General features: G+C 49.8%; 2 protein-coding genes across 4 annotated transcripts in view; both read right to left on the bottom strand.

Moving 5' to 3' along the window:
- LOC138517040 (zinc finger protein 432-like) overlaps nucleotides 1-24,312 on the bottom strand; it is a 24,938-nt gene extending 626 nt beyond the window's left edge. Inside the window, exons 1-3 of one of the 2 annotated variants that reach the window (XM_069632556.1) lie at nucleotides 24,012-24,286; nucleotides 16,384-16,476; nucleotides 1-1,739 (exon numbers count right to left, since the gene is read on the bottom strand). The exon at nucleotides 1-1,739 is cut by the window's left edge and continues 626 nt beyond it. In XM_069632556.1, the coding sequence (XP_069488657.1) occupies nucleotides 1-1,133 (1,133 nt within the window). In that variant the 5' untranslated portion in view covers nucleotides 1,134-1,739; nucleotides 16,384-16,476; nucleotides 24,012-24,286. Of the gene's footprint in view, nucleotides 1,740-16,383; nucleotides 16,477-24,011 lie in introns of both variants that reach the window. The other variant, XM_069632557.1, reaches the window with a different exon arrangement.
- A 38,539-nt stretch (nucleotides 24,313-62,851) lies between these two features.
- On the bottom strand, nucleotides 62,852-120,073 carry LOC138517039 (zinc finger protein 615-like). Of its 2 annotated transcripts, XM_069632554.1 has the most exons (4): nucleotides 119,962-120,071; nucleotides 112,321-112,413; nucleotides 67,831-67,943; nucleotides 62,852-67,419 (listed from the first exon to the last, which is right to left on the bottom strand). In XM_069632554.1, exon 4 carries the CDS (start codon nucleotides 66,833-66,835, stop codon nucleotides 65,099-65,101), a length of 1,737 nt encoding a protein of 578 aa, XP_069488655.1. In that variant the 5' UTR covers nucleotides 66,836-67,419; nucleotides 67,831-67,943; nucleotides 112,321-112,413; nucleotides 119,962-120,071; the 3' UTR covers nucleotides 62,852-65,098. The 2 variants fall into 2 exon arrangements, with proteins under 2 accessions (XP_069488655.1, XP_069488656.1); XM_069632555.1 differs by lacking the exon at nucleotides 112,321-112,413 and having other exon boundaries at nucleotides 119,962-120,073.
- Nucleotides 120,074-144,179: the final 24,106 nt, after the last annotated feature.

Raw genomic sequence — 144,179 nt, 5'->3', positions numbered from 1 at the left:
TGATGGTAAATAAGACCTTCCTTACGAATAAACCCTTTCCCACATTCAGTGCACGTGTGTGGTTTCTCACCTGTATGTGTTATCTTGTGATCAATGAGCTGTACCTTCCAAACAAATCCTTGCCCACATTCAACACACTTATGAGGCTTCTCACCTGTATGTGTTCTCTGATGGAGAATAAGATATCCCTTCTGAGCAAACCCTTTCCCACATTCAGTGCACACATGAGGTTTCTCGCCTGTATGCAAGGACTGATGGTAAATAAGACCTCCCTTCCTAGCAAACCCTTTCCCACATTCAGTGCACACATGAGGTTTCTCACCCGTATGTGTTCTCTGGTGGGTAGCAAGATTTCCCTTCCTAGCAAACCCTTTGTCACATTCAGTGCACACATGAGGTTTCTCACCTGTATGTGTTGTCAGGTGGCGAGTAAGCTCTCCCTTCTGAGCAAACCCGTTCCCACATTCAGTGCACACATGAGGTTTCTCACCTGTATGTGTTCTCTGGTGGTTAGCAAGATCCCACTTATGAGCAAACCCCTTCCCACATTCAGTGCACTCATGAGGCATCTCACCTGTATGTGTTCTCTGGTGTAGAATAAGATTTCCCTTCTGAGCAAACCCTTTCCCACATTCAGTGCAGTCATGAGGTTGCTCACCTGTATGTGTGCTCTGGTGGCGAATAAGATTGTCCTTCCGAGCAAACCCTTTCCAACATTCAGTGCACACATGAGGTTTCTCACCTGTATGTGTTCTCAGGTGGAGTGTAAGCTCTACCTTCCGAGCAAACCTTTTCCAACATTCAGTGCACACATGAGATTTCTCACCTGTATGTCTTCTCTGGTGTACAACAAGATGTCCCTGCTGAACAAACCTTTTTGCACATTTAGTGCACTGATAAGGTTTTTCACCTGTATGTGTTCTCTGGTGGGTAGCAAGATTTCCCTTTCTAGCAAACCCTTTCCCACATTCAGTGCAGACATGGGATTTCTCACCTGTATGTGTTCTCTTGTGGCAGATAAGTGTATCATGCAAATGGAGACTATTCTGAAATTCAGTGCACTGAAAAGAATATTCACCCAAGCCCTCATGTGTGCAATAACTCTGTTTTTTAGACGGTAACCTTTCCATCATTGTGTGTACATGTATGATTTCTCGCCAGTTTATTCTGCCAGGTGCTTAAAAAGAGGACCCTCAATACTGAATATTTTCCCAAATTTGGAGCACAGATAGTCGTTCTCTCATGTAGGTCATTCCTGGTAACACACAATATGTTTCCTCTGGTTGAATCTTTTAAAATACTCAGTGCATGGATACTGTTTTTTCATTCACATTTACAGGTGTTTTCTTTAAACAAACTAGCCTTAGATTCATAATGTATATAAACTAGATCAGGAATAACAGGCAAAACATAAAGGCTCGTTTTACAGACCATCAAGCACTGTTGCTATCATTGTCAAGCACTGTTGCTATCATCGTCAAGCACTGCTGCTATCATTAGTCTGTAATGCTATATATTTAGTGTAGCTCTTCATAAAAGGATGGCATGCACGGATGCAATCATGTATTCAACGGGCTTATCAATCTTAGTTCCATAAGTCCTCTGAAAAGATAACTGGATCCCGGACCTGCATACTTCCAAGATGTTTGGGAATGGCATATTCTAAGAATGAAGCGTTGCAGTGCGTTAGTCCAGAGAACGTATCAATCGCTGCTGTTGTATTTCTGGGCATCAATCACCTATTGAAATAAAAGGAGATGCACATTATTAGTTTAAACGCATTCACTATCGCAGGCATCACAAGTAACAGGCAGACTGGTTCTCAGTGGCAGTGATGTGCACTAGTTACCAACACAATAACTAAGTATATGTGGCATAATCGGGTGCCATCGATTGGGGGCAGGTACCCTGACAACTGGCAGAGTAGTAGTGCTCGAATGATGTGATCTTGTAAGGCCATTTATGTCGGCAAATGGACTTACAGGATGAAAACTGAACAATAAATATATTCACATCATACTTAATTGAGTCAACTAGAATTTTTCAACACATTTTGAATACCATCATAAATCCTCAGCAATGTTCAGTGGTGTATCCACACAGGTCCTTCCAGTAGGCTGGTACAGTCAATCCAGCCAACAGTATATCAATAGCCAAGAACTCACCATGTATGCATCATGCACATGAGTCCTGTGACTCTACTGTGGAGATTCCGTCCCCGCCCCCCCTCTAGGGGAATCTGCTCAACACAATCCCTACGATCCTTGACCTGCATAAGCAATACCTCCTATGCCAGCATCCGTTGCAAATTTAAGAATTGTGTTCGTGTCCCATATGGCATCGATCTTGGCATAATTACAGTATTCAAAGTTAGTCACCCCAGGATGCGCGAGCCACACACATCCACATTTCTGCCTGTCAGACAGTCAGTCCTAGGTTAGTGAATGTATTCTGTGTCTATTGGAGGCAGCCTTCACATTAGTATATGCAAGGACCTTTGAGCATTCCAATATGGTGGCCAAACACCGGTTTGAGGTGACCCTATGCAATCAGTTCACCTTTTTGCCCCGCAAACCTTCTCGCACCTTCAATAGATAAAACAGGTGTGGGGACAGGGAGAGGTCTTACCAAGAGTTTTGTCTGCCAGTGCATCCACCATCATTCAGGGCATACCTGCATTTACAGTCGGCTAAAACCTCTATCAAGGGTATAGATGACATTGCTATACAAGATGGCCAAACCGGCCCTTTTTTGTCAGCACTGCCATGTTCCGAGTGGATAATCCCTATAAGACAACCTCCCACTCTCTGTTCTCAGGTAGGTCCTCTGGACAGCCCCGATCTTATCCAAATTACCCTCCAGAAGCAACACCTCTGTTTCAGGGAGTCAACTCTCACAACATTTTATAATCTGGGTCTATCCTTATGTTTATGTGGTGCAGATCTCTCGAGTCTGCTTTGAATGGCCATCTCCACGCTCCCTCAATGGTGATCCATTTATCTGGCCACAATGTACCATAAAAAGAAGAAGAATGCCCTGCTGAACCTCAATGCCCTCCATCCTATTCTCTCCATGCTCGCGGAGTAAAAAACCCTTTAAAAGGTTCTCCCGATCTTTGCAGTGTTCCACATGTTGGTGGACTGCTTTCAGCCGGGCTGTCAGGAACCTGCGCTGCGGCTGAATACTCTCCCACAAGTTGCCAATGGAATTCTAGAAAGAGTAAAGTCTTCACATGGCCCAGGCCATTTGCCTGCTAGCACCACTAGTATCGTGTCAGTATGCCATCATACTGTGAATGGCTTTGCCTGCCAGTGCTTTGTCTAGTCAACCACCCCTACCTGCTGCCTTCAGCCATGCCCCTCTCTCTGTACTCTAGAACCTGCCTGTCATGGTCAATGCTTCCCTTTCCCTGGTGGGCTGCCCACCGGACCATCCCGCCATGGTAGCCTAGGCAATTGCTGACTCTTCAACTCTTTGACTCAGACTTTCCTTACTTTCGTTCAGGTTGGGAAATCCCACCTTAGCATAGGGCAGTTGGGCCTTCTACCATCCTGACATTTGATACAATAAACCATTTTCTTTTGAACTTTGAATCTGTTGACTGTGTCCTTGCTTCATGATGCCTTCGCACCTAGCAGCTCAAATGGAATTAGAGTTCCGGTAAAAAAATAAATCACAATAGACAGAACCCAGTTTGGGGCTTCAAAAATCCAGAAAAAAATAGAATTTGGGTGCACCCATCCCATCTGGCTGCTTTCTTTTTCCTTCCAGCCATCCGAGTCGGCCTCAGTCTTCTTGTCAGCTCTGTCGCCACGAATAGCAATGTGCAAGGTCTGAGTTCACCCTGTTATATACCCTCTGGACTATTTTATATGTATTTTACATGCCTTTACGCCTACTATGTCTGGCCTTCAGCAACAACTGGGTATTCTTGGCAAGAATAAACGTTCAGCTGATTGCACTGCCCACGTGCGTGACATGGCGGTAAGCATGGCTTCTGTGCTTCAGCAGCATTTAGGGATTTTGCCAATAATAAACTTCTGTCTGCACTGTACTGGTGTACAGACTGGCCAAGGACAATTCTCTGTCCTTCAATGGCATTTAGGGATTTTGCCAACAATAGTATTTTTAACTGACTGGACTCTCCACGTGCGCAGCATGGCACAGGAGATGGTCCTGTCCTTCAATGGCAATTAGGAAATGTTCCAGGAACTTGCCAGCAAACTACAGATTCCAATTTAAATTGACATAATAGAACTACAGAAGGTCTGCCTTTTGCAGTGTTCGCTGCTATCTATGTTTTGTGAGTATATTGAATTCCTTCCCGGACAGGGCCTACACAGCCTACGTAACAGGCATTGTTTACTCAATCAGAGAGGGCTGTACCAGGTGCAAGGTCATTGGCTCCCAGCTCAGACTTTTAGAAAAAACTTGAATGTACTTCATTGCAACATGGAAAAGCAAATCTTGAGACTTGCATTTCACTAAATATAAAAGTGTTTATATGGCACTGTGTACTATAACAAGAAGGCCTGCATTACACTAAATATACATGTATTTACTGATGTGAGAAACCTGAGGGTATTCCCACTCCTACTCCCCTTGGATTCTCTGCGCAGGTGGCCAGGGAAAGGTCGTTGCTCTAGGATCCCGACCCTCGGGATGTAGCAGCGAGGGAGGATCACCTGGGTGGAGGATCTTTGGGGATTGGGATGCATACAGGTGAGACGAGGTATCCCCCTTTTCCTGTTGAGGACCAACCTAACCCTCCCCCGACTGTTATGGGTTACTATAAAACTGTTCTCCTCATTTCCCCACATGTGGCACTAAACAGTACTGGGACCAGGAAGCGGTGACTAAGAGTAGAGAACGCTATACCATTTCAACACTCTAGTACTGGGATGAGGCAGAGGCCTGCAGAATGTTGAGAGAGTCAGGCATATATCAAAGTCAGGCAGAACCAACTGAGAAAGCACACCTGCAACCTGTTAATTGGTTGAAGGTGTATACAATGAGACAGAAAACATCAAACGCAGGAACAGGGAGGCCTGTTGGGGTGGGGGTGGGGACCATCAGGGGACCCTTGTTAAGAGGAGAAAGCCATAGTGGGGCAGGAGCAGGCCGCCGGCATATAACCCGGAGGATTAGCGGGACCCAAAGCATGTGGGCCGTGTAATTGTTGCAGGTTGGGGAGACTCCGTAATAGAGAGCAGACTGCAGGAGCTGAGAGAAAGTCAGGAGAAGAAAAGGAGTAAGTGTAGAGGCATTCAGGTTACCAGCGTGGTGAGGAGAACACCCACAGACAAGCTGGGCTCATAGTGGTTGACTTCCCGAATCCAGAGGTGTGGAGGAAGCAGTGGGAGCTCCCGAAAGGAGACGCCTGAAGCCGATGGGTGTCGTAGGGGGGGCACACGAGCACCGGGGCACTCCCATCAGACTGAATTCAAGTAACGGACCGTGAAACTAATCAAAACAAATATTTATTGAATACTGATCTGAAGGGAAACTTACATTGAGGAAAATGAGTATATATTGAATACTGAACATATTGAACAGCGAATTGAGTAAAATCCTGAAACTAAAACATATCAAACATTAAATGGAATAAACCCTGATGGGCAAGAGAGCAAGAGAGAACCGCCCAAGTGCCTACGTGAAAGCGAATGACAGAAAAGGGTGCAAGTGTGAGTGAGCATCATAACAGTGCTGCAAGGCCAAAGACTGACAAGAGGTGTATGACACGTGACGGCAGAGCCAACGAGGCTGACAAAGGGAAGCCAGAAGAGAGTAAAGCAGCACATAAAGCCAGGAGGCTGAAATAAAAAACCCCAAGTGAAGGTGATTTGGTGCACAGGAGCCAGTGCCAAAGAACCTCTTTGGGCTGAAGAGCCCAGGGATCCTGGTTGCGCATCCTGTGATGGGTGGACTGTGTGGTCTATAAACTGTGCTTAGGCCAGTGAGCCCTGAACGATGGAAACCAAAGACATTGTGAAACAATCCAATGAGAGCACTGTAAGTGAACGGGCTAAGCAAACCAGTAGGAGGGGCAAGTGGACCCCGAGTTGTGTGAAACCTTTAGAAAAGTCTGAAGCAAGCATCAGTGGGGAAGATAAAGTCTTGGAGCAGGGCACCCTGAGACTCGGGGAAACGCATGTGTTGTCTTGAGAACAGAACCTCGAGATCTTTGGTTTTGAATTGTGTGCTTGGAACTTAGGGAAGGGAACCCAGAGTATTGTTTAGAAAGGTATTGCATTGACCAAGAGAGGTAATCTTGAGACATTTGTGGAACTGTCTTACACTTTGGGACGGGGAGCTGAAAGAGAGCTGGGAGCTGAAAGAGAGCTGGGAGCTGGAAGAAGCTTGGAACTTCAAGTTTAACAGTGCTTCTTTTGTTATTGGCATCCCTACACACGGTTTAGCTTTAGTTGTGAGGGCAAGTATAGATTTTGGACACAGACAGACTTTTAAGTTGAACTCTTTGACTTTCCTTAGTTTCACCGTAGCATAGGGCAAGTTAGGCCTTCTACCATCCTGACATTTAAGTTAATAAATATCTTTTGTTTTGAATCTTGAATCTGTTGTGTGTGTCCTACTTCATGATTCCTTCACATTTAGCACAAGCAGAAGGTCTGGTCTGAGGCTCTGACCACAAGCCCATTGAAACATGGCAAAAATGGGCAGACATAGAAAATACATGTCAACCTTATCACATTCCCACGTGTCCCAATGAAAACGGTACCTTATATGTGTGCAATGAACTCGGCGCAAAGGGAGAAGGTTATACCACTGTACATCAAACGCCCTGGGAAGAACAAATCCTTACTGTATTTGGCCTTGTGGACAACCCAGAGATTTGGGCCTGGGGTGTCAAAGCCATGCAGAAAAACAGAGAACCCCCTGCATTTCTGAAATTAATACACACGTGTGAATCCAAAGATGCCTCACTTGCATGGGTCAGGGAAGAAGTGCTTACCCAGAATGCCCAGCAAAGTCCAGAATGAAGGGGAAACAACACACTTGAGATATTTGCAACCAGGAAACCACCAAAACACGTGGGGGGCAAGAACACCAGTCCTACCTTTCCACGTTCCTACAGGTGTTCCAATGAACTTCGCTTGTGTGGGTGTGTGCACTGACCTGGGTGCAAAAGGAAAAGGCTAAACCACTGGTACAACAAATGCCTTGGGTAGACCGGAGAGAAAAGCTTTAAAGCGTCCCAGCCACAGCTCCAGGATGGCCGGGGGTGCTGTGTCCCGGCCTTGGGCACCTGTCGCCCATGTGGGTTGACTGTGCCCAAGCCCAGCAGCAGACCCGGGGAGCTCTGGCGGGGTCTCTGTCCCTCCTCAGAGAGAAAAGCTCTAACATGGCCCGGCCAGAGCTCTAGAACTGCTGGGGATGCCTTCAGCATCTGCCTCACACCTGGGTCTACTGGCCAGCAGCCCAACAGTGGTCATGGAGAGCCCCGTCAGGGTATCTGCCCTCCCCAGAGAGAAAAGTTCTAAGGCAGGCCGTTCAGAGCTCTAGGACAGCTGGAGTGCTGCCACTGACCTTCGACATCCGTCGAGGACCCACCAGTCCAGCAGTGGTCATGGGGAGCCCCGGCAGGGTCTCCGCCACCCCCAGAGGGAAAAGCTCTAATGTGGCCTGGTCAGAGCTCCAGCCTTGAGCACCTGCCTCCATGTGGGTCGACCATCCCCAAGCCCAAGATCAAGGGGGTGTGACTATGAAGGATGGGTGGTGATCTATCTGTGACAAAATGGGAACTGCGAGTAGTTTTGTGATAATGTACAGAGATATTTAGGTGGCTGGTGATGACGAGCCAATCACTATGTTAGGATGATATTATTTTAACACATTTATTAAGATATGCTAATGTCCTGATTATGGCTATAAAATGTTGAGCCCACGATGGGAGGGTTGAAGTTGGCTTGTCTCATCTTCCTGGCGATGATGTACACATAAATGTGTTTTTCCTGCATGTGGTGCATTCCTTTTTGAGTTTTTGTAGATTGTTTTTCCCTCACTTTTGGGACCCGAGTTGGGAGCGCCCCTAGCTCCGCACGTGTAAGTAATGGGTTTGAGTGAAATTAGTTTGCCTGAGAGATCCTTAGGAGAGAGGAGACTGACGTCTGTCTAGAAGGGGCAGGGGTATGGATAGCAGGACTCTGTCTGGTTTTGATGCATCAATGTGACTTCTGGTTTTATCCGTTTTGTTAATGAAGAAGGTTTTATTCTGTTGCATTTCTCTTGTGAATCTGGAACTGCAGGGCCCGGTGTGCACCGCAGGGACCGATGTGCACATCAGGGACTGGTGTGCACTGCAGGGACCGGTGTGCACTTAGAGCAATGCTTAGCTTCTTCCTATAAGGCTTTGCTCCTGATAGAGCTGCCTCAGTGGTGGAGGTGTAGCAAGCCGACTTAGCCTGGGAGATCATGGGCCTCATTACAAGGTAGGTGGTCTGGTAATAACAATACCGGTAAGTGAATACTGGCATCGTATACCGGAATGGCGCATTACGACACACGATGTTGGTGCTACCGGCAACCACAGGGACCCACAGTGACCGGGTAGCGATAGCCGTGCCAGTAACACCAGTATGTGGTAAGGAATCGCGGGACAGTTATTAATACCAATCTGCTGTGTTCCAAACTGCCATAGGTGCACACAATCAGCACAGGTGGAGGCAATGGAGTCAGGCACAGCACAAAAGGAGCACACCCACATACCACCCCCCTTCCAAGTCCAAAATGATACCACTAGCAGTTGCCATACAGGGGCTGGAGGACATGCCTGCACTCCTACTACTGCAGCAGGCACTAAACCGGGGTATGCAGAAGAGGTGCAGGAGGAGAAGGAGGGTGAGACTGGGCCAGCACATACCACCAGTGCAGGCAGTTGTAACCCCTGCACAGATCCACACCTTGTACCGCCAGGACAGGGACTGTTAGGCAGAATTATATGCAGTACCCTTTGGGAATACCACACACAATTAAGACTACAAGTGACAGTACACATTCACCTTTGGTGCAAGCCTGTACTACACAGTTAAAGTGGTAGCGAAGGCTGAGCAGCCAGACTTCTCAAGATTAAGTGAGCAGTGTGTGATGCAGGCAAGATAATAATGCATTGCAGTGCCAGATTTCCGGGATCCACAATGATGCAATGGTGCTGCGCAACTCAGCGCTTCCCCGCTACATGGAACGACACGCTGCACAACGTGCCTGGCTGCTGGCTAAGTACAACGACAGGGCCATGGGTGGTGTTGTTGGGGGGGGGGGGACCACAAGCATATGTAACCTGTCTTCTGGCTGGGCCATGAGGGTCGTTGTTGGGGGAGGGGCCCACAAGCATATGTAACCTGTCTGCTGGCTGGGCCATGGGTATGTTTTTGGGAGTGGGGGGGAGGGTGAACAAGCATATGTAACCCGTCTGTTGGCCGGGCCATGGGAGTTGTTGGGGGTGGGACACCGTCCTGGGTGCCAAACACAGTGACCCCAATGATAATGACGGGATGCGCGAGACCGACAATGGATGCAGACGTGCCATGGCCGCACAGCTATGTGTAAATGGTAGCTACGAACACAGCATCCACCCCTGCACATGATACATCACCAGACCGGAGCCACAGGTACCACAATGCACAAACCTGCAGTCACAGTGCATAATTCACATGAGCGCAGCAAAGTACAGCGCAGGTCATGCAGACATGACTGAGCCTAATCCAACTGCCTCTCAGGGAATCCCCTGTCACTGCCCCTTCCTGACAGGTACACCACACACCACCATGCCATTTCCTGCACCTGAAGGGACACCCAAAAAACCAATGGGACAGGGATGTAGAAAATAGATTTCAGCAAGTGGTCAACACCACGGACACAAGTGCGACTGCTGCAGGACCAATACACAGAACCTCACTTCCACCATGCCAGTTGACACCCAGCGCTATCACAGAATCGTCTCCCTACACTGGCGACCATACCACCAATTCCATTGTGCCATGGGTGAAGACGTTGACGGACATGTACATGGCGTCATCAAGAATTTGGAAGCATGATTGGCAAAACAACATGCATCATGTTGCACATCAGGCAAATGCATCATACAGTGCCCTACATGCAAACTGAATCCTCCTCTGCAACACAGCAATCACATGTGAGCACATCATGGGCCTACAGACATCTGTGTGAGTGCTGTATCGGGTGTCAAGGCCCCTGAGACCTGAACGTTACCCATGTTCCCCTACCACGGATCAACATCAAGTACACCAACCTGAGTGTTGCTATAATGAAATGGCAATAGCTGGCAGCGATGATTCTCTTGCATTTGACCACGAACAATGTACAGCCAGCGCACACAAGGAATGGCAAAAACCCTCACAATGATAATCTCAATTGCTCCCATACAGGTGATGCTGGGTATCCCCGAAGCCGTGGCTCCTCACCCCTGTCAGGCATCCACTCAACAGGCATGAAGAGGACTACAATCGTGCACATGCACGCACTCGTGTGATGATTGAGCAGACTTTTGGGCTGTTGAAGGCACTGTTTCGCTACCTCAGCAGGTCTGGTGGGGCACTCGTATACGGCCCTGAGAAGGTGGGGAAGATTGTTTTGGTATGTGCCATGCTGCACAACATGTGCATTCGGCGCAAAGTACCCTGCCACCTGACATGGACGTAAATCCACCGGAAGATGATGGGGAAGATGCTGCATATCGGCCACAGCAGAATGTGCCCGAAAGACGTGCTGTATGCCAATCTTTGATTGCACAATATTACTAATGTACTGGGTAACACATGGCACTGGGAATGGTGAAGACTGTTTAGAAATAAATGTACGCACACTGAATAATCAATGTCCAGTAGTCTGTTGAGGGGACTTTTCGGACTCGATTAGTGTCTCTGGAGATCCACCAGGATGCCCACGAAGTTTCAGCGAGATTTGGAATTCAGAAAACTGTGCACCGCACAGTGGCTCGAGGTCCCAGGGTATTGGGGTATTGCAGCAACGGAAGATCGCAGTGACGCGTGGGATGGCTCAAAATGCACGTCTTCTTGAGTCAACTGGGTTACACCAGGCTCTGGGTCAGGATCGTCGTTTCCGGAGTCCCACGGTCAATTGGAAGGAAGGGCTGCAGCATGATCGGGTTACACAGCAGACTCTCCGGTTGCTGTAAATCGGTTCTGCCGCCTTTCCTTCGCTATCCTCTTCGGTTTAAGTTCCAGTGGTCGACTACTCTTCAGCGTCACAGTATTTATCAGGAATTACAACACAACCTCTGCATTCTCTCCCTGTATTTTACCAGAAGGGGCGGTCTGGTTGTCCAATCGGGACAGCCAGCACCCCCAATGGGATTTGTCCCCATTCAGGTAAGGCGTAAAACAAAGGGCTGTGGAGTTTTGGACTCCTCCCTCACTTCCTGCCCTCACAGACAGACTGGAGCCTGTGAGGGGAGTACAGGGGACTCCCGCCAAAGATAAAAATCACACAAAGAAATGTCCCACCCTGGATGTCAGGGGAAGGAACAAGAAATGACAAACAGTAAAATGGTGAAAAAAGAAGACAGGGGCCATTTTGGTAAAAATGGACACCCTTAGATCCCTTTACTGCAGCTGTGAACACAGCCCGCGGTAAAGGTGCACCAAATTAATACAAGGTATCACTGCCACCAGCCATTGAAGCTAAGCAAGTCACTGTAACAGAATTGTTACAGTTTTAATGTGAAAGGGGATACATTGTATCTCCCCAGCACTCCACATAAGGTGGGGTGTGATGGTTTCACAGAATAAAATGTAAAAGGGATCCAAAGATCCTTTCTACCCTTGGGAACTGTAGTTCGCTCAAGGTTAGCACAAGAAAGTTAAATGGGAACCCCTAGGGCAACCCAGCAACAACAGGCACTTATTGCCAATAAGTTGTTAAAGAGATAACTTTGAAAAAGACACTATGGGCCTCATCACGACTTTGGCGGTAACCCTTAAATCCGGCGGTCGCGCTATTACTGCCGGATTTAAGGGGCCGCCAAATCAGGACTTTGGCGCATTTCGCACCAGCTCTTGGCTGGGGGGAAATCCGCCGAAAATTCGCGCCATTACCACCGGTGGGAAATCCGCCGGCGGTAAGAGCGTGAATTTTCCCCATTGAGCCCAATGGGGAATTACATTACCGCCGAACTCGTGATCCAGCGCTATTAGTGCCGGGGAGTTCGGCGGTAAGGCTAATACCACCGGCGGTAATACTGCCGGTGTTACCGCCAAAGTCATGATCAGGCACTATGGAGAGTCTTAAAAATGACACCCTTAAAAGGAGTTAAAGATTATGTGAGTGTGGAAAAAGGTTCCCACTCACTGAGGTATGAAGGAAAAATATCCCACTAGTAAAGCAAATAGTTCTGGGGTTGAACCAGGAAAGGAAGATTTACCAGCTCTGTGGATAATTTACCTAACACTGGCCAAAGCTATTAGGTGGACTTGCCCGGTTGTTCCACCTACATAGCTCTTTAGTCATCTTCTTCGTCACAGTACCAGAGTGGTGTGTGTATGTAGAAATGTCTATGGGAAAATAAGGATCTAACCTACAATACCCTGCAAAGGTCTAGGGCATGGGTGCACAACATAAGGCCCGCGGGCCAGTTGCGGCCTGCCATGCCCTTTTGACCGGCCCGCGAGGCACAAAGACTTTCCTAATGGAGGGCGGCCGCCCTCCATTAGGAAAGTCTTTGTTGTCTTCCGGCCCGGTGAAAACACTGGCCCTCATTGGCTCAGCACACACACGCATCACGTCGCTCCTACGAGCCACGTAATGCGTGTGTGCTGCAGCAATGGAGGGCCAGCACTACGGCTGGCGTGGTCCATAAGGCTTGATGCCGGAAGGCATTTCAGCCTTGGACCACGCCAGTCGTAGTGCGATTCCAGCGTTCCAGCTTACCTGCCGCTTACCTGCCTGCCTTCCAGCACGTCTCCGGTAAGTGGTCTGTTTGTGTTTGTGTGTCGGGTTTGTTTTGCTTTATGTTTGTGTGTGTATTTTGGGGGGGGGGGGTGTTGGATGTGTATGAATGTTTGTGTTTGAATGTATTTTGTGTGTATGTTGAGATGCGGGGGTTGGGGGGTGTGTCGGATGTGTATGAATGTTTGTGTTTGAATGTATTTTGTGTGTATGTTGAGATGCGGGGGTGGGGGGGTGTCGGATGCGTATGAATGTTTGTGTTTGAATGTATTTTGTGTGTATGTTGAGATGCGGGGGTGGGGGGGTGTGTATAACAATGGAAAATGTGTAGTACAAAATGTAAGTTTGAAATGCAAATAAAAATTGTTACCCCTCAAAAACATTCTTTTTCCATGTGTTTTGTACAAATTGGGGGTTTAAAAAGCCTCCTGCCACGTCCCGCCTACCGCCCCGTCCACATTTACTTTTCGGCCCACTATAGCCCTCATGTAAGGTACTTTCGGCCCTCTGTCAAAATCAGTTGTGCACCCCTGGTCTAGGGGATTGATCGAACATCTTGAAAGGGAAATAGGGGATACAGGGCCTGATCACAACTTTGGTGGTAACGCTGGCGTTCTTAGTCCTACCGCCGAACTCCCCGGCGCTAATAGTGCCGGATCAGGAGTTTGGTGGTAATGTAATTCCCCATTGAGCCCATTCGGGAATGCCCCACCCCCCATTGGGCTCAATGGAAAAAATGTGCGCTCTTACCGCCGGCGGATTTCCCGCCGGCAGTAATAGCACAAATTTTCAGCGGATTTCCCCCTAGCCAAGAGCTGGGGCGAAATCAGCTGAAGTCCTGATTTGGCGGACCCTTAAATCTGGCGGTAATAGCGCTACCGCCGGATTTAAGGGTTACCGCCAAAGTCGTGATGAGGCCCTGTGTCTCACCCAAGGGGGCCTCATCCCCACTCCCCAAGTCTTCTCCACCTAGGTGATCCTCCCTTGCAAATCCACCCCCAGCGTCAGGATCCAAAAGCGATGGCCTTTCCCTGGCCCCCTGGGAGGAGGATATATCGGAAAAGATGTGAGGCCGACTTCAGATTCCTCACAATGTGCAGTGTTCATGTTTTGTGGCGGATATTGTTTGTTTGACTGAGGTCAATACATTTATGGTGGAACTGACCGTAGTTTATTTCGCTGCTAATCTATTTGACCTCCAGCCAAACAAGCCAAATCCCTTGCCCGCCAGCAGCCCTATATCCATCCCCCCTCCCTTACTTCCCTTATTGCCGTTGCTTCCCTTATACCCCTGCGGTGCCAGTTCCGCTCTGCAACGTGGGTCGGAAGGGACGCCACAGGGTCCCCCTGTCCACTTTACCCACATATTTATTTAATTGTATTTATTGTGTGTTTTAGTTGAAAATTGGACTTTTCACACGTCAATCTTAGTAAGAATGAATACATTATTAATCAGCCAGACACGTTAATTCTATAGCAATACTACAAATCCAACACGTTTCCCAGAATATCTAAAACTCTTGATTCAAATCATTACTAAAACTCTAGCTTATTTCCCAAGAAATCTAAAACTCTAATAAAATCCTAACCCAAAACTCATCACCAGCTAAGGACCAGTCTAACCCAAAGTGTTTCTCTCTCCCTAAGGGGGGCTGGGGGGGGGGTGGGGGGGGGGGGTGGGGGGGGGGGGGCGGCGGAATCAGGACAAGGTACGCACATGGGTTTCAGAGATTGATCCTCCTCAAACAATACCGCCACAGTCGCACGCCTCTTGGACCTTTCCCCCTAATCCTCAACACTTCCCTTGTCTGGAACAGATTTATTTTCAACCTCAGGACTTTAAAATCGAAGTCCCTGGAAGGATGTTTCGTTAAGTATGGCGACAGCGCATTAACATTTTTAACTGACCAACTAAAATGGTCATAAAAACAATGATATACCATTAACTCTGCCCTCAACTCAATCCATACATATCTATACGACTTCATTTTTGATTTATTGGGGGGGTCACCTGACAATTCCTCAGTTGACAAATCTATTTTTGGCAACAGTTCTCTACACAATCGCCCCCACTACTCCAATGCTCTACAGGAACCCTTTCCCAGTATAGAATTATGATGGACAAAGAAAGAAGCAGGCTGGGGCACCAACGTCTTGGCATAGAATTGTAGACAACCACAATCTATAAAGGTCTGGACTGGGAGTTGAGCCAGTTCGTGAAGCACACCGGCCAATGGTACTGCTTTTCGGGATATGGAAAACCTTCTTCCAGAACAATGCTTCCAACTTTGCCTACAAAGTTCCCACATAATGGAATTCTGCAACCACATAGCCGGTCCCCTCTGGCCATGGCCACAGACAACAAAGCACTCATTCTCCTGCACATTTCCATGCCTGCTGGTAGAACCATTTTCTCAGCATCAGTGGTAGGTTGTTTTATTTTGGCCAAGGAGAAGCTTACGTATGTGCCATCACTTCCTGGACATTGCAGGTTTCATTCTCGGCCAATGTGTTACTTCCTTTTGACACTATTCTTTTTGTGCAAAAAGTTGGCACCATCTCAAAACGAGTTCCTCATCTAACAAAAAATGTAAACTCCTGTGTTAAAGCCCCCCACGATTACCTGAATTTCATGTACCGAATGAGGTGCACTAAAAATAAAATCGGGGGCAGGAAAATCATGGTCCTCTAAAAAGGGCCCCACAGATGCTGTAGTGTTTTCTGCATGTCCCAAGGAGCCCTGTTTAAAGAGCTTGGGTGGATTCCAGCATCAAAAGATAGGCAAGGGACATTGTTGACTGACTCTGCTGGCCATAGGCCATTCGGGAATTCAGTATTGCCTATCCAAGGGATATTGCTGACTGACTGTGCTGGCCACAGGCCATTCGGGAATTCAGTATTGCCCCTCCAAGGGACATTGCTGACTGTGCTGGCCACAGCCCACTCAGGAATTCAGTATTGCCTATCCAAGGGATATTGCTGACTGACTGTGCTGGCCACAGGCCATTTGGGAATTCAGTATTGCCTCTCCAAGGGACATTGCTGACTGTGCTGGCCACAGCCCATTCAGGAATTCAGAATTGCCTCTCCAAGGGACATTGCCGACTGACTGTGCTGGCCACAGCCCATTCAGGAATTCAGTATTGCCTCTCCAAGTGCGAGGTTCTAGCTTTGCATCCAGTAAGCTCAGCCGCACTCCAAGCCGCTTTGCCCACCACTTCACAAAAACAATCCCTCTGTACATGGCAACTTTTCTAAAACCTTTCAACTTTCAAATACACAGCCCCTCCATTTTACAGCACACCAGAATAATTCGGAAACCAAAATTCGGCGGGAGTACCCAGCTGTAGCAACCCATATGAACACATGCTTGCTAGTTACTTACAAACATCCCACACAATGCACCAGCTTTGGATCCCTCTCCGACAAATTTCTTACCTAACTTCACTGTGGTGAGACATGCAGAGGATGTTGCGTGCTTCAACCTCAGAAATTGGTAGCCACTGCCTTGTCTTATATTGACCACTGACCCTGGAAAGTAACAACAGTAAGTCAGAATATTAATCTTAGAAAAGAAAACTCTCAACAATGGTTCTTGAGAGCCCTCGGCATTCCCAGTGCCTCTGCTTTGCCAGTCACTGAGAAGAAAATACCCACAAGAACAAGCCTTCAGTTGCGAACTCCTGTCAGCAGCACCCACCCCACAGCTGCAGCACACACCCCACAGCTACCATGCTTGCCCCACACCAAGGATGACCACACAAGTCACTCTGGTGCGCTTACTTGGTGGTGCACTTCCACAAGGTCCAACTCTGGAGGACTGCTCTTCTACAATTTTGAGGACAGCGGGTCAAATATTTGAAAAAATAACTCAGATGTGGCTTCTACGAGCATTCTGTAACACCTAGCTTCCTCCAGCCCCCCACCCAAAAACCAAAAGACCAATTCTCACAATTATAACCATCAGTGGCTACTGCATCACAAGTCGTGCTTTAATCAAGTACTACTATTTGTCTGAGTTCATGCAACTCTTTTTTGACAATGTGTATTACTTCTAAAGAAGAGTGCCTATACTCAAGCAAGTTCTAATGATCAAGCTGGCAATATTTCTTCACAGTGTAGAGAGACTAAGGACAAAGCACTCCATTCACACCCCACAAAGTGGTCATACATACAAACATGCTCCCGTGCAATTCTGGGGATGCTTTGAATAGAAAAAGGGAGGTCTGGATGAACCTCCTCTGAATAACATGGATGACCTTGGCCTGTCTGAATCCATGTGCCCCCTCCTAGCGTTCTCCATAACATGATGACCTTGACCTGTCTGAATCCATGTGCCCCCTCCTAGCGTTGTCCATAACATGATGACCTTGGCCTGTCTGAATCCATGTGCCCCCTCCTTGTGTTCTCCATAACATGGATGACCATGACCTGTCTGAATTCATGTGCTGCCCCCTAGCGTTCTCCATAACATGAATGACCTTGGCCTGTCTGAATCCATGTGCCCCCTCCTAGCGTTCTCCATAACATGATGACCTTGGCCTGTCTGAATCCATGTGCCCCCTCCTTGTGTTCTCCATAACATGGATGACCATGGCCTGTCTGAATCCATGTGCCCCCTCCTTGTGTTCTCCATAACATGGATGACCATGACCTGTCTGAATTCATGTGCCCCCTCCTTGTGTTCTCCATAACATGGATGACCATGACCTGTCTGAATTCATGTGCTGCCCCCTAGCGTTCTCCATAACATGAATGACCTTGGCCTGTCTGAATCCATGTGCCCCCTCCTAGCGTTGTCCATAACATGATGACCTTGGCCTGTCTGAATCCATGTGCCCCCTCCTTGTGTTCTCCATAACATGGATGACCATGACCTGTCTGAATTCATGTTCATGTGCCCCCTCCTTGTGTTCTCCATAACATGGATGACCATGACCTGTCTGAATTCATGTGCTGCCCCCTAGCGTTCTCCATAACATGAATAACCTTGGCCTGTCTGAATCCATGTGCTGCCTCCTAGCGTTCTCCATAACATGGATGACCTTGGCCTGTCTGAATCCATGTGCTGCCTCCTAGCGTTCTCCATAACATGGATGACCTTGGCCTGTCTGAATCCAGGTGCCCCCTCCAAGCGTTCTCCATAACATGGATGGCCTTGGCCTGTCTGAATCCATGTTCCCCCTCTTAGTGTTCTCCGTAACATGGATGACCTTGGCCTGTCTGATTCCATGTGCCATCTCCTATCGTTCTCCATAACATGGATGAGCTTGACTTGTCTGAATCCAGGTGCTCCCTCCTAGTGTTCCCCTGCTTCCCCTTTGGTTTCAGGAGTGCTGGAGAACATTAGGGCAGAATCTTCACCAACACTGCCCCCGTGTGGCCAAGCATACCTCTCAGCTGTTTCAGTCCCCCGGCCAAGGGGAAATGGAGGATTTCATATTGGGCGGGTGAGAGCGCATTGAAGTGACCCGGCTGGGGGAAATGAGGATTTCATTTTGGGCAGGTGAGAGCGCATTGAAGTGACCCAGCCGGGGAGAAATTGAGGATTTCATATTGGGAGGGTGAGAGCGCATTGAAGTCACCCAGCCGGGGGGGAATGGAGGATTTAATTTTGGGCTGGTGAGAGCGCATTGAAGTGAGTAGCGTGTAAGGAGCAGGTGCTAGAGCGATTTTCTTTAGATGGCAGAACGTCCATTGCCAGCGCTCGGCAATGATGCGAGTTTGTCTTCTGTAATCAAGCATGGATCACTGCAGGCACAGTGTCCAGGCAATGGGAGGGGGGTATGGCTATAGTCCTGGGCGCATCCCATAAGAGGTGTGAATGTTAGCTGATTAGAGGGGGGGGCTGCATGAAGCTGCATTGCTGTGGGGGACAAACTAATGGTGCTCTTTTAAATGCATTTTCTTTCCTTGTGTTTTCGCGACAAAATAATGCATCATCCACACCCCTCCCCCCTTCGGACCCCGAATATGAGTCACAAAAGTAACCAATTTTCCAAAAACAACAAATGGAATACAGCAGACCCACAACTATCGCTTCCAGCACAGTTCCCCTAATCACAGTCCATAAGCTTGTGTTTCCCCTTCCACAAAAATTAACTATTGCCACCAACTTCATTCCTATTAATCAGATGGTCCCAGAGTTCCCCCCTCAATACATTGCAATTTCCTGCTGAATTCAAAGCACTCGTTCTCATTGTGACCATGGTTTCGCATTCCGTCAATAGATGTTTCACCGTTTCCAAAACCTGTTCTCTACACAAGCGACAAGTTCTTTGGCTACGCAAGATGCTGGTCCATGAGCCAGTAATTTCGAAGGTATTAACCACATTTGTTTTAAGCCTTAGATAGTCTTAGGCTAGTGGATTCTCCAGGAACTCCTGGATATAGCTTGGAACTCCCATTCTGCTCCTAATATAAGCTGAGAACTCCAGGCAGTTATTCTTAGTTTGGATTTTACTGAAGTAATGCTCCTGGAAGGAGGTTTACAACCTTTGATTTCAGCCCATATTTTTAGCGGGGGGAGCTAAAGGTCAAAGGGTCCTCCAGGAACCCAGAGTGCCAGCTAGAAGAATCTGTGATGATCTTAATCAGATTACTGCGTGGAATAAAGACACCTTCAGATGTGCTGTCTCAAAGATGAGATGATGGAGGCTTCCCGTCGGTGCATTAGCCAGTTTCCAGTGAGAGAACAGTTTAGACAGTTGAACTCCCGCCATACACGGCACCAATCCCACCTCGAGATTTAACATTTCTGCAGGAGTGCGTGACGGAAGGTGGAACAACTTTTTTTTTTTTAAAGAGTCCCCTCAAGGTTGGAGAGAGCATTTGTATTAGCATTAGCCCAGCTGTCCGCTCCATACATTAAAATGGGTAGGAGCATGGCTGTGTACAATTGCGCTAAAATGCCCACTGAGTAACCTCTGCCTTTGGAGGCTAGATTTTTTAGTCGCCCTGTAATCTGGACACCCTTCAGTTTCAGAGATTCCATATGGTTAGAGCCAGCAAATGGTGGTCAAAAAGAAGACAAATATTTGTATTCTTGTACCACCTCCAACTCTTTCCGTCAAGATTCCATCTCATCCGCTTTGTTTTATGGCATCAGGGCCAAAGACCATGACCTTGGGTTTATTAATGTTGATGACCAAGGAATTTGCATCTGAAAAGGACTTCAGGCGGTCCAAGGACGCCTGAAGGCCCGCCGGAGTGAGGTCTATCAGCACAGTATCATCGGCGTAGACTAGCCACAGCATCGAGGCAGTTCCCAGTTCGTTGAGATTGGAGGTCTGATTAGCCAGTGCAGACACCATGTCTGCTAAATGTAGGTTAAACAGGAGACGGGCTAGATTGCATCCTTGCTTTAAACCCTGGTCGGTGGAAATCCAGGTAGACGTCCTCCCTGTTTGGTCTAACTCAACCTTTACCCGAGTGTTCTCGTGTAAAGCGATGATCATAGAGTCCAATCCTGGTGGAATATGCCAGTCCACCAGTTTTGTCCGAAGCCGACTCCTGTTAACAGAATCAAAGGCTGCACTATAAAATCGATGAAGGCCACAAACACTTGGCTTCCACGGATACCCCCATGTCTGCTGTATTACAACTGTTAATTCCAGGAAATTTGTGGTCGTACTTAAACCCGACTGAAAACCTGTTTCATTTAGAGGAATAGGGTTTGCGTCCTCAACCCATTCATGTAGCTCACTCATTAGTAATCGAGAGAAGATCTTAGATGGAGCGTCCTACACTGCCAGCAACCGGTAGTTGCTTGACACCTCACGGCTACCCTTCTTCAAAATAGGCACGATGATGCTATCGTGCCCTGAGCGGGGGAGCACCTGGAATTCTGCAATCCATTTGAAGAGCCAACCGAGAGCAAACGCCCAATGAGCAGCATCCTTTTTAATTAAGGAACTGCAAATTCCATCCGGACCCGGGGCCCTCGATGAGTTGCTACCTGTGATCAACTTCAGCATGTCACAGGGCCCATTGTGGTATTGCCAGTTTGCTCGTTGAATTAGAGGCAAGAGTAGGACTTTCCCACAGTTTCCCAAAGTATTGGCAAGGAATTCAGACTAAACTGTTTCAAAGACGCCAATGATATAACGAGCCAGCACCTGATGGTATCCCTGGATGGCCTTCCAGAATTGACGGCTGTCTTTATTTAGTGCCAGGCCAACTAGAGATCGCCAGAAGCCACAGTCTAGGTGGTATCGTTTTTTCAACGATAATTTGCAATAATCGCTTTTTGCTAACTTGATGTGAATAGCAAGAGCTGATCCATCCAAAAGAGACTTACAGAGGGCAGGCAGAGTGGCCTGCAGGATCCTTCCCTTGATAGCAACGAGTTGGGTCGCACAAATGGCTATGTATGGCTCGTGTTGTTCGATGCGATTTGGAGTTTCTCTTGGAGAAGGGGTCTGTGATCACCGATGCTACCTTTGTACCGTAGTTTTCACCAGTTTTGATAGTAGTGTTGCAAAACACAGCGGGTGGAGGGGAAGAAGGACACAGATATGGGGATTGAATTGATGGGTGCCAGTGGAGCGTGGGGTGTATGGAGTCGGGGTAGAAGGAGGGAGCGAGGCAGGAGGAAAATAGTTCCACTTTATAAAATAATAAAGTGCACCATTGTCCCTGTCACTTCCAGACACCATCAAAACACCCCATCTCTATTTTGCGCAATCGCACAGCGTAAAAATAAAGATGACGGGGGTGCCCTCAGAAGACTCCTTCAGACAGCTGAAGCAGGGCAGGGGGAAATGCGGCTATTACTAAATTGGAAAACACTGATCCAATGGGCATGGGGACTGGAGCTACTGCAACACCGGAAGCCACAAGGTTCCCCAGAGTGCACAGGGATTGCAGCTACTGCACCACCGGAAGCCTCGAGGCTCCCCAGATTGCACAGGGACTGCAGCTGCTGCAACACCGGAAGCCACGAGCTTCCCCAGAGTGCACAGGGATTGCAGCTACTGCAACACCGGAAGCCTCAAGCTTCCCCAGAGTGCACAGGGATTGCCGCTACTGCAATGCTGGAAGCCTCGAGCCTCTCTGTAGTCCTTAACTGAAGGGAGCCTTCTCCAGACACTAGCAAGGATGTGGGGGTCACTGCCAACAGAAGCAAGGTCACGTCCTCCATGTCCTCCACACCCCACCTGCTGCCCTGCATTACCCTCACAACGGAGGTGACCTTTCTCCAGACACAGGCAAGGATGTGAGGGTAACTACCAGCAGAAGTAAGGTTGCTTCCAGCACGTCCTTCACACACCACGCGCTCCCTGCATTACCCTCACAGTCCTTATCTGAGGGGAGCCTTCCCCAGACACAGGCAAGGATGTGAGGGCCACTGCCAGCAGAAGTAAGGTTGCTTCCTGCATGTCCTCCACACTCCACCTGCATTACCCTCACACTCCTTAGCTGAGGGGCGCCTTCTCCAGACACAGGCATCTGGAGCCATCATGTTCTAAAATGGTTTAGGGGGGCCGTACATTTGAACGGCCCCCTAGGTTTGGGATATAAAGGGCCCTTTCACAGGCAGACCCACATGTGCATGCTGACCGAGCTTCCTGGGCTTGTGCTGCACCTTTATTAAATGCATCCCTATAGAAATAGATATTGTGCAGTGTCATGGACAGCTTTGCAGTGATTCCTCTGCGCAGGGTAAAATAGAATAAAAAGAACAGGCATCGGGCTGAGGAGTGTGAGCGACCGAGAGGAAGATGAGGGCCAGAGACAGGCAGAGTGAAAAGGAGGGCCCGGGGAGAGCAGGAGTGTGAGCGGCCGAGAGGAAGATGAGGGCCAGAGACAGGCAGAGTGAAAAGGAGGGCCCGGGGAGAGCAGGAGTGTGAGCGACCGAGAGGAAGATGAGGGCCAGAGACAGGCAGAGTGAAAAGGAGGGCCCGGGGAGAGCAGGAGTGTGAGCGACCGAGAGGAAGATGAGGGCCAGAGACAGGCAGAGTGAAAAGGAGGGCCCGGGGAGAGCAGGAGTGTGAGCGACCGAGAGGAAGATGAGGGCCAGAGACAGGCAGAGTGAAGAGGAGAAGCCCTGGGGGAGAGCAGGAGTGTGAGCGACCGAGATGAAGATGAGGCCCAGAGACAGGCAGAGTGAAAAGGAGAAGCCCTGGGGGAGAGCAGGAGTGTGAGCGACCGAGAGGAAGATGAGGGCCAGAGACAGGCAGAGTGAAAAGGAGGGCCCGGGGAGAGCAGGAGTGTGAGCGACCGAGAGGAAGATGAGGGCCAGAGACAGGCAGAGTGAAAAGGAGGGCCCGGGGAGAGCAGGAGTGTGAGCGACCGAGAGGAAGATGAGGGCCAGAGACAGGCAGAGTGAAAAGGAGGGCCCGGGGAGAGCAGGAGTGTGAGCGACCGAGAGGAAGATGAGGGCCAGAGACAGGCAGAGTGAAGAGGAGAAGCCCTGGGGGAGAGCAGGAGTGTGAGCGACCGAGAGGAAGATGAGGGCCAGAGACAGGCAGAGTGAAAAGGAGAAGCCCTGGGGGAGAGCAGGAGTGTGAGCGACCGAGAGGAAGATGAGGGCCAGAGACAGGCAGAGTGAAAAGGAGGGCCCGGGGAGAGCAGGAGTGTGAGCGACCGAGAGGAAGATGAGGGCCAGAGACAGGCAGAGTGAAAAGGAGGGCCCGGGGAGAGCAGGAGTGTGAGCGACCGAGAGGAAGATGAGGGCCAGAGACAGGCAGAGTGAAAAGGAGGGCCCGGGGAGAGCAGGAGTGTGAGCGACCGAGAGGAAGATGAGGGCCAGAGACAGGCAGAGTGAAGAGGAGAGGCCAGAAAAGGAGGGTCCGGGGAGAGCAGGAGTGTGAGCGATCGAGAGGAAGATGAGGGCCAGAGACAGGCAGAGTGAAAAGGAGGGCCCGGGGAGAGCAGGAGTGTGAGCGACCGAGACGAAGATGAGGCCCAGAGACAGGAAGAGTGAAGAGGAGAGGCCAGAAAAGGAGGGCCCAGGGAGAGCAGGAGTGGAAAAAGACGAGAATGGGGATGACCGGGGGCAGAAACGGTCGGTCCTAGATACTAATGGGGTGACGACGATATTAAGGGGAATATAAACCACTGACCTTCCGACTCTGGAGATAATCCGGGCGTCGCGTCGGTCTCCCGCAGGCGAAGAGAGACCGGGCATGAGCTGAGCAGTGTCTCCCGATTACGCATGCGCAGCACCTTAACACTGCATATGCGCATGCCCAGTAATCTAACACTGCATATGCGCATGCCCAGTATCTGAATACGAATGTGCGCATGCTCAGTTATAGTTTGTAACTCGCACATGTTCGGTAGCGGCAGCCTCAACCCTCACTATGGCGCGGCTCTCTCTAGTGCGCATGCTCGGCAACCTTTTAACCATTCTACGCATGCGTCTAAGCGAAATGTCCCTTTTAGACGCGATCCGTAACGGCAGCCTCGAACCCCGACTGGCGAGGCAATCTCCCCACACTGCGCATGCCCGGCACCATTACACTGCGCACTGCGCATGCTCCTCATATTTAATGACATCACATTCCATTGGCCCACACAGCATCGCAGTCAGTGGATTTAGGATTCAAATATGTAAAACACGATAAACCAAAATCAGAATCACCAAAAAAGAAAATTTTTACCTTCAAACCCGTATTTATCCATTTAAAATGCAAATTAATATATCATCCGCCCTCGAAAAGAATGTAGTGTGAAAAATAATAAACAGCTCTGGAGAAGCGCTCCTATTGGAACACACTATCAAGAAAAGCCTAGCTCTGCTGAGTACAGTGCATTCAAGTTACTGCTAGCAACACGAGTAAGAGTATATGGCCTGTGCTAGCAACACGAGTAAGAGTATATGGCCTGGTTCTCTGCATCAAAGCCTAGCCCTGCAGAGTACAGTGCATTCAAGTTACTGCTAGCAACACGAGTAAGAGTATATGGCCTGGTTCTCTGCATCAAAGCCTAGCCCTGCAGAGTACAGTGCATTCAAGTTACTGCTAGCGACACGAGTAAGAGTATATGGCCTGGTTCTCTGCATCAAAGCCTAGCCCTGCAGAGTACAGTGCATTCAAGTTACTGCTAGCAACACGAGTAAGAGTATATGGCCTGGTTCTCTGCATCAAAGCCTAGCCCTGCAGAGTACAGTGCATTCAAGTTACTGCTAGCGACACGAGTAAGAGTATATGGCCTGGTTCTCTGCATCAAAGCCTAGCCCTGCAGAGTACAGTGCATTCAAGTTACTGCTAGCGACACGAGTAAGAGTATATGGCCTGGTTCTCTGCATCAAAGCCTAGCCCTGCAGAGTACAGTGCATTCAAGTTACTGCTAGCGACATGAGTAAGAGTATATGGCCTGGTTCTCTGCATCAAAGCCTAGCCCTGCAGAGTACAGTGCATTCAAGGTACTGCTAGCGACACGAGTAAGAATATATGGCCTGGTTCTCTGCATCAAAGCCTAGCCCTGCAGAGTACAGTGCATTCAAGGTACTGCCAGCGACACGAGTAAGAGTATATGGCCTGGTTCTCTGCATCAAAGCCTAGCCCTGCAGAGTACAGTGCATTCAAGGTACTGCTAGCAACACCAGTAAGAGTATATGGCCTGGTTCTCTGCATCAAAGCCTAGCTCTGCTGAGTACAATGCATTCAAGGTACTGCTAGTGACATGAGTAAGAGTATAAGGCCTGGTTCTCTGCATCAAAGCCCAGCTCTGCTGAGTACAATGCATTCAAGGTACTGCTAGTGACATGAGTAAGAGTATAAAACCTGGTTCTCTGCATCAAAGCCCAGCTCTGCTGAGTACAATGCATTCAAGGTACTGCTAGCGACACAACTAAGAGTATAAGGCCTGGTTCTCTGCATCAAAGCCCAGCTCTGCTGAGTACAGTGCATTCAAGGTACTGCTAGAGACACGAGTAAGAGTATAAGGCCTGGTTCTCTGCATCAAAGCCTAGCCCTGCAGAGTACAGTGCATTCAAGGTACTGCTAGCGACACAACTAACAGGCCGATTCATGGAATCAACGTGCGCCGAAAAAACAGCGCACACATGTGAAAACGTGCGATTCGCAGAGAAACAGCAAAAATCGCAGTGCAAGTGCGATTATCGCACAGAAAACATCGCACATCAATTCATGGAAGTCCGTGCACGCGCGAAATGTGAGATGTGCGCTGAGAAAGTGCGCGGCGCACGCTGGCTCACAGGTCAACGAACACCGTGCGATAAGGCCACAGTGAATTCGCACATAGCGCGGCGCACATAACAAAAGTAGGCGTAACACGGGGCGTCACACGCAGAATGGGGAACAACTCGTGAAAATGTGGGCGTCACGGGGGAAGTACAGGAGGCAAGTGCGCAGAACGCCCACACGCTCGCCTACAACGCATATTCATGGAATCGAATAGTGAAAAACAGCGCACGGCCAAAGACACGCACAGGCCCATACATGTCCGCCACACGACACCAGGCGGTAGCGTCCCTGCGCAGGAAAAAAAATGTGCGCCAAAGTCCTACACGCGCGAGAAGGCCCACACGCGATCGGGCCTGGGGGAGCGTGTGCGTGTATTTCAGGGGTGCGCGTGAAGTACCACACGCGATTGGCCTGGGCGCGTGTATTCCAAGGGTGCGCGAGAAGCCACTCACACGCGATTGGCCTGGGCGCGTGTATTTCAGAGGCTCGTGGGTGTCCTCACATGCGATCGGGCCTGGGGGAGCGTGTGCGTGAATTTCAGGGGTGCGCGCGAAGTCCCACACACGATTGGCCTGGGCGCGTGTATTTCAGGGGTGCGCGAGAAGCTTCTCACACGCGATTGGCCTGGGCGCGTGTATTTCAGGGGCTCGCAGGTCGGGCCTGGGGGAGCGGGGTGCGTGTATTTCAGGGGCTTGCGGGTGTTTACACGCAATCGGGCCTGGGGGAGCGGGGTGCGTGTATTCCAGGGGCTCGCGGGTGTTTACACACGCGATCGGGCCTGGGGGAGCAGGGTACGTGTATTTCAGGGGCTCGCGGGTGTTTTTACACGCGATCGGGCCTGGGGGAGCGTGTGCGTGTATTCCAGGGGTGCGCGTGAAGTTCCACACGCGATTGGCCTGGGCGTGTGTATTTCAGGGGCTCGCGGGTGTTTATACACGCGATCGGGCCTGGGGGAGCGGGGTGCGTGTATTTCAGGGGCTTGCGGGTGTTTACACACGCGATCGGGCCTGGGGGAGTGGGGTACGTGTATTCCAGGGGTTCGCGGGTGTCTTTACAAGCGATCGGGCCTGGGGGAGCGGGGTAGGTGTATTCCAGGGGCTCGCGGGTGTTTATACACGCGATCGGGCCTGGGGGAGCGGGGTGCGTGTATTTCAGGGGCTTGCGGGTGTTTACACAAGCGATCGGGCCTGGGGGAGCGGGGTACGTGTATTCCAGGGGCTCGCGGGTGTCTTTACACGCGATCCGGCCTGGGGGAGCGGGGTGCGTGTATTTCAGGGGCTCGCGGGTGTTTACACACGCGATCGGGCCTGGGGGAGCGTGTGCGTGTATTCCAGGGGTGCGCGTGAAGTTCCACACGCGATCGGGCCTGGGCGCGTGTATTTCAGAGGCTCGCGGGTGTTTATACACGCGATCGGGCCTGGGGAAGCGGGGTGCGTGTATTTCAGGGGCTTGCAGGTGTTTACACACGCGATCGGGCCTGGGGGAGCGGGGTACGTGTATTTCAGGGGCTTGCAGGTGTTTACACACGCGATCGGGCCTGGGGGAGCGGGGTACGTGTATTTCAGGGGCTCGCGGGTGTTTATACACGCGATCGGGCCTGGGGGAGCGGGGTACATGTATTCCAGGGGCTCGCGGGTGTCTTTACACGCGATCGGGCCTGGGGGAGCGGGGTACGTGTATTTCAGGGGCTCGCGGGTGTTTTTACACGCGATCGGGCCTGGGGGAGCGGGGTGCGTGTATTTCAGGGGCTCGCGGGTGTTTACAGACGCGATCGGGCCTGGGGCAGCGTGTGCGTGTATTCCAGGGGTGCGCGTGAAGTTCCACACGCGATTGGCCTGGGCGCATGTATTTCAGGGGCTCGCGGGTGTTTATACACGCGATCGGGCCTGGGGGAGCGGGGTGCGTGTATTTCAGGGGCTTGCGGGTGTGTACACACGCGATCGGGCCTGGGGGAGCGGGGTACGTGTATTTCAGGGGCATGCGGGTGTTTACACACACGATCAGGCCTGGGGGAGCGGGGTACGTGTATTCCAGGGGCTCGCGGGTGTCTTTACACGCGATCCGGCCTGGGGGAGCGGGGTGCGTGTATTTCAGGGGCTCGCGGGTGTTTACACACGCGATCGGGCCTGGGGGAGCGTGTGCGTGTATTCCAGGGGTGCGCGTGAAGTTCCACACGCGATCGGGCCTGGGCGTGTGTATTTCAGAGGCTCGCGGGTGTTTATACACGCGATCGGGCCTGGGGGAGCGGGGTACGTGTATTTCAGGGGCTTGCAGGTGTTTACACACGCGATCGGGCCTGGGGGAGCGGGGTACGTGTATTTCAGGGGCTCGCGGGTGTTTATACACGCGATCGGGCCTGGGGGAGCGGGGTACATGTATTCCAGGGGCTCGCGGGTGTCTTTACACGCGATCGGGCCTGGGGGAGCGGGGTACGTGTATTTCAGGGGCTCGCGGGTGTTTATACACGCGATCGGGCCTGGGGGAGCGGGGTGCGTGTATTTCAGGGGCTCGCGGGTGTTTACAGACGCGATCGGGCCTGGGGCAGCGTGTGCGTGTATTCCAGGGGTGCGCGTGAAGTTCCACACGCGATTGGCCTGGGCGCATGTATTTCAGGGGCTCGCGGGTGTTTATACACGCGATCGGGCCTGGGGGAGCGGGGTGCGTGTATTTCAGGGGCTTGCGGGTGTTTACACACGCGATCGGGCCTGGGGGAGCGGGGTACGTGTATTTCAGGGGCTTGCGGGTGTTTACACACACGAACAGGCCTGGGGGAGCGGGGTACGTGTATTCCAGGGGTGCGTGAGAAGTTCCACACGCGATTGGCCTGTGTACGCAATTCCATTGGACCAAAGGCCCTGACAGCGCAGGCGCGTCTGTGACGTGACACGCGCGGGCTTGTCCCTGTACCCGGGGGAATGTTACAAGACCAAAAACTGCACGTCCTAGTGTCAGCCTGCGTGATTGGAGGATAGTGTCTCAGTGCGTATACGCGGAAGTGACGTTGGACGTGTAGTGCGGTTTAAAAGGTGCGTGTAGTACGTCATTTCCTTGTACGTGCTTCCCGTGGAGAGCGAGTGGGTGAAATCTGTTCTTCTTGTCGGTTCACACGCGATTTACTTCACAGCGTTTCCAGTTCGTACTCCCTGTTACCTCTGTCAGTATTTTTCTGATTTTCTTTTTGACCTGTTTCCTCAAACAGCGTTGACTTCTCTTTTTGTCCTGTCTCCTCAGACAGTGTACAATTCTTCTTTTGGCGGGGGTGTTGCCAACGCGCACACACGCGTATTTTTCACGCTCTTTTCCCAGGCAGACGGTGAGTCGCGCACGTATTTACCAACTGTGCTAGCCCCGTGTGTAGCGTACCCCTTCAGAGGACATTGTAGGCTGCGTGTGACACGCATACGTTCATTTTTGTGTTCCTGGGTGCCACAGCATAGTGCAGGTTCCTTTTCCCACGCACGTGGTCTACGAGGGGTCGCGTGCACGTCATATTCTGTTTTAGGGGTGCCTGTGCGTTGCGTGACCCGTCATCTTTCCCCAGGGGTTACATACAGCCTTGCTAGAGCACTTGGGTACGAATTCCATCTAGTACCCTACCCCTTTGACCCCCAATTGCCCAGGACAATTGTCCACTGCAACTCCCATACGCACAACTCCATCAGTGCCATGGCTGGGAGGCGAGCAAGTGGTAAGGGTGGCAAAGGTGGCCGAGCCGCAAGAGGTGGGCGTGGTGGGCGCGGTAGGGGACGTGGCCAGGATTTGCAGACTCCCCCAAGCCCCCCACGTGTGGAGGACCAGTCAGGGACACACATCCCCCCCCCATGGTTGAAGGAAACGTGGCTGACACCATCCCTGCTCAGCCCTTGTTGGACCGGCCCGTTGTGGCACCTGACCTAGCACAGGGTGACTCCCAGGCTGACTTCCAGGTCGCCAAGTCTAGGCCACGGGTGGCGGCGCAAGCCAGTGTCACCACGCCACGTGGTACAGGGGCAGCCATGTCATCTGCTGCCCCGAGTAGGCGGGGTAGGGAGGCTGCAGGGGCAGCTGCAGCTCCGTCCACCCCATCTCTGACTCCCCCAGCAAGGACAGTGTTGGTCCCGGTACATCAGACTGAGGTTCCCCCTGCCATCATCACACTTCAGCTAATGCCTGCAGAAAGTCATGTGGTCAGTGTGCCATCGCACACTACTACTACACAGTCCACCGGTGCTCCTGCCTCTAGTGTCCAGAGCAGCATAGGGCACTCTGGATCCCCACCACCCACAAAAAGAAAGAGGAAGAGTGCTCGTCCAGTACAGGCTGATGACCCCGACACGGCTACACGGTCCGGCACGCCAAGGAAGCCTAGCTTCAATGATGCCGAACTGGATGCACTTGTGCAGTATGTGTCCGAACATGACGCCGAAATGTTGGTCACTTCAGGGTGTAGGATTACACCTGCTCGACGTCAGGCACACTGGCAGTCCATCGCGGACAGCATAAGTGCCCTTGGGTTTATGAGGCACACAGCTGTTGAGAGCTACAAGCGCTGGAACGACCTTAAGCGTAGGGCAAAGAAAAAGCTGGCCTCAAGTCATGCCGCAACTCTGGTGACTGGAGGTGGGTCTCCACAAGAGGACATAGAACACTCTACATGAGCATGTTGCTGGGACCTACGTCACATAGGAGCAGATCCAAGGTGTGGGAGAACTGCCAGATTACGAGGCATTGTCCGGTGAGTGCACATGCATGTGTGTGTGATCCATGTGTATGTAGTTTGTGGGAGGGGATCTGGTTGAGTGCCAGGTCAGGGTGTGTGTGCCTGAGTGTTTTGTCCCACCCATGTGCTTCATCCAATGCATTCTGCGCCCCGGATTTGGGTATTACAGTATCCCTTCTGGCCACAGTAGGCGTTCTGCACTACATTGCGCCAGTTGCCCTTGAAGTGGCATCTTGCTACCACATTGTTCCGTATTTAGCTGTGTTCATTCAGGCTGATATTAGGAATTCACCTGGTTCTACTGTGCATCACTCTGCCCCATTGTCACATATATGACATGCCCATGGTACATGCCATCTGTGTGATGGCATTTGTCATGTATGTGTATTGGACATGCCACTCACAGGCCAATGTGTGATATCACTGCTAGACAGTATGCAGCTGATGCGTTGCTCTCCCATCTTGGTGTCACCAGTGTCTGACATTTCCCTCCACTTCCAACTCATGGACAGTGCATGCATGGGAGGGTTATAGTCATGTGGGACATGTGTAAATCAAGTACTGGTACTGTAGCTTGTCTGGCCTAATAGCGTGCCATGGTGCTAATGCCTGTTTCCATTTTTTGTCTTTCTTGTTTTTGCAGGGGATGACGCACCTGATGCTGTTTAGGGAGAGGAGATGGTGCAGGCCCAGGAGGGATCTGAAGCACGACCAGGCACCAGTGGGGGACGTGGTTTGGTGGTGGGGGAGAACCCTCTCTTGCTGCAGGCCATACTGTCCCGGGGTGTCCCTGGCTGCACCTCCCCAGAACTCTTTTCAGGTGTTGATTTGGATGAGGCCTATGTGGATTCGCAGGTATGTGTTCATGGAAGGGATACTGTTCTGTCCGACCCACATGCACCAGGGGTAGAGCCCACTATGGGGATGTCAGTGTTGGTAGGTGCGCCTGTGGTGGTTACGGATGCAGGGCCACACTCTGCAACATCTGATCCTGTTCCTGGGCCAGCAGTTCAGAGGGGAAATGCAGTCCTGCAGCCTCAGGCAGTGCCGACACAGCAAGGCGCAGTTCGCCTTGCCCCAGACAGGTGTGGTGCCCGCCAACGCGGTGGCCCTCCGCCACCAGGCAATACCGCATGGGAGCAATCCATTTACGGTATGGCCAACCAACAGGCAGCATCACCCGAAATGATTGCTCAAGCCATGGAGAGGGTGGCCACTTCCATTGTCCCCCCAGAAAGGCAGATGGAGCTACTACAGCAGGCAACAGACTCCATTTGTCAATCAGTCAGGGGGGACATGTTGGCGTCCAACAGGGACAGACAGGCGGCCCTGGACAATCTGAGGGAATCAATTTCTATAGATGCCCAGGGACAGAGGGAAGCCCTGAGGGGAGAGGTCCGGCACCTCAGGCAGACTCTTGTGGACCTTGAGGCTTCCACTGTCACCAGGACGGAACAGCTGCTGGAGCGTGTCACCCGTACGCTCTCAGCAGAGATGCAGGCAACTCGGGCGGAGGTCCGGGCAACACGTCGGGTGTTGCATGGGGATCTCCGCACCATATCCCTCCAGAACGAGGCCTTCCAGGCCCGCATGCTTGCTGCCATGGAGGACCAAACTAGGGCATTGCGTGGGCTGCCTCCCATGGCACCACCACCTCCTGTGGCAGCAGCAGAGGTTGAGGAGAGCGAATCCAGCAGTGAATCTCCCACTATTTAGTAGCCGTGCAGGCCATGAGCCCATGGAGGTGTTTTGTTTTCGCAACATTCACGCAGGTGGCTGTTGGTGGGCACCCTGTCCTCGGACCTCCTGGGTGGCCTCCCCTAACCCCCCCGGGCCCACATATGGCCATTTTTGATTTTTGAATTTTTGATTTTTCATTGCAGTGTGTTGCCTTGTGTGGCTCCCGTGGGCATCCACTGTATTCCGGCTGGGCACATGCAGGCTTGTCCTTAGTTTGGGTTAGATGCTTGGGTCAGTGAGACACACACCCCCCCTGCTTCCCGTTTCCATGGGCTTGCAAAGGGTGTGCACAAGTGACAGTGAATTACACAGTGACGTTGGACTCCCATGAGCTGTGTGGGCAGTCTGTAGTCAATACTGTGTATACATTCATAGTGCATATTGTTGTTGTATTGTGCACTGCATGGTGTATTGATGTGTGCTTGTGCATCCATGTCTCCCTCCTGATTTGCAGGTTCATTCCTCATGTCTTCACAAGGCCGTCCACTTTGGAGATGGGGCTCATGTTGTGAGCAGTGGACTTCCAGATGTGCGTGGCAACAACACTGTACAGTTGGAGGTGGTGGATGTGCTGGCATTCTCATGTTGTAAGACTACGTATCCTTTGCCTTAGTACTGTCATGTTTATGCTATGTCGATTGTATTGCGGTAAGTATTTGGTCATGTGTGTTGTTGTTTCTACATTCATGTGGGCATATTGTGTGTGGCCAGTTTCCATTAGGGACACTGTACTTTGTGACACGTGTCATGTTTGGGGGATGACTTTGTTTGCTCTCACATGGCATGTCATGCCATGCCATGGTGTGTTGGGTGGCGGTGCTGGGGAGGGGTTGGGTGACATGGCACTGTTGTCATGTTGTGTCTTGCAACGGGGTAATGATTCTAGCAGCATAGGAGTGTGTCTTTTGAACACGGCATTGGTGCTGTTTGTGTAGGTTGGGAAGCACACAATGGAACACTTCCAGATGTACAATCTCAGGCTGGTATGGTTGTGACAGTTGACTGTCCATTGACACATCATAATTGTCAGTAACAATCATCATTGATTGTCAGCTGGAATGTGCCAGGGCTGTGTGCACTCCACAGGGGTGTGATTTTATGTGAAGTAATTAGCCAAGAGCTGCGTACGGGCTGCCTCACCCCGTGCCCTTTCCCCTCCCATGCGCAGTGGGCATGCATGTGGTTGGGGATGTGGGGGTACCACCATGTCCACGGCCAGGCCCCGGCGTGTTGCAACGTTGTGCAGGACACATGCAGCCACTATGATCCTGCACACTACTGGGGGAGCGTATAACAGCTGCCCGCCAGAACAGTCAAGGGAGCGGAAGCGTGACTTGAGCACTCCGAATGTGCGCTCCACGATGCCCCGGGTTGCAATGTGGGCTGTGTTGTATCTTACCTGGGGTGGCGTGGTGGGGTTCCGAATTGGCGTCATGTGGGTGCTGAGAGGGTAGGCACTGTCCCCTGGGGTGGTGGTGATGGGTATCATCAGTGGGGTTGTGACATTACTCAGTATCTGACATGCATGCATGCGCAGTTGCATTTATACTCACAGAGCAGCCATGTATCGCCATGCCGCCCAGCTTCTATGTCCCGGTTTAGGGTAGACATTCTGTAGATGAAACTGTCGTGGGTGGAGCCTGGATAGTTGGCGTATACTGAGGTGATGATTCCCTTGGCATCACATGCTACCTGGGCGTTGATGGAATGCCAGTGCTTGCGGTTTCTATAGATGTGCTCAGTTGCCCTGGGGGGACGTAGAGCCACATGGGTGCAATCAATGGCACCTAGCACTTTTGGGAATTGTGCCACCCTGTAGAAGTCCTGGGCAACAGCCTGCCTTTCTGCAGGTGTTCTGGGCAGGTATATGTGCCTGCGGACTGATGGGCGTGCAGTGATGATGGCCAAGACCTGGTGTAGGCAGCGTGACTGCGTGGCCTGTGACACCCCACCCACTATGACACTTGTCCGCTGAAATGATCCTGTGGCCAAGAAGTGCAGTACATTGAGGACCTTCCCCAGGGGGCTGAGTGCTTGGGAGCACAGGGTGGTTGATGTGAGGTCATCCTCCCACTCACTGACCAGGTCGAGTATTATGTGAGGTGGAAACCTGTACCTCCCATACACATGGTCATCAGGCATCCCAAAAAGGCTGGTTCTGGGTGTAAATATTCTGGCCCGGACTATCCTCCTCCTTCTGCGGTATCCCACGGCCACTGCTGCTAGGAACAGTATGTTCATCCTGGCGTCTGAGCTTGTTTGTTGTTTGCGTGCACTTTTATGCTGTGCGGGTGGACGTACGCCTACTTCCTGCTGGCGTACGTGTTTCCGGATTGGCCACGTTCGTTTCCATGAATACGTGTTGTAGGCGAGCGTGTTAAACTTCCCGCGCAGCCCAGGCCAATCGTGTGTGGAACTTCTCGCGCACCCCTGAAATACACACGCCCAGGCCAATCGCGTGTGGAACTTCTCGCGCACCCCTGTAATACACGCACACGCTCCCCCAGGCCTGATCGCGTGTGGAACCACCCGCGAGCCCCTGAAATACACGCGCCCAGGCCAATCGCGTGTGGAACTTCCCGCGCACCCCTGAAATACACGTGCCCAGGGCAATCGCGTGTGGAACTTCTCGCGCACCTCTGAAATACACGCGCCCAGGCCAATCGCGTGTGGAACTTCTCGCGCACCCCTGTAATACACGCACACGCTCACCCAGGCCCGATCGCGTGTGAAACCACCCGCGAGCCCCTGAAATACACGCGCCCAGGCCAATCGCGTGTGGAACTTCCCGCGCACCCCTGAAATACACGCGCCCAGGCCAATCGCGTGTGGAACTTCCCGCGCACCCCTGAAATACACGCGCCCAGGCCAATCACGTGTGGAACTTCTCGCACTGGTACAGGGTTGGCGCAGCCCTTTGCGATGGTTTTGCGATCTTGATGGCTTTTCCTTGCGCGAGGGCGTTCTCGGGGGTGTAACTGGCGCTGCTGCAGGGTCGCTGCGCCACGTCTGCTTTTGGAGGTGGGAATCCATGAATACACTGTGCGCGGAAATTGGTTTTATCGCACGCGGCTGGCGCAGACATTCGCACGGGCACGCTGTGCGCCAGCCGCGTGCGACACTTTTGGAAGGAATAACATGAATCGGCCTGTAAGAGTATAAGGCCTGGTTCTCTGCATCAAAGCCCAGCTCTGCTGAGTACAATGCATTCAAGGTACTGCTAGCGACACAACATCAATCCGGCGGTATTACAGCTGTATCACGGTTTGGGTACTAACTAAGTCCCCATTCCCCATTGGGTCAGTGCAATTACCACGTGGTAATACCGCTGGCAGTAATTGTGCCAAATATGGGCTTTCTCTGCGTGTTTACTCCCAGCTCTGCGCTTGTGATAGGGCCAGCCCTTGAATGTAGTGGTAATACCATTTCCGCTGCATTTAAGGCTTCTGCCCAACTCGTGATGCTACAGTTATCTTGTAAACTAGAGGCAAAACAACATAAGTAGTGTTCAAGGGTCTGGTTCAATCTCTATGTCTGACCATTAGATTGAGGATGGTACTCCGAACTGAGGGTGTGTTGAAGTCCTAGCATCTTACAATTAAGTGTTCAACATTGGGAAGTGTTTTGAGGTCCTCTGTCTGATCTGATGGTATCTGGAAGTCCATGCAATTCTCACTCTCACATCACAAGCACACCCTATCCACATTATATCCACATCAAAACCTGTGAGCACCTATATTGCATGAAAGGCTAATCCTGGGGACCAGTACACTGAACTTGACACTGGCGCCTGTGAATCTTTTTTAATCAGAGTGGTGTAAATATTTCCCACAAATATGCCAGGGTGACTGAGCGTAGTAAGGGAGTCCAAACCAACCAAAGCTGGTTTCAGGGGATGGGAGATCCCCCACAGAAAGCTTTCTGAATGATGGGTTAAAATGGTGCTTTATGCAGCAAAATTGGATAACACAATGTATGCCAGTATAAAAACAATGTAATGGTGGCTATGCAGATACATTTCCAATCAGGCAGCACCAATATATGCCAGTATTCCTATGTAAGACCTATAAGAACATATTCAAGTTTGTTTTGCGCATTATTCTAGTAATGATACCATAGAAAAACATGTCCACGATGACGCAGCCGATATAACAGTAGCCGCTAGAGTTGGGGGAGCCAGAGAAGTCATGGGTAGGGCCGAGCCAGAGCCGAGGCTGGGGTCAGGCCTGGCTCTAGGAGCACACCACGGGCCAAGCCTGGGAAATGGAAGCACAAAACGGGGGGGAGGGTAGGCTGTGTCATACACAGATTACCGCAGCGAGCGCTCAACTCGCTGAGCAATCTTACCAGCTATGGTATAGATTAAAGTATAAGGAAGATGAAGATCTATTTTCTGAGTGTCACTTATCCAATATTTTCAACTTCAATCTCAAATGAATGGAAGCAGGATCAGTGCCCGGCACTGGCAAGTGCCTGTCCAATGCCACCACGTCTAAGTAGTGTGGTAATGAGTGTTCTTATTGCCTAATTACATGATACCCTTTAACAGTTAGAATGAAAATGATTCGTTCCTTAAATTGTAAATATAAGAATTGGATCAAGTCAAAAAAGAGCCCATCTTTATCAATGTGATGGGAGGCCATGTTGAAAGCAATGAGTAATTAAAATACATCTGAGATCTGGTGATTACTTAACATTACACAACCCTCTAAACCACTACCACTACAGGTCAAAGGTGTTTTAGAAAGTGACTGGGTAAATTATTACACTGAATTATACTCTCGTGCCGAAACTTCCATACAGAGAACTGAGACATTATTGTCAAATGCAAATACAAGAAGATGGTGCCTTGTATTACATTCAGAAATCCAGTAGCTCAAGGGCCCCAGGTCCTGATGGGCTTAACCATCAAATGTTTAAGCAACATTCTCATTTCTGGGCAAGAATACTGTACAACGTCTTCAAGCAGATTCTACACATCAATGTTATTCCTGACACCTGACGTCGATTTTCAAGAGAGGCGATCGGTCTGTTCCGTCCAACTACAGACCGATCGCCCTCTTTGATGCGCCAGGAAAAATCTTTTCTCGTTTCATCCTCAGAGATTTTAATAAATGGGCCATTGCTTATGCCAAACGAGACCCGTGTCAAACCGGGTTTGTTTCTGGCTTGGGAACTTCAATTAATTTACTAACCATAACATCTATGATCACACACTATCGCGCACTTAAACAACCACTTTATTTTTTGTTTTTGTTGATTTATGCGCGCGTTTGCTTCAGATTCCCGTGAACTACTACTTCAAAAATTGGAACGTGAGGGATGTCCATCATACATCATGCAACTCATTAGTGCCTTGCACACCGATGCCAGCATTCAAGTCGGACTGACACTAGAGGGTATTCTTTCGGCCCCCATTAAGACTTATAGAGGGCTGTGGCAGGGTTGCATCCTTGCCTCGGCTCTCTTCAACTTTTTTATAGCCGACATGGGAGGGGCCTTCCATGGTCTTGTAGTTGACGCTCCGAAGCTTGGCGGCCTTACTTTATGCCTCAAGGGCTACGTACTTTGCTAGATGCATTATCAGCATACGTCATGAACAATTTATTGAATATCAACAAAGATTATGACATGTAACCCTATCATGAAGAACCAAGTCAAGTCTTTTAAGTGGGCTGTCCAAGGTAAATATCTTGACCATGTACAACAATCTATTTATTTGGGTGTCATCATTTCAGATTTTAAGAACAAACCAAATGTGACAAGTTTGGGCGTCAAGTTAGACATGACCATCTCGCAAACTATTATTATTTAGGCCAAGTTTGGTACATTTTCAATCGGCCCAGCTCACATATTTTTGGCAAAAAGTCATACCCGTCCTATTGTACGGGTCTGAGACTGGAGAGCTAATCTCTGATACAACGTGGACCGGCGGCTTTGAGAGCACATTTTGGAAACGCATTCTTTTTATGGATCAGATAATTGCCTGTGCGCCATCTCTGGCAGATGATAGCCCTGTTTAAGAAATGCATTATGCCAACTGACACACATAAGGTAATAGGCATTCTTTCCCAATACATTTTCTCGTCCAACGATGCCCCACGCTTGAACAATGCTCACCTCCTTGTCTTTAATAGAATCAAGACTCCCTGCGCTATTAGCAGGGGTAATCTTCATTGGGCCACACATGGGACCAAACTGCCCATGGGTGTACTAGACATGGCACAGGGGCTCCCACGGATGAAAGGCCATCATTGTGGCCTCTTGGTGATAGGAGCGCCAGTGTCCCCTCACCAGAATTTGCAGGAGTAGGGTGGCACAGTTTATGTTGCACCACTGAAACAGTCTAAATGCCTTTTATCGGGGCACTTAAATGCGGTCCTGCAGAACTGCACCCTCAAGGACGGGTCAAGTGTATTCCGGGGCCTGGAACCCAGGATGCAAAGGGCAATGCCCACCGACAACTAAGTGTTTTACCTCGGGTGGCAGATTGCTTCTGAGACCAAAAACCTTAAGCGGCCAGAAGCTTGCGGTGCCCCCATGGTTTTTATTCATTGTGAACTCTTTATTATACTAGTTCCTTGTTTTTACTCTGCATTGTATGGACCCCCCTAAAGCCCATGGCTTCTATGGCATGCTTTTAATGTCCTTATATCCGAGGTGAGATCCCAATCCTGCTGGCGCTGTGTGGACTGCCTGGGTTCTGACATGTTCAACATGTTTGGGTACAGCCTGACAGCTGTACCTGGGGATACTATCTAGGGGTCACCAAAGGAAAATCAAGGTAGCCCAGCCACTGGATCAGTTCCCCCCGTATAGTTAATTAACTTAAGCTAAGATATTTAACTCTCCAGCAGAAGACTAGCCATGACTGAAAATCTTGTCTTGGTATTATATAATCATTTCTAAAGCGCGGACTCTCACCCCCGAAGGAGCACTACGGCATCATACATCGGTTGAGAGATCAGAGTGACTATGGGGCATTCCTGCAGAAAAGATTGCATGGTGCTTAAGTATTTGTGCGTTTCCAAAACAACGAAAGGTTCTTAATCTGCCTTAAGTTCACATAGAGGTTTTTACAGAGGGTAACAGCTCCGAATGAGAAGGCACAGCCTCCTGATTCGGCAAAGCGAAAGGATTTTGGGGAGAGTAATCAAAGATGGCCAGATCTAAGTGAAGAAGTTGGCATAGGAACAGATCCGAAGTAGAAAAGAGCTTTGGATCCCCATGATGCCCAGCCGCATGCATGAGCCAACAAAGGTGCTTCAGTGCCATGGTGAGATGAGCAATAACATCATAGTGGCAGATTTTTAGCTTTTTTCACCTCCCTTCCTACCTTCCAACCTTCTCACCCCCTTGGGATTTTTGTTGTTTTGTTTAATCTTTGTCTTCTTTATCCTTTCCATTTGATCTCTCCTTCCCTGTTTTTTTGTCCGAGCTCCTGTGCCTGGGATCTTCATCTTCTCTCCCCTCTCAGGGTTATTTCTATAGTGTTACCTTTCTGGTGTTCTCTTTTTCTCGCCCCCTCTGGGCTCCTTCACTGGTTTTCTTTTTCGGGGATTCTCTTCCACTTGCCCTACTTTGAGTTCCTCTTTTGACTTCCCTCTCTGGGATTTTTTTTCTCGCACCTCTCCCAGTATCCTTCTGTTCTCGTCTCTCTATGGGTCTTGCTTCCTATTGCCCTTCTTTGGGTTCCTCTCCTGGCCGCCCCTCTCTGAGGTTCTTTCCTTCTTGGCCTTCCTCCCGTTTCCCTTCTTGGGGTTTCCTCATTTTCGTTCATCATCAGGGTGCTTTGTTCATTTCTCCTTTCTGGGATTTTCTACCCCTCACTGTGCTTCAGTCCCTTTCTGCTTTTCCCCCCTCTCCCTTTTCAGGATTTGTTTTTCCTCTTTTCGCTTTCCCGAGGTGGTCTTTTGTTTAGGATTCTTAGTTGTTTCATTTCTGACCTTGCGTCTCCTCGCAAGGAAGCACTTCTTGACTATCCAGCCTTACAGCATGGTTTTTATTCATCCCTTCCCAGTTTCTTGTCTCCTCGGCTCTTTGCTACGTGCATTCATGTATCTCTTTCCATGTCCTGGATTTCCCTGTCTCCTTGTCATTTTGTGACTCAACTTCATCTGTCTCTTCCATCGTCTCATCTTTCCCGGTTAGTACTGTGAGAAAGCAGGTGGTGTCTCACCCGCCAATTCCCACAGATCTCTCTCTCACATGGCCAGGGCACAGCCATCACCTTTGGATGCAGACCCTGGGGGTGGACCAGTGTTGGAGGGTCACCGGGGTAAGGGGTCTTCGGGGAGCGGGTGTGGGACACTGGGTGGTGAGACACGGTATCCCTCTCTTCCCTCTAACATCTTTACCCCCCATCCTACCAGGTAGGCTATATGAAAACAGGACCAGATCAAAGACGGACCTTTCTCTACAAATGCCTATCAGTGAAAGCTACTCACTTTAGCATTCGGACGAATGCTGAGCAGACACGTTTCAACATGAAGCATGAAGGGCCTCTTTTTCTAATGTTGTTTCTCACTTGTTTCCAAGCGCCGTGACTCTGCGCTATATCGTGCCTTCACTAGACCCTCATGAGGCTGGCAGTCAGGTGGCCGGAATACAGGCAGGTCTTTCTTTAAATAAAATTGAAGGAGTGGGCGAGCACCCAGTGGGGCTCGTAGTAGGCATCTGCGTTGGGTAGGCACTGGCCTGGGAATGGGGTCAGGCAGGAGCCCTAGGTGGGGCTGGGGACGGCCTGAGCCCTGCCGCGCTCGCCCAACGCTGGTATCCCAACCTAATAAAATACTTCTATTGGGTTTGCCCTTAAAAATACCATGTCCCAGTGAGAAAACATATCCAAACTGGCTGCACAATGTAGGCCAGTCTAGACACGTGATAACACCTATTGTAGGGGAGGAATGGCCACGAGGCCCTCCTCACCTACAGCTCCCTCCCCAGGTGAGGACCATGGCTCGGTGGGAGCACCCTCATGCCACCCGGGCCCAGGTGGAGGGGGGTTCACCCGCCGACGACATTGCCCACACGCACCCTGTCTTTGCATTTACCGAAACTTAAGTTAGGCCTAGACGCCATCGTGCACAGCAAACATGGTGTGAGTTCAGCACACTGTAACGAGGCCCCCACCTTTGGAGGGCCTTTCATGCATCTCTGCCGCCTCAGCAGCCCTGGCAGGTCCGCTGCGAGCGCGTTCCCATGAGAAAGTCGGAGATGAGCTAAACCCGAGATGCCAACACGGCAACATTATATTAGTAACAATGTGATATTGCACCCCGTATGACCCAGACCGCAAGGCCGGGGCAACGGGGAAAAAAGCTGAAGCATCACTATCTGAAGAAGGTAGAAAATAGTTCAAGTATTGGTGTTAATGAACTACCTCTGTTTAAAATGTGAACGAACCATAAAAATGTAACGTTATATGATATCCCTCCAGGTCTGGACTAATGCTGCTATAACCACGGAGAAAGATGTTGACCAAACGTGTAACCTCTATTTGTAAAAGTGTTTTTCAATAGTATGTAGAAACTTGAACTCATATATGTTTTGAATCACCCAAAGCGGCGAGCATCAATCTCTGTAGGCCATAACCTAGATATCCCTCGTATAACGTCTAATGTACATACAATACGCACACAATGTAGTGAACATAATGTTAGGTAATGAAAAGGTACTGGAACCGACTGTATTAAAGAAATGTGTAACGAAAATGAAATATATATATATATATATGTGTGTCTGAATAACGTTAAAATGAGGCAGAACAGTATAAAACTTCTGCATTCACAGATCAGCAACGCACGAGGAAAATACCTTTGTGAGTATATGCAAGGTCATTCCCTCTCCCACCCCACCAAGCCTGCCAGATAAAAAAGCTAAGACTTGTGCTGCGCTCCCTCACCTCCCCCAACCAAGCTGGCGTTACTTCAGAGAGTCAGAGGCCCCGGCGCCGCAACCAAGGCCACAGCCCGCCACCTGTGTTATTTACAGCACGGTAATAAACCCACGGATGAACCCACTGATCTACCAGCACCCTCTCATAAATCCCCACGAACCCCCCCAAGAATCCTGACCCCGTGTAAGGACGACCCCCATCATTGGGACAAGACACAGAGACCCATCTATATAATAACTTCTAACGCAGCAGACAGACATGTATCACTCGGCCCAGGTCCCAGAGCCCCGTCCCGTGACCTAAAATACCGGTCAATAAGACTCAGGTAAATCTCACCCCAACCAACAACCACCAGACCTCTCACGAGGTGCATTCCTCATGTGTTGCGTTTATTTTATAAGATAAGCTACGGAACAATTTATTAGTGAACGTAAATGTCATTTTCTGAATAACTGCAGTGTGCATGGCCTAGGGCAACTAAGACAGGAAAGGTATTCATCATTGTCACAGGCTGCCCCAGCGCACCAACACCGCACGGATGACCTCAAGCCGGCCTGCCAGGCCCAACCCAACCCACGAGGCTGACCAGTGACGTCGTCTTGCCAAGACCAACCATGCTGCAGCAACACCTATAGTTAGTCGACGATACCCAATCCCAATTAACTTGTGCCCCCTATAGTGTTTAGGTGTTGATGACGTTTTCTGTATTAGAAATACGCCTGTCTTTGCTATTGTCAGACAGAGCGCTCTCGTAGGTTGCAGAGTTCTTTGCATGCCTTATCCTTGGATAAACTCCCACTTACGCTCACCCGCACTCTGTCTTGGTCTTATTCCCACTACGGGAGAGTCCCTTATTGTCTCTCATTGCGGGGAGGATCGTGCTGAATTGGGGGCGCTTCCTTTCAGTGGTGACCCCGATAGCGTGATATCTCCAAACTATTTTTCCTAACTCCTTCTTAAACGACCCCCTTGTGGCACGAGAATCTCCGGTCGAGAAGGGATACGCACGGTGAGCCGTCTCCGGGAGGCCGCCCGCCAACGGCGACCGGCACAATAAGAAGTGCGCACTCAATGAGAAAGGGTACGGGATCCCGATTGGAAAAAAATCCCCTTTGAGTGCCGCTCGCCGGAGCCAGGGGCTGACCGTTGAGTTACCGGTGACGCCGCCTGGACGGACCCAGTTTCGGAGAGTATCGGTTCAAGACGGGCACGTGAGTACCGAGTGCGAGTGATCGTCAAGGGGAAAAGAAAGGGAATTGGGAATAACAGAACGGGGACAGGTAGAGGAGAAGAATATCGGGGGTCTACTACAGACGGGTCTTGAAATTTTCTTTATTCTTTCTTTTGCATATGGCCATTAGGAGTAAGAAATAAGTGACGTGGTAGAAGTGACGGAAACCTAGCTCCGAGAGGGGGTGGAAGGCGGCGCCGCATAGTACTATCTAAATTAGTACTGGGAATATATGAAGAAGTGAGAAATAAGTTATTGGTGTCTGGCAAAAGGAGACACCGGGAATATTTTTTAGTGATTGTGCTCTCTCTCTCTCTATTTCTTTTTTTCCATTTCCACGGGGTAGGGGGTGAAAATGAGAAGGGTATGAAGTAGTTAGAACATCTTAAAAAGTGGGGACTCAGTAGTGGCACGTACAGACGTGAACATAGTAACCTTAGTAGGGAAACAGGGACAGCTGGCTAGGGAGGAAAGGGAGGAAAAAGACAAAAGTGTGAGTGGGAAGTATTGTGAAGGGTGCGCGCACCGTACGAGTGTGAGAGACGAACGGGTGGCCGCGAGGTGGTGTCAGAGAGTGTGGCCATAACCAGTACTTGATCAATTACAAGTGAGATCACATAAGAGTGCCTGGGAATGGGAAGGAGATGAGATATGGTGAGTGAGAAAAGATTTGTGCAGTGAATAACGGTGGGTGATAATTTTAAGAGGTCCGCTCTTGTCTGTGCCATAAAGGAATACATACGCATATTTACAGCTAATAAAAGATAACGATAGCGAACAAGGTAGCGCTAGCGATTTAAAGGATGGGGGCTGAAACTCCCTTGTCACACATCTGCAAGAGCTTGCCGGGATATGCTGAACGCATAAATAAATATCATGATCAATGGTTAACAGAATTGAAAGGGGAGGGGTTGCCCCATATTTGGCCAGAAGGAGGGTCTTTTGACAAAAGCGTTCTTGATATGGTATGTACATGTATTCGCCTTAAGTATAAGGGAAAAAAATGGCAGAACAGGAAGGAGATATTAGATCTTTGGAGATTGTTTGAGGAAGTACCCCCACCCAAAGCTCCAGCTCCAAATATTGATTTACCCTCCACCACAGACAATCCACTAATGATCCCGCGAGAGGAAAAGGAACAGTTAAGTACAGAACAGCCTGCGGAAGTGGTTATGTTGTACCCAATATTACCTAAACCAGCCCCTGCAACAGGATATAGCGACCCGATTTATGTGCCTCCCCCTTCAACCAGCACGCCACAAAGACCAACTGCACCCCCACCATACGAAAACACTAGAGAGCACACCCAGGGAGGCACACAGAGAGTGGACATAGAGAAGTTAACGAGTGACTTAGAGTCGAGGCTTACAGTGGCACGAGATGAGCTCTCAAGAATAAAAGACATATGTGAACGCACAGCGTGCGCCCCCACACAATCTGGACGCACGTCTAGAGCGTCGAGCGAAAGTAGACAAATTGAGGAAGGATGGAAAAAGGGGGAAATACTGTTCAGAATTGAGGAAGAACCGACCAGGATAATAGAAGTAGGGACAGCAGAAGGAAGCATTGGTGATGTCTCGAGAGAGAGAGGGATCAGAGAGGATTTGTTATGTGATGTCAGAGGAGGGGGGGATGAGAGTGATAGATTGAGCATGGCAGTGGGAGGAGAAGGCGAGGAGCTAGATGGGGCATGTTCACTGGGGACTATAGAGGATGAATGGATAGGACGACTAAGAAATAGGGTGGGGAAGATGGCGTCATTAGAGTCAGCAGTGACTAAGGAAAAGGAAGCTGCAACGGCAAAAGGGAAATTACAACTACCATTACTCCACAGGGGAGGTGGGAGGCCGAACTATATACCGTGGGCTCAGATGGACAAGGCTAACTTAATGAAATTACTACCACAGCTGTCAGGAGGGGCAAGCAAGTGGATATATGCATTTGAAAAACATACCGCGGGTATACCGCTGGCAGTAGGCGATGTGAAAAGCCTACTAGTGTCCTCAGTAGGGGATCAGGCAGACAGAGTGTGGGCTAAAGCGGGTTTTCCAGCTGTAACTTTGGAGTGTGATCGCCATGATGGGGCTTCTTTTAACACCGTGCGAGCAAGGGTGTGGGACGCACTGCGGGAAACTTTCCCAGATACCCCTGATCTGCAGTCAGTAATGCAATGTACCATGAATGATGGGGAGGACGCTATGGATTACATTCTCCGGGTGCAGGAGATGTGGAGAGCGGAAACGGGTACGCCCTGGCACCAATCCACGTCTCTATTTTACTTCATCATTAAAAGAGGGCTCCCAAAGGAAGTGCAAAAGGCACTAGATAAAATAGCAGGTGTTGAGGCAAAAGGCTGGCCGGAGATCCAAAGCATAATAGTACACCATTGTAAACGGATCAAAGAAAGAGAGAGGGAAGTAGCACAGAAAAGGTTGGCGGACGAGGCGAAGTTGGTGCAATCAAAATTGGTGAAGGTCGCAGCAGCGGTAGCGGGACTCCCACTCATACGGGAGGGAGAGGAAGGAGAGGAGGGGCAAATAGCAATACAAGGAAGAATAGCAGCGAATTGGGCAGGACAAGGGCAACGACAGTGGACAGAGCAGGAGCAGAACGGAGGTCCAACGTGGCAAGAGTGGGCCCCAAGAGGAGGAAGAGGTGGGTACAGGGGGCGAAGAGGAGGACAAGGGTATGGAGGAATGGGAGGAAATGGGTGGCAGGGTCCCAGAGGTCCACAGGGGAGCTGTTGGAATTGTGGGAGATGGGGGCATTACTCAAGGGAATGTAGGAGCAGACAAAACAACGGTTTCCAAGAGATAGAACAGTACGGACACCCCCATCCAGGAAGCCCCTACGGCCTCCCCATGGGACAATACCAGCAACCAGACAATGTAGTACAAAGGAGTAACGCACAACTACACGGACATCAATACCGAACACAAACCAGCCCACAGAATAATGACAATGTGCACTACACGCCTGGTAATACTTTCGCCACAGGAGCTAATGGGGCACCAGCCCCCGCACCTTACAGTGGAGTGTCAGTAGTTTCGGGGAATATTTTCGATCAAGGGGGGGCAATGAGACACCCCGCATAGGACAGCCCACAGAGAGCACTTGCGTGTCCAGTACTGTCTACGACCCACAATGCATCAGAGGAACCATTGATAGGAGCGCAGATAGGAGACAAGCAATTCATATTCATGGTGGATTCGGGAGCGGAGAAATCATGCATTAGAGAGGGCCGGTTCCCGTTATCTAATAGAACGTTAGAGACGCAGGGGTTCTCTGGGGCTGTAATTGAAGTTCCTTACACAGAGGTATTGGATGTGACAGTGGGGGGTAAAACAGTGAAAGCACCCTTACTGTACTATGAAAACTCTCCCATCAACTTACTGGGGAGAGATCTCTTGAGCAAACTAAACATGACCATATCATTCACAGGGAGCGGCATCGTATGTTCAACGCCAGGCATATGCCCCCTCCGTATATTAGCAGTAATACACGGCCACACAACAATAAAAGAGATCAGAGGGGTACCAAGAAATGAGGAGATGTTTGTTGAAGGCATGAGAACATTGGCTCTCATAGTACCAGAACTAAAAAGGGTGGAGTGGAGAATACCAGCAGAATTCCTTTTTCGTCCCATAGCAAGCCCTGACACTGCTCTTGGGGAAGTACTATCATTGGATTTGCATGCAATACATGTATCAGCAAACAGAATATGCGTGATTGGTATTGACATGGAAGGGTGTGAGTGGCGGACAGTATTGTGTACAAATGCAAATATCCCCCTGAGAGAGCTCTCGGACGAGGAGCTATTTTCTGACACTGAGGGAGATGGTGAAGTAGTGATGGAACTGGCAATGCCCTGCGACATCGTAGTTACAGCCAGACAAACTAAAGTTGAACTAATGGCGGTAGTAGGAGCACCGCATACATTTTTTGATGAAGACATGAGTTCAGTACCCGCTAACTTATGGACTAATGGCCCCCACGATGTAGGGTTGCTACATGAAGTTCAGCCTGTGGTGATAAAAGTAAAACAAGGAGCAATACTACCCCGGGTGAAACAATATCCACTGTCGCGAGAAGCAGAAGAAGGGATCAGAGAGACAATAGAAGCACTGCTAGCACAGGGTATAATAGTGCCCTCAAACTCCCCATGCAACACATGCATTTACCCAATCAAAAAAGCGAAGGGGGGTTCATGGAGGATGATACAAGATTTACGCCCATTGAACGATGTGGTAATGAAGGAGTTCCCTTTAGTCCCGAACCCGGCGACAATACTGTGCAACATTCCAAAAATAGCATCACACTTCACAGTAATTGACTTAAAAAATGCATTCTTTTCGATTCCCTTGGCAGAAGAGAGCAGGTACTTGACAGCATTTACATTGGGAGGAAGGAGGTTCGAACACTGCAGACTACCACAAGGATATTGCGAGAGCCCAAGCATATTTAACAGGGTACTACATGAAGATCTGGGGAATTTGTCTGTAGAAAGCACAGTGATTCAGTACGTTGATGATTTATTGGTTTGTGCACAGGCTGAGGAAGAATGCAGACAGGACTCGATAACACTCTTGACATTATTGGCAAATAAGGGGTACAAGGTGGACAAGGGGAAGTTACAATACTGTCTGACGGAGGTCCTATACTTGGGTCAGTTGATATCAAAGGATGGCAAGCGAATTATACCAGACAGGGCACAGGCGATTAGAACAATTGGGGAGCCCAAAACAGTAAAAGAGATGCAGAAATTTCTGGGTATGTGTAACTATTGCCGAGCATGGATATTGGACTATGCGGCGTACACAAGGCCCTTGCTACAGGCACTGAAAGAAGCACAACAAGAACACAAACACATAGAATGGACAGAGGTGATGAACACAGCATTTAACTCACTAAAAGAGCTGATATCAAGCGCTCCAGTACTAGCAAACCCAGATTATGGGCGCGAATTCTTCTTATTTTCACACTGCAAAGGAACATTGATGACAGCAGTACTGACACAGAAAACATCTTTAGGGCACAAACCACTCGCTTACTATAGCGGCACCCTAGACGCAGTAATGCAAGGTCATTTCGCGTGCGAGCAATCCCTAGCTGCAGCCGCGTTCGCAATTGAAAAAAGTGCCACGATAGTAATGGGCTGCCCGGTGACACTGTTCGTGGAACACTCACTTTTTGCAATATTAGAGCGAACAAAGAGCACATTGACAACACAACGCGCCACAGCATATGAGATAATACTGTCCAGCGCTAACATCCATATAGTAAGATGTAAAACAGTGAACCCAGCCACATTCATCACAGAGGCATGCACCATAGAGGACATGCAAAACCACAACTGCGCCACGTACACAGGTGACGAAAGTAAGGATCAAGTGATTTTTGAAAATGCCCTGACCGAGGGTGAGGTGTATTTTGTGGACGGGTCAGCATCAATAGACATGGAGACAGGAGAAAAGCATGTGGGTATGGCAGTGGTACGATTAGAGGAAGATGAATATGAGATACTAGTACAACACCGCCTCCCATCACACTATTCAGCGCAAGCAGCAGAACTAATAGCGCTAATAGAAGCATTGCATGCCGCCAAGGGGTGCGCAGTGACCATATATACAGACTCAGCATACATGACAACAACAGTTCACGGCGGGTTGGCCCGGTGGGGGCGGAGAGGGTTCCGACGAGCAGACGGAACGCCAGTCCAGCATGCAGAATTATTGAAAGAACTGATTGAGGCCCTGCAAGACCCCACGGCAGTGGCCATCGTAAAATGTCAAGCTCATACCACCAATACAGATTTTGTATCTTTGGGGAACGCGGCAGCAGACGCCGCTGCCAAAGCAGCTTCATATCTACAAAAAGGTGAAATAGGAGAGTACATGTTGCACCACACAGCAAGCCAAGAAGTCCCCACAGGATACAACATGATGTCCACACAGGAGATAATAGAGCTGCAAGAGGGAGCTAGTGCAGAGGAAAAATTGCTGTGGACTAAGAGAGGATGCAGCAAATCACCGACTGATTTATTGTGGCGACAAGAGAGTTCAGGAAAAGTGGTAATGCCAATCACGCTGTTAGAAATAGCATTTCAACAACTACACTTTCCTGCACACAACACAAAGAAACACATAATGGCAGAGATACAAGAAGATTGGTTTACACCTTGCCTCCAGGAACACGTCACAAGGTTAGCTCTAGAATGCACGACATGTCAAATTTACAACTCAGGTATGACATTGCGTACACTAAGGGGTACGATACCAAAACCAAGTGGCCCATTCAGAGAGCTCCACATTGATTATGTAGACATGGGAGAAAGGTGTAACGGGGCTCGATACATGATTGTGGTTGTATGTCCATTTTCGAGGTGGGTGGAGGCAGGCCCTTGTGCCCGCCCTGACGCGAAGGGCGCCGCGAAGTTCCTAGTGCGGGAAGTGTTTCCGCGCTGGGGAATTTGCGACGTTATTCGCTCAGATAACGGGACGCATTTTGTTAATGAACTCTTTAAAGAAGTGACTACATTATTGGGAATAAAGCACAAATTATGTTCGATTTATCATCCTCAAAGTAATGGCGTCGTAGAAAAGATAAACGGCCTGTTAAAAAGCAGATTATCAAAACTTTGTTTTTCCCTTAAAAAGACTTGGATGTACTGCCTGCCTTTGGCCTTGTTTGAGCTACGAAACCAGCCAAGTAAGGATCACCATTTGTCCCCGCACGAGATCGTCACGGGAAGAAGAATGCACACAGCGCATTCGCCTCTCCGTGAGCGTTCTGATGCACACAGAAGCGCAGCCATATTGGGGGAGGAGTTCACAGAATACCTGCGAAAATTGACACGGGCAGCGCGCGTAATTTCAAAGCAACTAGCCCCCCCCTCGACAAGAGAGGAGGGGAACGCGACTGAACCAAACGGTTTGCCTGAAAAACCACTACAGCTAATGCCTGGGGACCTTATATATGTTAGAAGTTTTGTGCGGAGGTGGAACGCACCACGCTTCCATGGCCCCTATGAGGTAGTGTTTTGCACGCCTACAGCAGTAAAGGTTAAGGGCCTGCGATATTGGGTGCATTTGACAGATGTACGTAAAGCTTACAGCGCTGCGGAGAGTGAGGTGCAGGATGAGGCACAGGCAACAGCGGACGATGAAGTTGTGCGGAATGAATGATTTGAATTTTGTGTGCTTCATGAGATGAACAGTGAACACAATTAGCGCGCAACAAATGTCCTGGACTAAAACATGTACACATGTATATGTAAATTTTCTTTTTACAATTTTTGAAAGTTTTGCGTGGGGTTCTTTTTTTTTCCTTCCTGTACTATTTAAGATGTTTTTTATTATTGTTGTTTTTAAAAATGTCATGTTTTTTTATTATTATTTATATATGTATATAGTAAGTTACGAATAATATTGACTGAAAGCTACCTTGTCTGTCAACAAACCCCCTTCCTCACCCAACCCTATATTTTATCACCGAAACGTTACAATGTGGAAATGCTTACATGTTTGTATTTAATGAACTTTTGTGTCTCAAACAGGATTTATCATGGCATCGAATGGGCAGCCTGCAACTAATAGATATGTTAGATTTAGAGAAATGTTAGTGGCTAGATTAACATATTCATTTGAATGTGGTTTATCAATGTGTGCTATCGTGTTCTTCATCTCAATGTTTTGTCTGGTGTTACACTGGATTATAGCGTTCATCTCTACCGAGGTGAACGAGGGGGGAGGGGGGAACAACACCACCCTTGCTCCTGGAACGAAAACAATTCCGACTGTAGGTATCAAAGAAGGTGATTTCTTGATCTGGGATGGATCACACTTTGTGTGGGGATACTATACTACACCACCCACTGCTGTCCTCTCACAATGGAGAACCAAAAATGTAGATAATGACACAATGTCCCAACCTGGAACATACAACAACCACACGATCCCTCCCGCCCCAATTTCAAACAACGATCTCTTGTTTATTAATGAGGATGGAAAAGTGATTATGATGACAGAACACACGTCCCTATATGAAGAATTAGAAAAGGGGGGTGGGAGGGAGGAAGGGGGGCCTGGTTCTTCACCTCCTATAACGAGAAGGTACAGAAGAAGGGAGAAAAGTAGGCGGAGAAGAGAGACTGGTGGAAAAGGGTATGATGAGTATTATGGGCTAGGGCTAGACAAAATGGAAGACCCACGACACCCACACCAAGCAAATAAATGGTATGCAGATATGAGCACAACAGCCAAACAAACAACCAATGAGAGCTGTTATGTCTGCTCACTTATCCCCCATGCATCAGGCACACCTAAAGTATTGTTGCCACGAGAATTGCCCATTGTGGATGCCCAATGTCTCCTTCATCTCACGCTGTGTAGAATAAAGAACACTTTCCAAGCACACGATGTCTCTTTCAGAATGCTACAGAACAACAAAACGTGCTATTCGCAGGCGTCTGGAGTGATCTGCCTTAAAGAACCTTTCTTTGCAATACAAGGGACACTGTTTTCCGAAAGCAAATGGAAAGACGAAGAAGTGCTGTGCAAGGCAGAAGCGCTGAAAGGTGTCCAACCGGACAAGTTGCGGTGGATGGAAAGAACGTGCTTGCCAATATGGAAAGAACACATCCCTAAACTAACATGGGTAACAGCGATGGAGAAACCCTTCAAGCTACAAAGTGAAATACAAAACGAACTATGTTTCAAGGGAGAAGGAAAAATGGCAATGGGAACGAACACGAACTGTAACAAAACTCTCACCATCCCGGATATGAAAAAAGGGACAGCAGCATTAATGGACACCTACTGGGTATGCGGAAACCAGGCGTACCTGCACCTTCCCCAATCATGGAGTGGTAGCTGCTCAATGGCCACCTTGCACTCGACACTAATGGTGATTCCAGAAAGCCATATTGACAGAAGTAACATGATGAAAGGAGGCTTGAACCAGAATGCAGCTTCTCCAACTACACAAGCGCACCTTTATGTCCTGTCCTCCGGGGGGAAGGAAGAAGAGCTCTCAAGAAACAAGCGAGCCTCGAACTACATATCACAAGCATCATCTGATTTATTGGCACAGATCCCAGACAAGTATCGCCTGTTCAGCTCCGTGGAAACATTCTTTGCTTCACTAGTGTCCAGTGTCCAAGCAAGAGCAAATGCAAAATGGCTCCAGATCACACGGTGGGAACTGATCCAGTTGGCCAATGACACTGAAGAAGGGTTCAACATAATAAAGGTGGAACTACGAGCTCTGCGATTAATGACCATGCAAAACAGGTATGTCCTAGACCTGTTAACAGCAATCGATGGAGGTGTTTGCCGAAAAATAGGAAGTGCATGCTGCACGTTCGTACCTTCTGAAGACGCAGAAAATGGGTCCCTGTCCCACGTTATTGAAGCAGTACATAACCTGGGCGAGAAGATGAAAATGGAAGGTGGAGCTGAGGATAGCTCGTGGTTCGACAATATCTTCTCCTGGGTTCCCTCATGGCTTGGAGTGACAATGAAGTTCCTGATACCAATAGTGGTGATCATCCTTGTGATGTTCTGCCTGTGCCAGGTGGGCCTCCGATGTTGTGCTAATGCAGTCCCTAACGGTGCAATGATGATGGTGACAATGGGCAACTCCGGTGGTACAATTAAAGCAACACAAGAAGTACATGTGCAGACAGGAACAGACAACACCCCCAGGTACCAGTTAGTGCCTATGTGCCGTGACAAGTACATAGTAGATAAGCTATGGCACACCACGATTAAAGAACCACGAGACGTAGAACTGGAATGGTATGAGGAGGTCTGGGTAGATCTGGAAGAGACCGGCGACTGTATATATTTGACATGTACACCAGACGAGTATGCTAGGAGAGGTGAGAGCTTAAGGGGGGTGTGCAGAGCATGGATGCCTATAAAAGGAACCCCTGCATGGGATGGTGCAGTGTTAGAAGAACAAGAATGTAGAAGATTAGAAGAGCTAAAGAAATTCGTTACTTTAAGTAACGAAAGGGGGGAAATGTAGGGGAGGAATGGCCACGAGGCCCTCCTCACCTACAGCTCCCTCCCCAGGTGAGGACCATGGCTCGGTGGGAGCACCCTCATGCCACCCGGGCCCAGGTGGAGGGGGGTTCACCCGCCGACGACATTGCCCACACGCACCCTGTCTTTGCATTTACCGAAACTTAAGTTAGGCCTAGACGCCATCGTGCACAGCAAACATGGTGTGAGTTCAGCACACTGTAACGAGGCCCCCACCTTTGGAGGGCCTTTCATGCATCTCTGCCGCCTCAGCAGCCCTGGCAGGTCCGCTGCGAGCGCGTTCCCATGAGAAAGTCGGAGATGAGCTAAACCCGAGATGCCAACACGGCAACATTATATTAGTAACAATGTGATATTGCACCCCGTATGACCCAGACCGCAAGGCCGGGGCAACGGGGAAAAAAGCTGAAGCATCACTATCTGAAGAAGGTAGAAAATAGTTCAAGTATTGGTGTTAATGAACTACCTCTGTTTAAAATGTGAACGAACCATAAAAATGTAACGTTATATGATATCCCTCCAGGTCTGGACTAATGCTGCTATAACCACGGAGAAAGATGTTGACCAAACGTGTAACCTCTATTTGTAAAAGTGTTTTTCAATAGTATGTAGAAACTTGAACTCATATATGTTTTGAATCACCCAAAGCGGCGAGCATCAATCTCTGTAGGCCATAACCTAGATATCCCTCGTATAACGTCTAATGTACATACAATACGCACACAATGTAGTGAACATAATGTTAGGTAATGAAAAGGTACTGGAACCGACTGTATTAAAGAAATGTGTAACGAAAATGAAATATATATATATATATATGTGTGTCTGAATAACGTTAAAATGAGGCAGAACAGTATAAAACTTCTGCATTCACAGATCAGCAACGCACGAGGAAAATACCTTTGTGAGTATATGCAAGGTCATTCCCTCTCCCACCCCACCAAGCCTGCCAGATAAAAAAGCTAAGACTTGTGCTGCGCTCCCTCACCTCCCCCAACCAAGCTGGCGTTACTTCAGAGAGTCAGAGGCCCCGGCGCCGCAACCAAGGCCACAGCCCGCCACCTGTGTTATTTACAGCACGGTAATAAACCCACGGATGAACCCACTGATCTACCAGCACCCTCTCATAAATCCCCACGAACCCCCCCAAGAATCCTGACCCCGTGTAAGGACGACCCCCATCATTGGGACAAGACACAGAGACCCATCTATATAATAACTTCTAACGCAGCAGACAGACATGTATCACTCGGCCCAGGTCCCAGAGCCCCGTCCCGTGACCTAAAATACCGGTCAATAAGACTCAGGTAAATCTCACCCCAACCAACAACCACCAGACCTCTCACGAGGTGCATTCCTCATGTGTTGCGTTTATTTTATAAGATAAGCTACGGAACAATTTATTAGTGAACGTAAATGTCATTTTCTGAATAACTGCAGTGTGCATGGCCTAGGGCAACTAAGACAGGAAAGGTATTCATCATTGTCACAGGCTGCCCCAGCGCACCAACACCGCACGGATGACCTCAAGCCGGCCTGCCAGGCCCAACCCAACCCACGAGGCTGACCAGTGACGTCGTCTTGCCAAGACCAACCATGCTGCAGCAACACCTATAGTTAGTCGACGATACCCAATCCCAATTAACTTGTGCCCCCTATAGTGTTTAGGTGTTGATGACGTTTTCTGTATTAGAAATACGCCTGTCTTTGCTATTGTCAGACAGAGCGCTCTCGTAGGTTGCAGAGTTCTTTGCATGCCTTATCCTTGGATAAACTCCCACTTACGCTCACCCGCACTCTGTCTTGGTCTTATTCCCACTACGGGAGAGTCCCTTATTGTCTCTCATTGCGGGGAGGATCGTGCTGAATTGGGGGCGCTTCCTTTCACTATCATCAGGCCTATTTCAACATGATGGTTGGGAGCCCCCTTGCCCAGAGAGGAAAACAGTCGAGGCACCTGTGGGGTGCATACATTTTAATGAAGGCAAAGAAATACAGCCAGGGGTTAATAGCCACCAATTATCACGAAATGGCCAGCCAGAGGGAGTTGAAACACTAATTGCCCACTGAAAAGCTATACATTCTTCTCTGTCAGCAAGCAGCTGATGTGGATGAACCTGTGTTAAAGGGCAACAAGGTAATAAGAACACTTTTGTATACCCCGAGGGAAGTGACGGACAGAAGGGCTCCAACAAACCCAGCTTGTAAGACAAGTGCTGAAAAGCGCACTTTTAAAGCCCCAGAATGAGAGTAATATAGAAAGGAATATATTTCCATGTTATAAGACTGCTGACTAGAAACATGGGGGCACTTGCTGGGGGACCTCCTGACCGCCGCCAGGGCCTAGAAACTACTTGTTGGACGACGGACCAGAAGTGAAGGACCAAAAGCTAATTATGTGCTTTTATAAGTGACTCACATGCAAGAAATTTAAATACTAATTGTCAGAAAAAGACAAAAAAAAGCATTTATTAAAAATGCATTTTCTAACATATGTGTGTGTTCTCTTTATGTATGTTTATGCTTTGTGCTATGTTTCTTACTTTGGAGTCCTATCCACACCGTTTTAGGAGTGTGCTTGTTTTTTCTGCTTATTTGGAGGGGAGTCAGCTTGTTTCGGCCTTGTTTCGGAAAGGCGTGCAGCTTATTTTTTACCTCCGACCTGGGACCACTGCCCACCATCAGCAATGGTGGGTCGAGATTCGAGCGTGGGATGGCATCGGAAAACAAGCCACAATAAGGTAAGAAGGCGATACACATCTTTCTGGCAAGGACCCATAAAACATGTTCATTCACAAGGCAGATGGTCTGCCTTTGTTGCTGGCTTCGCGTTTCGGTCTTCAAAATAAAGAATAAAGTGTTCACAAATAATAAGCCAGGATGTGATTGCCTTGAGGTCTCCCTTCCCCACGTTTTTAGCACGGGTCAAGGTGGGACTTTGGAGCACAGCACATGCTTGCGCCTTTGCAGCATAAACTAACAGTTTATGGCAGCTACAGGTTCTTAGTTGGTTAAGTCTCTTTTCAATAAATGTCTCTTGCCCTCGAGGCCTGATGCCCTCAACAAACAAGCACAACCTTTTTCTTCTGCGAACACGTTGGGTGATGGCTTCACGCCTGTGTCCCTCTCTTCTGGGCGCAGTCCCTTCACAAGTCGTATTCCCCAAATTAACAAAACAGTTATTTTCTCAGTGAACTTTGGGTGGTGACTTTCCACACCTATGATCTCCCTCGGTCAGCCTCAGACCCCAAATGCTAAGCGGCACACATCACCTCCCCTTGTCTTGCAATATTTCTTGCTTTCACACATTTTACTGTCCTTTTAAACAGTTCTTCTGGCTTTGCACCTAGTTGTCAGCTTCCCGCTGCTGGGATCACTCTTGCCAACTTTATGAAACACAGTTCATGTGTTAATTTTCTCCATGCAGGATTCACTTCCCTTAACTTTCATAATCATATGTCGGTCAAAGATTTCGATGGTACAGATTTTACAAGACCCCTGTATTAACACTTTGACCTTTCTTCACCTCTTCCCATGGCCTTCTGGTTACGATAGTCTTTCCCATTGGGTAATCACCCTGAGATTCTTCAGTGAGCACCCACGTGGTGCCGTTCTCCTCTACTGCTGGTTTTCCCCCTTCAAAATTTTGCACAGTTCTTTATTTGTTCAAAGTTCAAATAGCCACTTGCTACTTTTCATTCATCACAGTTCCGTTTCTCACCGGTTCTCCCATCGACTCACTGGCTGTGATGAACTTCTTGGCTTTCTTTCCCCTTGGAGTCAAGGTTGGTACCACTGAGACAAGCGTCTCTCCCCAGCTTGGCAATCAGTGGAAGAGGGTCTTGTGTAACGTAGACCTCTATTGCAACACACATTGGCTTTTGTTCGCAGCCTTATTATCCCCTGTGTGGAGGATTAATGGGCCTTGGTCGGAAAGGGCACCCTCTCGGTCTGCGCTGCCTTTCTCCTCATCTTGAACTGCTGTACTGAATTAGCTCTTACGTCGTGGGGTCTGCCTTGCTCGTAGTGTTCTCTTGTGCTCCACCTTTTATCCCTGTGGGAAAGGGCTTTTAGGTGTGTGTGATTCTGGTTAATTGCCGGACTTTGCCTGACCGTGGTATTGGGACACATCGGGTAAACGGTTCGTCAGTTGTCTTTCATGTTGTGCAAAAGTGTTTGTGTGGTAAAAGGGGGAGGGGCAGTGTTTTGAAATATCTTACGTGGTAGGATGGCGAAAAGGTGTTGGCCACCACATGGTCATCCCATATACACCAGAGACATCTTCACAGAACACTCACAGGCCCCGTCTCATGGAGCAGGTGGTGACACCCGGCCACCCCATGGTCATCCTTATACACCAGAGACATCTTCACAGAACACCCACAAGCCCTGCCTCATGGGTGGTAGCACCCAGCCACCCCATAGACACCCCTTATACACCAGAGAAATCTTCACAGAACACCCACAAGCCCTGCCTCATGGAGCAGGAGGTGGTACCCGGCCACCCGAGGGTCATCCCTTATACACCAGAGACATCTTCACAGAACACTTTCAAGCCCTGCCTCATGGAGCAGGTGGTGGCACCCAGCCACCCAATGGTCATTCCTTATTCACCAGAGATATCTTCACAGAACACCACCAAGCCCTGCCTCATGGAGCAGGTGGTGGCACCTGGCCACCCCATAGTCACCCCTTATACACCAGAGACATCTTCACAGAACACACACAAGCACTGCCTCAGGGAGCAGGAGGTGGCACCCAGCCACCCAATGGTCATTCCTTATTCACCAGAGATATCTTCACAGAACACCACCAAGCCCTGCCTCATGGAGCAGGTGGTGGCACCTGGCCACACCATAGTCACCCCTTATACACCAGAGACATCTTCACAGAACACACACGAGCACTGCCTCAGGGAGCAGGAGGTGGCACCCAGCCACCCAATGGTCATTCCTTATTCACCAGAGATATCTTCACAGAACACACACAAGCCCTGCCTCATGGAGCAGGTGGTGGCACCAAGCCACCCGATGGTCATCCCTTATAAACCAGAGATATCTTCACAGAACACCCACAAGCCCTGCCTCATGGAGCAGGTGGTGGCACCCGGCCACCCGAGGGTCATCCCTTATACACCAGAGACATCTTCGCAAAACCCCCACAAGCCCTGCCTCATGGAGCAGGTGGTGGCACCCGGCCACCCGAGGATCATCCCTTATAAACCAGAGATATCTTCACAGAACACCCACAAGCCCTGCCTCATGGAGCAGGTGGTGGCACCCGGCCACCCGAGGGTCATCCCTTATACACCAGAGACATCTTCGCAAAACCCCCACAAGCCCTGCCTCATGGAGCAGGTGGTGGCACCCGGCCACCCGAGGGTCATCCCTTATACACCAGAGATATCTTCACAGAACACTCACAAGCCCTGCTTCATGGTGCAGGTGGTGGCACCCGGCCACCGCATGGTCCTCTCTTATACACCCCAATAGAAAGGCAGGAGACATTCACATCCCATGCTCCTGTTACATTAATATGTAAATAGGCAAACGCATTTTACAACATCAAGTTCAAAATGGGTGAAAGAAATGACAATACGGAACTCAAACATGTGTGTAAAACATTTATCACAGAAGAGTGGATGAATCAAAGTGTACTCGATGACAGCGGTGTGGCATGAGCTATTCACCCGAAATGTTGAAAATAACCAATACCACCTTGCCTCCAATGTTATTATCTTGTGATCGATAGATGGGTGTACACTACTTAACATGTGCTCGTCCAAGATTACAGACCCAACCAACTACAATTAGGGTTTGGTCCGATTGAGAAGAGTCGTAATTTGTATTGGATTTCTGAGCATGAAAATGGAATTCCCTTGGATGTGTGTGCTAATCACCCACCTGATATGACCGGGCGTATCTCCTTCCACTGCCTGCCCTTTCATTTAAAACAGGATAACGATGCAAAGATTCTCAGTATAATTACCAGGTTGACCAGGAGTGAGCAAGGGTCATATTTGCGGATCCATTCCCTAAATCTCAAGAACAATGAAAATATATATGAAATATGAGGTCAGCTACATGTTTGTGTGTATATATTTTATGCCCTAATGGTTGGTTTTTGAGAGATTTAGACATAAGCCCCCCGTTTCATATTGAGTTGATTTGTACTTTTAAATGTATCACAAGTCATAGTTTTGGCCACCTGCCTTGGAGCTTGTTTTATTTTAATTTCATTGTTTAAAGTTGGACGTAGCACGAGAGAAGTGGAGCACTCTGGGTAGCAAGTTTTTGGCCGGGCATCGTTTAACAGTGAGGTCTGTGCTTTGTTATGTGCGTCCAATGCGATTTGTCCTTGGTCAGGTGCTGTTGAAAAAGCCACATTTTGAGATATTTGTAAAATTGCCTATTGTGGGGACACTCAGGGCAGATATCGAATTGTTTTCCAGAGCTTGGGTGCCCGAAGAAAGAAAGATGGTTTGCCGTTCCTCAATTTGCGGATGAGTTGTGTTCAAGCCAGTTGGTCAATTAGCTGTGCGAGCAGTGTGCACCTACATATATGTGGAGCTTAGCCGCCAGGTACTAGTGACAGTTTTGTAGATGATACATGCAGTCTTGAATAGTGTCCTGGCCTGGAGAGGAAGCCAATGCAGTTTGCATAGGACAGGGGTGAATGGGTCACATTTCTGCACTCCCATAACAAGACATGAGGCCGCCGCGTGGTGGACTGCTTTTATCTGCACACCCATAATAAGACATGATGCCGCCGCGTGGTGGACTGCTTTTATCTGCACACCCATAATAAGACATGATGCCGCAGCATGGTGGACTGCTTTTATCTGCACACCCATAATAAGACATGAGGCCGCCGCGTGGTGGACTGCTTTTATCTGCACACCCATAGTAAGACAGGAGGCCGCCGCGTGGTGGACTGCTTTTATCTGCACACCCATAATAAGACAGGAGGCCGCCGCGTGGTGGACTGCTTTTATCTGCACACCCATAATAAGACATGATGCCGCCGCGTGGTGGACTGCTTTTATCTGCACACCCATAATAAGACATGATGCCGCCGCGTGGTGGACTGCTTTTATCTGCACACCCATAATAAGACATGAGGCCGCCGCGTGGTGGACTGCTTTTATCTGCACACCCATAATAAGACATGAGGCCGCCGCGTGGTGGACTGCTTTTAGGAGGAGCCAAGTGAGCAGCTGGGAGCCCTTCCCCATCATTGTGTGAGACCACAAGCGCATGCACTACTGCCCAGAAGTGCTGTAGCTGGTTGAAGGGTTTGATTTGGTGAAGGGAGGAGAGTTGGGCCTTCTTGGATTCTGGAAGGACATGCTGACAATGGTAAAACCTAAAGATTTTGCTAAATCTGACAACTGCAGAAGTTATACCTCTAGATGCATCTCAGTGAGCCATTGTTAGTCCAGTTGATGTTTAGCGGGACACCCGATGAGGACGGATTCAGTCTTGAGTGGGTGAAGTTTAAGGTAGACTGTCAACTTCCAGGAGTCGATGATGGTGGGGTAATCGCAGAGATGTTTGATGTCCTTTGGGCTTTTAACGTTTGTGAATAACTAAGTTTAGTTTGTGTCTTGGTGGAAGGCTATACTGGAATCTTTTAGAAGCGTGCCCAGAGGCTACATGTAAAGGATAAACATAATTGCGATTGGATGGAGAAGTGGGGGACTCTGCCAGAGACTGGGCCTCGGTTAAAACACAGGTTCATTTGGTCGCCCTGGTGACTGCGCAGGAAAAAAAGAAGAGTATATCTATTCAGGACAGTGCCAGGAGGTATGGGTCGCTATTTACCATGATTTGGAGGGCATCATCTCCACCTGGATGGTGGTTTTCTCAATGCTACACTTGGGCTGGAACCCTGACTGAATGTCATTTACGAGGTGCAATTGTTTGATAATGGTGACTAGTTGTTTAGCAACTACTTTTCCCAATATTTTGATGGGAAGTTCGGAATCGCCAGTAGTTGGCTAGGTTGGCTTCTGTTGGGTGGTTTTCAATCCAGACGGGTTAGTGGGCAGTGCTGTCACGAGTAGAGCTGTGTCAGGTTTGGTTTGATATATACATTAGCAGATGTCTGCAATTAGACTGCAGGGAACAGTGGGTAAATCTGCCAGACGTAGCAGCTGGTGCGTTCCATCGTGTGCCATCTTCTCTCACCACAGTCACTTCCACCTCACCTATTACACACTCTGCCATCTCTATAAGGAGTGATGTGCTTTGAGAGGGGAACAGAGGGCATGCAGACACCTGGGAGTCGCCATAGAATACATGCCTGAACCCTACCAAATGATACGCGTCTCAGACTGCCTCTTTTGTTAAATCCTTCTCCACCCACATAGCCAGCTGCTGGCAATGGTTGGAGCGGGTGCTGTGTGCCACGCGCTGTACTAGCTGTCACAGCTCCTGGCAGTCAGCATGATCATATTAGCATGGATTGAATAAATGCTGTTTGGAACATATCTAATTTAAAAAACGATACCATTACTCCTGTTGAGGTCAGAATTGTGTAACCTCAAGGAAAATTGAAAGAAAAGCAAACAGAGTTTAAGTAGTAGAATATCTCATGCAATCTAACACAAGCCGGTCACCCCACTACTTACAATATATGAATCGCCTCTGTTCCAGGAAGCAGTCTAACACAAGCCGGTCACCCCACTACTTACAATATATGAATCGCCTCTGTTCCAGGAAGCAGTCTAACACAAGCCGGTCACCCCACTACTTACAATATATGAATCGCCTCTGTTCCAGGAAGCAGTCTAACACAAGCCTGTCACCCCACTACTTACAATATATGAATCGCCTCTGTTCCAGGAAGCAGTCTAACACAAGCCGGTCACCCCACTACTTACAATATATGAATCGCCTCTGTTCCAGGAAGCAGTCTAACACAAGCCGGTCACCCCACTACTTACAATATATGAATCGCCTCTGTTCCAGGAAGCAGTCTAACACAAGCCTGTCACCCCACTACTTACAATATATGAATCGCCTCTGTTCCAGGAAGCAGTCTAACACAAGCCTGTCACCCGACTACTTAACATATATGAATCGCCTCTGTTCCAGGAAGCAGTTTACTTTAAATTAAAGCAAGAAAAAATAAACATTTAACATACAAATGGCGGTTATTTTTAATGTTAACACAGTGGCATGCATGCTGTCCCTCAATATTCTTTTAATCAGTATTACAAACACAGGTGAGCAAGGTTTAAGACTGACATGTCAGCTGATCCTGGATCAATTTAATTTGATAAACCCTTTAGTCCAGTATTCCTTCTTGGAATTCAGACAGAACGGCTATAATACCATCACAGCCACAACACTTTCATTTTAGACAGAAGGGCACCATTTAATTTCCGAATTCATGAGTTTCATTTATTTAATATTTTTTTTTTCTTTTTTATTGATTCGGCTGAAATATTCAACCTTTCAATATTACACAATTTTTAACATTTAAAATTTTCCTTTGCTAATTAAAAAAATATTTATTTAAAATACTAACTTCACATAATATAAAACATTAGAATTCCAATTCCATTTCTTTCGATTATCTCAATCAATGATTGTCAAGATCTGCAATTAAGGTCATATCCCAAATCCCCTATACCAATTTCAGGTTCTACATTTCAAATGAATTAAATTCTCTAGTTTCAACTCATTTAAAAAATGTACTGTTGCATATACTATTGATTTTGAATAAATATGAAATATATATTTCCATAAAGCTTTAGCATTCATATGAGACAAAGCTAAACAATTTTCAGAAATATTTGATTTGTAAATGCCCTAATTCCGTACATTCAGTAATAATATGCTCAAGAGTTTCAGCCCTAGAATGACAAGAGCGACATATGTTGTTTGTTTGATCATCTCCCCGCCATCTAGCAGAAACCTCTCTGGTCTTCCATACATGTGATCTTAGGTGCAGGAGTCCTGCGCGATGCAGGGTAGTAGGTGATTTCAAAAGGTATAATTTGCTGGTGCCAAAGCGCTTTAAATTCAAATGGATCGTTCTCAAATACCTTATATCTGCCTATATATATATATATATATATATATATATACACACACACATACATACACCTTTTCTTTACCATTTCTCTACAGGTCAAGCGTGGTCAGGCTGCCTTCTGAAAAGGAAAGTCATCTGAAGGGCAGAACTAAAAGGTACAGGAAGGACAAGGGTGGGACGATGGGCTGCAGAAAGTGTGATGTGTGCCATAAAAGGCACAATCAGCTAAACAAAGCCCTTTAAACCCAATCAAAGACATCACAGGAAGCCTGTGCAGATTGTAAATAATCAGAGTAATATGGTCACAATTGTGAACACCTGAAAGAAGCAGGTCAGCACGTTCTAGGCCACTTGAAGTTAGTCACATGTCCCAGGGGCACAGAAAATATGTCATCACCATAGTCAAGTTTGGAACAAATTAAGGTTAAAAGAACTAACATCATAGTATGAAGGGTAAGAAAAGGTAGGTGTTTCTGCAACAACTTAATGTGTAAATAAATTGATGCCAACAGCAGCGTCTGAGAGACATGTGAGAGCTCACAGTCAATTTTGACACCCAGGTATATGGCATGAGCTCTAAGCTCATAGGAAGGCAGGAAAAGAATGCCAGGTGCCCAGTGCAACTCCAACATCAATCTAAAGCGTTGGCATAGTTCAGCTTTAGTCTGTGAGAAACCATTCACTCCTTCAGTCATCAGACCACTCTGAAAGTATTGTGAATTTTTTGCTGACCTCCCAAATAAGCGTGATAGGATCCAAGTGTTATGAGCCTAGAATCTGAAGCTGCAGGAGTAGATTAGTTGAGTCAGGAGCAGAGTATAAAGTGTTGAGGATAAGGGATAAGGCAGAACCCTGGGGCATGCTGCATTCTGTTAAGTGGGACTCTGATATCAAATGAGGCCGCATAGCTGCTCATGTTCTACTAGCCAAGAGGTATCGCAAAAAGGAGTACGCTAAGACCCTGATGCAGACATCTGTTAAACTAAGTAGGATCTAATTGCCAATGGCTAAGACCCTGATGCAGGCGTCTCTTAGACTAAGTAGGATCTAATGGCCAATGGCTGAGACCCTGATGCAGGCATCTCTTAGACTAAGAAGGAGCTAATGGTCGATGGCTGAGACCCTGATGCAGACATCTCTTAGACTAAGTAGGATCTCATGGTCGATGGCTAAGACCCTGATGTAGGTTTTGTCAGGTGCTTAACAAGGTGACTGTTCTGACTGAAGTTTTTTCCACCTTCAGTGCACACACGAGATTTCTCACTTGTATGTGTTCTCTGGTGGCGAGTAAGCTTTCTCTTCTCAACAAACCCTTTCCCACATTCAGTGAACACATGTTTCTCAGCTGTGTCTTCTCTGGTGGGTAGCAAGATTTTCCTTCCTAGCAAACCCTTTCCCACATTCAGTGCACACATGAGGTTTCAAACCTGTATGCGTTCTCTGATGGCGAACAAGAACTCCCTTATGAGCAAACCCTTTCCCACATTCGGTGCACACATGAGGTTTCTCACCTGTATGTGTTCTCAGGTGGACAGCAAGAACCCCCTTCTGAGAAAACCCTTTCCCACATTCGGTGCACACATAAGGTTTCTCGCCTGTATGCAAGGACTGATGGTAAATAAGACCTCCCTTCCAAGCAAACCCTTTCCCACATTCAGTGCACACATGAGATGTCTCACCTGTATGCAAGGACTGATGGTAAATAAGACCTTGCTTTCTAGCAAACCCTTTCCCACATTCAGTGCACACATGAGGTTTCAAACCTGTATGCGTTCTCTGATGGTGAACAAGATCTCCCTTATGAGCAAACCCTTTCCCACATTCGGTGCACACATGAGGTTTCTCACCTGTATGTGTTCTCAGGTGGATAGCAAGATCCCCCTTATGAGCAAACCCTTTCCCACATTCGGTGCACACATGAGGTTTCTCACCTGTATGCAAGGACTGATGGTAAATAAGACTTCCCTTACGAATAAACCCTTTCCCACATTCAGTGCACATGTGTGGTTTCTCACCTGTATGTGTTATCTGGTGATCAATGAGCTGTACCTTCCAAACAAATCGCTGCCCGCATTCAACACACTTATGAGGCTTCTCACCTGTATGTGTTCTCTGATGGAGAATAAGATATACCTTATGAGCAAACCCTTTCCCACATTCAGTGCACACATGAGGTTTCTCACCTGTATGCAAGGACTGATGGTAAATAAGACCTCCCTTCCTAGCAAACCCTTTTCCACATTCAGTGCACACATGAGGTTTCTCACCTGTATGTGTTCGCTGGTGGGTAGCAAGATTTCCCTTCGTAGCAAACCCTTTGTCACATTCAGTGCACACATGAGGTTTCTCACCTGTATGTGTTCTCAGGTGGCGAGTAAGCTCTCCCTTCTGAGCAAACCTGTGCCCACATTCAGTGCACACATGAGGTTTCTCACCAGTATGTGTTCTTTGGTGATAAGCAAGAGACCACTTATGAGCAAACCCCTTCCCACATTCAGTGCACTCATGAGGTATCTCACCTGTATGTGTTCTCAGGTGGTGTATAAGTTCTCCCTTCTGAGCAAACCCTTTCCCACATTCAGTGCACTCATGAGGTTGCTCACCTGTATGTGCTCTCTGGTGGCGAATAAGGTGGTCTTTCCGAGCAAACCCTTTCCCACATTCAGTGCACACATGAGGTTTCTCACCTGTATGTGTTCTCTGGTGGGTAGCAAGAGTTCCCTTCCGAGCAAACCCTTTTCCACATGCAGTGCACAAATGAGATTTCTCACATGTATGTGTTCTCTGGTGTACAACAAGATGTCCCTGCTGAACAAACTTCTTTGCACATTTAGTGCACTGATAAGGTTTTTCACCTGTATGTGTTCTCTGGTGGGTAGCAAGATTTCCCTTTCTAGCAAACCCTTTCCCACATTCAGTGCAGACATGAGATTTCTCACCTGTATGCGTTCTCTTGTGGCAGATAAGTGTATCATACAAATGGAAACTATTCTGAAATTCAGTGCACTGATAAGAATATTCACCTAAGCCCTCATGTGTGCAATAAGTCTGTTTTTGAGATGGTAACATTTCCATCATTGTGTGTACATGTATGATTTCTCGCCAGTTTATTATGCCAGGTGCTTAAAAAGAGGACCCTCACTACTGACAGTTTTCCCAAAATTGGAGGACAGATAGTCGTTTTCTCATGTAGGTCATTCCTGGTAACAAACAATATGTTACCTCTGGCTGAAGCTTTTAAAATATTCAGTGCATGGATACTGTTTTTTCATTCACATTTACAGGTGTTTTCTTTAAACAAACTAGCCTTAGATTCAGAATGTATATAAACTAGATCAGGAATAACAGGCAAAACATAAAGGCTCGTCTTACAGACCATCAAGCACTGTTGCTATCATCGTCAAACACTGCTGCTATCATTAGTCTGTAATGCTATATATTTAGTGTAGCTCTTCATAAAGAGATGGCATGCACGGATGCAATCATGTATTCAACAGGCTTATCAATCTTAGCTCCATGAATCCTCTGAAAAGATAACTGGACCCCAAACTTGCATACTTCCAAGATGTTTGGGAATTGCATATTCTAAGAACGAAGCGTTGCACTGCATTAGGCCAGAGAATGTATCAATCGCTGCTGTTGCATTTCTGGGGCATCACCACCTATTGAAATAAAAGGAGATGCACTTTATTAGTTTTAAGACATTCACTATCGCAGGCATCACAAGTAAGAGGAAGACTGGTTCTCAGTAGTAGTTATGTGAATAGGTTAAGCATTCATGTTCTAACTGATACAACTAAGACTGTTAGGGTGCAATCTATTGGGGACTGGCATCCTAATAGGTGGCAGAGTAGTAGGGCCCTAATGATAAAATGTAATGCGACAGCGGCGACATGCAGCAGGAACAGAGTGATGCATTTATAGTTAGAACATTTTATCAGACAAGAGCATAAGAAGGAAAGTAAAACAGGCTGGGCTAACAAATGAAATAAGTGGATTTTGTAACCACGAGGGCTGCGCATACACGTTATACAATCTCAGTTCCATGGTGAAAAGGTAAGTGGATCCCGGACCTGCATACTTCCAAGGTGTTTGGGAATTGCATATTCTAAGAACGAAGCGTTGCACTGCATTAGGCCAGAGAACGTATCAATCGCTGCTGTTGCATTTCTGGGGCATCAATCACCTATTGAAATAAAAGGAGATGCACTTTATTAGTTTCAACGCATTCACTATCGCAGGCATCACATGTAAGAGGAAGACTGGTTCTCAGTAGTAGTGATGTGCACTAGTTACCAACACAATAACTAAATATATGTGGCATAATCGGGTGCCATCGATTGGGGGCAGGCACCCTGACAGCTAGCAGAGTAGTAGTGCTCGAATTATGTAATGGGACGGAGGTGACTTGCAGCAGGAACAGAGGGATGCATTTATAGTTAGAACATTTTAGCATCCAAGAGCATAAGGAAAAACAACACAGGGTAAGTGAACAAACACAAAGTGGATATTTTAACCACCAGGGCCCTGCATATAGGTGCTGCCATCACTGTTAATAGCCAAGAACTGACCATGTATGCATCATGCACATGATTCCTGTGAAGAGATTCCGTCCCCGCCCCCCCTCTTGGGGAATCTGCTCAACACAATCCCTCCGATCCTTGACCTGCATAAGAGATACCTCCTATGTCAGCATCCGTTGCAAATTTAAGAATTGTGGTTGTGTCCCATTTGGCATCGATCTTGGCATAATTACAGTATTCACAGTTAGTCACCCCAGGATACGCGAGCCACACACATCCACCTTTCTGCCAGTCAGTCAGTCAGTCCTAGGTTATTGAATGTATTCTGTGTCTATTGGAGGCAACCTTCACAACATTCCAATATGGTGGACAAAAACCGGTTTGAGGTGACCCTATGCAATCAGTTCCCGTTTTAGCCACCCAAACCTTCTTGCAGCTTCAATAAATAAAATGGGTGTTAGGGGGAGGGAGAAGTCTTACCAAGAGTCTTGTCTGCTAGTGCATCCGCCATCATTCAGGGCATACCTGCATTTTCAGTCAGCTAAAGAGTATAGATGACATTTCTATACAAGATGGCCAAACCAGGCCTTTTTTTTGTCAGCACAGCAATGTTATTTATTTATTTATTAGCATTTATTGAGTGCACAAAAGCCCTGAGCCATCATGGCACTGTTGCAGAGACAATACAAAATTGCTGGTTACAGAAAAAGCATACTTAGTTACATAGCATGTAATCTGAATATACATACTTTGTTACATGGCATTATTTAATGTCTAGGTGTGAAAGGGGGCGGGGGGGAGTAGGGGGGGTGTGTGTTAGTTGAAGAGTGTGGTTTTGAGATTTGTATGGAATGTTGCAAGGGCGGTCTCGGCTCTTAGTGTGTTGGGCAGGGCGTTCCATAGTTTGGGTGCTATGTGTTGGAAGTCAAGCCCACCTGCTTTGGCCCTTTTAATAGGAGGGAGGCGCAGTTGGTTGGCGTAGCAAGTTCTCTTGGGGCAAGAGGAAGTAGCTCTGGCTATTGTTTCAGAAAAGTAAGGCGGGGCAGAGAGGTTTAGGCATTTATGCTTAAGTGTAAGGTTCTTGAGGGTGATTCTTTTACCAGGAGCCAGTGGGCAGCCCGTCTAGCCTGGGTGATGTGGTCTCTCCTCGGGATATTGAGGGCTGCTCCAAGTGTGTTGTTTTGGACTGTTTGGGGCCTATTTATATTTTTGGTCGACGTGCCTGCTAGGAGAGCATTGCAATAATCTAGTCTAGCTCCAATGGTGGCTCGGGCTATGGATTAAAGGTTCTGGTTGGTTAGGAAAGGTTGTATGGCATTTATAAGTTTAGTAGTGTGGGCAGAGGCAATGGCTCTGACTTGTGTCATTGACAGGGTGGAATCTAGATAGACACCAAGGGGGAGATGTTCTGAGTGGGTTATCCCTGTAAGACAACCTCCCATCATGTTCTCAGGTAGGTCCCTCTGTACAGCCCCGACCTTAGCCAAATTACCCTCCAGAAGCAACAGCTGTTTCAGGGAGTCAAGTCCCACAACATTTAATAATCTGGGTCTATCCTTATGTTTATGTGGTGCAGATCTCTCGAGTCGCCTTTGAATGGCCATCTCCACGCTCCCTCAATGGTGATCCATTTATCTGGCCACAATGTACCATAAAAAGAAGAAGAATGCCCTGCTGAACCTCAACGCCCTCGATCCTATTCTCTCCATGCTCGCGGAGTGAAAAACCCTTTAAAAGGCCGTCATTCTGTGAGGCAGCCAGAGCTACAACCCTGCCCTTGACCCAGTACCACTCCCGGCATAGCCAAGTCCATGTATCATTCAGCTCAGGGGGTTATTCCACTATTAAGGGGGAAGATGTAATGCACATGCTCCTCCGCCAGGGAAGGTTCTTTTTCCCGATCTTTGCAGTGTTCCACATGTTGGTGGACTGCTTTCAGCCGGGCTGTCAGGAACCTGCGGCTGAATACTCTCCCACAAGTTGCCAATGGAATTCTAGAAAGAGTAAAGCCTTCACATGGCCCAGGCCATTTGCCTGCCAGCACCACTAGTATCGCGTCAGTGTGCCATCATACTGTGAATGGCTTTGCCTGCCAGTGCTTTGTCTATTCAACCACCCCTACCTGCTGCCTTCAGCCATGCTCCTCTCTCTGTACTCTAGAACCTGCCTGTCATGGTCAATGCTTCCCTTTCCCTGGTGGGCTGCCCACCGGACCATCCCGCCATGGTAGCCTGGGCAACTGGTGGACGGGAGCACTCTGAAGCCCAGTTATTGATCACTGATTAGTTCTCTCCACAGCCTCACTGGTCTTCTATTGTGCAGTTGCCTGCCAAAGCCCTTTTTACCCACTTTCTTTTAGCTATCCCTCGACCCCCATGTGCCTCCTCTCGTTTCCGTTCTCTCTCTCTTCTGGCTCCAGCTTACTGGAATGCTCTCCCTCTTTCCCTGCATCATAATAATTTTTACTCTACCTTCCGTGAAGCTCTAAAAATGGTTTTACTTCAGCCTTAATTGTGAGTTCTAATTTAAGTTTTATTATTTTATTGTACTGCAAATCTGTTTTGTTCAGTGCTTTGGCGTAAGGCGCTATATAAATGACAAATATACATGTAGTAAGTGTTAGGAAAGAGGCCCAGGGATTAACATCTCAGGGGTCTACCCTTCCAAGCACATGTCATCTAGTCGTTTTACGGGTTGTTGATTTTTGGGGGAACGAGGAGGCCAAATTTGGTCTCAGTTAGGTACGGTTTGAGGTAAGCACTTGACATCCATGTTTGGATAGTATCCAGACATTTGCACATGTGAGCGATGTACTGGGGCCACTGACCTTAAGGCACAGCGGAGGGTCATCATAGTACTGATGGATGGTGATGCTGGGGTCACTTAGGAGATCTCCCAATGGGTCCATGTATAGATTGTAGATGATTGGGGAGGAAATGGAACCCCAGGGGACTTCGCACATGGCTAAGATGCAGCTGAATCTGAATGAATACATCGGTACGACCTGGTGTCTACTGCATTGGTAGGATGTAAACCATTTCAGGACAGTTTCAGAGAATCCATCCTGTCAGTAAGGAGGGAGAGGAGTATTTGCAGATCAAGGGCCTCATTACAACCCTGGCGTAGGACCATGGTGCTATTAGCACCATGGTCCATGCCAGATTCCGCCATGGTGGATGGCGGATTTACCGCCCCATTCCAAGGTTGGCGGGCGGTAAATCCCCATTCACCATTGCCCCTTCCCCATTCCCATTTTTGCCCCATAGGGCTCAATGGGGATGGGGAAGGCGCTAATTACGGTGCCATAATTAGCACCAAGGTCGCTTAGCGCCTTGGGCTTTAACGTCTGCAAAAAGCAGGCGTTAAAGTGTGAATCTGGTGTTGGGTTTAACGGCGCCGCAGCCTTTTACGGCGCCGTTAACCCCTTTAATGCCAGGGTTGTAATGAGGCCCCAACTGTGTTGAAGGCAGCCTGTGGCGTGACCAGCCGGCATGCATTGAGGCTGCTTTCCTTGCATACTCCCGCATGATCCTTTAATAGATGACAGCTTAGAGGATCTAATAATGCACGGAACCAGACAAAAATATAACAAGAGGAGGCGGAAAATACCGGGAGCACAGTAGTGGCGAAACAACAGAGTGGAGGACCACAGGTGGCCAAATCTGTCCTGGAAGCTGATGATCAGCACTTCCAAAATGGAAGCCGCAGGCAGAGGGTGGGTCGAGTAAACCAGGCTGAGCACCATCTGTCGGCTGAGGAGAGCAACGGAAGAGGGTGAATGATTGCGCCTGGATCCCAGCTGGAGGCGAGGCGGGTCCCAGCTAACACTACAGGCAAGTGGGCAGCAGATGGTGAAACCCCTCACGGAGACCACTTCACAAGGAGCATGGGTTGGAGATCTCCCCGCAACCCCCACTTGGCTGACAACATCTGGAGGCCGCGCTGATGATTGCTGGGGCCCCAGGAGGGAGAGACAATGTGCCCGTATGACTTAGCTGGCAAGCTAAGGGCTGACATTGGACCTGATGGTCTGGATTGCAGAGCGCAAACCCCAGCAGCTGCAGTGAAGACAACAGATTAGGTGCAATCAGCCTACCGACCAGGAATGCAAGAGCAGTCCGCCGGCAGTCTGAGAACATAATACCAGGCCACTGCACAAATGCTCCGGGGAGTGCTGCGGTCGCAGTGGTGCCGGGGCCCAGCAGAGGAAAAGAACCTGACCCCTCCATCTGGGTGTATGACTGTGAAGCCACTTTGTAGCCCTGGGTAGGCGGAGGTGCAGGTAATGGGGCCTATGACTATGGATGTTAAGAGGGCGCTCTAATGAGACTAGGTTCTGATTGGATCCAAGGAGCCACAGCAGCGGAACGGCCTGGGGCACTTATGCACTACCTGTACAATCTGGGGAGTGAAGCTGCGAAAACAGCACCGAGTGAGGGGTCATCCTGTGGAGGCTTGGAACTTCGAGGACGGCACGCCGTGACCTGCTGGCTCTGCCCCATGAGGACAACCATAGCGACAGGTGGCCCTGGAAGGGCACGAGATAACGGCACACTTGCGCAGGCACTGCTGATTGAGAGACCAACCTCTGGCTGGAAGCAAGAGTGTGGAACAACCTGGGGCCCATCGCTGTCTGTGTACACAGAGGGAGAAATCCATTTGGCACTGAGAAGAAGTTGAGTATGCACAACCAAAATTTCAATTCGTTGCAGAGATTTTACTCTCTTATTGATACTGCGTGGGGTGCAAACCCACTGATGAGGTGCCTCTGTGAAATGGCACTACAAGTTAAGCAAAAACGAGACCTTGGCTGTGAAGCCAGCAGTATGGGCTGCACTCCCAAAAACCACTATCCGGTGGTATATTCAGTTAAATTCAGTAATCAGTAATGTTCTTAGTGAAATATCAATTTATTTTGAAGATTGTTCTTCTATGTTCAATAACTGATAATTGCAGATGCTTCAGAATGTGTCCTATGCATTTCGGACTGGATAGTCCTTCATCGGGGCCAGTATCTTTAGTTGCTGTCGTACAGACACAATTCACATATCACTGGCAAGCTAAGGGCTGACATTGGACCTGATGGTCTGGATTGCAGAGCGCAAACCCCAGCAGCTGCAGTGAAGACAACAGATTAGGTGCAATCAGCCTACCGACCAGGAATGCAAGAGCAGTCCGCCGGCAGTCTGAGAACATAATACCAGGCCACTGCACAAATGCTCTCTGCACAAATATCACGTTATTAGTGAGCATCAAATCGCATGGAGTAGCCATTCCGTCAGGTATCCCATAGTATCACCAAATTGTTATACCACAATGCAGTCATGGTAACTATCACAAATGTAATTCACATATCAGTAATCAACAATAATAGGAGCCAATATAGATGTCACATTATCCATATCACAAATGTGTGTAGTAAACGTTGAATCATCAAGAGTATTAACACAGCGTATTAGATGGCCGTGGAATTCATTCATGAAAACACGTGTACATAAAGATTCATAACCGTTCATACGTACGTGTTACAGTGCAGTAAACAAAAAAGGAAAGAAAGAAAAGGAATTCTGTCAGCGACTGCCTGCATCGTTATTGTAATTAATACCATGCATCTTACTTTAGTGCTTAAAACTGACCTGAAGTTCTTAATTCAAACGAGAATCTGGAGGAAAATATAACGTAAATGTAATGTGTGACTTATAATTTAAAGTTTAAATGTGAAGAAAGGGCATGGCAGTGCCGTTCTTACCAATCTGGCATGCGGTTCATAGACTTGCGTGTATGTTAAGGCGTATAAACAGCGGGAGACGCTGAACACTCGATCTTTTGAATGCTGCTTGTACTAAGAGATCGCTCTATTGCAAGGACTTACCCTGTCAGTGCTAGGCTGGTGGAGGAAGGACGCCGAAGAAACGCGCGTGCTTCAAACCAATCTAAAACTATGATTGTGGTTGTCATGGGAACCATACGAATCTGAAGTAAAATGGAGGTCACCATTTTGGATTGATCAAAGTGATAAGCGAACATAATCTGATGTTCATAGTGCTGCGTCGGTACTTGCATTAACTTAACATTAAGTGTGATCAATATGGTTTAAAATCACCCAAATGTGAGATAGCAGAGGTCATCTGCCATGCGTCGCCATGCCTTGACAGATAGACACAGTGTGAACTATGTTCGGGGGTAGTAATGGAAACTATACGATTCTAAAGTCAGATAGTGATCACCATCTCAGAATATCCAAAATATATGGGTCAATCGTATAATATTGTCCGTGATATTATTATATTTTTTACCTGACGTTCTACTAAACCAATGTGATAGGGTAACACGTGGAAACTTAGACACCAGTAGAGACTGCTGAGGTCATCAATCTTAAATGTCAGACCCGTAGTGGACCTTGAATGTAAATTAATAAAGTTGCTAATTGCATTGTGTTGTGATACTAAAACACACCGCACAAACACAATAATATTGCATCATACTGCATTAATTACTACTGATCTGTTGAAGACACCTTAACTGCGTTAAGGTTCCGTATAGTAATCCCACTCCACGAACGGTAGGGTTCAATGTGGTACATCAACCAAAAGTTATTTTGCTGTATTTTTACTACATACATGCTCTAAACCTGTCATTGGCAGTCATAACGACCTAGAAAGGAATTATATTAAGTCAATTTAGAAATTATGAAACAAAGATACTTAGAGATGTTTCCTTACGACGGTTGAAAACCTGGAAAAGAAATTTAACTGCTACTCTATAGATGCTCAAAGGCTATCATTGTCAATCATGACAGTCTGGAGAAAGGGGAAACTCATGTCCGGTGAACTCATGAACTTCAAGGAAAGGTGCGTTTAGTACCCATTTTGTACTTGAATGAAATGAGAAAAAGTCTAACAGTCATAAGGTCATTTGCTCTGTATGAATCATAAAAAGCAACTCCAATCTAACTCTTCATTGAGTCCACCTGGCGATAGAAAATCAAGAACTTCTATCCAGAAGGCCTCTTGTTGTGCTCTTAGTTTTTTGATGCCACTGTTGTAGCCTCTAGTCTGTACAACTTCCAATACTAGAAATAGTAACTGTGTGATTGAATGACCATTTTCTTTAAAATACTTCCTACTGCTGAAGCCTATTGTTTCTTATACACGATTTATGTTCGTTAATGCACAGTTGCACTTTTCTAGACGTTTTGCCTACATAATACTTTGCACACGGGCACTTGATGGCATAGATGACATTTTTTGATAAACATGTGGCTTGGTATTTAAGTTTCATTTTTTCTCCTGTTCTTGGATGAGATACAGTGCTGCCTTTTATCACGTTGTTTCAGTTACCGCAACTCATACATGGATATGTCCCAGGATGTTTGTCTGGTGGCTTTTGTGATTTACTTCTGGTGTCCACCAGCATGTTGCAGAGATTGCTGCTGTTCTGGAAGGCAAACGCCGGTGGATGTGGAAATAGATCTTTCGTTCTATTGTTACTGGTTAGGATACTTTCTTTGATTAATTTGCTTCGGATTGAGTATCTGGACACAAAACCTAGATCTGGACTTGTACGTTCCGTTTCTTTCTGTAGCAATTGATTACGTTCTTGTCTGTTGGTTTTAGATAGGGCTGTTACCAAATCGGTCTCTGGGTAGCCTCTTAGTTGCAGCTTCTCGTGGAGTAGTTGAAGTTGTACTTTGCATTCTTCTGGATCACTCACGATCCGCTTAATGCTCAGCATTTGTCCGTAGGGCAAATTTCACAGAATGGTAGGAGGATGAAAACTCATCCGGTGTTATAAATTGTTGCGATCAGTTTTTTTGTGTATAGTGTGGTTGTGATTCTGGATCCTTTAATAATGGTCTGTACGTCCAGATAGTGTATATTTGGGTCTCCAATCTACATTGTATATTGGATACATGTGTCAATGCTCTTGAGATAAACCAAGAATTGTTCTAATTCTCCTTTCGTTCCATTCCACACTCCCAAAATATCATCAATGTAGCATACCCATTTTCTCAGATGTTTACTCCATCTTTGGTTTTCCAAAACATGTTCGGTTTGAAAACAATACATAAAACTATTTGCATATGAGGGCGCCATGGTTGCGCCCACTGCAGTTCCCGAAGTTTGTAGATAGTAAGTATGATTGTACTCAAAACATTAATTTATCGATATGAAACTCAGTATCATCATCAGAAATTCTTTACTTGCGCCTATTGATCCAGCTTGTAACAATAGTTTTTCAACCGCTTCCTGTCTAAGGTTGTGGGGAATGCTGGTGTACAGACTATTGACGTCTATGGCAAACAGTATGTCATCATCTGATAACTCGATTTGATTGAGAATTTGGAGGAAATGGGTAGTGTCCTGTCCTTTACATAAGTCAAAGTTTGTTGTACTATGGGCTGGAGAAAATAGTCTGTATAGGTGCCTAGCGGTTGTAGTATGCTCTTTGTTGCAGCTAAGATTGGCCTTCCAGGAGTATTAATGTGCATTGTGGTATAACAATTTGGTGATACAAATTTGGTGATACCATGGGATACCTGACGGAATGGATACTCCATGCAATTTGATGCTCCTTATGTTCCAGAAACTGCTCAAAACTCTGCTCTTTACCTCTTAATCTACCTTGCTAATCACCCCACTGCCGCTGTGACCAGTGGCCTTATCCTCATGAACCTGAGATGGTCTCAGGCCCTTCCTCCCTGTCCTTACCAGCACCCCCATTTCATAGTCCTGCGGGCCCCTGCCTTGGGGCTCCACATACCACCCTTGAGAGCTGCTTGTACTAGCACTTAGGCTGAGATGCTCCTCCTGGCTCCCCTTAGCACTTCCCTCTTGGGCCCTCCTCCAGCACTTGTCCACTCCTCTGCTTCCCCTTTCCACCCCCCTCCCCTGCACTTCTCTTCAATGCACTTGCATGGCTGAATGCCACAAGGCCTAGGACTATGACTGTGTGTGTGTATATATATATATATTGTTGCTTTTTGTATCATACCACTGTTATCTCTGTATCAAAGCCCAGCTCTGCTGAGTACAAAGCATTCAAGGTAGAGCAGCGTACCTGGCTGCTGGGTGAATCTAACTACTAGGCCATGTGCAGTGTTGAATTGGGGGGGAGGGAGGAAGTGAAAAGCATAGCATACCTGGCTGCTGGGAGTGTCTAACTACTAGGCTGTGTGCAGGGTTGAATTGGGGGGTTGGGGGGAGAGGGGGAGGTTTTAGGGAGAATTCTCATAAATGTGCCAATTCCCTTCACCTTAGAGACCCCCAGCAACTTTGCTGAATTTTGAGGGCATGATTTTTTTTACATGGAAAGAGTGTGAGCCCCCCCCCCCCTTTCATGTATTTTGATGTGTGTTTTACTCGTGTTCTTTGATTATGGAGTTTTAAAATAACTCCATAGGCATCTTTTCATGTGTGTTACACAGCACCCTCAATGCAGTAACACAGGGATGTCTTTTTAGACTTCCCAAAGATTTTAATACCTTCTCTGGGATAAACCACAGTTTCCCGGAGAATGTAAAGTTAAATTGCCTTTACTAGTTTTTTTAAATTCCTAGACCCCAGCACACACTATCTTCCTATAGAGTGTTGGAGGGGTTACCTAGTATCCCCTGTGTCTACAAACGTTTGTAGCAGCCAAATGCTACCCTTTCCTAACGAAATGGATGGTGGCAGTGGTTTTACAACGAACTACCATGATTTTTCCCAACCGCGAACACCGGTAGCATTAAATCGCAGGAGCCATGTTTTTCAAGATGGAGCCGTAAGCCCCTTTGTTTAAACAGGTCCGGGTCTTCTTTTTTCGGCCATTTCTTTTTGGAAAGGTCCTTCTAGAGTTGACTCTGCCCACCAAACTAGGTTTGGTCCCGTTTGTTTCCATGCCTTTGGCGGGCTTCAGGACTGAAGAACGCCTTGGCGTCAGAGTTTCAGGGAAGGGCAGGAAGTGAGAAAGGAGCCCAAAACTCCCTGTGTTTAGTCTCCTAGGAGACCCAAATGCACTCTGGTGTGATTGGCTGGCTGACTGTCCAGCAAGGACAGCCCCCTTGCTGGGTGGGTGGCAGCTAGACTGGAATGAATGGGAGAAAACCGTTTAAAAGGCGAGTCTCTTGGACTGGAAAGCAGAGTCGACCACTGGAACGAAAAAAACGAAGATGAACTGGAAGAGGATGGCTGCTGCAACTCCTGGACCATTGGTTTGGCCGGTGAGGCCCTGCTGCAGGTCCGAAGCGCCAAAGCGCCTTTCGACAGATAAGCCCCTTCAAGGACGACTTCTTCCTTTGAGTTGGTGGGCCCAATCAACTCGTAAGCCACCTGGATACCATTCTCAGAGCTGGTTAGGATTTACCAGGGGAGGAAGGACACCAGCTTGTGTGCTTGATGACAGCTACTTGAACCAAAGATCTTCCATTTTGCCAGCTTGTTTGACCCGTCCCCGTGCAGTGCAGGAGTCCTCCAACATCCTTCCTCTTGTCCCCGTGACTGAGGCCCAGGAACAGTGAGATCTGCAGGAACTGCCAGGAACCAACGTCTTCAGCTGCATCTTTTCCTCTTATTAAGGTACTATGCCAACCCGATTGAGAGAACTTAACTCTCACAGTGAAAGTTTGTGAAACCTTCCAAACTTGCAGGCCTAATCAGCTTGTGACCCAACATTTGATTCTTTTTTGTACAAACTACTTCTGAGAACTTTGGCAAAGACTTTCCGTTTACTACAAGAACTGTTCTTTCCTATCCAAGACACCAGTCTATTGACTTTGGCCTATTGTACTGAATCGAGTCCTCTAGTGAACTGAAACTATTTGCAATGGCTAAGAAAGTATTTGTGATCTACTCTTAACTTGTGCCTTTTTACTTCCATTCAAAGTAACTGAAATACTATTTAGCTCCTATTTCAGGGGAGCCTAATTTATCCAGAAACGTATTGGTTTGGTACTGAAGTGTATTTGTGTATAATATTGAGTTGCCTCCTTCTAGTGAATGTTTTCTAAATGATTGTGTAATAAATTAATAAGTGTTGTACCAAGAAACCTTGAGTGTAAGTGTCTACATGAACCACTGTGATTGTAAGACATCTGTGTAACATCCTTGTACTGCTCACATTCCCTCTTAAGATAAGCCTGGCTGCTCAGCTCACTACCACAAATCTGTGTAGTACAGACTTATACCAAAGGTTGGTTTGGCTTACACCTCTAGTCCTAATCGTATGTGGTGGTCCCATAGGATACTGCATGCACATTCTGCCTAACACTGGTGGCAAGAGGTGAGGATAAAGTATAGTTGTTACATTGAGTGCTGCTCTTACCTTTGTTCAAATAACCTTCACAAGGCTAAGCACCACTAGAAAAGCAATTGTTTCATAATGCCAGATATGGATAACTTCAGACAGGAAGCCCTGATCAGTCTAACAATAGATCAACTGAAAGATATGTGTAAGGTCAGGTCTCTCTCTGTTAAAGGCAAGATAAATGAATTGATTGAAAAGTTGTTGAATCACCAAAGTATGAGAGGTAGAGCTATAACCCCTACCCCCTCAGCAAATGTGGATAGTGTTGAGGATGATAATGATTCAGAGTCTAATATTATTGAGGAGCTAGAAGAGTCAGAGGAGTCTCAGGATGTGAGCCCCACTGCACCTCTACCTGCTTTAGGCCCTCAAGCTATAGCCACAGGAACCCTACCAGGTCCAGTACCGAGTCCAGAATGTGTCTCTCTTGAAAAAATGAGACTTGAGTTAGAGTTCAAAAGGCTCTAAATGCAAACTGAAAGTAAACATCAAGAAATCAAACTCAGAGAAATGGAAATGCATCATGCTCTTGAAATTAATAAATTGTCTCTTGAGAATGGTTCTATCCCAGAGTCTTCTAGGTCTTCCAGTCCTAAGAGGCCTTGCATGCCTAAAGAAGCTGTGAGTATGTATGAGGTAAGACTTGACATTTTGGATTGGTTGGCTGCTTTTGAATATAACTATGGGATTCAGGGTTTCACGGGGAATCAGTTGATTCCTTGGCTTTTGTCTAGGCTCCCCCAGGTTGCAACTAATGTTGTAATGGAGGTGGGGGAACTTGAAAGATTGGAGTATGAAATTGTGAAGCTAGCTTTATTACCTAGATTTGGGAAATCTCCTTCCCTTTACTTTAAGAGGTTTAGGACCCTCAAAAAACATGATGGTACCCCTTGGGCTACCTGGGTGTGTGAATGTTTGAAGAACTTAGATGGTTGGGTTAAGGGTTACAGAGTGAACTCTTCTGAAGGAATGATAAATCTATTTTAATTAGAATCTATTTTTTATGCCTGCTCTCCTGAGCTGAGACAGCACTTGGCTGACTCTATGGAAATTGATCCAAAGAAATTAGCAAAGGCTGCTGACTTGTGGGTTGCCAACAAGGCTACTCACATGGATTCTGGGGCAACTCAGAAAAAGGATGATGGGAAGCAGCAAAAGAAAGATGGCAAATAGAATTCGAATACCTCCAATCCAAAAGAGGTCCCCAAACAGAAAAAGGGTAAGCCACAAGAGAAACCGAATCAGGCTAGTGAAACCTCTGGTGGCAAACCAGAGGGCGGTCAGCAGAAACGCCAATTTTTCAAAACATTTGGAAAATGATATGCTTGTGGGTCTACTGACCATGTGAAAGGGGATCCAAGATGCAAGGGTAAACCTTCAGGGGTCCACACTGTCTTCATAGCCTTTTCCCCAGAGGGAGAAGTACAAATGACCAGTGGCAACTTTCAATTACTGGCCAAAGACCCCATTGGAGTCTCTACCAGAGTTTCTTTAGTGTCCCTGTGTCTGTGGAAACAGCAGAATTTAGAGGTCTATAATTCAATTCCAGATAACACAAAAGAATATTACAAGGACAGTGTACGTGTGAATGGTCAGGAGACCCATGCCATTACAGACACTGGGGCCAGCATTACAGTGGTGGATGAATGTTTTTACAAACCTGAGGATGCTGCTAGGCACCCAAAGGCCTAACTAAGCTTACTGGAGGCCCTGTCGAAATGCTTCGACTACCAGCTCTCATCCAGTGCAAAAACATGACTGTCAAGCTACCTGTTAGTGTACAAAGTGAGGTGCCTGGGAGAGTCCTGCTGGGGAATGACTTAAAGACTCTTGGAGTTGTATCAAGCATCCCCAGGCCTCCCAGCATAAGGAAACAGGAGCAGACAAGGAGGGCCAGGGAGAGTACCTTAGATGGCTCTCCAGAGGATGTTACAGAAGAATCTATAACACCTAGCCCACAGGAACTACAAACTGCTATTTCAAGGAAGAATGAGACAAAGGGGAAACCCAAGGTCTCAAAGAAAAAGCCAGAAAGCACTACTGTGGCTACCAACAACGACATCCCCGAGAGGACTGTCCAAAGTCACACCTGTGACTGCTCCACCAGCTGAGGCCGAGTGTGAGGAACAACCAGGAAAGGTTTAATCAGCTGCTGAAGATTCAGAGCTGGAAGAAGACCTTACCCCTGTTGGAGATCTGGATCCTAAAGACCATCCTGAGATGCAGTATTTACTGGCAGAAGGTGGCCCCTGTAGGGCAGACTTCAGCAGAGGTCAAAGCATGCCCTACTCTTGAAGGTCTTCGCCAACAGGCAGCTTCCCAGCTGGACAGGCAAGAGCCAGTGAAGCATAGGTTGTACTGGGAAGATGGCCTCTTCTACAGTGAACCAACTGAGTCTATCCCAGTGGACTAAAGAAGACTTGTAGTGCCTCTAGAGACAAGAAACCAGTTCTTACAGTTAGCCCACGAGATGCCTTTGGCTGGTCACTTGAGCTTCAAGACCACCAAGGAAAGGCTTTCTCTATATTTCTACAGGCCTAAATTGTGGTCTGATGTAGATATATTCTGTAGGAGCTGTCGCACTTGTCAGGCCTCTGGCAAGAGTGGAGCCAAGAATGCAGTGCTTGTGTGCCTCTCCCAGTGGTGGGAGTCGCTTTTGAGAGGGAAAGAATAGACATTGTTGGTACCTTAGACCCACCAACCTCTTCAGGCAATCGATTTATATTGGTTGCAGTAGACCATGCTACTAGGTATCCTGAAGCAATTCCTATGAGGACTGTTACAGCTCAGGCTGTTGCTAAGGCCCTACTTGGTATTATTACCAGGGTAGGTTTTCCTAAGGAGGTCATCTCTGACAGGGGGTTCAAATTATATGTCCCGCTACATGCAGGCCAAGTGGAAAAACTGTGGAGTGACTTACAAGTTCGCAACTGCTTACCATCCCCAGACGAATGGATTGGTAGAGAAGTTTAACCGTTCTATAAAGAGCATGATAGGTGCTTTAGAGGACCCCCCTTAGAAGAAAGTGGGACCTTCTATTGCCATGCCTTCTATTTGCTCATAAAGAAGCCCCTCAGGAGTGAGTTGGATTTAGTCCCTTTGAGCTTCTCTATGGTCATCCAGTTAGAGGTCCACTGGCCCTAATTAAGGAGGGGTTGGAGAGTGCTCCTACTCCCAAGCCAGTGAGAGTCACTGACTATGTGTTAGGTCTCTGGAGGAGAATGAATGACACACATGATGACAGAAGCATCTGATAACTTAAAAGCAGGTCAGGCTCTGGTGAAGCATTGGCATGACCAGAAGGCCAACATGGTTGGGTTTACTCAAGACCAGCACGTTTTAGTTATGGTACCTACAAGGCAGAGGGCCTTACAGGACAAATGGATTGGACCCTTCAAGGTTGTGGGAAAACTTGGCGAGGTCAATTATCGGGTGGATTTAGGCAATCCTAAGGAGGCCCCCAGAGTCTTTCACACCAACCATCTAAAAGCCTATGGGCCTCATTACGACTTTGGAGGTAGCCATGCCCTTACTAAGGGCATGGCTACCTCCAAAACCGTGTCCGGGTTCCCTGAATGGGGAAATACCGGGCCATTCCGACTTTGAAGTGCCCAGTATTTCCTCCTTCAGGGAACCCGGACCCGGTCCATCCCCATTCGAGCACCTATAGGGCTCAATGGAAAAGGGGAGGGAGCTAATAACGGACCCGTTGTTAGCTCCCTGGTCCCCTCACGGGACACGCTATGGATATCTGGTAAAACCAGACGTCAAGAGCGGGTCCCGCAAGGGCACCTTGTAGTAGGGCAGAATGGGTTTCACGGCGCTGGCACCATTACCAGCGCCATTAAACCAATTCCGCCATTCTTGTAATGAGGCCCTATGTCTCAAGATCAGAAGTGGGAGTTTAGCTTCTAGCTTCAGCTCAAGAGGAGGAAGAGAGTGAACCTCTACCTGATCTCCTCAGGGGACAACCTTTAGATGAGAAAATAGAAGGAGTTAATCTCTCTTCTAATCTGACACCTGAACAACAGAAGGAGTGTAAGTTTCTGTTAAATCAGTTTATCTCCCTGTTTTCACTATCACCAGGCTTGACCCCTTGGGGCCAGCATGATATTCTCACTAGTGACTGTTTACCTATTAAAAGCAGAGTTTACAGGATGTCGGATCATGTAAAACCCACATAAAGGAAGAAGTCAACAAGATGCTTGATCCCGGGGTAATAGAACCCTCTACCAGTCCATGGGCTAGTCCAGTTCTAGTACCATAGGCAGGATCCAAGGAGTTCAGATTCTACGTGGACTATAGAGCTCTAAATGCAGTCACTAAGACTGATCCCCATTCTCTGCCAAGGACAGATGAGCTGGTGGACAAACTTGGTTCAGCCAAGTACCTCAGTACATTTGACCTAACGTCAGGCTATTGGCAAATAGCCCTGACAGACCATGCCAAGGAGAAAACAGCATTTTCGACCCCAGCAGGCCTCTAACAGTTTAAGGTAATGCCTTTTGGATTAAAGAATGCACCTGCAACATTCCAAGGATGGTTAATCAAGTTCTGAATGGGATGGAGGACTTCTGCATGGCATACTTTGATGACATTGCAGTGTTCAGCCCTACTTGGAAAGAACATGTTGACCACTTAGGATATGTTTGCAGGCTCTTGAGCAGGTCCATCTGACCATAAAGGCAAGTAAATGTCAAATTAGTCAGAAAAAAGTGGTCTACCTTGTGCATGAGGTAGGAGGTGAAATAAGGACATTGCCTAGCAAAGAACAAGCTGTACAAGAATGCCCCCCCCCCTACTACTCAACCCCAAGTGAGAACCTTTTTAGGTCTCACTGGTTATTATAGGAACTTCATAGAGAACTATGGGTCCATAGCTTCTCCCTTGAATGTGGTCTCCTCACCCACATTTCCTAAAAAGCTCAGGTGGAATGAGGAGTGCAACATGGCATTTGAAGGACTTAAGAAAGCCCTTTGTCGGGGGCGCTGTTGAGCAGCCAAAGATGGCTGCTTGGTTTTTGAGCTCCAGGTCTCGCTGACAGAATACTGAAATTTACTGTGATTTCTTGAAGCTTCCATCCCTGGGAGGCAGACCCCATCTGTAGGATGGTATGAGGAAGCTGCACTTTGATTTTCAAGTGAATTGCCTGCTCCGTGGCGAAGAACGAGCGATATGCACGGAGCGAGGAAGACTGCCGCCGCCATATTGGTGTTAGGTGCCGCGGGCTGTAACCAACCCACCTGAACACCCCGCTTCCCTGCACTTGGTGACTGGCCACCCTGGAGATGCGAGCCCTGGGGCTGTGTCACGCGGCCCTCCTGTTGCCGTGGAAGAGCTTGCTGCCGGCTCCTCTGGGAGCAGAGCGAACACTGCCAGACCAAGCAGCGTGAAGGACTGATCTTGGGTCGGTGTTATAAGAGGCGTCACGAGATCGCTGGTTACCTTTTCTTCCTGGGGAGCGAGGGGATGAGGCTGCCAGTCTGTCGATGGATCTTCGCAAAGATGAAAGAGCAACGCGGGGAACCGACCCAACACCCTCCTGACAGTAAATGACAGGATCGAGCTGAACCAGCTCCCAAAGTCACGGGTAGCACTTCTCTGTATTTGCGTGACGTCAGGACAGTGTAAACACTGACAGAGAAGGCCAGGTGAAGTCCACTTCGGTACCAGCAGTTCGAGGGACAGATCTTCGGTAATTCCTCGGTGGTAGTAATGGCACAGATACCGGCAGGGCACAAGACCAGCAGAAGGAAATGGGGAGGCAGACCATTCAAGTAGGAAAGGAAGAGTAGGGGAAGAGAACGAACACCCCAGGACTGGACCCCTTCCCAACCAAGGAACGGTGCAGGGCTAGAGAGGAACCCAGGCAGGGAACCCCCAAAGACTAAGTACCAGACAGGAACCCAAAAGGGCAAGTAATAAGGCAGGGCAGGGCAAAAGGAACAAGGCAAGGATAAGGAGCACTGGGCTAGCACGTGGTAGAAATAGGAACAGGACAGGAGCAGAACAGAGATTCAGGCAAGTAGGGCTCCTGGAGCGCAACCACGGAACAAACCGCGTTGAGACGCGTTGTTTCCGGGTCTGCAACGGCTATTTATAGCCCGGGATCAAAGTGAGGCTTGGAACGCAAGCTGCTGTCACTGCGCATGCGCGAAACGTCGGATACTGACGTTCCGCGCATGCGCAGGACATTCAAGATGGCCGCGCCCAGGGAGCCGGGAGCCCGGACCGCGGTACGCCGAAGAGAAAGGCGCCAACGCGGATACAATCTCCAGGAGGGAGATCGCCGTGGCCGAGGACCCCGACCCCCAGAACAGGCGAGTGGCGCGCGCCGCGTGACAGTCGGGAGATTGTGCCTCCTGGAGCCCGCATCCCGTCCCTGGCTAATCCGCACGTGTCTCTGGTCCCTCACCGACCCTACCTGAAGCCGTAATACCACGTGACCCAATCTGGAGCAGCCCATTACCGGGTGCCCTCGCCCGGCAAGTATCCCCACGATATCCTCCAGACCCACAGAGCGGCTAACCCCTGGGCTCAGTGAGGCCCGGAGCAACCTTTCCAGGACACAGCTCTGCGATGCTGGGGGAGTGCACGGCATATTGGGAAGAACACAAGTAAGTGTATGTGCGGGGGCACAGATGGATGGCCCATTATCTGTCTGCTGATTGAGATGCTGAATTGTCTGGGGTGCCGGCCCCCCCAGGTCTAGCGACACTACACCTAGCTCCTCTGTGGGAATTGCGCACCAGCGACCGCCCTATATCGGTGGTCCTTGCTCTACAACCCGACTGAGTGCGGAGATACGCCAGGGGATCCAAGATGCCACCGCCATCTAGTCTTCATTTTGCACTTATGATTTCACATTAATGTATGTTATTTCTGTTGTCACAACTACCACTTGGCAATTATGGAAATGTTTCAATGTTTTGTCATAATGTTTGAAATAGTTCCTTATGTATATCACTTTCTGAACGCCCCGAGGATGGCCCAGAGAGGGCTGAAACATGTGTTGGCGTGTATTTTTTGTGAATACATCTTTAAAACTATAAGAAGGAGACTGCTGTCAGCCATTTTACTTTATTAGTAGAACTTGTGGGTACATATACCTATCCAGATATTTTCTCTCCACATAATGACAGTTGGGAAGCGCAGAAAGTGAGGCATCTCTTATTACTAGTCCATGTTTTTTCAGAAGGGATACCGAGAAATTACCCTTCTATGGCCCACCACTGCAGCAAACCCCATAGAATAGCACTTATCTAAACAAACTGTGAGAGATTGTGCGCACCAACCCATATTGGGGCTTTTTCTCAGACTCTTTTTACCCACCTGTGAGAGGACCTGCCACCGAGAGGCCAGTCATACGGATCAGATCGGCGGGCTTATTGCTGTACCACTTTAGCACCGTCACAACTGATTTGACCCCAAGGGCCTGTGAAACCACGCTCGGCCTGAGAGTGCAAAGCCCCAAAGACTACCAAACAGGCATCAATACAGCCACATTGCCACCCTCCCGGCAGCCTCACTGAGAGAATTGGAGTTAAGACCCCGTCCATGTCATAAACAGCCTCCCGCCGCCTGTGTCATTCTCTGATCCCACAAGTGCACATTACTGAAACCTCATGATGGTGCACAACCCAACCCGGACATACTCCCCTTCAGCCTAACCGCTCTCATTGATCCTACCTGTGGTCCATTTGCCCGACGACCGTGGGAGGCATGATACATAGGTTGTCACCCTACCCAAGCCCACGCTATCTCCCGACTCATCAACCCTCTGGTGGACTCTGCTGAGGAATTGGCCCTCTAGAGACTGATTTCTGCCCAACGGCCATGAATGGACAATCAACCACAGATAACAGCGGATACCCTACTGGCTGGCTGAGGGGGCCTCACTGCATCAGCGATCCCAGCTGCAACATCGGCACTCGTGCCCAACTGAGGTGACCACCGCCACATATATCACTGAAACCTAAAACCTCTTAATATCTTGAAGTGAACATTCATCCAATGTCTAGCAGAGCTTGTGGAGCAAATAAAGTGGGAGCCATGGACACATTTGCCAAAGCCACTCCAAAGACCGGAGCAGGGCCAAACATCTAATCAAGACGAGGAGACAGCGCACATGCACCCCCCCCCGTCAGTCGACCTAACCGCCATGATGGAATCCATGGCCAAAAACTTTGCATCCTTTCATGAAAAGCTAGATGATATAAATGCAAATGTGTCATCGCTGAGGTCCAAGCTGTACCAACACGGCACCAGAATCACTGAGGCTGAGACAAGGATCAGCACCAATGAGGATGGAATACACGTGCTACAGGACACTGTCGCGACCCTGACCCGGGATATGAAGTTCGTTAAAGCACGATGTGACGATCTGGAATCCAGATCGCGAAGAAGCAATATACGCCTCATTGGGGTCCCTGAGAACGCACTGAAGGGACGGATGGAACTGGCAACTGAAAATTTGATTAAAGAACTACTTGATAATCCCGAACTTTTGCCCTTCTTCGCTGTTGAGCGGGCCCACCGGGCACTGGCCCCGCGCCCCAAGCCGGGCAACTTCCCTAGGCCTATAATAGCAAAACTGTTGAGCTACCGAGACAGACCACATACTTCGCCTGGCACGCGAGAAAGGGGAGATCCGTCTGGACTTGCAGATCATTCAAATTTTCCCAGACTTCTCAACCGGCGTGCAACAGGAAAGGCGCCAGTTCATTGGAGTGAAGAAAATGCTACAAGAGAGAAATGTTCCATATGCAATCTTATTTCCTGCACGCCTCAAGTTCACCTTTAAAAACAAGCTTTATTTCTTCACTGTCCCTGATGAAGCAGTGAAATTCATTGAGGCGCAGATACCGCTGAACAATCCTTCAGATGACTTGATGGAAAATGACTGAGCAGGGAAGAGCTCTTTCCCGCATGATGTCCCGTGCACAGGGAGCTATTTTTCTACTTCCATGGGTAGCTTGCACCTCGGACAAATGGGACTTGCCCAATAGATTGAAAGTTAAAAGTTATGAGCTATGAGTTAATCTCATGGCAATGCCCAATGTTAGCTTCTGAGATTGGATTTGCCTCACCTGATATGAAGGGCATGCTACTGATTGTTTGTCCGCTGCACTTTGAATCCAAGTCCTTTTTAGCTATAATGAGACCTCAGATCAACATCTTCAGTTACAGGGTCTGCCACCCTGTCTGTAAGATCACATTGGGAAATAAGGAAATCAAAGTTGCCATGATGTATGATATGTAGTGGTATCGCTACGCCCCTTTAGGAGTCGGCAGCAGCGCACCCCACTGCGGCTGCAATGGTTTTTTGGAAGCAGTACAGCGCACGGGCCCCTGTTGGGCCCCAGCTGGGGATGGGCCATGTTGGGAGGGGCCCATCAGCATATGGGAGGGGTGGGGGCAAGACACACTGCTAGTTGGGGGAAGGACAGTGGGTGTGGGAAAGTTGGGGAATGTTTTGCAAAAAATGGCAGAGGTAATGCAGCATTGCACATAGCAGGCAGACAACAAGTTCTCACAGCCTGCAGGCTCCAACATATACAATGCAGAGGTGGCCGGCAAGTCCCCTGCAGTACAGCCCGGAATAATCAGCCAAGGTCATTGAAAACTCGTGAAACAAATACTCACACAGAAGCTTGAAGAACCACTGTGCAAACTCACAGATGCAGGAGCGCAATACTTTCACAGCTAGGAACTCATGAAACTTTGGGGGGGGGGGGGGGGGTCCGTTGTTACACATTGAAATTCAGGGATGGGAAGTTGTTGCTGGCACAGTTGAGTGTACACAACGGCGTGCGACCTGGGTTGTGCCTTGACATAATGACATGTCTGTACGAATAATGCCCTGGAATGTCCACGGTATATGGAACTACACCAAGTCCCGAAAGATCACGGCACACGCCCAGAGACACGGCGCAAAGATACTCCTACTGCAGGAGACCAACGCCCAGGGGCACCTTGCATCATGTTTGGCACCCTCCTGGGGCCTCAGTAGGTTCTATACCACATACTCTACACAATCTAGGGGTGTCCTAACACTGGTGCACAAGTCGATTAAATTTACACTGAAGAGGAGCTATGTAGACACAGAGGGGCGGTATGTAATCTTATATTGTGTGATAATGGGCGTGGAGTACCTACTGGTGAACACATATGGCCCAAATGTAGACACTCCTGACTTCTTTGACACTGTGGCCTCACTGTTGATGGGATATATTGGCGTCCCAATAATATGGGGGGGGGGGGGGGGACATGAACCTGATTTTGAACAATGACCTAGATAGGACGGCATAGCTCCTAGGGCTCTATCCCGCGCTGCTAGGAGACTACACTCGCATATGACATCACTTGGCCTGCATGATGTGTGGAGAACGCTTCTCCGCCTGGACCGCGAGTACACACCTACTACTCCTCAGTGCACGATAGCTCGTCGAGGATAGATCTTTTCCTGGTAACAGGGGGGACGGGGTGGGGGGGGGGTGGTGGGCCGTGTGGTCGAATGTGAAATACTTACCCGTACACTATCCGACCATCCTCCAGTGAATATGCAGATCGAGCCGGGTCCCACTCCTCTACCCCGCTCCACCTGGCGCTTCAAGTCGGAAGCTCTCCTAGATATTTTTTTTTAAAGCGGAGATCCTTTCAGACACAAAAATGTTCTTTGGATGCAATGCAGAACAGGACACAACACTGGGGGTCCGCTGGGAGGCCTTTAAAGTATATATAAGGGGCATGTCCATTTCACTGGAGGTGGGAGTGTTGAAGACTATAAGGAGTGATCTACACCGCTCTGAGGCAAGGCTCAAAGATCTGGAGCGCGAGTGTGTGACTGCAGCTAATTAGGAATCGGAGGCGTTCGAATCCCATGCTCTAAGGGAGATAAGGTACCTCTCTCGCCCCTTTGCGGCAAGCAAATATGGTGAACCCAATAGACCAGGGAGGACGCTTGCTAGGGTGGCCCGGGCGGAGGGTGGCAGGACCCAGATTGACTGTATCAGGGATGCACAGGGCACACAACAATGGTCAGACAAACAGATATTGGAAAGGTTCACCAATTTCTATACTGAACTATACACACCACCACAAGAGCACAACATATGTGACATCCAGGAATTCCTAGACCAAATTCCTATGACAGACATATCTCAGTCAACCAGGGAACAACTCGATTTGCCGATTACACTCGATGAAATAGTTAAAGCTATAACTGACTTCACAAAGGGTAAGGCCCCAGGGCCAGACGGGCTCACCTCCGAATTTTATCAGGAACAGGTGGCGCTGCTGGCACCGAGGCTGCTGGAGGTCTGGCCCGAGTCCCTCCGTGAAGCCATTCTTCCTCCATCGCTGCGTGAGGCGTTTATAACCATTCTACTTAAGCCTGGAAAGCCCAGCGATGAGTGTGGGTCTTATAGGCCATTGTCACTTATGAATCTTGACACCAAGATATTCGCCAAGACCATTGCGAATAGGTTTCTCCCCATCATGCCGCACCTCGTCCACGAGGAGCAGAGTGGATTTGTTCCCAGGCGATCGACCGCCCTCAATGTTAGACTACTATTTAGCGTCATGTCTAGGATAGACCAAGGGGCCTCTGCTGCCGCAGTTACACTTGAAGCCCAGAAGATATTTGACATGGTATCATGGCAATACATGTGGCATGTCTTAGAGACAACGGAAGTAGGCCCCTTCATGATACAATATATTAAATTACTATATACCTGTCCCACGGCCAGAGTACTGGTCAACTCTAACTCAGAGGCACCCGTCAGGTCTGCCCATTTTCTCCCATTCCATTTGCATTGGTAATCGAGCCAATGGCGGACTACATCAGGGCAAAGCACTCACAGAAGGGTATAAGTCTAACAGCGAACCCTGAAATAATATAATTGTACGCAGATGACGCGCTACTATGCGTTAGGGACCCGGCCGCACACCTGAATACTAATCTCCGAGACATAACAGAAATTGGCTCCTTCTCAGGCTACACTATCAATTATGCAAAACAAAAGATGGGTAAACCTCTACTTCGCTGACAAAGAGGAAGTAACAAATGTAGTGAACAGAGAGTGTGTCAGCGGAAACAAAATTCAAGTTAAAGTGGTGACCGGCAATGGGTTGGGGAGAGAGGGGGCCCCCGAAATTCGGAATCACAGATCAGACCATATAAACCAAACAATAATTGAAAAACATGAATATTTTATTTAAATTCCATTTGTTAAAACATACATATTAAATTTTAAATTTTGTTACGAGCTCATCTCTAAATAGCAGCAGATTGTTGTAGAATAAAGTGCATAGTGAAACAAAGTGCCAATATAAAACCAGACTGAAAATTCAGTCAGTATTAACTTCATGTTGCCAAGCTGTCTGAACCTCAAGTCGGCTGAAGGGGGTCACCCGGCTGGTGGTCAGAGGCTATGGCCGCATTTAACAATATAGAGAAAACCCCAAAAATATGTGGACAAGGCAATGGTAGTTCCTAATTAGAAAAAGGGGTGCCATACGTCTGACCCCTTTTTCTAATTAGGAACTACCATTGCCTTGATATGTTGGCAGACCCGCGTCCCTACTACAGATGGCTCTCCATCTGGGAGTTCCCCGGGCTAGAACCCACACACGACAAGCTCTTCACCCAGCGGTGGAAGGAGCTAGGATACCAAGTTCTATCCGACTTATTCGTAACCCTGCCCACTCCGGATCAGCACTAGAAATGCTGCAGTACTATAGACTGCAAGCATCGGTCCGGGCCATGTGGTCCCCTTACCCTGACGAACCCCCCCACCCCCAGAGATGCCTGAACTACTATACATAGCTAACTCCAGTAGCAGCCACAGGATAGTTTTGTCCATATACAAAATGCTGCTGGCAAAATCCCCAGACCAACCCGCCCGAGCCCGCAACGAGTGGGCCGATGAGCTGGGTATCGATCTATCGGATGGGCTGTGGAAAAGGATGTGTCTGCACACTTGTAGGGTCTCCCTCAATTTCAAATTCCGATGTATGCAATATAAACTACTGAACAGGGTATATTACACCCCACACAAACTAAATAGGTTCGCCAGAGCCCAGACACACGCCTGCCCTAGGTGCCACCATGAACATATACATATGTTCTGGTCATGCGCTGTGCTGAACACATACTGACTGAGATCTTGCAGGCTCTCTCTGAGATTGTGGAAATTGAGGTTGACCCAGATCCGTTGGGAGTACTGTTTGGGGACTGGGGTAATGAGGATGTCAAGAAAGTGTCCAAGTTTCTAAATGCAAGTAATATGGTGGCTAAGAGGTGTATGTTACAGCTCTGGAAACGCTCATCCCCACCTACTTTTACGATGTGGTTAAATTCACTTACTTGGACGCTAACCTGTGAGGAGGAATATATAGTGTTGCCGGTGCACTCGCGGCCAAAAAATGTATGGACTGCATTTAGTAGCTACCTCCGTAGACGGACCAAAGAGGCATCTGATACCACCACCTCCCAGAACACGTGCAACAGAACTGGGCCGTGAAGTGCTGGTTATACCCCACTCTGGATGACCATGTGATCTGTACAACATACTGCTATGCAAAGAAATGTAATGTATTGTATTGCCTATGCCAGAATGATTAATGTGTGTAACTGTTGCTTACTTCTGCCAACAACAAAAAAAGTAAAAATAAAAAAAAAGGAAAACCCTTTGTCAAGTTCCAGTCTTAAGAGCTCCTGACTATAGCCAAACCTTCTTTGTGCAAACAGATGCTTGCAATACAGGTATAGGTGCAGTTCTGAATCAGCTGGATGAGAAAGGTAGGGAGCACCCCATCTGCTTCATTAGGAGAAAGCTGAAGGAACCAGAAACAAGGTGGGCAACCATTGAAAGAGAATGTTATGCTATTGTGTGGTCACTGAAGAGGTTCAGACCATACGTGTATGGATCTACTTTTGAGATTCAGACTGACCACCAACCCTTGAGATTGTTAATGCAGATGAAGGGGGAGAATCCTAAATTGTTAAGATGGTCAATCAGCCTACAGGGGTTTGATTTTGTCATCTAACACAGGTCAGGGTGTTATCACCAAAATGCTGATGGTCTCTCCAGAATGTTTGACCGACTGGAGTAAGGAGATTCATCCAGGGGTGGATTAAATCCTCCTGTCCCTTAGTATGGGGGGGGGGGGGGAGTGTTATGGAAAAGTCTCATAAATCTGCCAATTCCCTTCACCTTAGAGACCCCCAGCAAATTTGCTGCATTTTGAGGACTTGATTTTTTTTTACCTGGAAAGAGTGTGAGCCTTTCCCCCCCCCCCTTTCATGTATTTTGATGTGCATTTTACTCTTGTGTTCTTTGATTATGGAGTTTTAAGATAACTCAATAGGCATCTTTTCATGTGTGTTACACATCACCCTCAGTGCACTAACACAGGGATGTCTTTTTATACTTCCCAAAGGTTTAAATACCTTCTCTGGGATAAACTACTGTTTCCCGGAGAATGTAAGGTTACATTGACTTTACTAGTTTTTTTAAATTCTTAGACCCAGCACACACTATCTTCCTATAGAGTGCTGGAGGGGTTACCTAGTATCCCCTGTGTCTAGAAACTCATGTAGCAGCCAAATGCTACCCTTTCCTAACGAATGGCTGGTGGTAGTGGTTTTACAACGAACTACCATGATTTTTCCCGACAGCGAACACTGGGAGCCATGTTTTTCAAGATGGCGCCTTAAGCCCCCTCCTTTAAACAGGTCCCGGTCTTCCTTTTTCGCCATTTCTTTTTTGAAAGGTCCTTCTAGAGTTTGTCTCTGCGCGCCAAACTAGGTTTGGTCCCTTTTGTTTCCATGCCTTTGGCAGGCTTCAGGACTGAAGACCACCTCTGGCGTCTGAGTGTCTGTGGTGGGCAGGAAGTGAGGGAGGTGCCCGAAACTCTCTGTGCTTAGTCTCCCAGGAGACCCAAATGCACTCTGGCGTGATTGGCTGGCTGAATGTCCGGCAAGGACAGCCACCCTGCTGAGTGAGTGGCAGCTAGGCTGGAATGAATGGGAGCAAACTGTTTAAAAGGAGAGTCTCTTGGACTGGAAAGAAGAGTCGACCACTGGAATGAAAGAACCGAAGACGAGCTGGAAGAGGATGGCTGCTGCAACTCCTGGACTGTTGGTTTGCCCGGTGAAGCCCTGCTGTAGGTCCAAAACGGCAAAGCTCCTTTCGACAGAGAAGCCACTTCAAGGACGGCTTCTTCCTTTGAGTTGGTGTGACCAATCAACTTGTAAGCCACCTAGATACCATTCTCTGAGCTGGTTAGGATTAACCAGAGGGAAGGACATCAGCTGGTCTGCTTGACGACAGCTACTCGAACCAAAGATCTTCCATTTTGCCACCTTGTTTGACCCGTCCCAATGCAGGAGTCCCCCGACGTCCTGTCTCTTGTCCCCACGACTAAGGCTCAGGAACAGTGAGATCTGCAGGAACTGCCAGAAACCAACATCTTCAGCTGCATCTTTTCTTCATATTAAGGTACTGCCCCAACCAGATTGAGAGAACTTAACTCTCACAGTGAAAGTTCATGAAACTTTCCCAACGTGCAGGCCTAATCAGCTTGTGAGCCAACATATCATTCTTTTTCGTACAAACTACTTCTGAGAACTTTGGCAAAGACTTTACCGTTTAATACAAGAACTGTTCGTTCCTATCCAAGACACTAGCCCATTGACTTTGGCCTATTGAACTAAATCGAGTCCTCTAGTGAACTGAAACTATTTGCACTGCCCAAGAAAGTATTTGTGATCTACTCTGTTAACTTGTTACTTTTTACTTCCATTCAAAGTAACTGAAATTCTATATTGCTCCTATTTACGGGGAGCCCAATTTACTCAGAAACATATTGGTTTGGTACTGAAGTGTATTTGTGTATAATATTAAGTTGCCTCCTTCTAGTGAATGTTTTCTAAATGATTGAATAAGTGTCTTACCAAGAAACCTTGAGTGCAAGTGTCTACTTCAACCACTGTGATTGTAAGACCTCTGTGTAACATCCTTGTACTGCTCACATTCCCTCTTGAGATAAGCCTGGCTGCTCAGCTCGCTACCACAAAATTGTGTAGTTCAGACTTATACCCAAGGTTGGTTTTGCTTACACCTGTAGTCCTAGTTGTATGTGGTGGTCCCAGAGAGTACTGCATGCAAATTCCGCCTAACAGAGTGCAGTGAACAGCATAGCATACCTGGCTGCTGGGAGAGTCTAAATATTAGGCCATGGGCAGTGTTGAATTGGGGGAGGGGCAGTGAACAGCATAGCATACCTGGCTGCTGGCAGTGTCGTATCATGGACCAGTATATCAGCCATGACCAGTGGATGTCCACACTGCATGCATGAATCCATCATTACTCCCACAGCAAATAGCTAAACCTATAACAACACCTCCATGTAAGTGCACAGAGGCCGGGTAGGGCGGCAAAAAGGGAAGGCAGACCAAGTGCAAGAGCAAGGCGCATAATTACCCACACGTGTAAAACAAGTAGCCCCGAGACACTGAACTGGAGATGACCCCACTCAGTGCTGGGAGTGCATGAAATGTGCAAGTGGGGAGGTGTACCTGGAGGTGCAGCACAGTAGTAGCATGGCTACTCCTATATGTAGGAGCCAATAAATATGTTACAAACAAAATCCAGATTTTGCAAAACAATGCTCTCAGAGCAGCGCTGAGTATCCCCAAAAAAGAACACATCTCCAACATTAGTAGAGCCCACAACTGGCTCACTACCACCGACAACATTATCCTCAAGGTAGCCTCCTTAACACACAAATGCCTTAACAATGCAGCCCCTCGCTACCTAGTCGACAGAATCAAGAGATACACCCCCAACCGATTTACCAGAACTGCCAACGCCAACCTACTCACAGTCCCCACGTTCAAACAAACCAAAACTGGTGGCAACAGCTTCCAGGTGAACCAGCCCAACACTGGAACTCTCTGCCACCAACCTTAACAACACCTCAAACCTACCCCCACTTTAGGCATAACTACATTCAGTGGATAAAGGAAAATGACCACTAACCTCACCCTTGCCTGCCCCTATGTATATTTGTAAATGACTTGCCATTGCTTCTGCTTTTATAACTGCAACTACTTTAACCTATGTACACACTGTAATTACTGTACAGCACTGTAACCAAGCTGAGAATAACCTTGTTGCTCTTGCGCCCCGATACCTGTGGGTCTGGCGCGCAATATAAATGAATAATCATAAACATAAACATGGCAAGGTGCAAGGCCCTGACAGGCGTGCATCCTGGTCTGAAATATACCACATCCACAGTACCCACATCGAGGCCATCAGCCGTACCATACAGAATGTTTCTAAGAGAATGGCCCGTGACAATGCACAGACCCGTACAGTGGTGGAGGGATGCACAGCGGCCCTGACAGGTTTCGGGCAGAGGGTACGGGAGTTGTACGAGGGCCTATCTGCGCATGCAGAGCAGATGAGGAGACAAACAATCTGCTCCGCCAGCAGCTGCAGGTTACCGGAGCCATTCCATCGACCTCGACTACACCCACGGAGGGATCCCCAGAGCCATCACCTACGCCGATCCATGCACAATATTAGATGCCGCTCACCAGAGAGTCCTGGACTTGGGAAGCACCCGCGACCATTGTAGATGGACATGGCACAATAGTGGCGGGCCTCGGGCACATGCACCCAACTGCACGGTTTTGGGGAGTTGACTGGGGGCATGGGGGATTTTGTGCTGGGAGTTGACTGGGGGAGAGGGTTATTGTGTGCTATGAGTTGACAGGGGGTGGGGGGATTGTGTGCTGGGAGTTCACTGGGGGAATCACGTTCAAAATTCATACACAGCATGGACAGTCATGATTCTGATAATGTACTCTTTAATGTTCATGTGATGTGTGTCAAATGTACCCATCACTCGTATCAAAAATAATTATCAACCTGGCCCTGTCTGACCAACCTCCCCTCCCTCACCCCATCCCTGTGGACACGTGCACCAGCTTCTGGCACATCATCATCTTCACTCCCATCCCCAGGTGGCTGCACATCGGCATCGGGGGGCAGTGGCACCTCACCCCATCCCTGTGTACACACGCACCAGCCTCTGGCGCATCATCATCTTCACTCCCATCCCCAGGTGGCTGCACATCGGCATCGGGGGGCAGTGGCACCTCACCCCATCCCTGTGTACACGCGCACCAGCTTCTGGCGCATCATCATCTTCACTCCCATCCCCAGGTGGCTGCACATCGGCATCGGGGGGCAGTGGCACCTCACCCCATCCCTGTGGACACGCGCACCAGCCTCTGGCGCATCATCATCTTCACTCCCATCCCCAGGTGGCTGCACATCGGCATCGGGGGGCAGTGGCACCTCACCCCATCCCTGTGTACACGCGCACCGGCTTCTGGCACATCATCATCTTCACTCCCATCCCCAGGTGGCTGCACATCGGCATCGGGGGGCAGTGGCACCTCACCCCATCCCTGTGCACACGCGCACCGGCTTCTGGCACATCATCATCTTCACTCCCATCCCCAGGTGGCTGCACATCGGCATCGGGGGGCAGTGGCACCTCAGCCCAGCCATGTGGACACGCGCACCAGCCTCTGGCGCATCATCATCTTCACTCCCATCCCCAGGTGGCTGCACATCGGCATCGGGGGGCAGTGGCACCTCACCCCATCCCTGTGTACACGCGCACCAGCTTCTGGCACATCATCTTCACTCCCATCCCCAGGTGGCTGCACATCGGCATCGGGGGGCAGTGGCACCTCACCCCATCCCTGTGCACACGCGCACCGGCTTCTGGCACATCATCATCTTCACTCCCATCCCCAGGTGGCTGCACATCAGCATCGGGGGGCAGTGCCACCTCACCCCATCCCTGTGCACACGTGCACCGGCTTCTGGCACATCATCATCTTCACTCCCATCCCCAGGTGGCTGCACATCGGCATCGGGGGGCAGTGGCACCTCAGCCCAGCCCTGTGTACACGCGCACCAGCTTCTGGCACATCATCATCTTCACTCCCATCCCCAGGTGGCTGCACATCGGCATCAGGGGGCAGTGGCACCTCACCCCATCCCTGTGTACACGCGCACCAGCCTCTGGCACACCATCATCTTCACTCCCATCCCCAGGTGGCTGCACATCGGCATCGGGGGCGGTGGCCACCTCACCCCATCCCTGTGTACACGCGCACCAGCTTCTGGCACATCATCATCTTCACTCCCATCCCCAGGTGGCTGCACATCAGCATCGGGGGGCAGTGGCACCTCACCCCATCCCTGTGTACACGCGCACCAGCCTCTGGCACATCATCATCTTCACTCCCATCCCCAGGTGGCTGCACATCAGCATCGGGGGGCAGTGGCACCTCACCCCATCCCTGTGTACACGTGCACCAGCTTCTGGCACATCATCTTCACTCCCATCCCCAGGTGGCTGCACATCGGCATCGGGGGGGCAGTGGCACCTCACCCCGTCCCTGTGTACACGTGCACCAGCTTCTGGCACATCATCTTCACTCCCATCCCCAGGTGGCTGCACATCGGCATCGGGGGGCAGTGGCACCTCACCCCATCCCTGTGTACACGTGCACCAACTTCTGGCACATCATCTTCACTCCCATCCCCAGGTGGCTGCACATCGGCATCGGGGGGCAGTGGCACCTCACCCCATCCCTGTGTACACGTGCACCAGCTTCTGGCACATCACCTTCACTCCCATCCCCAGGTGGCTGCACATCGGCATCGGGGGGCAGTGGCACCTCACCCCATCCCTGTGTACACGCGCACCAGCTTCTGGCACATCATCATCTTCACTCCCATCCCCAGGTGGCTGCACATCGGCATCGGGGGGCAGTGGCCCCTCACCCCATCCCTGTGTACACGCGCACCAGCTTCTGGCACATCATCTTCACTCCCATCCCCAGGTGGCTGCACATCGGCATCGGGGGGCAGTGGCACCTCACCTCATCCCTGTGTACACGCGCACCAGCCTCTGGCGCATCATCATCATCTTCACTCCCATCCCCAGGTGGCTGCACATCGGCATCGGGGGGCAGTGGCACCTCACCCCATCCCTGTGTACACGCGCACCAGCTTCTGGCACATCATCATCTTCACTCCCATCCCCAGGTGGCTGCACATCGGCATCGGGGGGCAGTGGCACCTCACCCCATCCCTGTGTACACGCGCACCAGCCTCTGGCACATCATCATCTTCACTCCCATCCCCAGGTGGCTGCACATCGGCATCGGGGGGCAGTGGCACCTCACCCCATCCCTGTGTACACGCGCAGCAGCTTCTGGCACATCATCATCTTCACTCCCATCCCTAGGTGGCTGCACATCGGCATCGGGGGGCAGTGGCACATTCCTGCAACAGCAAATGTTGTGCAGCATGGCACATGCAAGTACGATTTTGCCAACATGTGGCAACATGTGGGCTAGTTATCATATGGTCACTTACATTGTGGTGTGTGCTGTGCTAGGGGCAGCATTGATTCAATGGAGTACTTACAACTAGCAACGCCTCCGTTACTGAATGTAACAGTACCCGGTCCCTTGATTGGCACTATTATGTACAGTTCTCCAGGCAAGTGATTGGCCAATCAGGGGTCGGTGTTTCAGGGATGTACATTGTCCTTAATCAAACTAGTTATGTGTGGTGCTTTTGTGGATGTGCCTACTGTCGTGTAACATTGGCATGACTGTCGGGTGGCCAGGGTGGGATGTCTCTGCTGTGACAGGGTGGGAAGCAATACTGCGACACACACAGGAGGCTTTGTCGTAGTTGGGCTTCCATATGTGACTGTGCCGCCACATGTCTTTGCCATTCAGACTGGGTGTGTTCTGCTGTGTTGAACATATCCAAAGGTTCAATAGCGAGGTACATGCATGTCAATGTTGCAGTGCTGGTGCTGCCTATGTCTCCTGCTGGCATGCAGTGGTTTCACTGTGTATGTCCAGCCCCATCAGATGTCATTTAACATGCATTTGGGACTACATTTGTACTCACCCAGCCTCCATGTGTTTTGGCCTCAGTGCCTCTTCATGTAGGCTGGCAGGGTACTGTTGCGCAGGACCATGGAGTTGTGGGTGGATCCTGGATAGCGGGCGTAGCAGAGGCTGAAGGTGAGGTCAGGGCTACATGTCACCTGCACATTCAGGGAATGGAAATTCTTACGGTTTCTGTAGGCTGCCTCCTGTGCCCGGGGTGGTACTAGTGCTACATGTGTGCAGTCCAGGGCTGCTATGACATTGGGGACTTGGGCAATAGCATGGAACTGGCCCTTCAGCTGGTCCCCCTGTGCCTGTGTGGCTGGCAATGGAATGTGCTCATTCACATGGAGCAGCAGTGCATCCAGCACCTGTCCCAGCACGGCACTGAAGGTGGACTGGGCCATACAATGCATCATGGCACGGTGTGTTGGTACCTGCCAGTCCCCAGGTACTGCAGTACCAACACAAGCTTGACAAGTGAGGGCACAGCAGTGCTGATGTCTATGCGGCTGCTTATGTCATCCTGGATTGTGTTCAGCAACTGTGCGATGGTTGCCCTGTCCAGCCTGTACTCGTCACCAGCTGCCCTTCAGTCAGGGCCAAGGGTGTTGGCCTGAGCCTGGGGATGGCTGGCTACCTTGCTGGTGAGGGTCTCCTCCTCATCCCCAATTCCCCCTGTACTCCCAGGGCCCTGGCCTGGTTGGCTGGCCTCTGTAGCTCCAGGCGCAGCAGGTAGATGTCCACATCAAGGCTCCCGGCTCCAAATGGCAGCATGGTGTTGGGGAGGTTGTGTTGTGCATGGGTGGCTCCTTTGTAGGCCTCTGATTTGCATTGGTTTCACCTGAGCCCTTATTGCTGTCTCCTCCCTGCTCCTGCAATGGTGTCGGGGAGGGTGTATTGTGCATGGGTGGGTCCTTTGTAGGCCTCTGATTTGCAGTGGGTCCGCCTGGGCCCTTATTGCTGTCTCCTCCCTGCTCCTGCTGGTGTAATGGTGTTGGGGAGGGTGTATTGTGCATGGGTGGGTCCTTTGTAGGCCTCTGATTTGCATTGGTTTCACCTGGGCCCTTATTGCTGTCTCCTCCCTGCTCCTGCTGGTGTAATGGTGTTGGGGAGGGTGTGTTGTGCATGGGTGGCTCCTTTGTAGGCCTCTGATTTGCATTGGTTCCACCTGGGCCCTTATTGCTGTCTCCTCCCTGCTCCTGCTGGTGTAATGGTGTTGGTGAGGGTGTTTTGTGCATGGGTGGATCCTTTGTAGGCCTCTGATTTGCATTGGTTTCACCTGGGTCCTTATTGCTGTCTCCTCCCTGCTCCTGCTGGTGTAATGGTGTTGGGGAGGGTGTGTTGTCCATGGGTGGGCCCTTTGTAGGCCTCTGATTTGCATTGGTTTCACCTGGGTCCTTATTGGTGTCTCCTCCCTGCTCCTGCTGGTGTAATGGTGTTGGGGAGGGTGTGTTGTGCATGGGTGGGTCCTTTGTAGGCCTCTTATTTGCAGTGGGTCCACCTGGGCCCTGGTTGCTGTCTCCTCCCTGCTCCTGCTGGTGTTATGGTGTAGGGGAGGGTGTGCTGTGCATGGGTGGCTCCTTACTTGGCCTCTGATTTGCATTGGTCTCACCTGGGTCCTTATTGCTGTCTCCTCCCTGCTCCTGCTGGTGGAATGGTGTTGGGGAGGGTGTGTTGTGCATGGGTGGGTCCTTTGTAGGCCTCTGATTTGCAGTGAGTCCACCTGGGCCCTGGTTGCTGTCTCCTCCCTGCTCCTGCTGGTGGAATGGTTTGGGGAGGGTGTGTTGTGCATGCATGGGTGGCTCCTTTGTAGGCCTCTGATTTGCACTGGTTTCACCTGGGTCCTTATTGCTGTCTCCTCCCTGCTCCTGCTGGTGTAATGGTGTTGGGGAGGGTGGTTGTGCATGGGTGGGTCCTTTGTAGGCCTCTGATTTGTATTGGTTCCACCTGGGTCCTTATTGCTGTCTCCTCCCTGCTCCTGCTGGTGTTATGGTGTTGGGAGGGTGTGTTGTGCATGGGTGGGTCCTTTGTAGGCCTCTGATTTGCATTGGTTCCACCTGGGTCCTTATTGCTGTCTCCTCCCTGCTCCTGCTGGTGTAATGGTGTTGGGGAGGGTGTGTTGTGCATGGGTGCGTCCTTTGTATGCCTCTGATTTGCATAGGTTCCACCTGGGCCCTTATTGCTGTCTCCTCCCTGCTCCTGCTGGTGCAATGGTGTTGGGGAGGGTGTGTTGTGCATGGGTGGATCCTTTGTAGGCCTCTGATTTGCAGTCGGTCCACCTGGGTCCTTATTGCTGTCTCCTCCCTGCTCCTGCTGGTGTAATGTGTTGGGGAGGGTGGGTTGTGCATGGATGGCTCTTTTGTAGGCCTCCGATTTGCAGTGGGTCCACCTGGGTCCTTATTGCTGTCTCCTCCCTGCTCCTGCTGGTGTTATGGTGTTGGGGAGGGTGTGTTGTGCATGGGTGGGTCCTTTGTAGGCCTCTGATTTGCATTGCTTCCACCTGGGTCCTTATTGCTGTCTCCTCCCTGCTCCTGCTGGTGTAATGGTGTTGGGGAGGGTGTTTTGTGCATGGGTGGCTCCTTTGTAGGCCTCCGATTTGCATTGGTTTCACCTGGGCCCTTATTGCTGTCTCCTCCCTGCTCCTGCTGGTGTAATGGTGTTGGGGAGGGTGTGTTGTGCATGGGTGGCTCCTTTGTAGGCCTCTGATTTGCACTGGTTTCACCTGGGCCCTTATTGCTGTCTCCTCCCTGCTCCTGCTGGTGTAATGGTGTTGGGGAGGGTGTGTTGTGCATGGGTGGGTTCTTTGTAGGCCTCTGGTGTGCATTGTTTTCACCTGGGCCCTTATTGCTGTCTCCTCCCTGCTCCTTCTGGTGTAATGGTGAGGGTGTGTTGTGCATGGGTGGATCCTTTGTAGGCCTCTGATTTGCAGTGGGTCCACCTGGGTCCTTATTGCTGTCTCCTCCCTGCTCCTACTGGTATTCTGGTGTTGGGGAGGGTGTGTTGTGCATGGGTGGGTCCTTTGTAGGCCTCTGATTTGCAGTGGGTCCACCTGGGTCCTTATTGCTGTCTCCTCCCTGCTCCTGCTGGTGTTATGGTGTTGGGGAGGTTGTTGTAACGCTCACCTGGCTCCCACGGAGGCGCGGGCGTGGCTGGGACTGCTGTTACCTCTTCTGCAGAGATGCGTAAGACCCGGAAGATGGACTGGACTGGATTCCCCAACCTGGCTTTTCTGGCTCGGAGGAATATCCCACTGTGTGTGAAAAGGAAGGGTTAATAGTCTGCGGGTGATGTTCCGACCTCCCACTTCCCATCTCTCCCTCCGTGAAACCCTTTTGGGATTCCCTGCGAAGACTCACCTTAGGGACCAAAATGACGACCTCTCCATCCTGCTTCTGATGCAGGGGCGCGTTGTGATTCCAGTTACTTCACTGGATTGATGAGTTTAAACTAGTTTGTCCATTCCCGTCATACCGCAAATGTTTATGGCAAGTTTGGGTTTATATTCACTCATCTGTTCTTTTCTTTCGCAGGTGCTGGAGAACATTCCGGGCTGCAGGCGATTTGGATGAAGTCAAATTCTGGTAAGAATTCTGATGAGAGATTCCTTTGCAGTTTTAAGTATCTCCTTTAATGTCCAATGTCTTTTACCCCATAGGGGCCGGGGTACGGCAATGCCGGAGGTAAGGCGCCGACCCGAAAAGAGCTGCTGTGTCTCTCTTGCAAATGGGTAAGTCTTGAGTGAGCGTATTGCTAATGTTCTCACATGCTCTCACTAATACAATGTCTGTTTCTTTTCCCCTTAGGGGCCGGGGTGCTGAGATGCCGAAGGTATGGCACAAACCCGAAGGCGGAGAGGGAATTGAACCACAGGTAAGTTCTACTTAGATTTGTGTTTCCCTTCTCACCTCTCTTTCTCCTTCCTTCCAATAGGTGCTGGATGGCGGTGGAAGCTCCGGATGAACGTCGCAGGACTCGAAAACGCCACGTGCAGGTGAGTGAAATGCAGCGTGCTGCGCGCGACGTGATGCGCGTTTAAAATGTTTGCCTTCTTTGCAGGATCGTCGGCGTGCAGAATCCGGAGTGCAGATGTATCAGGTAAGGTTCTTGTTTTCACCGGGTCTCTTCCCTTTTCTTCTTTAGGTGTTTACAGGATGCTGGCAGGCGTGATGGAGGACCAAGGTAGGAGCAGGCACGGTGAGCGTCCAGCTGCTAAGTGCAGAACAACGCGAAGCGTGGTCTGCTGCTTGGGTGTGGCTTAAATAGCCTTTCAAGTAGTTCCAGGTATGTATTCTTCCCCCAGAAATATGTATTCCTCCACCGGTCACACCCTAGAGATCAAGTAGTCCCTAGAAAAATAGTTCCTTCCAGTCTTGGAAGTTGCAGCATGGTCTACACAGGGAACTTTACACCAAGCACTACTCCCAACCTACTTCTGTATGAGCCTGGCGCCGATGGCGCCAGGACTGATGTCCCCTATGAGCCTGACGCCAACGGCGCCAGGACTGAGTCCAAAGGGCCCCCATCTGGGGCTGCTGGGACTTCCCTTGAATGCATGGTGTCTGTCTCTGAGGGTGCCGGGCCTGGTTTGGCTCCTTGGAGGCAGGCATCATGACAGTTGTGTTGTGCATGGGTGGGTCCTTTGTAGGCCTCTGGTGTGCATTGGTTTCACCTGGGCCCTTATTGCTGTCTCCTCCCTGCTGGTGTAATGGTGTTGGTGAGGGTGTGTTGTGCATGGATGGCTCCTTTGTAGGCCTCTGATTTGCATTGGTTTCACCTGGGTCCTTATTGCTGTCTCCTCCCTGCTGGTGTTCTGGTGTTTGGAAGTGTGTGTTGTGCATGGGTGGGTCCTTTGTAGGCCTCTGATTTGCATTGGTTTCATCTGGGCCCTTATTGCTGTCTCCTCCCTGCTCCTGCTGGTGTTATGGTTGGGGAGAGTGTATTGTGCATGGGTGGGTCCTTTGTAGGCCTCTTATTTGCATTGGTTCCACCTGGGCCCTTATTGCTGTCTCCTCCCTGCTCCTGCTGGTGTAATGGTGTTGGTGAGGGTGTGTTGTGCATGGGTGGCTCCTTTGCAGGCCTCTGATTTGCATTGGTTCCACCTGGGCCCTTATTGCTGTCTCCTCCCTGCTCCTGCTGGTGTTATGGTGTTGGGGAGGGTGTGTTGTGCATGGGTGGGTCCTTTGTAGGCCTCTGATTTGCAGTGGGCACACCTGGGCCCTTATTGCTGTCTCCTCCCTGCTCCTGCTGGTGGAATGGTGTTGGGGAGGGTGTGTTGTGCATGGGTGGATCCTTTGTAGGCCTCTGATTTGCATTGGTTTAACATGGGCCCTTATTGCTGTCTCCTCCCTGCTCCTGCTGGTGTTATGGTGTTGGGGAGGGTGTGTTGTGCATGGGTGGGTCCTTTGTAGGCCTCTGATTTGCATTGGTTTCACATGGGCCCTTATTGCTGTCTCCTCCCTGCTCCTGCTTGTGTTATGGTGTTGGGGAGGGTGTGTTGTGCATGGGTGGGTCCTTTGTAGGCCACTGATTTGCATTGGTTCCACCTGGGTCCTTATTGCTGTCTCCTCCCTGCTCCTGCTGGTGTAATGGTGTTGGGGAGGGTGTGTTGTGCATGGGTGGGTCCTTTGTAGGCCTCTGATTTGCATTGGTTTCACCTGGGCCCTTATTGCTGTCTCCTCCCTGCTCCTGCTGGTGTTATGGTGTTGGGAGGGTGTGTTGTGCATGGGTGGGTCCTTTGTAGGCCTCTGATTTGCATTGGTTCCACCTGGGTCCTTATTGCTGTCTCCTCCCTGCTCCTGCTGGTGTAATGGTGTTGGAGAGGGTGTGTTGTGCATGGGTGCGTCCTTTGTAGGCCTGTGATTTGCATTCGTTTCACCTGGGCCCTTATTGCTGTCTCCTCCCTGCTCCTGATGGTGTAATGGTGTTGGGGAGGGAGTGTTGTGCATGGGTGCGTCCTTTGTAGGCCTGTGATTTGCATTGGTTTCACCTGGGCCCTTATTGCTGTCTCCTCCCCGCTCCTGCTGGTGTTATGGTGTTGGGGAGGGTGTGTTGTGCATGGGTGGGTCCTTTGTAGGCCTCTGATTTGCATTCTTTTAATCTGGGCACTTTTTTCTGTCTCCAGTGTTCTTTTACCTCCAGCATTTGGGTAGGGGTGTTTTCGGTGGATTTTATGCCGGTTTTCTGGCGCTTTCAGCGCCTACGCCATACTCGTGATTGCTCTGTAATAGCGCGAATGGATACTGGCGCTATTACAGCCGGCGCGCTCACAGCCGGCTGTACTTACGCCGGCTGTACTAGCGCTGGCGGTATTTGTACTTGTGATCGAGCGGAGCGGTATTGGCGGTGCTAATACTGTTCCGCCTGATTTAAGGATTACCGCCCAACTTGTGATGTGTAAAAATAAAGGATTTATTTAAATACAAGTAGGCCCAAATAAATCTAGGGGTAAGTAAGCACTATCACACAGTATATGTAATCACAATTATCAAAACACAACATTATGCTTGAAGGTGCACAGACCAAAGCATAAACCTTATTTGGAACACCCAATAGTAATTCTAGGGAAGTCAAAACCTTTTCATACCCATTCAGTATAGGTCACCCCTATTCTTGGGGAGAAAAAAAACAATGGTTACTTTAACAATTACTTTCAGTAAGGCAAGGGCAGTAGACCCTACCAGTTTTACAATGACTCTTAGTACAAATCACTTAATCAGTACACTGAACAATATACCTTTTGTGAATAGTGGAACACTTATTCCAGGTACAGTAAAAACCTATAACTACTTTTGTGATAACACACAGTTATACTAGCTGAGTAAAACCTAAGGATATAATATTCAATTGCAGGTGCTTTTGGGATCAGAGAAACACAGATAGAGATAAGCAGTAACTCGTGTAACTTATTTTTGGATGGCACACAGCCAAATCAAGGTAAGTAAAACCCACATACTTTTTCAATCTCACAAGCAGTCCAGGTTAGATGTTTCCCAGCTATACGGATAACTGATGTAGGACTTATAAGGGACAGTTAGAACCACAGACTCTGGGTTAGATAGCACAGGGAATGTAGACCCCAATGTTCCACATTACTGAATGACTCAAGGTTATTCTAGGTAGGCAACAACCTAATGCAGACTTATTCTGGACAGGATCGCAGCAAGTCAGGGGAAGCAAGGCCCATTTGGGGAACACTCATACAATTATCCTCAAAGGACTAATCTGGTGATACCAACAGTTGGAGGGCACTCATACAATTATCCTGCAGGAATAATCTGGTGAAACACACACTTTACTTTTGGGAAGAGGCACAACCTAATCACAGGAGAGTAAAATGCCCTCACATCTACTTTCCATTTGACTGGCAAAACAGTTTCTAAGGAAAGAAAAGATGTTAACCATATGTTTGAGAATAGTGCATCAAACATTCAAGATAAGTAAGAACTTTTGTAACTGTTCACTCTTAGAGTTACAGTTACCAACCAACTCTTTACAAGTAAGTAACTTTTAAACATTTCTTTTCTAGGCAAAAGTCCCAATCCTTTCAAAATTCTTTCCCTGGTTCTTAGAGCATGAGTGTTCTCAGCGGCAAAAGTGGGGGTCACTAGGGACTAGTGACTAACAGACAGTGTCAGAATAGGTTCTTTAGAAGCAAAAGTCAGAGTTCCTTAGGGAAACTGGGCAAACAGGTGAGTACTTTACTTCTAGGGTTAGAAGAGGGTTCAGGGGCTTCGCAGAAGACACCCTAGCAGGATTCTAACATTGGGACCGGGTGCATTGGATGAGAGACCTCCCCATCACAGAAAACACCACACAGCTACACAGAAATCCGAACAGGCTTCCGGTAAGTACATACCCAAGCCAACACAGTTCCTCAGCATTGAAAAAGAATGTGCAGCAAGAGGTCTTCAAGATCTGCAGCCAAATACCTGGTCAGTGGATTCCATGTTGTGGTAACTGAAAACAAGACCTCAGAAGGGACTTTGCAGCAGGGATCGATGTAGAAGGCTCTAGGCAAGGTTTCCCTCGCAGCTGAATGTTGTTCTGCAGATTTGGCGCCTTTTCAAGGAGCACAGAAGTAGACAGAAAATCACAGTTGAATTCTCATTGTTACAAAGGACCAGCACTCTGCTTCACACGATTCGTGTCTCTGGAGATCCACCAGGATGCCCACGAAGTTTCAATGAGATGCAGAAGACTGTGCGCTGCACAGTGGATAAGGTCCGAGGGTATTGGGGTATTGCAGCAACGGAAGGTTGAAGCAACGTGTGGGATGGCTCAAAATGCAGGTCTTCTTGAGTCTAGTGGGTCTCACCAGGCTCTGGGTTCGGATCATCGTTTTCAGAGTCTCCAGGTCGATTGGAAGGAAGGGCTGCAGCAGGCTCGGTTTACACAGCAGGCTCTCCGGTCGCTGGAAACAGTTTCTGCTGCTTCTCCTTCGTCATCCTCTTCGGTTTAAGTTCCAGTGGTTGACTACTCTTCAGCTTCACAGTATTTATCAGGAATTACAACACAACCTCTGCATTCTCTCCCTGCATTTTACTAGAAGGGGCGGTCTGGTTGTCCAATCAGGACAGCCAGCACCCCCACTGGGATTTGTCCCATTCAGGCAAGGCGTAAGACAAAGGGCTGTGGAGTTTTGGACTCCTCCCTCACTTCCTGCCCTCACAGACAGACAGACTGGAGCCTGGGCGGGGAGTCCAGGGGACTCCCGCTGAAGATAAAAATCACACAAAAGAATTTCCTACGCTGGATGTCAGGGGAAGGAACAAGAAATGACAAGAAAGACTAAAATGGCAAAAAAAGAAGACAGGGGCCATTTTGGTCAGAATGTACACCCTTAGGTCCCTTTATTGCAGCCATGAACACAGCCCGCGGTAAAGGTGCACCAAATTAATACAAGGTATCACTGCCACCCGCCATTGAAGGTAAGCTTGTCCCTACAACAGAATTGTTACAGTTTTAGTGTAAAAGGGGATACATTGCATCTCCCCAGCACTCCACATACAGGTGGGGTGTGATGGTTTCACTTAACAAAATGTAAAAGGGATCCAAAGATCCTTTCTACCCTTGGGAACTGTAGTTCTCTAAAGGTTAGCAAAAGAAAGTTAAAATGAGAGCCCCTAAACAACCCTGCAACAACAGGCACTTATTGCCAACAAGTTGTTAAAGAGGATAACTTTAAAAAGACACTATGGAGAGTCTTAAAAATGACACCCATAAAAGGAGTTAAAGATTATGGGAGTGTGGAAAAAGGTTCCCACTCACTGAGGTATGAAGGAAAAATATCCCACCAGTAAAGCAAAATGTTCTGGGGTTGACCCAGGTCAGGAAGAGTGCCAGTTCTGTGGAAATCTTACCCAACACGGGCCAAAGCTATTAGGTGGACTTTCCGGGTTGTTCCACCTGCATAGCTCTTTAGTCATCGTCTTCGTCACAGTACCAGAGTGGTGTGTGTATGTATGAATGTCTATGGGAAAATAAGGGTCTAACCTACAATACCCTGCAAAGGTCTAGGCGATTGATAGAACATCTTGAAAGGGAAATATGGCATACCGTGTCTCACCCAAGGGGCCTCATCCCCACTCCCCAAGTCTTCTCCACCCAGGTGACCCTCCCTTGCACATCCACACCCAGGGCCAGGATCCAAAAGCAATGGCCTTTCCCTAGCCCCCTGGGAGGAGGATATATGAGAAAGGATGTGTGGCTACCTTCAGATTCTTCACAATCTGCAGTGTTCATGTTTTGCAGCGGATATGGTTTGTTTGACTGAGGTCAATACATTTATGGTGGAATTGACCGTAGTTTATTTTGCTGCAAATCTATTTGACTTTCAGCCAAACAAGCCAAACCCTTATATCCATCACCCCTCCCTTACTTAACTTATTGCCGTCGGCCAGCGCTTCTCTTACACCCCTGCAGCATCAGTTCCGTCCCTGCAACGTGGGTCAGAACGGGCGCCACAGGGTCCCCCGTCCACTTTACCCACATATTTATTTAATTGTATTTATTGTGTGTTTTAGTTCAAAATTGTATTTTTCACACATGTCAATCATAGTAAAAATAAATACATTATTAATCAGTCGGACACATTAATTCTATAGCAATACTAAAAATCCAAAACGTTTCCCAAAATATCTAAAACTCTAGCATATTTCCCCCAAGAAATCTAAAACTATAATAAAATCCTAATCCAAAACTCATCACCGGCTAAGAACCAGTCTAACCCAATGTGTTTTCTCTCCCTGGGGGTGGGAGGGGGCGGGAGGTAAAGCAGGACAAGATACGCACAAAGGCTTTAGGGATTGATCCCCACTCAAATAATACCGACACAGTCGCGTGCCTCTCAGACCTTTCCCCTAATCCCCAACACTTCCCTTGTCGGGAGCAAATTTATTTACAACCTCAGGACTTTAAAATCGTAGTCCCTGGAAGGGTGTTTCGTTAAGTATGGAGAAAGCACATTAACATTTTTAACTGACCAACTAAAATGGTTGTTAAACAATGATATACCATTAACTCTGCCCTCAACTCAATCCATACATACATATCTATACAACTTCATTTTTGATTTATTGGGGTTTCCCCCCCCCCCACAACTCCTCGGTTGACAAATCTATTTTTAGCAACAGTTCTCTACACAATCGCCCCCACTGCTCCAATGCTCTACAGGAAACCTTTCCCTGCATAGAATTATGATGGACAAAGAAAGAAGCAGGCTGGGGCACCAAAGTCTTGGCATAGAATTGTAGACAACCCCGATTTATAAAGGTCTGGACTGGAAGTTGAGCCAGTTCGTGAAGCACACCGGCCAATGGTACTGCTTTCGGGATATGGAAAACCTTCTTCCAGAACAATGCTTCCAACTTTGCCTACGAAATTCCCACATAATGGGATTCTGCAACCACATAGCCAGTCCCCTCTGGCCATGGCCAGTGGCCAGATTGCCATGGTCACAGACAACAAAGCTGCACTTCAGCACTCATTCTCCTGCACATTTCCATGCCTGCTGGTAGAACCATTTTCTCAGCATCAGTGGTAGGTTGTTTTATTTTGGTCAAGGAGAAGCTTACGTATGTGCCATCACTTCCTGGACATTGCAGGTTTCATTCTCTGCCAATTTCTGACTTCCTTTTGACACCATTGTTTTTGGGCAAAAAGAAGCGCTCCATCTCAAAACGAGTTCCTCATCTAACAAAAAATGTAAACTCCTGTGTTAAAGCCTATCACGATTACCTGAATTTCATGTACCGAATGAGGTGCACCAAAAGGCTGTTAAGTAAAATCAGGGGCAGGACAATCATGGTCCTCTAAAAAGGGTCCTCACAGGTGCTGTAGTGTTTTCTACATTTTGTAAGGAGCCCTGTTTAAAGAGCTGGGTGGATTCCAGCATCGAAAGATAGGCAAGGGACATTGCTGACTGACTGTGCTGGCCACGCCCATTCAGGAATTCAGTATTGCCTCTTCAAGGCTGGGGTTCTAGCTTTGCATCCAGTAAGCGCAGTCGCACTCAAACCTGCTTTGCTCATCACTTCACAAAAACAATCCCTCTGTACATGGCAACTTTTCTAAAACCTTTAAGCATTCAAATAAACAACCTCTCCATTTTACAGCACTCCAAAATAATTCTGCAACCAGGAGTACCCAGCTGAAGCAACCCATATGAACACATGCTTGCTGGTTACTTACAAACTTCCCACACAATGCACCAGCTTTGGATCCCTCTCCACCAAACTTCTTACCTAACTTCACTGTGGTGAGACATGCAGAGAATGTCACGTGCTTCAACCTCAGAAATTGGTAGGCACTGCCTTGTCTTATATTGACCACTGACCCTGGAAAGTAACAACAGTACTTCAGAATATTAATCTTAGAAAATAAACACTCAACAATGGTTCTTGCGAGCCCTCGGCATTGCCAGTGCCTCTGCTTTGCCAGTCACTGAGAAGAAAATACCCACACAAACAAGCCTTCAGTTGTGAATTCCTGTCAGCAGCACGCAACCCATAGCTGCAGCACCCACCACATAGCTGCCATGCTTGCCCCACACTAAGGATGACCACACAAATAACCCCTTCCAACTCTAGGGCACCACAAGACTTAGCAGCATAAAATAAAACGCTTACTTGGCAGTGCCCTTCCACAAGGTCCAACTCTGGGGTACTGCTCTCAGGTGTGGCTTCTACGAGCATTCCGTAACACCGAGCTTCCTCCAACCCACCACCCAAAAACCAAAGAACAATTCTCACAGTTATAACCATAGGGTGGCTACAGCCTCAAGAGTCGTGCTTTAAGCAAGTACTACTATTTGTCTGACTTCTTGCAACTCTTTGTTTACAACGTGTTTTACTTCAAAAGAAGAGTGCCTATACTCAAGCAAGTTCTAATCATCAAGCTGGCAATATTTCTTCACAGTGTAGAGAGACTAAGGACAAAGCACTCCATTCACACCCCACAAAGTGGTCATACATACAAACATACCCCCATACAATTCTGGCGAAGCGTTGAAAAGGAAAAGGGAGGTCTGGATGAACCCCTGAATAACATAGATGACCTTGACCTGTCTTAATCCATGTGCCGGTGGTCAGTCAAAATCTCGAATTTCTAAATATCGAAAAATATAATCTCGAATTTATTTGACTGAAAATAAAAAATCTCGAAAGTCATAATCTCGAAATTTTTCAAGCAATCTCGAATTTATGTCAATCTCAAAGGTAAGTAAAAACCATACTTTTTATTATTTTTATTTTATTTAATAACTAACTTTTTCTAAAGTAATATACACTATATGAAAAGTATTATAATATAACATTATTTAATACATTTATATATATATTAATATAAGTTTACAGATTTTGTATGTCAAACTCGGTCATATTTTTAACATGTAATACATCTATTTTCCTCTTGATGGTGCTATTGCATCAATAATAACAGTTGTATATATTTTAATTTTGTGTTTGTTTACTTATTTAAATCCACGTTACTTAGTCCTACGTAAAACGTAAGCGCCATTTTTAAAGTTCATATTCTATCGGTTTCTGCTGCGGTCGCGTCTCCTGCAAGCTGTTCCTGGATCTTCATGGATTTTTCTTTTTTTTTTTTCCTTGGATTACCTTTTTTCAACTGGATTTACTCGGATTACATGGACTGTGGATTTCTACAGGATTTCCTGGATTCGATGAATTATGGATTTCCAGTGGATTTACTTGCAGTCGCTGGATTACGGATTATGGCTACAACGTGGTTTTTTTATGGATTAGCATTGGCTTTTATGTCTGCATGAGGACTTTTCTTGTTTTTTCCCACGGATTTTCTTGGTTATTTTTTTATTTCGATCGAGTTTTTCCTGGATGTGTACTCGAATATTTCTTGGCTTTTTTTTTTTAGGTAAGGATGGTTTTTCTCTGGATGTGTATTTTGATTTTTTTGAGTTTATTTCCAATGGATTGCCGTTCCAGTTCCTGTATTTTGCATCACCAAGATGTTTTATTCGCAATCACTTTTGCCATGGCACAATGGACTGCACCTTTATATGAAACGTGAGTAATTTTTTTTAACATTTCAAGTTGAACGCTATAGAGTCTAAGAAGGTTTCTTTATTTTGGGGGTCAAAAGCTTCTATTAACTGTATCAGTTTTCCTTCATAGTCTCTGTATTTTTTTCTCGGTTGTGCCTGGTTAGTTAAGGAAACGGTTTGTGTCAATTTAAATTGTTGGTGTTGTTCTTCATCCTGCAAGTCGCGTAAAAAATGCCACAACGTGGGGTTATTGATGTTAAATTGTTTGTTTAACCTGCTGTGCCATCCCTCCAGGGCGTTATTCGTTCTAGGTGTTTTTTCTAGGGTTGCCTGATAACAATTCCAAATATTTAATGGGTATTTTGGCCTTCTTCTTGTGCCACTTCTGGTTAATTGTCCAATCCATGATTTTTCAAAATAGTCTAATAGTCTAATAGATCACTAAATTCTTCCTCATGATTTTTGTAAAAGGTACCATCAATTAAATGTTCATTAAATTCAGTTACATAATCTATTTGTACAAAAGCCAATGCAAAAAGTTTTTTAATATTAAACTGGTAGCAACTGTCCTCCGTGTATTTTGTGTTTAGACCTAATTTCTGCATTTTGCGCCATATACTCTGTGTGAAGTGGAAAAAACATCCTTGAATTCGGGTATTTTCGAAAATTGATTTAAAACCGTTGATTTGTGCTGTCTCGTAATCCATGATTATTGTAGTTGGGTTTGCATCAGGGATCGATTGTTTTATTTTATCAAAAACGATTCTGTACGCCTCTTCAGTCTTTTTCGGCATTAATGTATACACAAGTGGAATTGTCTTGCCGTTTATTGTACCATGAATGGTATAAAACTGGAGGAATGGCTGCGGGCATACTTTAAAAGTTGCGTCACTTTGCCATTTTTCACTGTTAGTCAGATGGTGGAAATTACTTGCAGTGGCGAATATTAATATTTTTTCGCGGTTTAAATCAATTGTCGCTTGGTGAAAAATGTCTCAATTTTTTGTTGTTTTAAATACATCAGGGATTGTAATGTCTTCAAAAAGCCTTGGTACAGGTGGCATATTTTCTATTTGTTTTCTAGCTCTGTTTATTGTCCGTTGCATTAACCTCTCACCTGGTAACTGTGCAGCGATATGTATTGGTAAATGGTCACATACTTTTGACACAACCGAGCCACTTGGTTCCCCGAGACTTTCTTCAGCCTTTCTTTTTAGCTCTGAGAGGGGTTTTTTTTATAATAATATTAGATTGGTCCGGTAGATGATTATGTTCGTTTTTACTGTGCACATTTGTTCCCTCAGTAATAGCTCGAGCCGTGCATTTATTTTTTATATTCGGCGCATTTCTAGTACACACGCTCATTCTTCTCATATTCCTTATGATAAACGTATCCATTTAATGTCAGCTGTTTTCCTCCCTTTTGGTTTGTCACAAATTTCAATTTTGTATTCTAAAACAAACGGAAGAAACGTTTTCTGTCATATATCTCTAAGTAATATGTTTTTTTACTGTTATTCCACTTCAATGTTTTATAAATAGTACCTGGTGTTTTGCGAATCAAACTCAAGCGATTTCCCGCAGTACAGCATCAAATGTCGTCCTATCAGGTAATGACGGTTTGGCAATATCGTTATTCCAATCTTGGTTCCTGAACAAGGTTCTTTACTCTTGCTTTTCACAAATCAGTTTAACCCCTTCTAAACTCTTGATTCTAATACGTATGTTGACAGTATGGTGGGGGGGGGGTGATCGGGTGGGGGACAGGTGGGGAACCCCCCCCATCATAAAATGCTAATTTTGTTTTTTCTTTATTTCTATTTATGCATGTTCGTTTTTTTTTCCACATATACGTATTCGAGATAGTGACCCTTTTAACGAGATGTATATATTTTCGATATTTTATTTTTCGATATTTTTTTGTCGAGATTTTGGTAGTTTGAGATTATTTTTTTGGTATTTTGACTATAAACCCCCATGTGCCACCTCCTAGCATTCTCCATAACACAGATGACCTTGGCCTGTCTGAATCCATGTGCCACCTCCTAGTGTTCTCTATAACATGACGACTTTGGCCTGTCTTAATCCATGTGCCCCCCTCCTTGAGTTCTGCATAACGCGGATGACCTTGGCCTGTCTGAATCCATGTGCCCCCTCCTACTGTTCTCCATAACACGGATGACTTTGGCCTGTCTGAATCCATGTGCTGCCTCTTAGTGTTCTCCATAACACGGATGACCTTGGCCTGTCTGAATCCATGTGCCCCCTCCTTGTGTTCTCCATAACACAGATGACCTTGGCCTGTCTGAATCCATGTGCCCCCTCCTAGCGTTCTCCATAACATGGATGAGCTTGACCTGTCTGAATCCATGTGCCCTCTCATAGCATTCTCCATAACATGATGACCTTGGCCTGTCTGATTCCATGTGCCCCCTCCTTGTGTTCTCCATAACACGGATGACCTTGGCCTGACTGAATCCATGTGCCCCCTCCTAGCGTTCTCCATAACACGGATGACCTTGGCCTGTCTGAATCCATGAGCCCCCTCCTACTGTTCTCCATAACATGATGACCTTGACTTGTCTGAATCCATGTGCCCCCTCCTTCTGTTCTCCATAACACGGATGACCTTGACCTTTCTGAATCCATGTGCCCCCTCCTAGCGTTCTCCATAACATGATGACCTTGGCCTGTCTGATTCCATGTGCCATCTCCTAGTGTTCTCCATAACATGGATGACCTTGGTCTGTCTGAATCCATGTGCCCGCTCCTAGCGTTCCCCTGCTGCCCCTTTGGTTTCAGGAGTGCTGGAGAACATTAGGGCGGAATCTCCACCAACACTGCCCCCGTGTGGCCTCTCAACTGTTTCAGTCCCCCGGCCAAGGGGAAATGGAGGATTTCATGTTGGGCGCGTGAGTGCGCATTGAAGTGACCCGGCCGGGGGGAAATGGAGGATTTCATGTTGGGCGGGTGAGAGCACATTGAAGTGACCCGGCGGGGAGAAATGGAGGATTTCATATTGGGCGGGTGAGAGCGCATTGAAGTGACTGCTGCAACACCGGAAGCCTCGAGCCTCCCCAGAGTGCACAGGGACGGCAGCTACTGCAATACCGGAAGCCACTTCCCCCAATGGTGGCCAGGGACCAGAGGCGTAGACAGGCTAGGGCCTGAGCGGGCAAGGCCTACCCAAAATCTGTAAATGCTCACTCAGCAGCGCTGTGAAGACATTTATACAATAATGTCACTGCGGTGGGACCAAACATTAGCTTCAGGCCCCACTTGTAAGACAATCCTGGCTGCGCCTCTGCCAGGCACTGCAGCACCGGATGTCACTCTCCCCAGGGTGCACGGGGACTGAAGCTACTGCAACACCAGAAGCCCTGAGCTTCCCCAGAGTGCATAGGGATTGCAGCTACTGCAACACCGGAAGCCTCGAGCTTCCCCAGAGTGCACAGGGATTGCAGCTACTGCAATGCTGGAAGCCTCGAGCCTCTCTGTAGTCCTTAACTGAGGGTAGCCTTCTCCAGACACAGTCAAGGATGTGGGGGGTCACTGCCAACAGAAGCAAGGTCACTTACTCCATGTCCTCCACATTCCACATGCTGCCCTGCATTACCCTCACAGTGCTAAACTGAGGGGAGCATTCTCAAAAAAACAGGCAAGGATGCGAGGGTCACTGCAGGTAGAAGCTAGGGTACGTCCTCCACACTCCACGTGCTGCCCTGCATTACCCTCACAGTGCTTAACTGAGGGGAACATTCTCCATGCACAGGCAAAGAGGTGAGGCTCACTGCCAGCAGAAGCAAGGTTACTTCCTGCACATCCTCCACACGCCACGTGTTGCCCTGCATTACCCTCACAGTGCTTAACTGAGGGGTGGCTTCTCCAGACAGAGGCATCTCGAGCCACCATGTCCTAAAATGGTTTAGGGGGGCCGTACATTTGATCGGCCCCCTAGGTTTGGGATATAAAGGGCCCTTTCACATGCAGGCTCACATGGGCATGCTGACCGAGCTTCCTGGGCTTGTGCTGCTCTTTTATTAAATGCATCCCTATAGAAATAGATATTGTGCAGTGTCATGGACAGCTTTGCAGTGATTACTCTCCGCAGGGTAAAATATAATAAAAAGAACAGGCAGGGGGCTGAGGAGTGTGAGTGACGGAGAGGAAGATGAGACCCAGAGACAGGCAGAGTGAAGAGGAGGCCAGTAAAGGAGGGTCCAGGGAGAGCAGGAGTGTGAGCGACCGAGAGGAAGATGAGGCCCAGAGTAGGCAGAGTGAAGAGGAGAGGCCAGAAAAGGAGGGCCCGGGGAGAGCAGGAGTGTGAGCGACCGAGGGGAAGATGAGGCCCAGAGTAGGCAGAGTGAAGAGGAGAGGCCAGAAAAGGAGGGCTGGGGAGAGCAGGAGTGTGAGCGACCGAGACGAAGATGAGGGCCAGAGACAGGCAGAGTGAAAAGGAGGGTCTGTGGAGAGCAGGAGTGTGAGCAACCGGGAGGAAGATGAGGGCCAGAGACAGGCAGAGTGAAGAGGAGAGGCCAGAAGAGGAGGGCCCGGGGAGAGCAGGAGTGTGAGCGACCATGAGGAAGAGGAGGCCCAGAGACCGAAGAGGCCAGAAAAGGGGGGCCCGGGGAGAGCAGGAGTGTGAGCAACCGAGAGGAGGATGAGGTCCAGAGACAAGCAGAGTGAAGAGGAGAGGCCAGAAAAGGAGGGTCCGGGGAGAGCAGGAGTGTGAGCGATCGAGACGAAGATGAGGACCAGAGACAGGCAGAGTGAAAAAGAGGGTCTGTGGAGAGCAGGAGTGTGAGCAACCGGGAGGAAGATGAAGGCCAGAGACAGGCAGAGTGAAGAGGAGGGCCTGGGGAGAGCAGGAGTGTGAGCGACCGAGAGGAAGATGAGGGCCAGAGACAGGCAGAGTGAAAAGGGGGGCCCGGGGAGAGCAGGAGTGTGAGCGACCGAGAAGAAGATGAGGTCCAGAGACAGGCAGAGTGAAAAGGGGGGCCCGGGGAGAGCAGGAGTGTGAGCGACCGAGAGGAAGATGAGGGCCAGAGACAGGCAGAGTGAAAAGGGGGGCCCGGGGAGAGCAGGAGTGTGAGCGACCAAGAGGAAGATGAGGGCCAGAGACAGGCAGAGTGAAGAGGAGAGGCCAGAAGAGGAGGGCCCGGGGAGAGCAGGAGTGTGAGCGACCGAGAGGAAGATGAGGCCAGAAAAGGAGGGTCTGGGGAGAGAAGGAGTGTGAGCGACTGAGAGGAAAATGAGGCTCAGAGACAGGCAGAGTGAAGAGGAGAGGCCAGAAGAGGAGGGCCCGGGGAGAGCAGGAGTGTGAGCGACCGAGAGGAAGATGAGGCCAGAAAAGGAGGGTCTGGGGAGAGCAGGAGTGTGAGCAACCGAGAGGAAAATGAGGCTCAGAGACAGGCAGAGTGAAGAGGAGAGGCCAGAAGAGGAGGGCCCGGGGAGAGCAGGAGTGTGAGCGACCGAGAGGAAGATGAGGGCCAGAGACAGGCAGAGTGAAGAGGAGAGGCCAGAAGAGGAGGGCCCGGGGAGAGCAGGAGTGTGAGCGACCGAGAGGAAGATGAGGCCAGAAAAGGAGGGTCTGGGGAGAGCAGGAGTGTGAGCAACCGAGAGGAAAATGAGGGCCAGAGACAGGCAGAGTGAAGAGGAGAGGCCAGAAGAGGAGGGCCCGGGGAAAGCAGGAGTGTGAGCGGCCGAGAGGAAGATGAGGGCCAGAGACAGGCAGAGTGAAAAGGAGGGCCCGGGGAGAGCAGGAGTGGCAAAAGACGAGAATGGGGATGACCGGGGGCAGAAACGCTCGGTCCTAGATACTAATGGGGTGACGACGATATTAAGGGGAATATAAACCACTGACCTTCCGACTCTGGAGATAATCCGGCGTCACGTCGGTCTCCCGCAGGCGAAGAGAGACCGGACATGAGCCGAGGAGTGTCTTCCGAAAGCGCATGTCCAAAACACTGCACATGCGCATGCCCAATTCCTCAAGACAGCAGATGCGCATGCCCAGCACCGTCACACCGCATATGCGCATGCCCAAAACCGAAACGTGTTTTGGTGCGCACGCTCACTGAAGGAATCTTGACCGCAGAAGATGGTGCGGAACTCTCTAGTGCGCATGCTCGTCCCTAGAAACATTTTTCTGCGCATGCGCCTGAGCGAAAAGTTCCTTTTAGACGCGATCGGTATCGGCAGCCTCGATCCTCGGCTGGCGAGGCAATCTCCCCACACTGCGCATGCCCGGCACCATTAGCACTGCGCACTGCGCATGCTCCTCATATTTAATGACATCACATTCCATTGGCCCACACAGCATCGCAGTCAGTGGATTTAGGATTCAAATATGTAAGACACGATAAACCAACATCAGAATCACCAAAAAAGAAAATTTACCCTCAAACCCGTATTTATCCATTTAAAATGCAAATTAATATATCATCCGCCCTCGAAAAGAATGTAGTGTGAAAAATAATAAACAGCTCTGGAGAAGCGCTCCTATTGGAACACACTATCAAGAAAAGCCTATCTCTGCAGAGTACAGTGCATTCAAGGTACTGCTGGCAACACAAGTAAGAGTATAAGGCCTGGTTCTCTGCATCAAAGCCTAGCCCTGCAGAGTACAATGCATTCAAGGTACTGCTAGTAACATGAATAAGAGTATATGGCCTGGTTCTCTGCATCAAAGCCTATCTCTGCAGAGTACAATGCATTCAAGGTACTGCTGGCAACACAAGTAAGAGTATAAGGCCTGGTTCTCTGCATCAAAGCCTAGCCCTGCAGAGTACAGTGCATTCAAGGTACTGCTGGCAACACAAGTAAGAGTATAAGGCCTGGTTCTCTGCATCAAAGCCTATCTCTGCAGAGTACAGTGCATTCAAGGTACTGCTGGCAACACAAGTAAGAGTATAAGGCCTGGTTCTCTGCATCAAAGCCTAGCCCTGCAGAGTACAGTGCATTCAAGGTACTGCTGGCAACACAAGTAAGAGTATAAGGCCTGGTTCTCTGCATCAAAGCCTAGCCCTGCAGAGTACAGTGCATTCAAGTTACTGCTAGCAACACGAGTAAGAGTATATGGCCTGGTTCTCTGCATCAAAGCCTAGCCCTGCAGAGTACAGTGCATTTAAGGTACTGCTAGCAACACGAGTAAGAGTATATGGCCTGGTTCTCTGCATCAAAGCCTAGCCCTGCAGAGTACAGTGCATTTAAGGTACTGCTAGCAACACGAGTAAGAGTATATGGCCTGGTTCTCTGCATCAAAGCCTAGCCCTGCAGAGTACAGTGCATTCAAGTTACTGCTAGCAACACGAGTAAGAGTATATGGCCTGGTTCTCTGCATCAAAGCCTAGCCCTGCAGAGTACAGTGCATTCAAGGTACTGCTGGCAACACAAGTAAGAGTATAAGGCCTGGTTCTCTGCATCAAAGCCTAGCCCTGCAGAGTACAGTGCATTCAAGTTACTGCTAGCAACACGAGTAAGAGTATATGGCCTGGTTCTCTGCATCAAAGCCTAGCACTGCAGAGTACAGTGCATTTAAGGTACTGCTAGCAACACGAGTAAGAGTATATGGCCTGGTTCTCTGCATCAAAGCCTAGCCCTGCAGAGTACAGTGCATTCAAGGTACTGCTGGCAACACAAGTAAGAGTATATTGCCTGGTTCTCTGCATCAAAGCCTAGCCCTGCAGAGTACAGTGCATTCAAGTTACTGCTAGCAACACGAGTAAGAGTATATGGCCTGGTTCTCTGCATCAAAGCCTAGCCCTGCAGAGTACAGTGCATTCAAGGTACTGCTGGCAACACAAGTAAGAGTATATTGCCTGGTTCTCTGCATCAAAGCCTAGCCCTGCAGAGTACAGTGCATTTAAGGTACTGCTGGCGACAAGAGTAAGAGTATAAGGCCTGGTTCTCTGCATCAAAGCCCAGCTCTGCTGACTACAATGCATTCAAGGTACTGCTAGCGACACAACTAACAGGCCGATTCATGGAATCAACGTGCGCCGAAAAAACGCGTGCGAAAACGTGCGATTCGCAGAGAAACAGCGAAAATCGCAGTGCAAGTGCGATTATCGCACAGAAAACATCACACATCAATTCATGGAAGTCTGTGCACGCGCGAAATGTGGGATGTGCGCTGAGAAAGTGCGTGGCGCACGCTGGCTCACAGGTCAACGAACGCCGTGCGATAAGGCCACAGCGAATTCGCACATAGCATGTGACGGACCACATGATTTCCAGCCTGCACAAATTGCCGGCCCACCCACCCTTGCGGCGTGTTTCCTGTTACTTTGAAGGAGCGCTTTACTTACCGAACTAACGCTCCTGCCTGCAGTCTTCCTCATCACAGCAGCACTGCGAGCTGAGTTCTTGCTGGTACACTCGCTTCCTGGAGGGGGCGGAGCCCTTGCCGGGCACGTGACGGACCACGTGACTTCCAGCCTGCACAAATTGCCGTCCCAACCACCCTTGCGGCGTGTTTCCTGTTACTTTGAAGAAGCGCTTTACTTACCGAACTAATGCTCCTGCCTGCAGTCTTCCTCATCACAGCAGCACTGCGAGTTGAGCTCTTGCTGCTACACTCGCTTCCTGGAGGGGGCGGAGCCCTTGCCGGGCACGTGACGGACCACGTGACTTCCAGCCTGCACAAATTGCCGTCCCAACCACCCTTGCAGCGTGTTTCCTTTTACTTTGAAGAAGCACTTTACTTACCGAACTAACGCTCCTGCCTGCAGTCTTCCTCATCATAGCAGCACTGTGAGCTGAGCTATTGCTGGTACGCTCGTTTCCTGGAGGGGCGGGGCCCTTGCCGAGCATGTGACGGACCACATGATTTCCAGCCTGCACAAATTGCCGGCCCAACCACCCTTGCGGCGTGTTTCCTGTTACTTTGAAGAAGCGCTTTACTTACCGAACTAACGCTCCTGCCTGCAGTCTTCCTCATCACAGCAGCACTGCGAGCTGAGCTCTTGCTGGTACACTCGCTTCCTGGAGGGGGCGGAGCCCTTGCCGAGCACGTGACGGACCACGTGACTTCCAGCCTGCACAAATTGCCGGCCCAACCACCCTTGCGGCGTGTTTCCTGTTACTTTGAAGAAGCGCTTTACTTACCGAACTAACGCTCCTGCCTGCAGTCTTCCTCATCACAGCAGCACTGCGAGCTGAGCTCTTGCTGGTACACTCGCTTCCTGGAGGGGGCAGAGCCCTTGCCGAGCACGTGACGGACCACGTGACTTCCAGCCTGCACAAATTGCCGGCCCAAACACCCTTGCGGCGTGTTTCCTGTTACTTTGAAGAAGCGCTTTACTTACCGAACTAACGCTCCTGCCTACAGTCTTCCTCATCACAGCAGCACTGCGAGCTGAGCTCTTGCTGCTACACTCGCTTCCTGGAGGGGACGGAGCCCTTGCCGAGCACGTGACGGACCACGTGACTTCCAGCCTGCACAAATTGCCGGCCCAAACACCCTTGCGGCGTGTTTCCTGTTACTTTGAAGAAGCGCTTTACTTACCGAACTAACGCTCCTTCCTGCAGTCTTCCTCATCACAGCCGCACTGTGAGCTGAGCTCTTGCTGGTACACTCGCTTCCTGGAGGGGGCGGAGCCCTTACTGGGCACGTGACGGACCACGTGACTTCCAGCCTGCACAAATTGCCGGCCCAACCACTCTTGCGGCGTGTGTCTTGTTACTTTAAAGAAGCGCCTTACTTACCGAACTAACGCTCCTGCCTACAGTCTTCCTCATCACAGCAGCACTGCGAGTTGAACTCTTGCTGGTACACTCGCTTCCTGGAGGGGGCGGAGGCCTTGCCGAGCACATGACGGACCACGTGACTTCCAGCCTGCACAAATTGCCATCCCAACCACCCTTGCAGCGTGTTTACTGTTACTTTGAAGAAGCGCTTTACTTACCGAACTAACGCTCCTGCCTGCAGTCTTCCTCATCACAGCAGCACTGCGCGCTGAGCTCTTGCTGCTACACTCGCTTCCTGGAGGGGGCGGAGCCCTTGCCGAGCATGTGACAGACCACGTGACTTCCAACCTGCACAAATTAACATCCCAACCACCCTTGCGGTGTGTTTCCTTTTACTTTGAAGAAGCGCTTTACTTACCGAACTAACGCTCCTGCCTGCAGTCTTCCTCATCACAGCAGCACTGCGAGCTGAGCTCTTGCTGGTACACTCGCTTCCTGGAGGGGACGGGGCCCTTGCCGAGCACGTAACGGACCACAAGATTTCCAGCCTGCACAAATTGCCGGCCCAACCACCCTTGTGGCGTGTTTCCTTTTACTTTGAAGAAGCGCTTTACTTACCGAACTAACGCTCCTGCCTGCAGTCTTCCTCATCACAGCAGCACTGCGAGCTGAGCTCTTGCTGCTACACTCACTTCCTGGAGGGGGCGGGGCCCTTGCCGAGTACGTGATGGACCACATGATTTCCAGCCTGCACAAATTGCTGGCCCAACCACCCTTGCGGAGTGTTTCCTGTTACTTTGAAGAAGCGCTTTACTTACCGAACTAACGCTCCTGCCTGCAGTCTTCCTCATCACAGCAGCACTGCGAGCTGAGCTCTTGCTGCTACACTCGCTTCCTAGAGGGGGCGGGGACCTTGCCGAGCATGTGACGGACCACATGATTTCCAGCCTACACAAATTGCCGGCCCAACCACCCTTGCGGCGTGTTTCCTTTTACTTTGAAGGAGCGCTTTACTTACCGAAGAAGCGCTCCTGCCTGCAGTCTTCCTTATCACAGCAGCACTGCGAGCTGAGCTCTTGCTGCTACACTCGCTTCCTGGAGGGGGCGGAGCCCTTTCCGAGCACGTGATGGACCACATGATTTCCAGCCTGCACAAATTGACAGCCCAACCACCCTTGCGGCGTGTTTCCTGTTACTTTGAAGGAGCGCTTTAATTACCGAACTAACGCTCCTGCTTGCAGTCTTCCTCATCACAGCAGCACTGCGAGCTGAGCTCTTGCTGCTACACTCGCTTCCTGGAGGGGGCGGAGCCCTTGCCGAGCACGTGACGGACCACGTGACTTCCAGCCTGCACAAATTGCCGGCCCAACCACCCTTGCGGAGTGTTTCCTGTTACTTTGAAGAAGCGCTTTACTTACCGAACTAACGCTCCTGCCTGCAGTCTTCCTCATCACAGCAGCACTGCGAGCTGAGCTCTTGCTGCTACACTCGCTTCCTAGAGGGGGCGTGGACCTTGCCGAGCATGTGACGGACCACATGATTTCCAGCCTACACAAATTGACGGCCCAACCACCCTTGCGGCGTGTTTCCTTTTACTTTGAAGGAGCGCTTTACTTACAGAACTAGCGCTCCTGCCTGCAGTCTTCCTTATCACAGCAGCACTGCGAGCTGAGCTCTTGCTGCTACACTCGCTTCCTGGAGGGGGCGGAGCCCTTTCCGAGCACGTGATGGACCACATGATTTCCAGCCTGCACAAATTGACGGCCCAACCACCCTTGCGGCGTGTTTCCTGTTACTTTGAAGGAGCGCTTTAATTACCGAACTAACGCTCCTGCCTGCAGTCTTCCTCATCACAGCAGCACTGCAAGCTGAGCTCTTGCTGCTACACTCGCTTCTTGGAGGGGACAGAGCCCTTGCCGGGCACGTGATGGACCATGTGACTTCCAGCCTGCACAAATTGCCGGCCCAACCACCCTTGCGGTGTGTTTCCTGTTACTTTGAAGAAGCGCTTTACTTACTGAACTAACGCTCCTGCCTGCAGTCTTCCTCATCACAGCAGCACTGCGAGCTGAGCTCTTGCTGCTACACTCGCTTTCTGGAGGGGGCGGAGCCCTTGCCGGGCACGTGACGGACCATGTGACTTCCAGCCTGCACAAATTGCCGGCCCAACACCCATGCGGCGTGTTTCCTGTTACTTTGAAGAAGCGCTTTACTTACCGAACTAACGCTCCTGCCTGCAGTCTTCCTCATCACAGCAGCACTGCGAGCTGAGCTCTTGCTGGTACACTCGCTTCCTGGAGGGGGCGGAGCCCTTGCCGGGCACGTGACGGACCACATGACTTCCAGCCTGCACAAATTGCCGGCCCAACCACCCTTGCGGCATGTTTCCTGTTACTTTGAAGAAGCGCTTTACTTACCGAATTGACGCTCCTGCCTGCAGTCTTCCTCATCACAGCAGCACTGCGAGCTGAGCTCTTGCTGCTACACTCGCTTCCTGGAGGGGACGGAGCCCTTGCCGAGCACGTGACGGACCATGTGACTTCCAGCCTACACAAATTGCCGGCCCAAACACCCTTGCGGCGTGTTTCCTGTTACTTTGAAGAAGCGCTTTACTTACCGAACTAACGCTCCTGCCTGCAGTCTTCCTCATCACAGCAGCACTGCGAGCTGAGCTCTTGCTGGTACACTCGCTTCCTGGAGGGGACGGAGCCCTTGCCGAGCACGTGACGGACCATGTGACTTCCAGCCTGCACAAATTGCCGGCCCAAACACCCTTGCGGCATGTTTCCTGTTACTTTGAAGAAGCGCTTTACTTACCGAACTAACGCTCCTGCCTGCAGTCTTCCTCATCACAGCAGCACTGCGAGCTGAGCTCTTGCTGGTACACTCGCTTCCTGGAGGGGACGGAGCCCTTGCCGGGCACGTGACGGACCACGTGACTTCCAGCCTGCACAAATTGCCGGCCCAACCACCCTTGCGGCGTGTTTCCTGTTACTTTGAAGAAGCGCTTTACTTACCGAACTAACGCTCCTGCCTGCAGTCTTCCTCATCACAGCAGCACTGCGAGCTGAGCTCTTGCTGGTACACTCGCTTCCTGGAGGGGGCGGAGCCCTTGCCAAGCACGTGACGGACCACGTGACTTCCAGCCTGCACAAATTGCCGGGCCAACCACCCTTGCGGTGTGTTTCCTGTTACATTGAAGAAGCGCTTTACTTACCAAACTAACGCTCCTGCCTGCAGTCTTCCTCATCACAGCAGCACTGCGAGCTGAGCTCTTGCTGCTACACTCGCTTCCTGGAGGGTACAGAGCCCTTGCCGGGGTCGTGATGGACGATGTGACTTCCAGCCTGCACAAATTGCCGGCCCAACCACCCTTGCGGCGTGTTTCCTGTTACTTTGAAGAAGCGCTTTACTTACCGAACTAACGCTCCTGCCTGCAGTCTTCCTCATCACAGCAGCACTGCGAGCTGAGCTCTTGCTGGTACACTCGCTTCCTGGAGGGGACGGAGCCCTTGCCTAGCACGTGACAGACCACGTGACTTCCAGCCTGCACAAATTGCCGGCCCAAACACCCTTGCGGCATGTTTCCTGTTACTTTGAAGAAGCGCTTTACTTACCGAACGAACGCTCCTTCCTGCAGTCTTCCTCATCACAGCCGCACTGTGAGCTGAGCTCTTGCTGGTACACTCGCTTCCTGGAGGGGGCGGAGCCCTTGCCGGGCACGTGACGGACCACGTGACTTCCAGCCTGCACAAATTGCTGGCCCAACCACCCTTGCGGCGTGTGTCTTGTTACTTTAAAGAAGCGCTTTACTTACCGAACTAACGCTCCTGCCTACAGTCTTCCTCATCACAGCAGCACTGCGAGTTGAGCTCTTGCTGGTACACTCGCTTCCTGGAGGGGGCGGAGCCCTTGCCGAGCACATGACGGACCACGTGACTTCCAGCCTGCACAAATTGCCATCCCAACCACCCTTGCAGCGTGTTTCCTGTTACTTTGAAGAAGCGCTTTACTTACCGAACTAACGCTCCTGCCTGCAGTCTTCCTCATCACAGCAGCAGCACTGCGCGCTGAGCTCTTGCTGCTACACTCGCTTCCTGGAGGGGGCGGAGCCCTTGCCGAGCACGTGACAGACCACGTGACTTCCAACCTGCACAAATTGCCGTCCCAACCACCCTTGCGGTGTGTTTCCTTTTACTTTGAAGAAGAGCTTTACTTACCGAACTAACGCTCCTGCCTGCAGTCTTCCTCATCACAGCAGCACTGCGAGCTGAGCTCTTGCTGGTACACTCGCTTCCTGGAGGGGGCGGGGCCCTTTCCGAGCACGTAACGGACCACATGATTTCCAGCCTGCACAAATTGCCCGCCCAACCACCCTTGTGGCGTGTTTCCTTTTACTTTGAAGAAGCGCTTTACTTACCGAACTAACGCTCCTGCCTGCAGTCTTCCTCATCACAGCTGCACTGCGAGCTGAGCTCTTGCTGCTACACTCGCTTCCTGGAGGGGGCGGAGCCCTTGCCAAGCACGTGACGGACCACGTGACTTCCAGCCTGCACAAATTGCCGGCCCAACCACCCTTGCGGCGTGTTTCCTGTTACTTTGAAGGAGCGCTTTACTTACCAAACTAACGCTCCTGCCTGCAGTCTTCCTCATCACAGCAGCACTGCGAGCTGAGCTCTTGCTGCTATACTCGCTTCCTGGAGGGGGCGGAGCCCTTGCAGAGCACGTGACGGACCACGTGACTTCCAGCCTGCACAAATTGCCAGCCCAACCACCCTTGTGGCGTGTTTCCTGTTACTTTGAAGGAGCGATTTTCTTACCAAACTAACGCTCCTTCCTGCAGTCTTCCTCATCACAGCCGCACTGTGAGCTGAGCTCTTGCTGGTACACTCGCTTCCTGGAGGGGGCGGAGCCCTTACTGGGCACGTGACGGACCACATGACTTCCAGCCTGCACAAATTGCCGGCCCAACCACCCTTGCGGCGTGTGTCTTGTTACTTTAAAGAAGCGCCTTACTTACCGAACTAACGCTCCTGCCTACAGTCTTCCTCATCACAGCAGCACTGCGAGTTGAACTCTTGCTGGTACACTCGCTTCCTGGAGGGGGCGGAGGCCTTGCCGAGCACATGACGGACCACGTGACTTCCAGCCTGCACAAATTGCCATCCCAACCACCCTTGCAGCGTGTTTACTGTTACTTTGAAGAAGCGCTTTACTTACCGAACTAACGCTCCTGCCTGCAGTCTTCCTCATCACAGCAGCACTGCGCGCTGAGCTCTTGCTGCTACACTCGCTTCCTGGAGGGGGCGGAGCCCTTGCCGAGCACGTGACAGACCACGTGACTTCCAACCTGCACAAATTAACGTCCCAACCACCCTTGCGGTGTGTTTCCTTTTACTTTGAAGAAGCGCTTTACTTACCGAACTAACGCTCCTGCCTGCAGTCTTCCTCATCACAGCAGCACTGCGAGCTGAGCTCTTGCTGGTACACTCGCTTCCTGGAGGGGGCGGGGCCCTTGCCGAGCACGTAACGGACCACAAGATTTCCAGCCTGCACAAATTGCCGGCCCAACCACCCTTGTGGCGTGTTTCCTTTTACTTTGAAGAAGCGCTTTACTTACCAAACTAACGCTCCTGCCTGCAGTCTTCCTCATCACAGCAGCACTGCGAGCTGAGCTATTGCTGCTACACTCGCTTCCTGGAGGGGGCGGGGCCCTTGCCGAGTACGTGATGGACCACATGATTTCCAGCCTGCACAAATTGCCGGCCCAACCACCCTTGCGGAGTGTTTCCTGTTACTTTGAAGAAGCGCTTTACTTACCGAACTAACGCTCCTGCCTGCAGTCTTCCTCATCACAGCAGCACTGCGAGCTGAGCTCTTGCTGCTACACTCGCTTCCTAGAGGGGGCGGGGACCTTGCCGAGCATGTGACGGACCACATGATTTCCAGCCTACACAAATTGCCGGCCCAACCACCCTTGCGGCGTGTTTCCTTTTACTTTGAAGGAGCGCTTTACTTACCGAACTAGCGCTCCTGCCTGCAGTCTTCCTTATCACAGCAGCACTGCGAGCTGAGCTCTTGCTGCTACACTCGCTTCCTGGAGGGGGCGGAGCCCTTTCCGAGCACGTGATGGACCACATGATTTCCAGCCTGCACAAATTGACGGCCCAACCACCCTTGCGGCGTGTTTCCTGTTACTTTGAAGGAGCGCTTTAATTACCGAACTAACGCTCCTGCTTGCAGTCTTCCTCATCACAGCAGCACTGCGAGCTGAGCTCTTGCTGCTACACTCGCTTCCTGGAGGGGGCGGAGCCCTTGCCGAGCACGTGACGGACCACGTGACTTCCAGCCTGCACAAATTGCCGGCCCAACCACCCTTGCGGAGTGTTTCCTGTTACTTTGAAGAAGCGCTTTACTTACCGAACTAACGCTCCTGCCTGCAGTCTTCCTCATCACAGCAGCACTGCGAGCTGAGCTCTTGCTGCTACACTCGCTTCCTAGAGGGGGCGTGGACCTTGCCGAGCATGTGACGGACCACATGATTTCCAGCCTACACAAATTGACGGCCCAACCACCCTTGCGGCGTGTTTCCTTTTACTTTGAAGGAGCGCTTTACTTACCGAACTAGCGCTCCTGCCTGCAGTCTTCCTTATCACAGCAGCACTGCGAGCTGAGCTCTTGCTGCTACACTCGCTTCCTGGAGGGGGCGGAGCCCTTTCCGAGCACGTGATGGACCACATGATTTCCAGCCTGCACAAATTGACGGCCCAACCACCCTTGCGGCGTGTTTCCTGTTACTTTGAAGGAGCGCTTTAATTACCGAACTAACGCTCCTGCCTGCAGTCTTCCTCATCACAGCAGCACTGCAAGCTGAGCTCTTGCTGCTACACTCGCTTCTTGGAGGGGACAGAGCCCTTGCCGGGCACGTGATGGACCATGTGACTTCCAGCCTGCACAAATTGCCGGCCCAACCACCCTTGCGGTGTGTTTCCTGTTACTTTGAAGAAGCGCTTTACTTACTGAACTAACGCTCCTGCCTGCAGTCTTCCTCATCACAGCAGCACTGCGAGCTGAGCTCTTGCTGCTACACTCGCTTTCTGGAGGGGGCGGAGCCCTTGCCGGGCACGTGACGGACCATGTGACTTCCAGCCTGCACAAATTGCCGGCCCAACACCCATGCGGCGTGTTTCCTGTTACTTTGAAGAAGCGCTTTACTTACCGAACTAACGCTCCTGCCTGCAGTCTTCCTCATCACAACAGCACTGCGAGCTGAGCTCTTGCTGGTACACTCGCTTCCTGGAGGGGGCGGAGCCCTTGCCGGGCACGTGACGGACCACATGACTTCCAGCCTGCACAAATTGCCGGCCCAACCACCCTTGCGGCATGTTTCCTGTTACTTTGAAGAAGCGCTTTACTTACCGAATTGACGCTCCTACCTGCAGTCTTCCTCATCACAGCAGCACTGCGAGCTGAGCTCTTGCTGCTACACTCGCTTCCTGGAGGGGACGGAGCCCTTGCCGAGCATGTGACGGACCATGTGACTTCCAGCCTACACAAATTGCCGGCCCAAACACCCTTGCGGCGTGTTTCCTGTTACTTTGAAGAAGCGCTTTACTTACCGAACTAACGCTCCTGCCTGCAGTCTTCCTCATCACAGCAGCACTGCGAGCTGAGCTCTTGCTGGTACACTCGCTTCCTGGAGGGGACGGAGCCCTTGCCGAGCACGTGACGGACCATGTGACTTCCAGCCTGCACAAATTGCCGGCCCAAACACCCTTGCGGCATGTTTCCTGTTACTTTGAAGAAGCGCTTTACTTACCGAACTAACGCTCCTGCCTGCAGTCTTCCTCATCACAGCAGCACTGCGAGCTGAGCTCTTGCTGGTACACTCGCTTCCTGGAGGGGACGGAGCCCTTGCCGGGCACGTGACGGACCACGTGACTTCCAGCCTGCACAAATTGCCGGCCCAACCACCCTTGCGGCGTGTTTCCTGTTACTTTGAAGAAGCGCTTTACTTACCGAACTAACGCTCCTGCCTGCAGTCTTCCTCATCACAGCAGCACTGCGAGCTGAGCTCTTGCTGGTACACTCGCTTCCTGGAGGGGGCGGAGCCCTTGCCAAGCACGTGACGGACCACGTGACTTCCAGCCTGCACAAATTGCCGGGCCAACCACCCTTGCGGTGTGTTTCCTGTTACATTGAAGAAGCGCTTTACTTACCGAACTAACGCTCCTGCCTGCAGTCTTCCTCATCACAGCAGCACTGCGAGCTGAGCTCTTGCTGCTACACTCGCTTCCTGGAGGGTACAGAGCCCTTGCCGGGGACGTGATGGACGATGTGACTTCCAGCCTGCACAAATTGCCGGCCCAACCACCCTTGCAGCGTGTTTCCTGTTACTTTGAAGAAGCGCTTTACTTACCGAACTAACGCTCCTGCCTGCAGTCTTCCTCATCACAGCAGCACTGCGAGCTGAGCTCTTGCTGGTACACTCGCTTCCTGGAGGGGACGGAGCCCTTGCCGAGCACGTGACAGACCACGTGACTTCCAGCCTGCACAAATTGCCGGCCCAAACACCCTTGCGGCGTGTTTCCTGTTACTTTGAAGAAGCGCTTTACTTACCGAACGAACGCTCCTTCCTGCAGTCTTCCTCATCACAGCCGCACTGTGAGCTGAGCTCTTGCTGGTACACTTGCTTCCTGGAGGGGGCGGAGCCCTTGCCGGGCACGTGACGGACCACGTGACTTCCAGCCTGCACAAATTGCCGGCCCAACCACCCTTGCGGCGTGTGTCTTGTTACTTTAAAGAAGCGCTTTACTTACCGAACTAACGCTCCTGCCTACAGTCTTCCTCATCACAGCAGCACTGCGAGTTGAGCTCTTGCTGGTACACTCGCTTCCTGGAGGGGGCGGAGCCCTTGCCGAGCACATGACGGACCACGTGACTTCCAGCCTGCACAAATTGCCATCCCAACCACCCTTGCAGCGTGTTTCCTGTTACTTTGAAGAAGCGCTTTACTTACCGAACTAACGCTCCTGCCTGCAGTCTTCCTCATCACAGCAGCAGCACTGCGCGCTGAGCTCTTGCTGCTACACTCGCTTCCTGGAGGGGGCGGAGCCCTTGCCGAGCACGTGACAGACCACGTGACTTCCAACCTGCACAAATTGCCGTCCCAACCACCCTTGCGGTGTGTTTCCTTTTACTTTGAAGAAGCGCTTTACTTACCGAACTAACGCTCCTGCCTGCAGTCTTCCTCATCACAGCAGCACTGCGAGCTGAGCTCTTGCTGGTACACTCGCTTCCTGGAGGGGGCGGGGCCCTTGCCGAGCACGTAACGGACCACATGATTTCCAGCCTGCACAAATTGCCCGCCCAACCACCCTTGTGGCGTGTTTCCTTTTACTTTGAAGAAGCGCTTTACTTACCGAACTAACGCTCCTGCCTGCAGTCTTCCTCATCACAGCTGCACTGCGAGCTGAGCTCTTGCTGCTACACTCGCTTCCTGGAGGGGGCGGAGCCCTTGCCAAGCACGTGACGGACCACGTGACTTCCAGCCTGCACAAATTGCCGGCCCAACCACCCTTGCGGCGTGTTTCCTGTTACTTTGAAGGAGCGCTTTACTTACCAAACTAACGCTCCTGCCTGCAGTCTTCCTCATCACAGCAGCACTGCGAGCTGAGCTCTTGCTGCTATACTCGCTTCCTGGAGGGGGCGGAGCCCTTGCAGAGCACGTGACGGACCACGTGACTTCCAGCCTGCACAAATTGCCAGCCCAACCACCCTTGTGGCGTGTTTCCTGTTACTTTGAAGGAGCGATTTTCTTACCAAACTAATGCTCCTGCCTGCAGTCTTACTCATCACAGCAGCACTGCGAGCTGAGCTCTTGCTGCTACACTCGACTCCTGGAGGGTGCGGAGCACTTACCGAGCATGTGACGGACCACATGACTTCCAGCCTGCACAAATTGCCGGCCCAACACCCTTGCGGCGTGTTTCCTGTTGCTTTGAAGGAGCGCTTTACTTACCGAACTAACGCTCCTGCCTGCAGTCTTTCTCATCACAGCAGCACTGCGAGCTGAGCTCTTGCTGGTACACTCGCTTCCTGGAGGGAGGAGAGCCCATGCCAAGCACGTGACGGACCACGTGACTTCCAGCCTGCCCAAATTGCCAGGCCAACCACCCTTGCGGTGTGTTTCCTGTTACTTTGAAGAAGCGCTTTACTTACCAAACTAACGCTCCTGCCTGCAGTCTTCCTCATCACAGCAGCACTGCGAGCTGAGCTCTTGCTGCTACACTCGCTTCCTGGAGGGTACAGAGCTCTTGCCGGGCACGTGATGGACGATGTGACTTCCAGCCTGCACAAATTGCCGGCCCAACCACCCTTGCGGCGTGTTTCCTGTTACTTTGAAGAAGCGCTTTACTTACCGAACTAACGCTCCTGCCTGCAGTCTTCCTCATCACAGCAGCACTGCGAGCTAAGCTCTTGCTGCTACACTCGCTTCCTGGAGGGGACGGAGCCCTTGCCGAGCACGTGACAGACCACGTGACTTCCAGCCTGCACAAATTGCCGGCCCAAACACCCTTGCGGCGTGTTTCCTGTTACTTTGAAGAAGCGCTTTACTTACCGAACTAACGCTCCTTCCTGCAGTCTTCCTCATCACAGCAGCACTGCAAGCTGAGCTCTTGCTGGTACACTCGCTTCCTGGAGGGGGCGGAGCCCTTGCCGGGCACGTGACGGACCACGTGACTTCCAGCCTGCACAAATTGCCGGCCCAACCACCCTTGCAGCGTGTTTCCTGTTACGTTGAAGAAGCGCTTTACTTACCGAACTAACGCTCCTGCCTGCAGTCTTCCTCATCACAGCAGCACTGCGAGCTGAGCTCTTGCTGCTACATTCGCTTCCTGGAGGGGGCGGAGCCCTTGCCGAGCATGTGACAGACCACGTGACTTCCAACCTGCACAAATTGCCGTCCCAACCACCCTTGCGGTGTGTTTCCTTTTACTTTGAAGAAGCGCTTTACTTACCAAACTAACGCTCCTGCCTGCAGTCTTCCTCATCACAGCAGCACTGCGAGCTGAGCTCTTGCTGGTACACTCGCTTCCTGGAGGGGGCGGGGCCCTTGCCGAGCACATGACGGACCACATGATTTCCAGCCTGCACAAATTGCCGGCCCAACCACCCTTGCGGCGTGTTTCCTTTTACTTTGAAGAAGCGCTTTACTTACCGAACTAACGCTCCTGCCTGCAGTCTTCCTCATCACAGCAGCACTGCGAGCTGAGCTCTTGCTGCTACACTCGCTTCCTGGAGGGGGCGGGGCCCTTGCCGAGCACGTGATGGACCACATGATTTCCAGCCTGCACAAATTGCCGGCCCAACCACCCTTGCGGAGTGTTTCCTGTTACTTTGAAGAAGCGCTTTACTTACCGAACTAACGCTCCTGCCTGCAGTCTTCCTCATCACAGCAGCACTGCGAGCTGAGCTCTTGCTGCTACACTCGCTTCCTGGAGGGGGCGGAGCCCTTGCCGAGCACGTGACAGACCATGTGACTTCCAACCTGCACAAATTGCTGTCCCAACCACCCTTGCGGTGTGTTTCCTTTTACTTTGAAGAAGCGCTTTACTTACCGAACTAACGCTCCTGCCTGCAGTCTTCCTCATCACAGCAGCACTGCGAGCTGAGCTATTGCTGGTACACTCGCTTCCTGGAGTGGGCGGGGCCCGTGCCGAGCACGTGACGGACCACATGATTTCCAGCCTGCACAAATTGCCAGCCCAACCACCCTTGCGGCGTGTTTCCTGTTACTTTGAAGGAGCGATTTACTTACCGAACTAACGCTCCTGCCTGCAGTCTTCCTCATCACAGCAGCACTGCAAACTGAGCTCTTGCTGCTACACTCGCTTCCTGGAGGGGGCGGGGCCCTTGCCGAGCACGTGACGGACCACGTGACTTCCAGCCTGTACAAATTGCCGGCCCAACCACCCTTGCGGCGTGTTTCCTGTTACTTTGAAGGAGCGATTTACTTACCGAACTAACACTCCAGCCTGCAGTCTTCCTTATCACAGCAGCACTGCGAGCTGAGCTCTTGCTGCTACACTCGCTACCTGCAGGGGGTGGGGCCCTTGCCGAGCACGTGACTTCCAGCCTGCACAAATTTCCGACCCAACCACCCTTGCGGCGTGTTTCCTGTTACATTGAAGGAGCGCTTTACTTACCGAACTAACGCTCCTGCCTGCAGTCTTCCTTATCACAGCAGCACTGCGAGCTGAGCTCTTGCTGCTACACTCGCTTCCTGGAGGGGGCAGAGCCCTTGCCGAGCACGTGACGGACCACATGATTTCCAGCCTGCACAAATTGACGGCCCAACCACCCTTGCGGCGTGTTTCCTGTTACTTTGAAGGAGCGATTTACTTACCAAACTAATGCTACTGCCTGCAGTCTTACTCATCACAGCAGCACTGCGAGCTGAGCTCTTGTTGCTACACTCGCTTCCTGCAGGGGGCGGAGCCCTTGCAGAGCATGTGACGGACCACGTGACTTCCAGCCTGCACAAATTGCCGGCCCAACCACCCTTGTGGCGTGTTTCCTGTTACTTTGAAGGAGCGATTTACTTACCAAACTAATGCTCCTGCCTGCAGTCTTACTCATCACAGCAGCACTGCGAGCTGAGCTCTTGCTGCTACACTCGACTCCTGGAGGGTGCGGAGCACTTACCGAGCATGTGACGGACCACATGACTTCCAGCCTGCACAAATTGCCGGCCCAACCACTCTTGCGGCGTGTTTCCTGTTAGTTTGAAGGAGCGCTTTACTTACCGAACTAACGCTCCTGCCTGCAGTCTTTCTCATCACAGCAGCACTGCGAGCTGAGCTCTTGCTGATACACTGGCTTCCTGGAGGGGGCGGAGCCCTTGTCGAGCACGTGATGGACCACATGATTTCCAGCCTGCACAAATTGCCGGCCCAACCACCCTTGCGGCATGTTTCCTGTTACTTTGAAGGAGCGCTTTACTTACCGAACTAATGCTCCTGCCTGCAGTCTTCCTCATCACAGCAGCACTGCGAGTTGAGCTCTTGCTGATACACTCGCTTCCTGGAGGGTACGGAGTCCTTGCCGGGGACGTGACAGACCACATGATTTCCAGCCAGTACAAATTGCCGGCCCACCCACCCATGCGGCGTGTTTCCTGTTACTTTGAAGGAGCGCTTTACTTACCGAACTAACGCTCCTGCCTGCAGTCTTCCTTATCACAGCAGCACTGCGAGCTGATCTCTTGCTGCTACACTCGCTTCCTGGAGGGGGCGGAGCCCTTTACGAGCATGTGACGGAACATATGATTTCCAGCCTGCACAAATTGACGGCCCAACCACCCTTGCGGCGTGTTTCCTGTTACTTTGAATGAGCGCTTTACTTACCAAACTAACGCTCCTGCCTGCAGTCTTACTCATCACAGCAGCACTGCGAGCTGAGCTCTTGCTGCTACACTCGCTTCCTGGAGGGTGCGGAGCCCTTGCCGAGCATGTGACGGACCACATGACTTCCAGCCTGCACAAATTGCCGGCCCAACCACCCTTGCGGCGTGTTTCCTGTTACTTTGAAGGAGCGCTTTACTTACCGAACTAACGCTCCTGCCTGCAGTCTTCGTCATCACAGCAGCACTGCGAGTTGAGCTCTTGCTGCTACACTCGCTTCCTGGAGGGGGCGGAGCCCTTGCCGGGCACGTGACGGACCACGTGACTTCCAGCCTGCACAAATTGCCGGCCCAACCACCCTTGCGGTGTGTTTCCTGTTACTTTGAAGACGCGCTTTACTTACCGAACTAACGCTCCTACCTACAGTCTTCCTCATCACAGCAGCACTGCGAGCTGAGCTCTTGCTGGTACACTCGCTACCTGGAGGGGGCGGAGCCCTTGCCGAGCAACTGACGGACCACGTGATTTCCAGCCTGCACAAATTGCCGGCCCAACCACCCTTGTGGCGTGTTTCCTATTACTATGAAGGAGCGATTTACTTACCAAACTAATGCTCCTGCCTGCAGTCTTACGCATCACAGCAGCACTGCGAGCTGAGCTCTTGCTGCTACACTCGCTTCCTGGAGGGTGCGGAGTCCTTGCCGAGCATGTGATGGACCACATGACTTCCAGCCTGCACAAATTGCCGGCCCAACCACCCTTGCGGCGTGTTTCCTGTTACTTTGAAGGAGCGCTTTACTTACCGAACTAACGCTCCTGCCTGCAGTCTTTCTCATCACAGCAGCACTGCGAGCTGAGCTCTTGCTGCTACACTGGCTTCTTGGAGGGGGCGGAGCCCTTGCCGAGCAAGTGACGGACCACATGATTTCCAGCCTGCACAAATTGCCGGCCCAACCACCCTTGCGGCGTGTTTCCTGTTACTTTGAAGAAGCTCTTTACTTACCTAACTAACGCTCCTGCCTACAGTCTTCCTCATCACAGCAGCACTGCGAGCTGAGCTCTTGCTGGTACACTCGCTTCCTGGAGGGGGCGGAGCCCTTGCCGAGCACGTGACGGACCACGTGACTTCCAGCCTGCACAAATTGCCGGCCCAACCACCCTTGTGGCGTATTTCCTGTTACTTTGAAGAAGCGCTTTACTTACCGAACTAACGCTCCTGCCTGCAGCCTTCCTCATCACAGCAGCACTGCGAGCTGAGCTCTTGCTGCTACACTCGCTTCCTGGAGGGGACGGAGCCCTTGCCGAGCACGAGTCGGACCACGTGACTTCCAGCCTGCACAAATTGCCGGCCCAAACACCCTTGCAGCGTGTTTCCTGTTACATTGCAGAAGCGCTTTACTTACCGAACTAACGCTCCTGCCTGCAGTCTTCCTCATCACAGCAGCACTGTGAGCTGAGCTCTTGCTGGTACACTCGCTTCCTGGAGGGGGCAGAGCCCTTGCCGGGCACGTGACGGACCACGTGACTTCCAGCCTGCACAAATTGCCGGCCCAACCACCCTTGCGGCGTGTTTCCTGTTACTTTGAAGACGCGATTTACTTACCGAACTAACGCTCCTGCCTACAGTCTTCCTCATCACAGCAGCACTGCGAGCTGAGCTCTTGCTGGTACACTCGCTTCCTGGAGGGGGCGGAGCCCTTGCCGAGCAACTGACGGACCACGTGACTTCCAGCCTGCACAAATTGCCATCCCAACCACCCTTGCAGCGTGTTGCCTGTTACTTTGAAGAAGCGCTTTACTTACCGAACTAACGCTCCTGCCTGCAGTCTTCCTCATCACAGCAGCACTGCGCGCTGAGCTCTTGCTGCTACACTCGCTTCCTGGAGGGGGCAGAGCCCTTGCCGAGCACGTGACAGCCCACGTGACTTCCAACCTGCACAAATTGCCGTCCCAACCACCCTTGCGGTGTGTTTCCTTTTACTTCGAAGAAACGCTTTACTTACCGAACTAACGCTCCTGCTCGCAGTCTTCTTCATCACAGCAGTACTGCGAGCTGAGCTCTTGCTGGTACACTCGCTTCCTGGAGGGGGCGGGGCCCTTGCCGAGCACGTAACGGACCACATGATCTCCAGCCTGCACAAATTGCCGGCCCAACCACCCTTGTGGCGTGTTTCCTTTTACTTTGAAGAAGCGCTTTACTTACCGAACTAACGCTCCTGCCTGCAGTCTTCCTCATCACAGCAGCACTGCGAGCTGATCTCTTGCTGCTACACTCGCTTCCTGGAGTGGGCGGAGCCCTTGCCGAGCACGTGATGGACCACATGATTTCCAGCCTGCACAAATTGCCGGCCCAACCACCCTTGCGGAGTGTTTCCTGTTACTTTGAAGAAGCGCTTTACTTACCGAACTAACGCTCCTGCCTGCAGTCTTCCTCATCACAGCAGCACTGTGAGCTGAGCTCTTGCTGCTACACTCGCTTCCTGTAGGGGGCGGGGACCTTGCCGAGCATGTGACGGACCACATGATTTCCAGCCTGCACAAATTGCCGGCCCAACCACCCTTGCGGCGTGTTTCCTGTTACTTTGAAGGAGCGCTTTACTAACCGAACTAACGCTCCTGCCTGCAGTCTTTCTCATCACAGCAGCACTGTGAGCTGAGCTCTTGCTGCTACACTGGCTTCCTGGAGGGGGCGGAGCCCTTGCCGAGCACGTGACGGACCACATGATTTCCAGCCTGCACAAATTGCCGGCCCAACCACCCTTGCGGCATGTTTCCTGTTACTTTGAAGGAGCGCTTTACTTACCGAACTAACGCTCCTGCCTGCAGTCTTCCTCATCACAGCAGCACTGCGAGCTGATCTCTTGCTGCTTCACTCGCTTTCAGGAGGGGGTGGGGACTTCCAGCCTGCACAAATTGCCAGCCCAACCACCCTTGCAGCGTGTTTCCTGTTACTTTGAAGGAGCGCTTTACTTACCGAACTAACGCTCCTGCCTGCAGTCTTCCTCATCACAGCAGCACTGCGAGTTGAGCTCTTGCTGCTACACTCGCTTCCTGGAGGGGACGGAGCCCTTGCCGGGGATGTGACAGACCACATGATTTCCAGCCTGTACAAATTGCCGGCCCACCCACCCTTGCGGCGTGTTTCCTGTTACTTTGAAGGAGCGCTTTACTTACCGAACTAACCCTCCTGCCTGCAGTCTTCCTCATCATAGCAGCAATGCGAGCTGAGCTGTTGCTGCTACACTCGCTTCCTGCAGGGGGCGGAACCCTTGCCGAGCACGTGACAGACCACGTGACTTCCAGCCTGTACAAATTGCCGGCCCAACCACCCTTGCGGCGTGTTTCCTGTTACTTTGAAGGAGCGATTTACTTACCGAACTAACGCTCCTGCCTGCAGTCTTCCTCATCACAGCAGCACTGCGAGCTGAGCTCTTGCTGGTACACTCGCTTCCTGGAGGGGACGGAGCCCTTGCCGAGCACGTGACGGACCATGTGACTTCCAGCCTGCGCAAATTGCCGGCCCAACCACCCTTGCGGCGTGTTTCCTGGTACTTTGAAGGAGTGCTTTACTTACCGAACTAACGCTCCTGCCTGCAGTCTTCCTCATCACAGCAGCACTGCGAGCTGAGCTCTTGCTGGTACACTCGCTTCCTGGAGGGGACGGAGCCCTTGCCGAGCACGTGACGGACCATGTGACTTCCAGCCTGCACAAATTGCCGGCCCAAACACCCATGCGGCGTGTTTCCTGTTAATTTGAAGAAGCGCTTTACTTACCGAACTAACGCTCCTGCCTGCAGTCTTCCTTATCACAGCAGCACTGCGAGCTGAGCTCTTGCTGGTACACTCGCTCGCTGGAGGGGGCGGAGCCCTTGCCGGGCACGTGACGGACCACGTGACTTCCAGCCTGCACAAATTGCCGGCCCAACCACCCTTGCGGCGTGTTTCCTGTTACTTTGAAGAAGCGCTTTACTTACCGAACTAACGCTCCTGCCTGCAGTCTTCCTCATCACAGCAGCACTGCGAGCTGAGCTCTTGCTGCTACACTCGCTTCCTGGAGGGGACGGAGCCCTTGCCGAGCACGTGACGGACCATGTGACTTCCAACCTGCACAAATTGCCGGCCCAAACACCCTTGCAGCGTGTTTCCTGTTACTTTTAAGAAGCGCTTTACTTACCGAACTAACGCTCCTGCCTGCAGTCTTCCTCATCACAGCAGCACTGCGAGCTGAGCTCTTGCTGCTTCACTCGCTTCCAGGAGGGGGCGGGGCCCTTGCCGAGCACGTGACGGACCACGTGACTTCCAGCCTGCGCAAATTGCCGGCCCAACCACCCTTGCGGCGTGTTTCCTGGTACTTTGAAGGAGTGCTTTACTTACCGAACTAACGCTCCTGCCTGCAGTCTTCCTCATCACAGCAGCACTGCGAGCTGAGCTCTTGCTGCTACACTCGCTTCCTGGAGGGGGCGGAGCCCTTGCCGAGCACGTGACGGACCACATAATTTCCAGCCTGCACAAATTGCCGGCCCAAACACCCTTGCGGCGTGTTTCCTGTTACTTTGAAGGAGCGCTTTACGTACCGAACTAACGCTCCTGCCTGCAGTCTTCCTCATCACAGCAGCACTGCGAGCTAAGCTCTTGCTGGTACACTCGCTTCCTGGAGGGGACGGAGCCCTTGCCGAGCACGTGACGGACCATGTGACTTCCAGCCTGCACAAATTGCCGGCCCAAACACCCATGCGGCGTGTTTCCTGTTAATTTGAAGAAGCGCTTTACTTACCGAACTAACGCTCCTGCCTGCAGTCTTCCTTATCACAGCAGCACTGCGAGCTGAGCTCTTGCTGGCACACTCGCTTCCTGGAGGGGGCGGAGCCCTTGCCGGGCACGTGACGGACCACGTGACTTCCAGCCTGCACAAATTGCCGGCCCAACCACCCTTGCGGCGTGTTTCCTGTTACTTTGAAGAAGCGCTTTACTTACCGAACTAACGCTCCTGCCTGCAGTCTTCCTCATCACAGCAGCACTGCGAGCTGAGCTCTTGCTGGTACACTCGCTTCCTGGAGGGGACGGAGCCCTTGCCGAGCACGTGACGGACCATGTGACTTCCAACCTGCACAAATTGCCGGCCCAAACACCCTTGCAGCGTGTTTCCTGGTACTTTGAAGAAGCGCTTTACTTACCGAACTAACGCTCCTGCCTGCAGTCTTCCTCATCACAGCAGCACTGCGAGCTGAGCTCTTGCTGGTACACTCGCTTCCTGGAGGGGACAGAGCCCTTGCCGAGCACGTGACGGACCATGTGACTTCCAGCCTGCACAAATTGCCGGCCCAAACACCCTTGCGGCTTGTTTCCTTTTACTTTGAAGAAGCGCTTTACTTACCGAACTAACGCTCCTGCCTGCAGTCTTCCTCATCACAGCAGCACTGCGAGCTGAGCTCTTGCTGGTACACTCGCTTCCTGGAGGGGGCGGAGCCCTTGCCGGGCACTTGACGGACCAGACCACGTGACATCCAGCCTGCACAATTTGCCGGCCCAACCACCCTTGCGGCGTGTTTCCTGTTACTTTGAAGAAGCGCTTTACTTACTGAACTAATGCTCCTGCCTACAGTCTTCCTCATCACAGCAGCACTGCGAGCTGAGCTCTTGCTGGTACACTCGCTTCCTGGAGGGAGCGGAGCCCTTGCCAAGCACGTGACGGACCACTTGACTTCCAGCCTGCACAAATTGCCGGCCCAACCACCCTTGCGGTGTTTTTCCTGTTACTTTGATGAAGAAGCGCTTTACTTACCGAACTAACGCTCCTGCCTGCAGTCTTCCTTATCACAGCAGCACTGCGAGCTGAGCTCTTGCTGCTACACTCGCTTCCTGGAGGGTACAGAGCCCTTGCCGGGCACGTGATGGACCACGTGACTTCCAGCCTGCACAAATTGCCGACCCAACCACCCTTGCGGCGTGTTTCCTGTTACTTTGAAGAAGCGCTTTACTTACCGAACTAACGCTCCTGCCTGCAGTCTTCCTCATCACAGCAGCACTGCAAGCTGAGCTCTTGCTGCTACACTCGCTTCCTGGAGGGGGCGGAGCCCTTGCCGAGCACGTGACGGACCACATAATTTCCAGCCTGCACAAATTGCCGGCCCAACACCCTTGCGGCGTGTTTCCTGTTACTTTGAAGGAGCGCTTTACGTACCGAACTAACGCTCCTGCCTGCAGTCTTCCTCATCACAGCAGCACTGCGAGCTGAGCTCTTGCTGGTACACTCGCTTCCTGGAGGGGACGGAGCCCTTGCCGAGCACGTGACGGACCATGTGACTTCCAGCCTGCACAATTTGCCGGCCCAAACACCCATGCGGCGTGTTTCCTGTTAATTTGAAGAAGCGCTTTACTTACCGAACTAACGCTCCTGCCTGCAGTCTTCCTTATCACAGCAGCACTGCGAGCTGAGCTCTTGCTGGTACACTCGCTTCCTGGAGGGGGCGGAGCCTTTGCCGGGCACGTGACGGACCACGTGACTTCCAGCCTGCACAAATTGCCGGCCCAACCACCCTTGCGGCGTGTTTCCTGTTACTTTGAAGAAGCGCTTTACTTACCGAACTAACGCTCCTGCCTGCAGTCTTCCTCATCACAGCAGCACTGCGAGCTGAGCTCTTGCTGCTACACTCGCTTCCTGGAGGGGACGGAGCCCTTGCCGAGCACGTGACGGACCATGTGACTTCCAACCTGCACAAATTGCCGGCCCAAACACCCTTGCAGCGTGTTTCCTGTTACTTTGAAGAAGCGCTTTACTTACCGAACTAACGCTCCTGCCTGCAGTCTTCCTCATCACAGCAGCACTGCGAGCTGAGCTCTTGCTGCTTCACTCGCTTCCAGGAGGGGGCGGGGCCCTTGCCGAGCACGTGACGGACCACGTGACTTCCAGCCTGCGCAAATTGCCGGCCCAACCACCCTTGCGGCGTGTTTCCTGGTACTTTGAAGGAGTGCTTTACTTACCGAA

Source organism: Ambystoma mexicanum, chromosome 6q (genome assembly GCF_040938575.1).
Source record: "Ambystoma mexicanum isolate Mex_15411 chromosome 6q, UKY_AmexF1_1, whole genome shotgun sequence".
NCBI lineage: Eukaryota > Metazoa > Chordata > Amphibia > Caudata > Ambystomatidae > Ambystoma > Ambystoma mexicanum.
The sequence above is the reverse complement of the archived record's forward strand: the minus strand, read 5'-3'. Positions and strand labels throughout refer to the sequence as shown.

Coding starts and splice junctions, on each gene's coding strand:
- LOC138517039 (XM_069632555.1), bottom strand. CDS start 66,835: ATGATGGAAATGTTACCATCTCAAAAACAGACTTATTGCACACATGAG.